Source organism: Marmota flaviventris, chromosome 4, assembly GCF_047511675.1.
Source record: "Marmota flaviventris isolate mMarFla1 chromosome 4, mMarFla1.hap1, whole genome shotgun sequence".
NCBI lineage: Eukaryota > Metazoa > Chordata > Mammalia > Rodentia > Sciuridae > Marmota > Marmota flaviventris.
Genome location: NC_092501.1, coordinates 26,991,731 through 27,135,146, shown reverse-complemented (window position 1 = coordinate 27,135,146; position 143,416 = coordinate 26,991,731). Strand labels below are relative to the sequence as shown.

The 143,416-nt window shown below is 47.6% G+C and overlaps 1 protein-coding gene across 5 annotated transcripts; it reads left to right on the top strand.

Moving 5' to 3' along the window:
* The first annotated feature begins 35,499 nt into the window (after positions 1–35,499).
* On the top strand, positions 35,500–113,077 carry Pax2 (paired box 2). Of its 5 annotated transcripts, none has more exons than XM_027930265.3 (11): positions 35,563–35,605; positions 39,100–39,268; positions 40,013–40,210; positions 66,504–66,589; positions 68,178–68,297; positions 73,913–73,981; positions 93,004–93,179; positions 95,377–95,503; positions 110,141–110,242; positions 112,396–112,482; positions 112,956–113,077. In XM_027930265.3, the coding sequence occupies exons 1-11, from the start codon at positions 35,563–35,565 to the stop codon at positions 113,075–113,077; spliced, it is 1,299 nt and encodes a 432-aa protein (XP_027786066.1). The 5 variants fall into 5 exon arrangements, with proteins under 5 accessions (XP_027786071.1, XP_027786066.1, XP_027786067.1 ...); XM_027930266.2 differs by having other exon boundaries at positions 112,937–113,013; XM_027930270.3 differs by lacking the exon at positions 73,913–73,981 and having other exon boundaries at positions 35,500–35,605; positions 112,937–113,013.
* Positions 113,078–143,416: the final 30,339 nt, after the last annotated feature.

Genomic DNA, 143,416 nt, shown 5'->3' with positions numbered 1-143,416 from the left:
CGGTGTGCAGGGGAAAGGCCATTTGTCCCGAGACAATGGCAGAAAAGGGGTCTCCAAGCCGCTGTTGAGAGCCAATTTGTAGTGGTGACGGCGGAGCTTGCTCCAAAGGCTGGGAACAGCTGGAGCTCCGGGTGACTGATGGGTGGGCCCAGGAGAGGGGCCATTGGTCTGGCAGACACAAAGACCCCGATGGTGCGCGGGTGGGGCCCGTCAAAATCATTAAGTGCTGAAGATAGGAACAGGCAGACTTCAGATGGGACCAGTGGGTTGGGGGAAGAGGTCAGGAACTTGCCCCTCCCTCCCTGCCGCCCCTCCTCCATCCTCCATTCCTGCTCCGGAAACTCGGCCACCCACACCCCTATTATCATCTGATTTGCATAGACACCCCCTCTCCAACCGCGGGTCCCTCGCCTCACTCCGTAGAGTTCAGCCTCCAGTGACTCAGGGGTAACGTGGGCCTGGTGAAGCCACCCGGTCCCTCACTGGGGGACTTGCCCACCCTCAAGCATTCAAACTCCAGCGGTGACCTTATCCACTTTTCAGGGAACAAGGCATTCTCAAGTCAGGAACATGAAAGGCCTCCCGCGCCCAATTTCCAAAGGGAAGAAACTGAGGCTCAGGGTGCTGATTTCTGCTGCCCCTGGGCGTCTCTTCCCTCTCGGTGGGAAATGCTTCTCCCACTTGACCTTCCCCAAGGGATGGGAGCGGGTACACGGGGAGGTGCCCGCGCCCTCCCCCGCTCCGCGGCAGTCCCGGCAGGAGCCGGAAGCAGTGACCCGGCCAGGTGGTGATGATGCGGCCGGCCGCGCTGGTCACTCTTGGCCGCTCCCCGCGCGCAGCCCGACCCCCCTCGCATGGGTCACGGCGCCGGCAAAACTCCCTGACACAGAAACGCCGCGGGGCCTGCGCGTGTCGGGAACAATCCTCCGCCTGATGGGAAGCGACAGCTCCACCCCGCCTCCCTCTGCGACTTCCCTCCCGCGGCTCCTCCCGGCGCCGCGCCCCGCGCCCCGCTGCCGGCCCAGCCGGCTGGGGGCGCCCCAGCAGCGTGGCCCAGCCACCAGGTCGCCCCCACCCAGCCCTCCTGCGTGGCTTGGGAAGGGAGAGGAGACCTGGAGGAGCAGCTTCCCGGACGCGTGGCCTGGCAGCTGGGATGAGGAGCAGTGGGGAAGGAGGGGGACCCGGCAGGGGCAACTTGGGAGGCCCCAAGGTTCACATAGAAAAAAGACTGGAATGAAATAGAGCAACATGTAGAGGGGGCTTTTTCTGGGTGTGCGTTGACAAGTGGGTTTTTCATTTCTTATTTTTGCTTGTCTAGCTCCTGGGCTTTCTTTGTCTTTTGTGTTTGATTGTAATAAATATACCTTGTGTGCTCTCCCTCCACCAACGCCCCGCCGCCCCTATTTGTAAAAGCCAGGGCCCAAGAGCTGTTGGAAAGAGACCACAGGACAGTAGGAATTATTCCTCCCGCCTCACTAGCCCTGGCCAGCAAGGAGGCTAGAACACTCTAGAAGGGCCTTGGGAGTCAGACCAGACCAGGGAGTGACCCTCACTGTCAGGTGACCTTGGTCCTCCTCCCACTTCATTTGTAGAGACCAAAGGGGTGTGGGGAGGGGCACTGGCTGTAGAGGAAAGGCCTAGATGTACTAAAGTAGCCTCTCTGCACACACATGGGACACTGGCATGATAGCACATGTACATACACACAAGCATGCATTCACACATCTATAAATGCATCATGGCCACCCACCCAAGAACACAAGAGCATTAGCAGCCCTCCTGTCCCTCACAATCCCTGCAAGTATATGATCACATGATCACTGCCTCCTATTCTCATCCTTACTCCAGGCTAGACCTTTCAGCAAGGAAGTACCTTCTTCACCATGAAGTCCTGCTTAATCCTTCTTAAGCTTTTGTTCTGCTCACCTAGACCCAGTGTCATCCTCCATGTGGGCTTCATAGGAGGGGATTTGGTATGGAAAGAGCAGGGCCCAAGGAAGAAAATGAGGGATTCTCTCTTCTGCCCTACCAAACCCAAATGAGGCACCTATGTGGAATCCCTGTATATTATGGGCACCTTGAGCAAGGAGGAGCCCTTCCACCAGAGCAATACTGACTGCCCAGCTCCTCCACAGAGCTGCTTCTGCCACCACTCCTGCTAACTGCCATCCATCCTTTGAGGCCCAGATGCTTCAGGAAGCCTCCTTCCTAGTGCTGCCAGCTCACTCATATCTGGATTGTACCCCTCACTCTCCTGACATTCTTTCTGCACCTTCACCATGGACTCTCCATGTTTGAATCCTGTGAGCTCCTACTGAGCAGAGGCAGAGCTCTTCTTGCCTCCCTCCATCTCCACACATCAGCTGACTCCTTGATGAATGAATGAAAAAGTTAAGGGATACTTGTGAATGTGGCTATATCTCTGCAGCTATGGGTGACTGTGTGTGAGTGAAGAGGAGGGGGAGCAGAGGCAGCCACTGTGAAAGTGTAAGCAATTTGCTCATTCCTCCCAGCTGCCCTGTGAGGGAGGTGTCCATTTGATAAAGACATAGCTCTCAGAGAAGCTATGCTATTTCCTTAAAGTCACAAAGCTTGCCAGATTGTTAGACCCTAATGCTGAGGAAGTTTGATGCTCTGCCTCCCTCATGGCCCAGGACAGTGCAATGGTGAGGGAACTACTACTTTCTGGTAAACTTGTTGCTCCACCCCATCTCTTCAGACTGAAAGGTCCTCTGTTCCCCTCGCCTAAGGGACCTAGGTCTATCTTCCTCTTCCCAAGTCCTTTCTTCAACCCTAATGCTCCTTGCTCCTTTCTTTTCTCTCTCTCTCTCTCTCTCTCTCTCTATCATCATCATCATCATCATCATCATCATCATCTCTGCCCAAGATCACTCTCCTCAGTGTTCTTTGACCTCAAACACTTTCCAGGAAGCTAGGATCAGAATCTTGGTTCTACCACTGACTAGCTGATGGCATTGGCCAAATCACTAATCACAAATCCTCTGTGGCCTGGATTTCCCCAAATGTATGGTGGGATTAGAGTAGGTGATGTCTGAGTTCCCTGCCTTCTCCCAGTCTCAGCAATCTGGGCTCTAATCCTGGTGAGAGGAGGGCAGGAGCAAGCCAGCACCTCACTCAGTCCAGTCTGCCCCCCAGGGGTTCAAGCTCAAAGAGGGCTGGAAAATGCTGTGAATTAATTACCATCAGACCTCCAGCCGCTGTTCATCTCTGTAAACAAACATTTTAATATGCAGTAATTAATTACATCTGCCACACTGATCCTCCTCTTCAGCTTTTCTTCTGCTCACCCTAGACCAACCTCCTCTTCCCGGATGGGGCCTGGAAGGGAGACAGGGCCCCTTCTACCATCTCCCTGGCCTTCTCCCCTACATCAGATGCAGGTGCTCACATCTGCCTTGCAACTGTGCAGCTTTTTGTTGCTTTTTTTGACTTGCTATTGTCCTGTCTTTCTGACAGTCCTTTGTCTCTACTTCTTTCTGCCTAGATTTCCCTCCCAACAAAGTTTGATGTCAGGGACACATCCTGAAGGGAGGGGGAATTGAAGAAGCTAGTGAATCCACCCCAAGTGCCTGAGCACACTCCTCAGAGTCTAGGACCCAGCTAATTTGTAGGGATTATCCAAAAGCTAGGAGTCCAGTTCCGGGAACAATTCCCTCCATTCCCATTCTAAAAGCTCCTGGGTGTCCTTCTGAACCCATCCTTCTTCCTGTCCCAATCCCTTCCTCCACAGAAGCTTACTGTGGGGAGGGGGAAAAAAAACAGAAGGAAAACAGGTGAGCCCACCTGCCTATGCCACAATTCCTTTTCTCCAAACCCAAGAGCACCACCTTCTGTGCCTCAGCTTTCATACTCTCTAGATGCAGCTGGTTTAGACGGTGGGCATGTAGATGGTGCCCCCAGTTTCTGGAATGGACCGTACCCCTTTTCTGGGGAGATTCACAGTGTCCTGTGTGTAGTCTGGATGGGAGTGAGGAAATGACCACATCCCATCAAAGAAGGGAATCCTAGATGAGACCGGGACGAGGGGAACCAAGAGCTCAGGGTTCAGGCGCACCAGAAGGGTCAGAAGATGACTGGTGGCCTAAGGGGTCTGGGCCAGCCTGGCCGCGCAGGGGGAGCCGGGAGCTGGGTGGGCGGGGTAGGGCGGGCTCCACCAGGCGTGGCGCAGGGAACAGAGCAGAATGAAATGCAGATGCAAAACGTGCTCGTAAGAGTTTCCTCTCTCTCCCCATCTGCCAAAGCCGAGATTTTAATCTTTAATCCATGAGCAATCAGCGAGCAGCGGCGAATGGCACATTACAGATGTTTTACTGTCGCGGGCGCTCGCAGCTTCCGCGCTTCGCACAGGCGCGCCGGGCGTCCCCGCCCCTCCCCCATCCCTCTTTTCCTCCCCTCTCCAGATCCCGTTTAACAGTATCCTCTTCACCTGCACGTTCCGGGCCCGCAGTGGAGGTGGGAATGGGAAGCAAGTTCTTTAACCCTTTTCTACAGTAACTGGGATTCGGCTGGTAGGGGCACACGCAGTGGCACTGGTGCGGGTCGGGGTGGTAGGGGGATGTTACTCAGTATTGCTTTAAGGTGACTACCTGGCCAAGTTCAGGTTTAGAGGTGCAAAGACAGGGGCATTGTTCTCCTAATAGGAGAACTCTCCCGCATCCCATACCCTTCCTGAACCCTGAGTCCGGGGCTGCTAGTGGCTTCTGCTATTAGCGCTCCAGATGTTTGGCTGAGCTGGGGCTCTGTTTTCCAGATGTTAGCACCTCTGTTCTCACGTGTGGGACCGCCATCCCCTCTGCACTATAAAGGAGTAGGATGCTGTAGTGGTCAGATCTGGTCGTGGCTAGGAAAATCTGATGGGGTAGAGTCTTAAAGAGCAGCTGATAAAATTTCATTTCAGCTGGGGAATCCCACACTCTTTAAAAAAAGGGAGAGGGGGTAAGCCTAGGAAGGAAGATGAGAAGCCCAGGAATGTAACCCCAGAGCCTTGTCAGGCCCTGAGACCAATTTAATCCATTAGCCACTATAAGATCCTGGAAAACCCCAGGGATGTATTCTCCAGCTCAGGAATTCTTAGCAGTGATCCCAGTGTGTGAAGATATATTAAGATGATTGTTTCATTAATTTCTGTCACTTCCACCAGTCCATAAGTTCCATGAGGTTAAGAACTGTGTTTTCACTCATCATTGTGTTCCCTGGTTCTAGTACAGGATTTGGCACATAGTAATGCTCAATAAATACTTGACTGCATGAACTCCTGAGGTCTGCTATAGTCTTGGTTCATGTTTTCCTGTGCCACTATCAATGAAGGCAGGCCGTTCACCCCAGCACAAAAGCTGCACACCAGTCTCCTTCCATCAAGACTCATGCCTTCATCTACTCAGGTTAACAGCTGGTTTTCTCCATACCTTCTTCTAGGTGGGTTTTTACCAATATATAGGCCAAGAATGTGTCTGGCACTAATCCAGGGCCCATTGGCCAGTTGCTTTCTCTTCCCACACCCCAGAAATTGGGCCTCCCTGACTTAGCCCTCACTTGTACAACCCTTGTACACAGCCCCACTCCAGCTGATCTCTTCCCTTGGTATGGCCACAGACACTATAACCCTCTCTTTAAGTGGTTTCAAGTGTACTCCAAGGTCAGCCCAGCCCCAAACTGGTTCAAGGCTACATACATTTCACTAACCAGGGTCAGTCTCTTCTCAGGGACTCACCACTCCTCATCCCAAAAGGCTTCTGCTTTTCTGAGATTAAAAAAAAAAAACAAAAAAAAAAAAAAACGGTGTGGGTCGGGGAGAATGGAGATTATAAATGCAGAAGATAGACGTAAAAAAGAGAGAAGATTGGTATGAAAGCCAGGCAGAAGAAAGAAGAGATCCACAATAGAAGCGGGAATGAAGGGAGCCCGAGAGGCAGACATGGAGACAGAAGTGGGAAAGAGGGAGAAACAGTGATTGGCCGAGGCAGCAGCAGAGAGGGCTAGACAGTGGACACAGGCAGAAACAGGAGTCAGGGAGAGCGTCCGCTGGAGGCTGAAGACTGGGCAAGAGAGGTCTTGGGGAGGGAGGCCGCCAAGGGGCGAGAGTCCGAGACGCAGCGAAGAGCTCGCAGGGAAACCAGTGCTGCCCCAGCCGCAGCCGGCCACCGTCTGTTGGAAGCCGCCCCGGGCCTAGGCCGCAGGGCCCACGGGCGGCCCTGAGAGGCGGCAGCGGCGGTGAGGGAAGTTGGAGCGAGAGGCAGCAGAGCCGCGTGTGTGTTTTTATTATTATTATTTCTGATTAAAGAGGAATTCATCTCGTATCTGCCTCCTGCCAGGGGCCGAGGCGCCGCCATTGGGGTTAACGGTGCGGAAGAATACAAAAAAATTTCATTGAGGAGGATTATAAAAGTTACTAGCTGGAACATTAACAGAAGAGTAACTTGTAAAAAATGCAATATTACAATATTCACAAGGACGGCAGAGCGTGGTAAAGCCATAAAATTCAACATTAAAATCTTCCACAGCCTAGATAACCTAGTTAACAAACATGGTATTGGAACTACTTTTCTGTTGGGGCTGAGGGATACGAGCCGGGGGCTGATCACACCTCAGCGGCGGGAGGGGCGGGGCGGGGCGGCCCTGGGTTAGCCCCGCCCTTCCCCTGCCTCAGCCTCCTCCCCAGGAAAATGGGCATAATTCAGACAGAGTGTTGGGGAATGCTTGAGGAAGTGCTTCAAAACCTCCGAAAGGGCTAGACCCTAGTGGGGTTATTTTCTTAGGTGAAGTACTGATTAAAGCAGAGAATTCAGCATGGATTTAGACCGGCTGAATAAGATGCATTTCTATATTTGCAGGATGTGTTATAAAATGTATGAAGAAAGGATTTTGTGTGTATATTCAGAGTGGGACATGTGTGCAAGCAGGATGTGCATACTCAGGGTCTTCATACTTGAAAACGTGTGCAAATATGAATTAAGTAGGGTATGCAGGGTATCATGTTTTCAGGTGAAGGGTACATCTTCACAGATGGACATGTGACAGGTAAGTCTATGGGATATGTGTATTTTCACAGAATTTATGTGTAAAGCAGCATAGGTATTGCTGAATGTACATGTATGTGGTATATTCACGTATAGCATATGTATGTAGTTGCAGTGTGTGCCAATAGTATAAAAAGTGCATTATGTTTGCTTTGTGTGCACAGTATCTACATATACATATCCTTTCAGAGATAATATGCATCAATATGTGTGTGTGTGTGTGTGTGCAGGGCATGTGTACTTGTATATAGTATGAGCATACATGAGCAGAAGAGATATTTGTGGATGCATATATCCAGATATTTTATGTATATTCCTATTTTTGTAGTGCATTTTTGAGCAGAATACATACATAGGATAAACATGTGTATATGTATGAAACACACATAGACATGGTATGAGATACCATAGTTTGCAAGTGCAGACACAGTATTTGTTTCTCCAAGTATGTGGCAGTTAAAAACTCAGACTCAGGAGACATATTTTGTGGGATTTAACTGTGGTTTTGTCATGTACTAAGTGCATGACCTTGGGCGAATGGCTTAATCTCTGGCTATTTTAGTTTCTCTATTTGCAAAATGGTGACAGTAATAGTCTTACTTTATAGAATTGTCATTAGGGTTAGATAGGTTAATACTGTAGTAAGTAGAATAATTGTTGGCCCCCTAAAAATGTCCAGAATCTCAGTCTCCAAAATTTATGAATATATTGCCTTCATGGCCAAAGGGGGTTTGCTGATGTAATTAAGGGTCTTGAGATGATTTTCTTGGATTATGTGAATGAACCTAGATACTTATAGAAGGAAATAGGAGTATCAGAGTCAAAGGAGATGCAAGAACAGAAGCATAGATTGGAGCCAGGAGCCAATGTGGGTAGCTTCTAGAACCTTGGAAAGGTAAGGAAACAAATTCTTCCCTAGAACCTCCAAAAGGAATAAAGCCCTGCTTGACTCCTTTTAAACTTCTGAGCCCAAGAAATGTAAGATAACAAATGTGTTGTTATTTCTATTTTGGTAATTTGTAATGGCAATAATAGGAAACTAACACACTTGTACTTGGGACAGTGTTAAGTACATTGCTATTATAAGTATTTGTAAAATAAATTCCTTGGAGGTGGTACTTGAGGCCCTAGGGGAGGCCTAGTTAGTCAGACAGGCACCAGATTTGTCATCTCCATCTAAGACTGCCTCTGGCCACCCTGGGCCCTCCAAGAATTTGGATCCTACCAGAGTCTGTGTTTTCCAACATAAACATAGATATATATACTGGGAGGAGAGGGGGTGGAATGTGCCTTCAATATTTGCCTACTTATTCGCCCTTAGTGATGTACTAGGATAGGGGCTAGTACCAGAGATCTAGGACTCTGGTTAAGGGGATCTGGGGCCAGGTTGAGAATTTTTGGACCTTCTGGTTCATTTTCTCTTTGGCTAAGAATGGCAGGAGGATGAGGTTGTTATGAGTGAAGGGAAATCTGTGTGAACTTGTGTGGCACCTTGAGAGCCAGTGAATATATACACATCCTTGTGCACAGAAAGCTACATTAAACTTTAACTCATATGCAGTCATGATTTTAGTTGCAGAACTCCAGCCATTAATGAGATTTCTTTTTTTCTGCAGATTGAGCCCAGGGACTGGGTATGCCAGGCAAGAGCTCTACTACTGAGCTATACCCCTAGCCCTTTTTGATATTTTTATTTTGAGACAGGGTCTCACTAAGTGTCTCAGGCTGGCCTCAAACTCGTAATCCTCCTGCCTCAGACTCCTAGTAGCTAGAATTATAGGTATCGGCCATCATGCCTGGCTACCAATGTGATGAATTCTTGTTCAAAGACCATGGTTCTCCTATTACTTTTTTATTTGTACTGGGGATTGAACCCAAGGGCATTATACTACAGAGCCACATAACTGGTCCATTTTATTTTTATTTTTATTTTGAGGCAGGCCTTCTCTAAGTTACTGAGGGCCTTTCTAAGTTTCTGAGGCTGGCCTCAAACCTGTGATCCCCTACCTCAGCCTCCCTAGTCACTGGGATTACAGATGTGCACCACTGTACCTAGCTTACTTCTCTTCTTCTTTAAAGGGTGCCTTCTTCTATCTCCAGCTTGAGGTATTGTATTGTGTTTCCCCTAATGGTTCCTAGATAGGAACAGGGACTTGGAGGTATTTCCATGAAATAATGGAATGACTGGGTTGATTTGTACCACAATAAACTTTCAATTCTTATGATATGTGTACACATGTGTATATGCATGTGTGTGCAATGTGATGTGTAAGCCTCAGTTTCCTTATCCACAAAAGAGGAGTACTAATTCTTTTTTGCCTTCCTTACAGGATGTTAAGGGAATCCAAAGAGACTTTGATTCACATTCACTTGGCATTATTAAAGCCCCAGAATCCTGGAGCCAATATTCACATATATTTGGAGAAAAGAAGTCATTCTTATTTCTCTCAGACATGGGACATGCCTGAGTGCAAGGGTGTAAGGAAGGGAAGGTCACAAGGAATCTGAAGGATCATTGATGGCAGTTAGATATCCATTTCTCCTCATCACAGAAGATGACCCAGGAAACCTGTCTCCAAAGGGCATCTATTCTTGGTTCACACAAATGAATTAGGACAAATATGTGTGTATGTATGTGTACATACACCCACACTAGAGAGATCAGTGTACCTCTTGGCAGACCCTAGAGAGATATGATAGGGCATTTTAGAAATGAGTTCATAATTGGATACAAAAATAGATTATAGGGCTAGAAGTATAGCTTAGTAGTAGAGCTCTTGCCTAGCATGGGTGAGAGCCCTGGGTTTGATCTCCAGCATTGAAAAAAAAATTACAGAACTTTCTTAATGCATTGAAAGACCACTTTGGGGTTACAATACCCAAGTAAGGCTCTACCACTTCCCTGAGCAGTATAACACTGGGCAGCTTAATTAACCTCTCTGCCCCAGATTCCCCATGGGTAAAATGGGGTAATAATGGTCTCTAGTTCATAAGGCTGTTGTGAGAATTAAATGTTACCTGAAATATTTATCACATTGTGTGCCATTTAACAAGTTCTCAACAATGCTGTCATTGATCACCATGTTATGCTCATCATCATTCTTCCCCTCTCTGGGAAGAAGGAGTGAGGAGGGCCAGCCTCTAGGCCAAGACACCTGGTTAGCATGAAGGCTCCACCATTAACCAGTGATATAAGCTTGAACAACAGGGCAACTTTAATACAAATGAGATTCAGATTTCTCATCTCTGTGTTGTAGACAATAACAACCAAAGGACATCCCATGAGGATCAGAATTTGTAAACAGGTAGCCCCAAAGTCAAATCTGATCTTTAGCCAGGTTTGCTCAGCCTGCACTGTAAATAGGTAAAGCATGTAGTTAATGTGAAAGTTAAAACATACTCAGTGTATACTGGGGAATAATAGTCATCCTTCCATTCCTGTCCCCTTCCTTGAGGCAACCATTATTTCCTGTTTTGTGTATATCATTCTGGAACCAGTCTATGCAGCATAAATGCTTATGTGCACTCTTTTCTTCCCACATGAATAGTGCCTTACACATTATTCCATGCCTTTTTTTTTCCACTTAATTTACCTTGGAGCTCTTTCCATGTCTATATGTGAAGAGTTACTTCCCTCAAACTTAAAACTACCTAGAATTCCATTGAATGGTTGTATTTAAGTCATTTAATCAGGCTCCTGATAGTGGACATGTAGATTACCTCTAACCTGCAAATGACTATCCTGGCATGTCCATTATTTGCTCACCTGCCCAGTCCTATTTTATTTGTTTGTTTGTTTTGTGGTGCTGGGGATCCAACCCATGGCCTTGTGCATGCAAGGCAAGCACTCTATTAACTGAGCTATATCCTCAGCCCCAGTTTTAATTTTTTTAATTAAAAAAAAGTTTCCAAAGAATTTCAAATAAAAATATCTCTGGCTTTCTTTTAAAAAATTAGACAACTTGGCATTACTGGCTCCCACTTCTTCATGGCAGAAGAGGAGAGGAGGAACCATATCCTTTAAAAAGTCCTTCCTGGATTTCAGGTGGAGCTCAGTGATGGTAAAGAATGAGGCCTTGGGTTCCATTCTCCAGCACTGGAAAAAAAAAAAAAAAAGAAGAAGAAGAAGAAGAAGAAGCTCTCCTCTCTCCAGTTGTCTGAGAACCCCTTCCCTGTTGTCTGCATAACTCTTCCTGCCTTTACAGTCATCTGTGTGTGTGAGCCCCTGCTATGACAACGGAGCATATGCAAATAGCGTCTGGTACAAATAAATACTCAAAAAATGCTATTATTACTCTTTCATAGGCAATCATTCAACTACAGTTTTAGAATGACCCTGTTTTAGGGACTTAGGTTATTGTCTTCACACCTGGATGGGTGGTTGCAATTAGGTTTTTTAGCATAAAAGGGTGAGATTTATTTAAGTGAGAAGAAAAGAAACAAAGTTCCTGTAGAATAAGAGGGGAGTGGATAGAGGTTCCCTGGGTTGCATTCTGGTAGCAGACAGGAACTGGTGGGCCAAACAGGAAGAGGAGCCAGTGCTCAGAAGCTCCTCTCTCATGCACATTTCATACATACACATTTCATGGTTCTAAAAGGAGAAATTCCTTCACATATGTCCTGCCCAATTTAACAAAATGAAGACTCACCTGCCTGCTATACTACTTTGCTAGCCAATATACTAGCCATTAGCCACAACTATATTAAATAAATCAATTTAATTAAATAAAGTTTAAAAATCAGTTCCCTGGTCACACTTCAAGTATTCAATAGACACATGGCTAGCGGTCACCATATTGAACAGTACAGATTTAGAAAATTAACACATCCCAGGGAGTTTGTTGGATGTGTTGCTCTGTACCATAACCTTCCTGGAGGCAGGGACTGGCTTTCTCTCTTGTCTACCACTATAATTTGCATGCCAAGCCCAGAACTGGCACAGAGAAGGCACTCAGTAATGTTTTTTGAACTAACAACTGAGAAATAAATGACTGACTGAATGAATGAATCAATCAACCAGTGGCCCACAGGAGACATAACTACAGGCTCCTCTGCAGCAGCCCACTGAGGCTGTCTTTTGAAGGAAAACTGAGAATGGACTGGGTCAGAGGGGCCCTCAATGTAATGCTGGAGATTGGCTGCTCCCCAGGTAGCCAGAGGATCACCCTCCAGGACTGAGACCTAGAAAGGAAGCAGTCATTCACAATGGCTGTTTGAGTCAGAAACCTGTGTTCTGAATATTCCTGCTGTCCCTCTCTGTGAGGCCTTCCCTCCTTAAAGTCTGAATAAAAGCCATTTTCAAAAGTCCAGTGTTTGTAGGTCTGACCTGGGGAAGCCTCATTAACCCCTGGGGATCAGAACAGAGCAAGTGGACCTCTTCCAGGAGCTGAATAGGAAGCTGAGATCTTGCTAGTTACAGGGAAACTTCAACTCTGAAGTTGTTCCAGGGACTGTAGTGCCTGACCTATTCCCATCTGAAGGGTGTGCATATGGAGGGGGTGAGGGAAAGGGACAGGGAGAGAGATGAAGAGGTGCACATGGAGAGGAAGAGAGGGAAGGGAAAGAAATGGAGGGGGAGAAAGGATGAGAAACTGGATAAGTGGACAGGAGAGGTGATGTGTAGATGTGCATGCTTGTGTGTTGGAATTCGTGTGTCTCTGCATCTGTGTACTGGGGGACTATATGTGTGGTAGGTAGCTGTGCATGTACTGGGGGCTGTGTGAAGTGTGTTGGGAGCTCTGTATATTTGAAGAGGGCTAAGTGAGTACGGTTAGGGAGCTGGGGTGTGTGCATTGGGGACTGTGTGTGTACTGGGGTTGTGTGTGGTGTTAATGTAGCATAGGGAGGAAATGTGAATGTATTAGGGGTTGTGTACAGTGGTAGGAGGAGACTGTAATATGGGAGGGCTGAGTATAATGGGGTAGTGTGTGTGATGGGTGTGTGTGTGTGTGTGTGTGTGTGTGATATGTACTGAGCTGTAGTGGGTGATGGCCCTGCTTCATTACCTCAGACTCCTGGATGTGGGCCCTGAGGTCACCTCTCCAATCAGCTGATGAGCCCCATTTTGGAAAACCTCCACAGTCCATGAGGGGATACTCAAGCTGTTCTGTCCCAAATGGCCTTTCTTGTTTCTGGCAAAAGAGGAGATGAGATTTGGGGAGAGAGCAAAAGAACCAGAGAAACAAGCAGAGATGGAGTCAGAGACAGGGAGAACCCAAGCAGGCCTTGGAGAGCAGGTGGAGAGAGGGCTGGCTGGGGGTGGGGGAGAGAGAGACGGAGACACACAGAGAGTGGTGTACTGGGGGAAGAGGGGCAGTGGCGAAGCAGAGCTTGAGGATCAAAGGCCAGCGAGGGGCCCCGCGACGTGGGGGAGGGGAGCGCGGCGAGGGCGGGGCTCGGCGGGGGACTTGCCGGGCGGGCGCTCGGGCGCTCCGAGCCTCGCGGCTCCCCGGGGAGACGGCAGACACTTTGCGGAGATGTTACTCCGGAGTTGGAGACGATGATAAATATGATAATTTGTATAAAATCTGAATGGGTCTTGTTTTCAGGGAGAATGCCTCGGATGATGAATGGGCCCGGCTCTCAGATAGATGGCTGATAAAAAGTGTATTGGATTGTTGAGAGCGATTTTAATTCTCATTCTGTACCTGCAGATGCCGCGGCCGCCGCGCCCGGCCTCCTCCCTCCTGCCCACGGTGCCGGGCGGACGGCGGCCCGGCCGGCCTCGGCGGCTCAGGAGGCTTCTGAAATGACTCTAATTACAGAGTTATTAATTTTAAGAGGAGGGTGAGCGGGGGGTTTATGATTATTAATCGAGCGCCAGCGCTCGGCGGGCGGGGCAGCCCGGGCCGCTGGTGAGCTGCGCTAAGAGCGCAGAGGACGGGCCCGGCCCGAGGGCAACTTCAAGCCCGGCGGGCTCCCTGGCGGCGGTGGCCAGGCCCGCTTTCCACGCGTGCCAGGGTCGACTGCATCCTGCGCACACCCGGCAGCCCTCACCCCCGCCCGCCGCTGACCCCGACGTCCCACCTTCAGTTCTAGTCCGCTGGGCTTCGGGCTTACAGCCTGGCCTTGAATTTGTGAAGCCTGGAGGCCAGTGGATCCGTGGCCTCGGGCCTATCGCAAGGCTCTGCCTGAGGAACCTCCCGGCTCACTTAGGTGTTTAGTAGTGCCCAGGTATCTGAGCCTGTAACTGATGCAGGGCAGTCTCCTCAAAAGACATATGATCATGACAATATTTATGGGGGTTCTATTGCGTGCCAGGCACTGGGCTAGGCACTTGAAGGCTTTAATTTCCCCCACGCAGAAGAGATGAAGCTTCACACTTTTCAGATGAGGAAACTAAGATTTAGAGAAGCAACTTGCCAGTGGGAGGGGATATACTTACTTCTGGAATGTTAGGCCCACACACCTTCATCCCAAATACACACTTTTCCTTGGCAGAAAGAGCTGGGTAGAGGGCAGCAAGAGAGAAATCTCCTACAGCTAATTTACATCTATCCTGTCATCTTCATCCCCAAAATCTTCTCTGAATGATTTGACCTATTGCCTAACACCTTGTGCAGCTTAGAGGAAGACTGTCAAAAGACTGGGCTGCAAGCTTGGAAGGCACACCCCTAAGAGAAGTGCACAAGTGGTTTTGCCCCATGATACTGGCATGTTAAGAATAATATCTGCTCAGCTACAGCTAAGATGACTATTTGAAAGAGCTCAAAGGTCATTTGGAAGAGGCTGTTTTGTATATTTGACTGAGAAATGGCTAAAGTAATAAATTCCTCCCAAAACATTGGGCTAGCCTCGCCCCGCCCAACACATATTCATTGCTGCTCATTCTGCAGGAAGTCAGGGGTGGTCTCCACAGACCTGGTCATTCCAGAGCTTCTCCAACTTTTGTCTTTTGGCAAAGACCACTTCTGCCTAGGGCAAAAAAGACTTCTTTGGTCCTTGAGAAAGGAGGCCCCTGTGGGCAGAGTATGTAGCTCAGTTGGTAGAGTGCTTGCCTTGCATGCACAAAGCCATGGGTTCAATCCCTAGCAACACACACACACACACACACACACACAAAGTTCTAAGACATGGTAGCAAATGGGGAGAGCAGCCCTCTGGCCTCAGAGAGGTCAGTTCTTAGGACAGCCACAGCACCTGTTGTGTGGACACATGGAGCCCATAGAAAGGACAGGCTCCTGACAGGCCTTTCTGTCCTCCTCTGCAGTGCCCAGGGGAATCTGGCAGTCTCACGAGGGATCAGCATGGGGCAACCCAAGTCAGGTCTGCATGTGGGGTGTCAGAATCAATCCAGGGATTCTTCTCTGTGGCTGGTGTTGTGGATCAAAACCCATGAAAGCCCAATCAGAGGCTGAGCCCAGCTGAAATGGGATGAGAAGGGAATTCTCCTGCATATTGAGGCTGCAAGCCTGGAATCTGGCAGAGCCTGAGGGTACCTCAGAGATGGACAAAGACTGGCTGGGGAAATTTCTCTCCCATCACAAAGAACAGCTCTTGGGGCATGGGCTACAAGCTTCCTGAACAACTAGGTGAGGGATGGGTGATGCAGCAGCCTGGCCATCCTGTCTGGCCTGACCACAGGAGCCACCTCTGAATTCCCAGATTTAGGGACAGTGGGCAGAGAATTGTTAGAGTCTGTAAACAAGTCAAAATAACACCTGGCATTTTGCCAGGGGAATGTTAGAGTTCCTAAACAAGTCTGGATGGTGCCTGGCAAAATGCCAGAGGGAGTGGTTTGAGAAGTAACAAAAGCAAGCCATTAAGTGTGGAGATTCCTGATTGGTTGACTGATGTATCTAGTTTATGTTAATTAGATAAGCTGTGTGGAATGTATAAATACTGCTCCTGTCCTGCAATAAACGGCTCTCACTCCTGCTGTATCAACGTACAGAAGTTGTTCATCACCCCCCTGGTTAGTTTGCTGCAGCCGGACTGTGGCAGAGAATAAAAAGAGCAGAGAGGTGGTGAAAGGGGATTAATATGAGGATCTGGAAGGGAGAGGGGAGGAGAACTCCTGGGTTTCACCAAATGAAAACTCTTAAAGAGGCCTCTGAGCCACAATCAGAATGGTTTCTTTCCTCCTGACTTCCTTTTGAGGACCAGAAATTTCTAGCATAGCATATACTTAAGTGTGTAGATTATGAAGGCAGTATCCAACCACACCAAGTGTGGAGCCTACTTTTACCACCAGCTCACTGTGTGATTGAGGAAGAGTTATTAAAACTCTTTGTGCCTAGATTTCCTCATCTGTAAATGGGATTCATACTAGTAGATGAAGTACTAAAAAGGAAGTACTAAATATAAAGCAGTCATAAAAACACCTGGCATGCCATGAACCCTTAGGCCTGCAGGTTGTTTGCTATTATCATCACTATCCTTGCCCCAGCAAGTCACAAGGCTTTCTCTCTAGATTGATAACTTCTCCAGAGCATTTCCATATTCCTGCTGTTTATGCCCCTGACACCTTGTGCTTGCACAGGGGACAGTGCCCACCCCTTTCATGAAGTCCATGGCTAGGCCAGGTGCAGTGGCACAGGCATGTAATCCCAGCTATTTTGGAGGCTGGGGCAGGAACTTCACAAATTCAAGGCCAGACTCTGCAATTTAGCAAGACAGTGTCTCAAAACAGAGAGGAAGGAACTGATGTAAGGACATAGCTCAGTGGTAGAGTGGCCCTGAGTTCTATCCCCAGTACTTTAAAAACAAAATTTTTTTTAAGTCTATGGGTAGAGGTGGATAGGAAATAAACTAACCTGGCCAAACATCCTTGTGCCAGGGATATACTAACTTATTTAACCCACCCAATAATCCTTTAAGACAGAAGTTCTTGTTTCTATTTAACAGATGTGAATACTTAGGCACAGTGTGTCCAAGGGATTCACCCAATCCCTTGATATCAATATATCAATAACTGATGTTTCTGACCTGAGTAGTTCTGAGTCCACCTCAGAACTAAACTGGCTCCATTTTCCTCTGTCGGTGCTGCTTTCTCTGATGTCTTGGGATTAGTGAAAAGTTGTCCTTTTCTATAATGTGTCTTGTTCTATGAGACTGCCTTATAAAGGGTCCATGAGTTGGCAGAGAGCTGTTGCCCCAGATATGATACATGGGTTTTCATTTCCTAGCCACTGCAGAGAAGGGTTTGCAAAGGGATGGGTGGAGAGTGCAAGGGAGAGATCAGAGGTGAGAGTAAGTGGAAACCTAAGTGGACCTTAACTCAGCATCTTTTCCCATACATATTAAATCAAATCATCCTGCCTCCATCTCTCACATTTAACCTCTCCTCTCTGACTGTCTTGCTTTAAGACCACGTCTTTGCTTGCAGAAACCTCTTACCCAATCTCCCTTGCTCTCTCTACCTCCAGAATGTCTGTTGCCACTGTCCATACCTCCAAAATGGCCCTTCCTTTCCTAATTGGATCCTTTTACTCTCCTGATTAAAATCCTGCAATGGCACCTCATGGTACAAAGGGGAAAATTGAAACTCCTTAGCAAAAGTTCTCTATCTAAGGCCTTGCCTACCTCCCCATCTTTGCTCTTGCCTCATCCCTAATTCCCATGTTAGCTTCATAGAATCCTTTAAATTAACTTCCCCAACTAGGTGGACTGCTGCCCCCTCTCCATACCCCTCCTTCCTCTCTCTATTTCTTCTTGGTGTGTGTGTGGAGGGGGGCAGCCAGGACTGCCTGGAGATTCAACCACTGAGCTGTATGCCCCTCCTGGCTGGCCTGGAACTTGTAATGCTCCTGCATCAGCCTCCTGAGTAGCTGGGATTACAGGCCTATACCACTACTCCTGGCTCCCATACCTTTTCTCTTTTGGGTGGGGCTCGGGGGGTACCGGGGATTGAACCCAAGGGCACTCAACCACTGAGCCATATGCCCAGCCCTATTTTTTAGAGACAGGGTCTCACTGAGTTGCTTAGTGCCTCACTTTTACTGAGGCTGGCTTTGAACTCAGGATCCTCCTGCCTCAGCCTCCAGAGCTGCTGGGATTACAGGCATGCGCCATGGCGCCCAGCTCCATAACTTTTCTCTTGATGCTCCTTTTGTCTGCAAAAAAATGTCACTTACTTGTCCCCTGCATTTATGGTACATTTAGTAATTTGCAAGTCCCCCCTGTTTCAAGTGCTCCCTGACATCCCCCAATTGTCTTTCACTGTATCTCAGTCACCCTTAGGATTCACATCTTGACACTTCCTAGAATTTCTCTTTGCCACCAGGTAATGTCATTGCAAACAGGGTCAGTGTGGAATTTACCTCTAAAACCACAGTGCTCAGTACAACATAGATCCAGGTTTACCAACTAACTGGTGCCCTGCCTGTCTGAATTGGTCCAGCTCAGACTCTGCCTCCCTATTCTCCCCAGCCTAAAAAAATTCTGCTTTAGGCATCAGTTGCAGCTCTGCCTCTGGGCATAAGTAGGTATTGACTAAGCCGCCCATCTCTTTCAAGGAAAACTAATTTTCCCACTCCAACTCTGTGCTGACTCCGACTAGGGAGGGGCAGGAAAAGGGAGGAGGAACAGAATGGGTTGGACCATATCCACCAAGAAGTAGCAAAGGCTGAAAAATTTGGGGGCATTTGTCATCCCAAGGACTGCCTGGCCGGTAGGGAATTCCTTCTCTCTTTACTCTTGGTCCCACGCGCTGGTGGAGGCCTCCAGCAACCCCGCTGAGGTCTCAGTCTTCAGTGTGGCGCCCTATGGGAGCCAAAGCAGAGGGGCTCTCAATCTTGAGGCCAGGGGAACGGGCACTCCCACTCTGTCCACGAGGAGAGCCGAGGGGAGATGCTGCCTATCGCCCCACGCCTGCCTTCCTTCCCCTCCAGCCCGCATTTCCACTCTTCATTCCTCTCCTCCTCCGCACCACACCGCCCCGTCCCTGCTTCTTTCTCTTTTCCTTTCCTCCTCCCTCCCTTTGGCCTGGACAGTGCTGGACCAGGCCCGAGAGCAGGTGGAATCTGCGCCGCGTCTCTCCGCTGTCGCGCCGAAGCGGCTCAGGAAATGCGCCCTCCGCTGGCGCCGGGTCGCGGTTCTCGCCGCGTTAGTTTTTTCTCACAGTTGTGGCCCGGTACGCCGCCCCGGGCGCTGGAGATGCTCAGGTTAGAACTTCTCCCAGGGCCTGCTGCAGGGGTGGGAGTTCTGCTGCTGGGACGTAGGGGGTCTACAGTGCGCTGCCGCCGCCCGCCTAACCCCGGACCCCGCCCGCTTCACAGCGGGGCCGAAAGTCCCCGGAGCCTTTTATTTACCCGTCCCCTCCGCCCGCCGTGGGCCCCGGAATGGCATCCCCCACACAGACACCACCGCTTCCCCCACAGATGCCCCTTTGCGCCCAGCGCCCCGGAACTTCAACTCGGGAGGGGAGTTCAGTTCTGGGTGGGACCCCGCCTCCGAGCCCGAGCGCGCTGCCGGAGCTCCCGCCGGGCCTCGGGGCCTCAGGCCACAGTGCGGACCCTGGCCGCCGCGGGGCGCGCTCTCACTGCAGAGCCTGAGCTGGAGTTTTTGTAGTTAAACAAAAGCATTGGCTCTTTGGGTTTTCTTTATTTTTCTTTATTCTCTTGCCTCCTCCTCCCTAAACCCCCTCCTCACTCTTCTCTAACTTCTCTTTCCTCGTTTTTCTTTTCGCTTTTCTTTCTCGGTCTTTTCCTGCCTCTTCTCTCTTCCGGTATCTCCCTGTTCTATTTTGGCTTCTTCTCCGCCTCTGAGTCCCTCTCTGTCTTTGGGTCACCCTTCGCGGCCCCTCACTTTCCCTGGGCTAGGTTACACCGTCTTCCTAGCTCCTCCGCCTCTTTCTCACTTGTTCCTCTCTGGCGACCGCAGTCTGCGGGCTTGAGTCCGGCTCCCCCGCCGCGGTGGTGATTTATTCCCCTCACCCGGCGGAATCAGGTGCTGAGCCGAGCCCGGGAATGAGGGAACAGATTTCTCCCAGGAAAGGTTTTGTGAACTAAACGATGCTAATTACGGGTGAGGGACCCGCCGCCAGAGGAGGGGAGGCGCACGGTGCGGAGCGCGACCCGCTGGAGAAGAGGCCCGGACGGCCGCGGCCCTCTTTGGGCGCCTCCTTGGGCGCCTCCCCTGCGCCTCTCACCCTGGCTTTCGCCCATCCCTGGGAACTTTCCTGTCCGAGTTAACTATTAACCGCTGGCAAGAGGCAATTTTCTTCGGAATTTCAGCGATTTCCTTTTCGTGGTGGAGGCAGATTAACATGCAAACGGTGAGACGTTCGGCTTGAGTCTGCGCGCAGGCAAGGATGCCTCTGCCCCGCCAAACAGTGTCCTGCGCGACAGCGGAAAACTACAGCCGGCCCCCCCACCCCTGCTTGCCCAGGAAGCCGTGACCAAGCCTTTGCCCGGCCAGTGCCCGGAGGAAGGTGGAAAAAGCCGAACGCTCCTGGTCAGGGGCGGAGTGAATGGGGAGGGGGTGCTTAGCCCATGCAAGCCGGAGACTTCAGGCTTGGGGCCAGTACGGCCACACCGGGAGCACACAGCCAACAGCCTGCGCCAAGCCTCGCACGGAGGGACGCTCGTGAAGCCATAGACAAACTCAAGGAAAAGCCCTCTCTGACCTGTAGAACCCCCAAACTCTCCATTTCCTCTTGCCCACTGCCAGCACCCTGGAGCCCACGCACGCACAGACACCCTGTTCTGAGTGTATTGAATCAGTCTGACCGCTGATTCAAACTTTGTCCAACTTGAGCGGCTGGACACAAACTCCTTTCCGTTCCTCTCTTGCCAGGCCTGCTCTTTCTGAAGCAGAGAGGGAGGAGGTTCTCAGCTTCAAGACCCGGGAGAGGGCTGGAGCCTCCTTTTGCCAGTACATTAGCCCCTGGCCACCCGCCAGGCCGCCGCACACTGGACGCCTTCTTCGCTCAAAGGCTCGGGTAGTTGGAGCGGCCTCGATGGGGCCCTGGCCTCACCTCTCCGCTGCCCCTCCCGGGCCTTCCCAGGGACCAGCTGACGTCCCCCGAATGTTACGTCGAGGACCCTGCTGGATTTGGAGCGGGGATACAGGGCTGCCAGTCCCTTGCCAAGCCATCATCTCGGGGCTCTCAGTCTTTCTTAGCTGATTTTCCCCCAGCCTTCTCCCTGGGTTACGTCTCTCCCCACCATTCTGTCTCTATCTCTGGCGGGGCTGCCTCAGTCTCTCTGTGTCTCTCAGTCTCTGTCTCTCTTGTTTGTTTCAATGCGCGGACACTGATTGCGCCTTATGAAGTTCTAACTGGTTTTGTGTCAGGAAGATCTTTCTCGCTGCTACCCAGCCTGGCGTGACGGATTAAACATCAACTAGTTAAATAAAAATTAATATCAACTGCCTCCTAACTTCTAATGTCATGTTGTTTATAACTAATGAACTGATTAGGGGATAAACACATCATGGAGACATTCGGCTCTCCTGCCTCAGCTCCGTCGCCACCAATGCCCACTCTCCGGCAGGGCCTGCCTGCTGCCAAGCCAGAGGGAGGAGGGGACTGGGGGCAGGGCAGGCTGCAGAGGCTAGGAGCTCCCTGGGGTTTGTTCCTCTGCCTCCTCTTTCCCTTTCTTATTCTCCTTTCTCTTTCCCTTCCTCTGTGCATTTCCTTTCCTTGGTCTCTCCTTTCCCCCTTTTTTTCTTCTGATGTCATCTTCCTTCCTTTTCCCTTTGCCCCTCCTTCCCTTCCTTTCTTTCCTGTCCTCTTCTGTCCTTTGCTTCTCTGCCTCTGTCCATCAGACTGTCCCTGATTCTCTCTCCCTCTTTCGTATCTCCCCACCCCTCAGTCTGGGGCTAGAATCCATGCATTTCTGGGTCTCTCTTTTCCTTACTCTACCCATCTCTGCCTCTCTCTTCCCTCTTCTTCCTCCTTATTTGGATTCTCTCCTCCCTGGCCAGTGCAGAGTATAATGTTTACCAGTATCCTAGTAACTGGGCTTCTGCCCTGCTAAAAGCAGGAGATGTGGCCACTCCCTTGCACCTGGTAGAAAACACACACACACACACACACACACACACAAAATACACACACCAGCTACTTAAGGGAGCAGGAAGAGAGCTAGAATAAGTGGGGCTGTGTTTTCTATTCTCTATTCTTTCTGGAAGGGGAATAAGGAAATAAAAATGATTTCTTAAACTTTTGCCTTTCCTCTTGTCCCAGAAGCAATTGAAACAAGTTCAAGTGCTAAGTTTAATTTCAGTAAAAGAAAAATTGCTCTGGTGTCTTTCCTCCAGGGGCTTCAGATTCCTCACTAGCCAGCTCCAGCCTGACCTAAGTAGTCTCCTACAGGGCCCTTTTCTTAAAGATACTTAAACCAAATCACAATTGTCATCATGACAACAATAAGGCAGAAAAGTAGGTAATCACAGACCCAGCCCTGGTGATTTTTTTCCCCCTAAGAAGCCACAACGTTTAAACTTGGTTTGCCCTGGACCGCAGGGTCTGACAAGACAATAACAACAGAAAAAGCTTTTAAAACCAATTTAGCACACGTGAAAATGTAATTCTAATGAAGAATCAATAGGCTGGCGGATCATTTTTCCTGGGATTCCTTGGAGAACCTGAGAGAGACTTTCAATCAATGGGGTGGGCAATGAGCAAAAGGGCTCCAGAGACAGTGTGGGACAGGAGTAAGGGCTAGGAGACAAAGAGAAGCACAGCCAGAGGGAGGAGGCTGGAGGGGCTTGAGATACAGGGCTCAACATTGTAGCATCACTTTGTTGGCTTTGGAGAAAGAATATCAGATCCAAGAGCAAAGAAGTTTCCTTCCTCCTCATAGCCCCTCCAGTATGCCACAGGCTGCTTAGCACAATGGCCTCAGCTGCCTTCCCCTGGGCCCAGGCCCTGGTCCTGGCACTGCCCCAACCCTGGGCCCTGTGTTCAGGTAACTGTGACCAGACAGCTCAGCAGCAAGCAGGAGGCACTAAGCTGAGTGTGTGTGTCCCCAGTTAAAAACACCTGGTTCCCAAGTAGGTACCTCCCTATGTGTCAAGTCAAGGACATTGGGTCTCAGTTTCTGTCTCTGTCAAGAGCACCTGATGTTAAGTATGGTCATACCTTACATTTTATGAATCAGGTGCATGCACATTCTCTCCCAAGAAACTTTTGAAAAGGGAAAGGGAAATTATTATCATTATTTTAGAGAAGAAGAAACAAAGGCAAAAAGAGCTGTGCAGAGGTGTGCGCAGGTCACATCCCTTGTGTGGGACTGGGTGTGGTTCTGAATAGGTGACAATGAGACACTAATTATGTGTGATCCTCTCATGTGTATATAATGGATAATTATATATGTGTGTGCTTAAAGTTTCATTTATTAATGCTGTTCTCTTGCCCTTGGAAATGTTCAGTTATAACAAAAAGAAATGTTGTTCAGTTATAACAAAAAGAAAAAATAGTTTTGTTTTTATGCACTTGGGTTGGGAAATCACCAATAAAAAAAGAGAAAATAAACACCGAGGTCTAACATTTAAAATTTTAAAACACTGGTAAGATGGGACTGAGAGTGTAGCTCAGTGGCGGAGCACTTGCCTAGCATTCTTGAGGCCCTGGCTTCAATCCCCAGCACTGTTAAAAAACAAAATTGGTCAGATGACAATTGGCCATGATTGGATTTGTCTGAAATGGCAGAAAGTCATGTTCCTGTAGGAAGGTTTTTTTAAAACTTAAGTCAAGGAACCATGATACAAGTTTTGCCTTGGAGCTTCCTGACAGTAGATGCATAATCTTTCTAGAAGAAGATCAGTTGAAGTTCCAGGAGACAACTTCCAGTTCCTGAGGGAAATGGGCCTGTGAGCCCTGTGAACCTGAGCTCCACCCCTTGCCTTAGAACCTGTCTTCTGGGCCAGTGTGTGTGTGTGTGTGTGTGTGTGTGTGTGTAGAAAGAAAGGAAGAGAGAGAGAGAGAGAGAGAGAGAGAGAGAGAGAGAGAGAGAGAGCTAAAGCCAGCCACAAGCCTCTATCTGCACATGGGCTTACCCCACATTTTCCTTGACAACCTCTCAGAGTTGACAACCTCTCAGAGAGGGTGGCAGAATAAAGTGGAGCAAATGAATAGGGAGACCATGGAGAGGATAGGTATGGAAACACTAGTGCTCATGAGGGGGGTATGTGTGTGTAAAAAGTAGGAAGGACTACAAGCTGGTACCCATCAAAAAAAGTGGAGTATGGAAGGTCTGAAGGAGAATTAGACCAAGGTGTAAGAGTTATAAATTTCAGATTGGGAGGGTTTGGTGTAGGGAATAGGGTTGGACCTTTGATAAGGGATTAAAACATCAGTGTGCTCAAAGTGGGTGTGAGTCCAAGGGCCCCAGAGTCTTAGGGTAAGGGATTCCAGAATATTGTAGAAGGGCATGTTCAAGTGGCAGTCTAAATGAGTGTGAGAGGGATGGGACTTTCCTCCCCTTTCCCTGGTCCTCCTCATCTCTTCAGACGCAAGGAAGCCAGTACTTTTTCTTTTCGTTTGATTGTTTTAAAAAATAAGAAGAAAAGTGATCCAGAGTGGGAGAGCTTATGAAGGATTTCGTGAGCAGCTCACAATGAATATATTGGAGACAGGGACCTCTGGGAACGACTGCATGGCCTGTGAAAGTTGGAGCACTACTGTATCTTGGAGACTGAGCTTGAGACCTGAAGGCGCGTGACAGGCAGTGGAGCCTGATGGTCCAGAGAGTAGGATGGGGAGAGTGCTGGGGAAGGGTTACCACACAAAGTTGGGGAGCGAGGACGCCCCTGCGCTGGAGGCTGTACACTGAAGGGGAGCGTGTGACAGTGAAGAAGAGGGGGTGGGGTGAGAGGGTGTGCAGGCGTCTAGACCCGGGATTCGGTCTTTAGGCGCCGCAGGCAGCAAGGGTGCCTGCGGCTGGCTGGGGGCCTCCGCGCGTGTACGCGCGTGTGCGCGAGGCGGAGAGCCCGGGGCTCCTCTGCTGGCTGCTGTGCCTCTGCGCCGCGGGTTGTGTGAGCGCGGGCGCAAGCGAAGCGCACCGCCGAGGCGGCTGGCAGCCTGGGTTATCTGAGCCGCTCGGTCTTGGGTGGCTGATCCCAGATCTCCGGGCGGCGGCGGCCAAGGCGAGACGCACTGTCCCGCCGCAGAGAAGCTGGGAAGCCAGGCCCAGGCGGCCGGGAGCAGAGTATGGAACAGCACGCGGGTCGGGCAGGTAAGCGCGAGGAAAGACTGGTCAGCGTCTTGGGCAATGGTGTGGGGAGCATCAGAGGGCTTCTGGCGGCCAAACCAAGAACGCATCCCACTCTTTTTTCTTTCCTGTGTTTGGTACCCAGCTGTACCATAAGGGCTGGGGACAGAATCCCTGCGGACTCTTCTCACCCCTGGGACTTCCAGGCCCTTCCCTCCTGGTGTCCTCTAAATCTTCTAATGAAAACTTTCCACCCAGAAAACGTTAGTCTTACAACTTCTCATACGTCTTTGGAGTACTTGGTTTTTCCTTCCTCTTGGGTGTTTAGGACTTGATCTTTCAACTTTTCTCAGAGCATATATATTTTGCCCAACTTCCTCCAAGTTGAGAGTGTTGGGAAGGCCTTAGTTTCTAGTGGGAGGGGAGATGTGAGTGTGGGCCTCTGTGCCTATGCTAGTGGGTAGGAAACACTGAGTACACATACCTGTGTGCACCTGTAAGAGTCTTGTATATTTGATTATGAGCACTAGTGTTGATGCTCCTATGGGGTGGGGGGAGGGGAGGCTCTGCCCCCCAAATCAGGAGAGGTTCAAGGGAGGCCTAGGGAAAAGATGGCACCCCAGGGGACCCAGATAGGGAGGAGAATCTGAAACTGTCAACTCAAGTGCTGACTGAAGGCTGATTTTCCCCCCTCCTCCACCCCCAGGCCTGCCAACTCAGCTTTGACTGTCCATTACATGTCCTGGTGTAGTGTAGGGGTGGCAAGCCAAGAACCCAAGTTTAGTTGGGGATTAGTGGGAAGGAAGAGGGCTGGGTTGGGTTTCCAGAGTTTTCCAAATACTTCCATAGAGGTCAAAGCCTCACTCCTCACCTTTCCCAAATCTCATTTCTCCCCTCCCCACTCACCCAGCTCAAGTTCTCCTTGTTTTTTTTTTTCAGCTGATAACTCATGCCCCCCCACCCCAGTACTACCCTTGCTCTAGCTTCTTGATTGGGCTGTCCCCATTCTCCTCCCAGTTCTTGCCCTGACTGGAAGAACCTGGGCCTTTAGAAGTGTAAACTGTGGCCTCCTGGGTTTTTAGGGCTGTGGGCAGACCCTCTGCACCAGAGGTTTAAGTAGGGAGATCAATAGCAAACAGTTGTAATGATCTAATTAATTATGGCAAAATTAAAAGCGAGTACAAAATCAATCTCTGATGGTGTTGAAGATGGAATTCAATTGAGAGCCCATCTGTGCACCCCCTCGACCGTATAAATATGCAGCCCAAGGACAGACCTAATGGCTGGGTCTTCCTGGGAACCTCTCTCCCCCTTCCTTCCTTTCCTGTCCAGGGCTTCTCTCTTCTTCTGTCAGAATATTTTTTGCCTTCTGATGCCCTTTCCTCTGTCCGGTTTGCTTAGACTCCTGGAACTACCACGTTTCTATTTTCCCTCTAGGCAGGCCTGAGGTGCATGGAGTGGGTTCCCAGTCTCAGCAAGTCTTCCAGCAGTTGTATGGAGTCCCCCTCCCCACTCTCAGGAAGAAGGAGGCAGAGCACGGGGGACATCCTGTGCACGTGTCAGGGTCCTCATCCCCAATTACCTGGGATACTTTAGAAGAGCCCAGGGCGTTTTCCGCATACCCGGGGAACCTGTGCCTATCGGTTCCTGACCGTAGGACAAGCCTGCATACCAGACTCCGGTTCCCTTCCCTCCTTTCCCCAAGCAGGGCTCCCACTTCTGGCAGGCGCAGCTAGGCAAGGGCGGGGAGGAGCCGCGGAGCCAGGCCGGAGGCAGGGCGGTGTTGGAGAGGAGGAACTCTCCCCTCGGGTCAAGGCGCACCCCACCAGCCGAGCCGCAGAGTCTTCAGCCCTCGCCCCTTCGCCGCCTTCTTTCTCTCTTCACTGCTCCCGCTCCCTTTCCCTGTTCTTTACCAAAGCCGCGTCTGGCCGGGGTACCACTCCCTGGGGGCCCTGTCCCCTGGACTGGCCCTGTGCCGTTTTTGGTCCCTCCCCATGAGTTCAAAATGACAGTGACAGACACGCACTAACCAACCTGCCTGCCGGACTCCCAGGCGCAACCGCCGCAACCGGGTTTGCGAAGGATGCGGGTTTTATTTGGTCTCGCTGAGCCTGTTTCTAAGTAGCGAAAACCATCAGGAAAGGGTGAAGGAAGGGGAAAGGGGAGAGATTCAGTAACTAGGTCAATTGTGGTCTTCAGATAGTGTAGCCTGTACCCCCAGAACTATAAAAATAAGACGTTTATTTATGTCCTCCCTTTTTCTCCGCTGATCTGTCCTAGTGGCTCTCTGGTTCCCTGGCTCCCCGGGGCTGTTCCTCTGTCTCTCCCTCCTGGGGTTCTGAACCCACTCCATGACTCAAGCTGACTTCCCAGGCTTCTTTCTACCCTCGGAGACCCCTCCCTCTCCCTGGTCCCGCTGCCGGGTCCTCAGAGCCTGGGGGAGACACAGCCTGACGCCTCCCGCCCTCTTTTGCCAGGCCTCCTCACCCCGTTATTAATTGCTGTGTTGACCTGCAGGATTGATTGGCGGCCCCGCTGGAAGAGGCTGAGGAGGCCTTGGCCTCCGAGCAGCCTCGGCTGAGGGCAGAGAGAGGAGGGGGAGGTGCTGGATGCGGGGCCTGGCTCCCAGCTCAGCCCCGCCTGGAACACAGCTGTTTGCCTAAACACCCTTGGCCACCCCCCTCACATACTTTTTATGCACCCTCAACACTTAAACACACACTCACACCATCCCCTCACCCAAAGATGCGCTGCCTCCAAGCACTTAAGAAATTCTCTTTAATTGATTTAGAAATTGCAAGGGTATTCCTCCACTAGTCAGTTTCTTCAACATATTCGTTAGCCGCGGGTCTAGACCCTACCGCAGGTCTAGACGTGGCAGGACAAACTACGGGGCCTGGACCTACTATCCCAGATTTATTTCGCACCTTTTCTTTTCTAGGAACAGTTACAGAAAGTTAAGAGATAATTCTGGATGCAGGTAACCCTTAAAATCTCAAATCAAGGCACTTTTTTTTTTTCTTTTTTTCCAGAAAGAGATCTTGCCCTGTCTCCTGAATGATTCGGTTCAGGCCTTTTGTTTCAAGTGCGGGGAATCTCTGGCCCGCCGGAGGGTGGAGGGCAGAGAGTTGCAGTCGCCTGGGGCAGGGGTCTAACCCTACAGCGAAGGCCCTCCCCTCCTTATCCCTTCCCTCGCCTGCCCAAAGCGTCGCGTGCGAACACACACACTCGCGCTCACACACGCATGCACACTTACACGGCCCCCACAGCTGCAGCAACACCCCCAGCCCAACCCCAGGCCACAAACGGTGAGCCAAGAACCCCCAGGGCGTCCTGGCTCTAGGCTGGACGTGAGAGAAGGCAGGAATATACAAACCTTGGCGGGTCCCCTGAGAGACCCCCTTTCCTTGGGCCTCTCCCTGTTTCAGCCAGCCCCTCTTGACTCGGTGTCCCCTCTCCCCTTCGCTCCGGTCCTTTGTTTCCAGCCACCTTGCAGCCTGTCCTCGCCTGGGCGGCCCTGCTCTTCGGCCGGCCTCCCTGTCTCGCAGGCGGGTCTCCCCCTGCCTTGCCCGCTCCCGGCTCTGGCACGCGCACCGCCTGCTCCTCGCATCCACACAGCAGCTGGGAGAGGAGGAAGGGGGGGAGCGCGCGCTGCGGATGGATCCGAGACGGTAGATTTGGTGTCTGCTCCCAACTCCGGGGAAACTCGGCCCGGGTGCTCCCGCCCCTCTCCAACTATTCCTCAGCGCTGCCCAGCCGCGCGCCCAGGCCCGCATTTGGCCTTTACTTTCCCTGCGTACCGTCTGTGGCTATTTCGCTTTCCCTGGTTTCCTGACACCCGCAGTTGCGATCCCTTTGCCTTGCACTCCGATCCCTTTTGGCTGCCTCTTGATGCTGTCTGTCCCCTCCCTCCGCAGTCCCCACCGCTGCAGTGGCAGTGGCTGATAGCGCTAGGGTCGCCTCGGATCCGCCCTCACTACATCCCTCGACCGCGGCCGAGTCAGGCCGCTGGCTCAGCCCGGTTGAGAGGAAGGTTAATCATTACTTCTCCACCAACACTCAGCCTGGGTCGGACTTTCTCACCCTAGCTCCGGGAGGGGAGGGGAGCTGGCTCGGTGGGGACTTTGGCTTTGCCCAAAGCAGCCTCTTCAGGCCTTCCGGATACAGGTGCCTTCTCAGTTCCCTTAGCGTCCCTGTCCCTTTCACATCCTCTTTCTCCTCCTCCTCTCTCCAGCCGTTATGTCTCCCCCATCAGACAGGCCTCTCCGCATCATCTCATCTCCGCTGTGGGTTTGGCAAGTTGACTTCAAGTCCTGGGAGGACCAACTCTCTTTGTTTGCAACCAGACCCAACGGGATTTCCGTCAATGGCCCAGCTCCTCCCAGAGATTTTGGAGGACTGGCCGAAGGAGACCGCGCCTTAGGCCGCAATTAACTTGGCTTTTGGGTGTGTGTGTGTGTGTGTGAGGAATTTAACTGATCCTCCAGCTGCTGGTAGAGGGGGGTAGGAAGTGGGAACCAAGGAGTGGCAAGAAGGATAGAGCAGAGTGATAAACCTGGATGGGGTATAGTCAAAAGGAAAAGAGGGAAGATCCAAAAGAGAAGAACACAGAAAAGGTCTGCAGCAAGAATCCCCAGAAAGCTTTACAGAATTGGAATTCAATGGAAAACACCCCTCTCAGGTCCTTCCTTTTCCTTTTTGTGGAAGGCCAAGGATTCAAAAAGCTGTTCCTTAATCTACTATAGAAATGTTTGTTTTTCAAAATGCCTTTTGGTTAACTCCATAGAGTAGACAAGTATCCCCATTTTACAGGTGAAACAACTGAGGCATAAAGAAGAAAAGGGACTATGCCTGTAGTGGCAGCTGGTCCTTCCTGTAGGCTGTGGAATGAGTGATCCCTTTAGCTGTACGGAGGTCCATGTGTGTCTGGGGAGGGGGGACAGGCGGTGTCAGGTCTGAGCCAGGAGGACTAGGATTTCTCTGACACATCACACACACATACACACACACACACACACACACACACACACACACACGTCTATCTAGTTCTTTGATGTGGGCCCTCCTCTCCTACCCTCCCTGCTGGCCAGATTTCTCTTGGATTCACTATTTTTCAGCCTCCTTGTCCAGTGACCCTCAGGCGGCAGCCACCTGGCTGACCCGTGCCGCTAAGAGGCGGCTTTGGTGGCCAAGTGGCTTGCATTGTCGTTGCCCCTCAAAGGGACTGCGAAGGGTCGGGCGGATCGCTGGGACCTCTAGTGAGGGGGAAGCGGGGTTAGAGGGGGAGGGGCTAGGGAGGATAAAAGCCCAGCACGTGCGCTCGGCCTCAACAGGACCAACAGTCCCGACGGGCGGGGCCAGGCGGGAGTCAGGCCCCCCGGGCTTCACGTGGGGTGCCCAAATACTGGGAACAAAAGCGGGAAAAGAAGAGTAAGAGCAGGAGGGAGGGAGCAAGGGAGAGAGCGAGGAAACAGAAATTAGGGGGTCTTAGATGAAAAAAAAAAAAAGAAGAAAGTAGCTTTAGGGGGAATGTGCTGTGGAGTGTGAAATTGCAGCCCATGGTGCTCCATATTGTACCAGAAGCTCTTCCAAAAAAAAAAAAAAAAAAAAAAAAAACCATCCTCCAACGTGACCAGAGGGCTAGGCAGGGGGAGGGGCGGGGAGAGAATGGGGAGGAGGAGGGAAAGGGCCGGGCGGGAGCTGGTCAGGCCGAGCTGGAGAGGGGGCCGGGGTGCTTGCAGCGGCTGCCTGGGATCTGGCCGCTAAGGGTATGCGCTCGGACTGCGGCGGGACGCTAAGGGCAAGTGGGCCGAAGGTGCCAGTACCGGAGTTTGTCAGAAGAACTTTTTCTTTTCTTTCTTTCATTTTTTTTTTTTTTTTTTTTGTAGTTGTGGCAGTGACTTACCAAACTGGGAATAATCCAGGAAAGGAGCTCGGCTGCGGAGCAGCTGCTCTGCTCTACCCTGGTCTCTTCCCTCCTCGGGTTCTGCTTCTCTTCCCTTCGGACTAGTTTTTTCCCCTTTGATTCTAAACAGCTTTTCCCCCCCTGAACTTTAATGCGTTTAATTTGGTCCGCGCTGTGGGGAGCATATCCTGGGGAGATACATTTAATTTCGGAATTTCTAATCCCCTCCCTCAGAGCCCGGGCCTTAGCTCCCGGTGCTGCTCCCCGGGAGGTGGGAGGAGGAAGGCAGGCCAAGCCACGGGGGAGGGGCGCGGCTGGGTTGCTCCCATTGCAGCCCAAGGCCCCCGCCAAGCCCCCCGCGGCTCAGCAGCCTTCCTGAACTGCTTGAGGCCGGGCTCCTGGGCCCCGGGTCAGCGCCCTGCCGGCAGAGGAAGGCAGCCAATGCCTCTGCCTTTTCTCGCCCAGGCAGTAAGCTTTGGGCCTGGGAATGGGAAATCAGTAAAAGAGAAGTGTCCACGAAAGGAGCCGGTGCGAGCGGGAACAGCCAAGGGGTCTACACCGGCACTTCACTATTCTGCACAATCTACTCAGAAACATGTTTAAGAGCTTGGGGCGGGTAAGTCACGCTTGGCTTAGGTACACTAGAGGTGGGATGCATATCCCGGACCAGCGCCTCTGGGACACCTGCACCCAAGCAGAGCAGGCAAGGCCCTGCCACAGAACCAGGCTGACCCTAGCTTAGCTGAGAGGGAGGAGGCAAGAGTGGGGGCCGCCAGGCATCAGGCAAGCCTGGCAGGAAAGGGAGCGGAGAAGGCGAAGGAGCCGAGATCCACAAGGAAGATTTATTGGTCAGATCAGATGCATAGAGGCGGCTAATGAAGCAAATCCCGAGATGGGTATCAGAGCAACTCCCCAAAAGTTTATTTGCCTTTAAATTTCCGCAGGGAGGCGGGCGCCTTGTTTGAAGTGTAAATGCCCCTAGGTTGGGGGGTGGAAGGGCCGCTTTGAAAACACCAGAGAGAAAAGGTTCATTTAGAGGCAGACGGGAAAAGCAACCAACCCTGACAGGTCGGAGCCCAAGTTGTGTTTGGGGTTGGGTTGTTTTCTTTCTTTCCCCCTTTCCTCTTCTTCCTTTTTTCTTTTCTTACTTTTTTCCCCTCTACTAGCCTCTATAGAAGAAGAAAAAGAAGAACAGGAAAGGGGGAGTTAGAGTGAGAGGCCAGTGACTGGAGAGGAATCTGCAGGCCATCCCTTCATCCTGGAGGCCTAGGAGAAAGCAGAGCCTTGGCTAACAGGGCTTCTAAATCACCAGGGATCATTGCTCTTTGACTTTCTAGCCCAGAAATGGGCTGGAGCTAAGGATGAAGCTGCCAGGGACTGGTCCTGCAATAGGGTGAATGTCTGGCTAGTGCAGTGCTGGGAAGAGTGTCCAGGAAGCAGGGGAGATACCAAGGCTCTCAGGGGCTATTTGGGACTTGGACTATCATGGAAGGGGCTTCCTTCCTGAGAGGACAGACGTATGAGTACAACTTCCAGTGCACTTTGTGGATTTTCACAAAATATGAAAATCCCTCTCTCCCAATATATGAAAATGCCTGTTATCTACACCCACACTTTATAGTATGTGTAACATTGAGGTACCTATTGGGTTCTAGAAAAATCTGAATCTGTGTGGAAAGAGGGAGTCTACCCATAGTCTTGTTCTTCCAATAGTTCAGACTTCTCAAAACTTAACTCCTGTGATAACCAATATATGGAGACCTGGGGCAAGAGCTCCTTTAGTTCTGAGCCCTTCTCAATAAGGACCCTTCTTCAATCCTCCCCACCTCCAATTCTGGGTTAATTACCCCCCTGAAAGAAGCTCAAGTCTGTACCAGCTAATACCACCTGAGAGTCTCTTGCTCCTGGTCTGGGAGCTGTTTGGTTTAGCTGTTTTTCTTTTTCGCTATCCACACGGAGTTAGTGCGTGTTCGTGGGGTTCTGAGGCCAAAGGAAACCCGGGAGCGCCATCTGCAGGCCTTGAGAAGAAGAGACTGACCTTCGGGGCTGGACCCTGCGCCTTCAACCTCCTGCCCAAGGGAACCTGCTTCGCCGCCCAGGGAAGTGGGGGCAGGGGCTGGGGGGGAGCAGATGGAGAGGAAATTTTTTTTTTTTTATCTTCTAGAAGTTACTCCGCAGATGGATTAAGCGAATTGGTCTCAGAACAATCCAGGAGGGAGGGCAAACACCAGGATCCCAGCAGACCCAGGCCTCTAAGGAGTGAGAGTCTCAGAACCTCATGCGGCAGAGCTTGGCCTGAGACCCACCAGAGGAGTAAGGGCGTCCTGAAAACCAGAGTTCCAGACGTCCAGCTGGAGTCAGGCTAAGTTGGGCTGAGTCAGGCAGGTGCGGACCCGGATACTATCTGCCGCCCAGGCTTCAGCCAAAGAGACAGGGGCACGAGTCTTTGGCCTTTCCCCCAAGCGCCCGAGGCTGCAGACCGGCCGGAGGAACCTTAAGTCCAGGCGGCGAGAGCGCAGCACGGCGCGGGCTTCGTGGAGCCGCCCTTTCGCAGACCCAGGGAAGCGGGGGGAGGGAGTGAAGGAGGGAGAGAGAGTTAAAACATCAGCTGAAGTGCCAAGATGATTTATGAGACGAGGGAAAATATTTCATAAAGATCTCCCGGATATTCTGTACTTAACCAGTTAGGAGACAAAGGGCTTCTCCTGCCTAGTGCGTGAGAGCGGACCCCAGCGAGCAAGGGAGCGAGTGCTGGCGAAGGCTGCGGAGTCCGGGCCAGCGGCTCCGGTAGAAGTGGGGCCAGGGCCGGCGTGCTGCGCCTCCTGCGCTCGCTCGGATCCGCAGAGCTGGCAGCGGGCGGCGCTCCGCCGCGTTAGCAGTCGCCTCTTCTCCCCAGCCGGGGAGAGCGAGCTTTGGTCTCCCGCATCCTCTGCCGCCCGCGAACAGACACTCCGCAGTGTTTCTACCCAATCTCCTCCCGGTTACCGAGGGTCCAGGAGCCAGGTCCCCGGGCTTTCCTATCATCCGTTGGGTCCCACCAAGGCAGGTGGGTTCGGGCCGGAGATCTCCAGCTCGATTCTAAAGCAAGTGTTCTGTACTGCCCAGACCCGGGTGGGCGAGGGGATGCGGGAGGCAGTGTCCGCAACTGTGTGTGGGATAGGAGAGGACAAACTGCTGGGCACTTTGCCCCAGAATGAGAATGGTGATGGTGCGTGAATGGCAAGGTACCTCTGGAGGGAAAAGGAAAGGGGAGGACCAGAGAAAGAGGAAGGAAGAGTCAGGACGGAACGGAAGGGAACTCAGAGCTGAGGGTAGTGGGGTTAGTGCTAGGGACAAGGACCGACCTGGGCCGCGTGGCTTATGCGGGCACTGGCCGGTGGTGGATGGCAAGGCTGGGCGAATTGGGACTGAAAGCCCGGCTTCTGAGTGCGGCGCACTCCGCCGTCCTCTGTGGTTGCCTGAATATTCATTAGACTGGCCGCTCTTTATCCTTATCTAACGTTTACCTTATCGGCGAGTTTCGTTTCTCAGTGTAGTTTTAATCCTGGGCTCCCATTCCTCCTCCCCCTGGCCCGCTCCCCTCCCTCCCTCTTCCTTCGCCCGCGGTTCCCTCCCCCCCTTTCCCCCTCCCCTACCCTCCCCTCGCCGGCACCGGAGTGACAGGCGCGGGGCCCTCCTCGCCGAAGCTCGGGGCTCTGGCGCTGGCGAATCACAGAGTGGTGGAATCTATTGCCTTTGTCTGACAAGTCATCCATCTCCCGGCACGGGGAGGGGGAGGGGGTCTGGAGGGGGCTTTGCAGCTTTTAGAGAGACACACACCGAGAGCCGAGGCTCCAGTCTCCGGCCGAGTCTTCTCGAAGCCGCAACCCACCTGGGGCCAGCCCAGCGCTGCCGGCGCCGCTTACCTCCCTCCCTCCCTCCCGGCCCTTCGGCCGCGGCGGCGTGCGCCTGCCTATTCCGGGGGCGGGGGCCCGCTCGCGCGCTCCCCTCCCGCGGGCGCCCGCTAGGACATCCCGGGGATTGCTAGATTGCTACTTCTCTGCCAACTTCGCCAACTCGCCGGCACTTGGAGCAGCCCAGCTCCCATCCCGGCGCCCTCGGGCCGCCCCCCGCCCCACGCCCTCTCCGACCAACGCCTCGCGGATGACCGGGTTCCAGGGGAGCTGAGCTAACCGCCTCCCCGGCCCGGCCTCAGACCTGGCAGCAGCTGCTGCGCGAGCAATGCGCCCCCGGTGCCCCCTGGCCCGGCCCATTTCCCCGGGGCCGCTCTGCTGATCGTCCAGTCCCGCGCCCCGACGGTGGGAAGTTGCGGCCACTGCGGTTGCAAGCCCCCGCTGGCCCTGAGGAGTCCCGGCGGGGAGCTCAGCGCAGCGGCCCCCGCCCCCGCGCGCCCCACAGCTGCCGGGCGCCCGCTCACCCTCCCTCCTTCACCGTCCCTCCCTTTTCTCCTCAAGTCCTGAAGTTGAGTTTGCGAGGCGACACGGCGGCGGCGGCCGCGCTGCTCCCGCTCCTCTGCCTCCCCATGGATATGCACTGCAAAGCAGACCCCTTCTCCGCGATGCACCGTGAGTACCGGCGCCCGGCTTCTGCTCGGGTTCCAACCCTGTCTAATCCCAACGCAGCCCGGCCCCTGCACTCAGGTCCCATCTCGGAGGCCACGCTGGCTTTTCCCGTTCTCTTTTTTCGTTCTACCTCTTTTCCTTTGCCTGGTGTTTCTAACGCCTTTAGCTTCTCTCCCTTCTTCCTTCTGTAACCCACACTTATTCCTCTGCCTGCCTTCCTACCTTCCCTGGTACTCATCACCTGCCTTTGCTCCTTCCACCTGCTCCTTCTTAGGTCGTGGGACCCACAGCCCTGGGCGGGGGTTCCAGCTCCCTAGTCAGCCTCTTGCCCTAGACTGGAGGACTAATTGACAGGCAGTTTTTAGGGTGTTGTGGTTTTTCTCCCTCTCTGTTTTCTCTCACTCTCTCACCCTCTCTCAGTTTGTCTTCTTCTCCTCCCTCCCTCATCTCTACCTTTCTCATACTTGGAGTTGTGGGTGTCAGGGAGGAGACTTCTAGCTTGGACAACCTGAGTGTTAGGACAGTTGGTCAGAAGAGAGTGGGGGTGGGGTGCCCCCTTCTGACCCTCCACTTTCAGCATCTTTTTGGCCCTTCCAGCCTAGTAAAGCTTCTCCTGGGCTGGTTTGAAATATTTCCTTCCTCTCTCTTTCCCATTTCCCTTCCATCTCCTTTCCATTCCTTTCCCTTTGAGTTGAGAATCCAAGGTTGGCAGGACATGGTCATTGTCTTTTCCTACCTCTGCCCTGGGAGATGTTCTAAAACAAAAAGGGGTTAGAGGAGAAATTGAAGTCAAGAAGAGAGCAAGCAGGGCAGCCTTCCAAGCTGGCCCCTGGGCAGAGTGCAGCTCTGCTCAGTTCTGAAGCCTTCTTGCCTGCCTCCCACTCCCTGTTAAGGATCTTGCAGTCAGTGTCCTGGGTAGGGGGTCAGCAAAGAAGGAAAAATGAGGGGGAAAGAACAAAAGGAAGGCAAATCCCCAAAACTGGGGGAAAATGAAAGAGAAGTCAAAACAAGGGAAAGGAAATCAAAGACAGAAAATTGAAAGGATGATACAGAAAAAAAAGAGAAAAGGAGAAAAGAAACAGGAAAAAGAATTGTTTTAATGAAATTTAAATTTATCTAATTCGTATTATGTTTTTAGCTTGGAAAACCATGAGATATTTAAGCAGACATTTAAAATAAAAAGATAAATAAGATTCTAAGTAGAAAACCCCTCCCCATCTGTAAATTAATAAAGATAATTTGCAACTTTTCACAAGGAAACTTTTTAGACCTGGCTTACCTCTGTGCTTAAGACAAGAAAGCCAAGAAGAAAGAGCTGTGTTTCTCTAGGCATATATTTAGCTTTTGGGGGGGGATCTTTAAAAACGACTCCTGGGATAAAATATATTTCCCTAAATAATTTCCGAGTACAGGAAACCCAAGCCGAGGGTTTCAGGCAGTTGCTTTTCGCTGCAAGCCCGGCCGGAAAGCCTTGCTCCTTTTCGGGAGTGAAATCAGGTCCTCACGCTGTCTTCACCCAGCCCGCCTGTCTCGCAGCCGGCTGCCACTGCTTTGGCTCTCTTCTCTGGAAGATTGCGCCTGGGCCGCGCACTGAGAGCCACTTTGAAACCCAAAAGGGAGCAAGGACAGCGGAAGGTGGTCGGAAGAAAGGAGAGAGTCGCCGCGCAGCCGGCGGGCTGGCTGACTCGCGGGCCAGCAGCTACAGTCCGGGTCGGCACCGCCGGCAGTGGCGCATTCCAGGCCTGACTCAGCGCCAGCCCAGCAGACCTCCGGCCTCCGGTCGACCACCGGCCCGGACTTCTGCCGTGCCCCCTTCCCATCTCCACCCTTTAAATTGGGGCTGAGGGGCCAGGCCCGGAGCCCGGGGAGGCTGAATTATTCATCTTTAATCTGCCCGCAGCTGCCGCCTTTTCATGCTGGTAACGCGAGTTCTCCCGGGGCCTAAATTATTGATGGTTGGGGTTTGGAAGGAGGGGAGGGGTGAGGAGTGGGACTAGAGATAGGGAGATACAGGGATGGGGGCAAAATAAGAGGTTCTGGCCTCCCAAGAGCCACCTAATCAGAGGCCTCTTCCCAGGTATTTCACCCGATTTCTTTTGGTTTCCCCAGAAGGGGACGGGAGAAAAAGCAAAGGGGGCACAAGATGTCCCCCGCTTTTTCCGAACTCGCTTGAGGCCAGCATGGCAGGGGTTGCAGGTTGCTGGCCCAGTCTGGCCTAAGCTGCTACAAGTCTCTGAGCTTGGATTGCTTGCTAAATGCCGCTGCAGGTTGATCGCTCTGGGTGCAGGATTTCTAGTCTGCGGTAGGCCAGGGAGAATGGGGCACGGGGGCAGAACCCTCAAGTCTGGCACCCGGTGACCACCTTGCCTCTTGTATTGGAAACCCAACTAGTAGGACTGGAAACCCAGAATCCTCCTTTTGACCAGAAGAGCAAATGCTCTTGTTGCTGGGTTCCCTGGGCTCTCTGGGCAGCTGGGCTCTAAGAGGTCAGAGGGACTGGTACTGGCTTGGGCTGGCTATAAAGGGTGCCGGGTGAGTCCTAAGCCGATAGGGCAGCCTGTGTTGTGAGACCTGGGTGAAATGGTTTGCACCAAGCCCGAAGCAGTTAGGGACTGACAGGCGAACCCAAACAGCCTGTGTTCTCGGCTGCAGCGCGGAACCGCGCAGCTCTCAGGCAGCTCTCAGGCCATCGTCTTGTCTTTGACAGGATCAGATCCCGGACCCCTGTCTCTTCCACTCTCCCCTCTTCAGCTGGTTTTCGTTCCACTTTAGACACCAGGGAGATGAGAAGGTAGATTTTCTCCCAAATATCTAAAGATAGAAAACATAAAGGGAAGAAAAACTCCCTGTCAAAAACAAACCAAACAAAAAGCACAGGGAAAGAGGTAGTGCAATCCCGATTGAAAATAAATACAAAGGAAGAGGTAGAGAGCAAAGGTGTGTGTGTGTGTGTGTGTGTGTGTGTGTGTGTGTGTGTGTCCCTCTCTATGCTTGGGGTTCGGCTGAGGGGACCCGGATCTCCCATCCGCTTCCAAGCCCTCGCACGCACTGAATCTGCCCCTTGCATGCGGCGCAGGCGGGATCCCTCTCCAGCTAGTTCTGTCTTCCCAGGCACTTCATCTCCTCACTGTCCTGTATTTGTTCCCAACTGGCATTAATCCCTTTTTACCGTATTTCTCCTTCTTCCCCTCTTTTCTCTTTCCTGACTTCTCCATTCCTTCCCTCACTTTCTCCCTCGCGTCGACCTGGTCTGAGAGTCGCGTTCTGCCCAGCCCTCTGTCCAACGTCTGCGCTTTCGTCTCTAGGGCCCCTGGAGTTCCAACCCCTAATCCTCCGCTTTGTGGTCAGTCCCCCCGCCCCGCCCCTTCCTTCTCGAGTTCAGGAATATGCCCCACAGACCTACCTGCTCCTTTCGCAAGTCTGGGGCCGCGGACCCTGACTAATGGCTGGTCCCTGCTGTGTGGGGGGTGTTGTGTTTTTTTCTTGTCTCTCCCCAGCAGGGCACGGGGGTGTGAACCAGCTCGGGGGGGTGTTTGTGAACGGCCGGCCCCTACCCGACGTGGTGAGGCAGCGCATCGTGGAGCTGGCCCACCAGGGTGTGCGGCCTTGTGACATCTCCCGGCAGCTGCGGGTCAGCCACGGCTGTGTCAGCAAAATCCTGGGCAGGTGAGGGCCGGAGCTATCCCTGGAGACCATCTCCTCCTTCCCTGGCCCTAGGACTTGGTTAAAAGTGGAGGACGCCAAGCAGGAGAGGGAGACCCCCAGCTAGAAGGGATCTAAAGAGCTGCTTCATTTGGAAAGGGAAATCAAGTGGTGGCACAGCCCCAGGAGGAAGAGTGGAGCAGAGTCAACCCAGTGCCTGCCCTGCTTCAGGACCCTCCAAGGGGAGGCAGCTCCATTTGTGGCTTCAGAAAGGGAGGGACACTTTTCCCAGCCAGTTAATGTGAAAGACATTGGAGGAATGGGGTGGGGAGCAAAATGGGTCCCCAAGAGGAGAAAAGACAGCATTCGGGAGGCAGGAGGGTCCTGGTTCCCACAGGGCATTGTGCTCAGTAGGAAAGGGCTGGAGGTGGTGCCTCAGCCCTGGCTTTACCTGAGGCCTCTCCTGGCTTGCTCTTCCCAAGTGAAAAGCTGGGCTTTCACTCCCCCGGGTGCTTATTCTGACCAATATGCACCCCGTTCCTGGTGTGGCTGTCTCCTAGGAGAGAGCATTCCTTAGTCCTCTGCCTCTGCAGCATTTCTCACACTAGCCAAGTTTCCTCTGGAAGTCTCCACTCAGCCACAGTGGTCCATTTCCCTCCAAGCTGCTGCCTCAGGCGGGAGAGTGGCTCAGCGGCTTCAGAGCCTGCAGCCCCCCTGCCCCTGCTACCACCCTGCTTCTTGCTGACCCCGCCGGCCTTCCCGGCGCAGGTACTACGAGACTGGCAGCATCAAGCCTGGTGTGATAGGTGGTTCCAAGCCCAAGGTGGCAACGCCCAAAGTGGTGGACAAGATTGCTGAATACAAGCGACAGAACCCGACTATGTTCGCCTGGGAGATCCGAGACCGGCTCCTGGCTGAGGGCATCTGCGACAACGACACAGTGCCCAGCGTCTCTTCCATCAACAGGTGAGCAAGCTCCCTGGTCTGCAGATGGGACTCCAGTTCCCAGTTCTTGCCTTCTGGGGTGTCTCCCTGAACGAGATCTCTGCTGTCTGTCCAGCCTCCACCCTGTCTTCCAGCTCCCAGCTTGAAGTCCTTTGAGTAGGGAGAGGATTCTTGGGAGACAGAGAGATAGACAAACAGACAGGCTTGTCTCCAGTTCAGAGCTGGGTATTCCCTGCCAGGCTTCTCCTGCCGGCGTCCTGGAAATGAATCCAAGTGTTTGTGGTAATTAAGACTCCAAGATTATGCGCCTCGGGATCTAGAGACAATCACAGCCCATAGCAAAGCCTTTAAAATGACCAGTGTCTATTCATTGCCTTCAAACAGAATTCCCTTTCTAAAGGCATGCGCTCTTCCCCAGGGGCAGCCACCAGTCCTGGCTCCCCTGCCCTCTTAGCCAACTCCCACAAAGCTTGCCTCCCAAGAGCCCAGGTTTTGCTAGCAAGCTCTGCACAAATTTCCGGCCTAGAAGTACTGGCATCCAGGTCTGCAGAGCAAATGCCAACCACCAGACAGTTATTGGCAGGATTGAGGATCTGGACAAGGAGTAGGATGCCACGCAGGGAGGGAGAAATCAGACCATGAGTCTGAAGCTTGGGAGATGCCCCAACCACCTAGGGTACATATCTCCAGGATGAAGTCTTTGCACTGATGACAGCTTCAAGAGTAGGGATGACACAAGCCAGAGTAAGCTTAACATGTAAGATAGTTAGAATTCTAATCCCCAAACTCCTTCAGTGTGTTCTCTGGGAGAACACATGAGCATGCTGCATGCATATATATCACAGCCAGTATGTCAGCATGCCTTTCTTGGGTGGCTGCAGAACACACAAGCAGCAGTTGGGCTTAGGAACCCCAGGACGGCTTCACCGTTGTGCAACTGTACAACCTGACAGTTATACACAGAGATCCTGCACAAGTCATTCACCAGTCAGAAGTAAGTTTCAGATAGCCTTGGACCTCCATTTTAAGGTTCTCCCCAAAAGAGAAGAGGGCTAAGAATTCCACACCCCATTATTCTTTGCATTCTTTTAAAGGCTCACTATCAAGACGACTAATAATTCAGATGGCGCCTTTTTCTGAAACTGGCATCACCAATCACAGGGTTTTTATTAAAATATTTTGCAAATGATATGGAATTATCCCAAATCATCCTGAAAACAGCAGGTAGAATTAGCTGGTAGAATGTACCTTGGCTAAAGAAGATTCCCTCTGCCACACTCGTGCTGTAACGTACTGCAAGGCGACCCCAGAAATTATCCCAGTGTGTGCCATCTGTATTAAAATGGTTATTCAGTTATGAACAGGGTAACATAATACTGATAAGCTAATTATACACCCTCTGAAACCCTCCAGCTCTCTGGGTCTGGCTCAGCCAGGTATTGAAAATATGATGGTTTGACATTCAGATACCTTCCAAAGAAGCTGGAGAAAAAGGCTGGGTGGTTTGGGAGAGGAATAAGTCCTTTGCATTTGAAAGTCAGGAGGAGGCTAAGGAAGCTGAGGGCTGAGGCAAGAGTGCTGGTTAGGGAAAGAAAGGGGACAAAGCATTGTTTTCTGAGCCATTGGAGACTGTCTCAGCTGGCTACTGGCCCTGACAGTGAGTTGGAACTGAGGTCTTAGGAGGAGAGCAGCTGGAGCCAAGAGTGACCCAGTAGAGGACCTGCGTTGCTGGACTAGGTGGTGACATCTGGGTAATATTTCAGAGAAATGCTTGTTGTCAGTGATGGGATTTTCAAGCATTTGGAAGAACCCAAGATGTGTATAATTAAGGTGATTCGTTTCCTTGTGTGGCATGGAGGAGTGGAACAACAAAGCAGTTGTGGTGGCAGCCCTATCTAACACAAAAGATGTTTTTGGAAGCTGGCTTAGGCACAAGTGTGGGATGTTTCATCCTCAAAAGCCATAGATTGTAGGCAACAGGTGACCTGAGAATCAAGCTCCGGAGACCTTGAGGTACACTCACCAGAACTAGGGGGAAAAGTAGACAAGCGAGCCATCTGTGAGATGCATGGCCTCACATGACATCTCTGACAGCCTCAGAAACTACCCAGCAAAGGGCCCTATCACCAGAGGGGCATAGAGGCTTCCTTGGGTGCAGAGAAATAGCTAGGTTTTGCTGGAGATCGAGAGGGAATATGAGGAAGGAATGGGGAAGCCACTGGTAGCACGGTGGCAAGCCCTGGGTATAAAATTAGGCTTCCTGGCTTCTTTTGTCAACAAGAAGCAGTCAGGTTGTTCTTGATTTTGCTTTGGGCAGAATTCTCCTACAGTTCATATTTTGGAAAGAATTCTGAGAGCTGCTGGGATACATCTGGGTACCCCATCCTTAGCATCCTTCTGGTATGTGCTCTGCTCTTAAGGAGACTGTTTATTTGAGATGTGCTTCACCCTAACATTTGATAATGACAGGGTGTTTCTGTTGGTGCTGTTTTTTTTTTTTTGTTGTTGTTGTTTTTTAAAACTTATCTCTTTCTCAATTCTGAGAATTCTGTCTCTGTAGGAAGAACATAGAGATTTTCCTCTGTGCAGAGACTAGTGCATTGGAAAATGGGGAGTTTTAAGTTCAGAGATTTATTGTTGGAGAGTTGTCCACTTGTGTTAGGTCCTTTAAAACAGTTTTGAGTAAGGGTGACAGGAGCCAGCATTGGCAAGAAAAGAAGTTCACACATGCTCACCCACCTGAGCCAAAGGTTTTTCACCTTCTCCTCCCCAAAACAGATGCTGTCGCCGCACTTGAAATATGCTGTTATGGCTATAAATTAAATTGCTTTTTGTGTTTAAAAATGGTTTTGGCATTCTCTGATCCTGTCGCGATAAAGGCTTAGTGTCCAATCTCCATTCTCCATCAGCAAATCCTCTTGGAATTGCCTGTTTGGGCCAAAGGAGTGTGCCAGGGAGGCCTCTGTACTCCCAGAGACCACTGTCCAAAACCTCAAGTTGACTGGGTCACTTAACACATGGAATTTATCCAAATCATTCTTAATATTGGGTTACTGATCGCTGACACAGAATTGCCAGCTCTTCAGCTTGTACGCCACTGCTGTGGAGGGCTGGTGTTTATAACCAGGTGACTTTGGATTGAAACCTGGCATGGGAAATTGCCTGGAGCAGGGAGAAATGGAGGGAGATCCTTGCTACTAAAGGGGGGGAAAGTCACTAAGTTACATGGCTGAGCAATTGACTAGGTGGAGAGGATTTCCCTGATTATGTGCCAGAGTCTTCTGGTTTGGCTATTGCTCTGGGCAGGGAATACAGCTCCTTTGAAAGAATAGCATGAACTCTAGATGAAGTCTAGGGTTACTGGAGATCCCCTGAGGGTGCATTCTTGGAGTGAAATGACAATAAGGGCACCACTTTCTAACTTTTTGAGGCTGTCCTACACTCTTTGGAACCAGTGACTCCTCACCCCTACATTTTTTGGAGTGGACCTTTCCAGAGTCTGCTCTTTACTGCCCACCAACCACTGGTGCTCTCCCTTAGCTTATTTGGTTCAAAATAAGCACATTCCTTCTAGCTGTGGCAACGCTGGCTGCAACAAGGTGATAGCCCCAGCACACGTGTTAAAAAATTCTAGTCTGTCATTCAGGTGTTTTCTGATCCCTCCTAACACCACTGTGTCATTCTCAGGTCTTTATAAAAGGTCTGGCAGTAGGGGTGACAGTGGTCTACCAGTTGTCCTTTCAAGTAAGCTGGGACCTGAAATGTTGAAAATGACTTCAGGACTAGGGTCTGTTTTTCTTTCTCTGAAACTCACATTCCAAAACATTGCATGTTTGATTCTGGCTTAGCATGGTGGCATTGCCTGCCATATCTCCATATCCTCATAGCTGTTGGTGGTCAGTGCTGTTGGACTCAGGGCAAAAAGCTAGAGTGGATCAATGAGTTAAAAAACAAAAACAAAACAAAAAAAAAAACTTCTGTCCACAGAGGAGTGAGAGAAATAAGGACAGAGAACCTGCTTTTGAGGCACTAGGCTTAGCACACTGGGGCCGCAAGTAACAGTTTATTCTCAGCAGTTTCTAAGAAGCCATGCCCACCCCAGAGGGTGTCTTCAGCTGTTAAGGTCTCCCATCCTTAGAACATGTGAAGCAGGCATGACTATCCATCCTATTCTTTAACTTGAGCTGGAGTTGACTCTTGAAAAGCCCATTTTGTTTCCTCAGTTATTTTGGCCTGGACTTCTTGGCCAGCAGTTGTATTGGTTTGTCTCCCTATTGACTGGCTTGTGGATGTTCAGGCTACAATATCGCTTCTGGTTGAGGGCAATGACTGGTCGCCTTGAGTTCTATGTCAGCTGGCAACTTTTAAGAAGAGGCACACAGGAAGGGTTATTCCTAACAAAAGCCCCAGATGGGTTTTGGAGGATGATGCAAAAAAGAAAAGAGAGAGGGAGACCCTAAATAAGTAAATAAATAGTGTCCCAACTGTTCCGAGAACTCAATAAAACAATCACATCAAATATGAAGAGGCATAAATCTTGTGTCTGCACAGGTAACCTACTCAATTGCTTTTATTATCGCTCAGGCTGCCTCCATTTATTACCGTCCATGGCCCCGGCAAAGGAGACTGCGTGGAGGGTGGTCTCCAGTGCAATCCTACACCCGGAGAGGCAACAATCAGCCCATACAGCCAGGGATTTCGATGGGAACCCGGGAAGGGCCCATCTGTCTGCATGAAAACCAATCAATAACTCTGTAACCAGAGCCCTTGTCACAGGGAAATGGACAACACAACAGTTCAATAGAAGGGCCACAAGGGGAATTAGCCAAGTGGAGATGGGGCAGGACAGGAATGGCCCCTACAGAAGGGAAACAGGGGTGCCCAGAGAAGAGAAGATTGGGGAGGCAGTGAGGATGAGGCAAGGGAGAGCAGTAGCCTCATATGCCTATTGACATAAGGTGGGGGCTTGTTGTGCAGAGTAGAGTCAGGGATGGAGAAGCAGCATTGGAAGTTGGGGTGGTGGGAACCTGTTTTGGAGGGCAGTTGGGAAATGGGTATTTTTGGGGGGCACACAGAATGGTGTAATTGTAAATGTGACAGGATATGCTCACGGGCTACATGATAGCTTCTAGACAAAGAGTAACAATCATAGTAACTGGTGCAGAAGATTAATTACACTTCCCCCAAAGCCTGTATTCTGAAAAAGGGGCTTCTTATAAACCCATGTGGAATGGGGGTCCTGCTCCCTAGTCCTCTTAGCAGGACTAATGAAGGAACACCTTAATCCAGGTGCCCGTTGTCCATTCCCAGCTTCCTAGACCTGCATCTCTAGTTGCATCTCTAGCAGCTTTGCCTCTTGGCACTCAGGTCTGGCATTACTGCTAACTAGGGCTACAGTTCTTATATTAAGAGGAAAATGAATATACTAGAAAGAAGTCCTTCTTCACTTCCTGTTCCTTAAAAGAATGCAGTAAATATACTCACCTGACCTGCCAATTCTCTGGCTCCCTACTTGCTTTCTCATACCTTCTGACCAGCCAAGCCAGTGTCCAGAGCTCAGATTCCTGCAGGGGTGACAGCTGCAGGCACAGCTCACTCACTCTGGGTGTATCTGGGGAAGGCAGAGTGAGAACTGAGATCTGAGGAATGGGAAACAGTGTCTCCCAACCCATCTCCATAGCACAGGAGACATACCAGGTGGGGAAAAGTGACATCACCTAGGATTATCTATCTACCACTGAACCTCTGGATTGAGGTGTTTTCTCCTGTTGGTCATGTTTTCTGTTGTGGTGCTACCACTGCACAGCTTGAATATATTCATGATGGCTTATAGACATAAAGGTCGATGTCTTCTATGTGTGTGTCTTCTGTGTGCTCACCAGTGTCTGCTGTTAGGTGCAGACCTCTGAGGCCAAGAGGAGGAAAGGGAGGAAGGCCCACAAGACATGACCTATAGTCACAGGCAAAGGCCTGGTATCTTGTACTTGGGCCCAATAAGTCATTGGGCTGTGGGCAAAGTGGTAGCAGTAATAAGGCTGAGCTGAGGATGCCTCATTTCAGCAAACTGGGACCAGATTTTTTTTTTAATTATTTGCATAGTAATACTCTATAGTTCAATTAGCTCCCAATCAGAGGGAATTTGTTGAACCAATGCCATCTCACTTTCTGACATAGAATTGTGTGACCAGCTGTCCATCATTACTTCAACACTCCAGCCCCAGATCCATTGGCAATGCTAGTTAGGGACCAACCACATCAGCAACCAAGAAGACACTCTTCCAGTACAACTCTTCCTCCCAAGCTATGGTCCAGTGACTCACAAGCCAGGTCTTCCAACAGGAGGCATGGCACTGGGACATAGTCATGGACAGAGCTCTCCCTAGGGCAGGCCCAGGCCTAGTCTTCAAAGCCTCCCCCAATAATCTGGGTGCCAAGAAATGAGGAAGAGGCTCTGGGTCAGAAATGCATGATTGGACCTGGCTAAGAGGCCAGGCAGGGCATGGTGGCAGAGGCAGCTGCTTTGGGGCCTCCTGAGGAGGGCTGGGCACAGAGAGCTGATGAGCATATGGGAAATAAGAGGAAAATGGCCTTGCCTGGAGGAAAAGGAGCAGGCCCCATGTACCAGGGAATTCTCTGGTAAGAGAGGAAGGTGTGTAGGAGGCAGACGAGAGTGCTCATAGAGCTAGGATCATCTTATAACTTGTCTTCCAATCACAAAAATAGCAGGACCCCTCCCTACGTTTCTTGAGAAATGACATGATGAGAAATTTTGTGTTTAAAGAGAGGAGCAGCGCTGAGTCACTGGGCAGCATTCTATTCATTTTATTATCAGGATGTGGGGGAAGGAGGTTAGTGCCCACAAGTCCAGACTGTCAAGACTTTTATTTGCCAAAAGTGGTGAAGGGGCAGCTACTTACAACACAAATGTCTTCCAGATTCTGGCAAGGAGGGTACATGGCTCTGGGAGGATCCATGGCATATGGGAGCCTGACCTGTAGGCATTGATATAGGAAAGCTTGAGGCGGGTGCTGGGGATGGAACCCAGGGCCTTGCATACATTAAGCAAGCTCTCTCCTGCTGAGCTACATCCCCAACCCAGGAAGACCCTTTTGATAACTCTGTGCTAGACATAGGGCTTGATTCATCCTGGCCCTTGATAGGCAGCCTCTGGTCTATGTAACTCAATGCACTGACTGGTCTTTCTGCTTTAGGCCAGAGCAGTAACCTCAGTGCAAGTGCAAGAGGATAGGACATTTTCTGAGCCCCTTAGTCTAGAAGGTCATGGGGAAGGGAGTATGGGAAGGAGAGGAGAAGAGACGTGAATGGGAAGGGGACAGGAGGTGAGGATGTGGACTGCAAGAGTGAGGAGGGAGGTGGGAAGCTGAGAGGTGAAAAAGAGCTGTCTGGGAGCTGCTTTGATCTGGCTGGGGTTCCTTAGGACAGGAGCATGTGGCAGGGTCAGAGAATGCATCCACAGAGCTTGAAAAGAAGGATTGGATCCTCCTCATCTGAGCCAGAGCCCTTGATACCCTACAAGGTCTCTAAGGTGATTGGAGGGAGCAACAGCTCCAGGCAGCTGGTAGTCCAGGCTGATGGGACCTTGAGGAGCAGCTCAGAGGTGATAAAAGAGTAGAGGCCAGGGAAGAGAAAGTAGGAAAGTTTCTGAAAAGAGAGTGGAACAAAAGAAGTGACATTGGGGGGATAAACTTGCAGAGCTGTGAGTGGTGTAGTGCCTTCTGTGAGGGACTCACCAGAGCTCTGGAGGTGGATATTGCCCCCTGCCCCCTCGGCACACTGCACAACACCAACAGTATCCACGGGGCTGCTGCAGTGCAGGCGCTCCAGCCTGGTCCCCAGCAAGCTGACAAGGGAGAGTGAGAGAAAGGCCCGGAAGAAGAGGGGGCAGCCTAGCTTCCTGGGGCTTCCACATTAGAAGCCCCTCAACTCAGAGCCTCTGGTAACTTCTCTCTGGACTTTTGCTCCGCCTGCTTTCAGTCCTGCCCCACTCCTAGCCATCTCCCTTTGCAGCGGTCAGGAACAGAGGAAGCCAGCTGATATGCTGGGCAGCTCCTGGCAGGAGGCAAGACAGGGCAGCAGGCTGAGAAGGGAAAAGTGGAGTTAAGAAATCAGAGAGGAAGGAGAGGAGAGGACTGGGAGAGAGCAAAGGGATAAAAAGGAAGAACAAAGAAGCCCCAGAGCTCAAGCAAATAGAAGCAAGTGCTGGGGACAGCGCTCCATAATACTGGTGCTCCCTCTTGACCCTGGAGTCTTGGCTGGGCTCTGGTGCCCTGCCGGTGTCTGGTAGGTAAATGAAGGAAGCTGAAGAGGCCAGGAGCTTTATGGACAGTACTGGCCTGATGGACCATGGAGATGGTCAGGGAGGAGCCTTTCATTTGGCCCCTTATTCTGCCAGCTCTCATTATAATTCTAGAGAGTGAGCTCTGGTGTGTGCCTTAGTGTGTTACCCTGAGAGAAGCTGGTAAACATGTGGTGGGGGCCTCTGTGTAGCTCTGATTTAGAAAATGTATGTGGGCTGGTGGCATCTAGCCAAGCTTGGCTTTTGTGCCCATGTCTAAATGGCCTAGCATTCCAGGGAGCTCCTGGAAGGAGTCAGTCTTGTCAACCCAAGTGGTTTACTATTCAGGTTTCCAGTTGATAGGATTATTTGGTCCCCAAACAAGAGTCCCTGCCATCACTTGGAGGGCCTGCTTGTTTGGGGTGTTAGCAAATGCAATACAGAGAGCACAGGGTCAAAAGGACAGTAGACATTCTGATGGGTCAATAGGTAAGGGTCAGGGCAGGTCCACATAGGGTCCTGACACTGTTAGTCTGTGGACACGCACATGCCTGGGCGTGTGAACACTGGTGAGCAGCATGTGTTTGCTTCATTGGAGGTGAGAGTGTCAAGTTGTGTATGATGGCTAGAGTGGTGAGTGTGTGTAATATCCTGCTAGGCAAACTGGTAGCAGTTGTATTATTTTATCTGCTGTGTCACCTCAAAGGGAGACAGTGCTTTGGACAAGGGCTGGGATAGTTATCTCCTTCTAACATCAGCAGAGTGAACACCCCCTTTCCACAGTTCCTTCCCTCTCCTTCCTCTCTCTCCTTCTCTACACTCAGGAGCCAATCTCGGTAGATTCTAATTGAAGAGTGACGAGAACTTGATAAGATAAGGAAGGCCATCCTTCCTCTAGGGACCAACAGAGGTTTCATGTTCCCTCTCCCCCTCTGCTTCTCTAAGGGCAGACAGCCTTCCGACTGACTGTGACTGTCTGGCCTCGGGGAGAACCAGAGGGACAGAGGTATACTGAGGTTGGGACTTGGCTTTCTGACCCCAATCACTGTGGTTCTTGGAAGGAAAGCCTAACAGGATTCTGAATAAGGGTTTGGGGAGGTAGAAGAGAAACAGCAGAAGACAGGGAGAGAGAAGTGAGAGCCTGCTTGGAGTGACACTGACCAGCCACACTTTCAGTTTGGGCCACAAAAATAGACTGGGAAGGGGGCAGCGTACACACTCTGAAAGCTTTCACCTAGATTTCAGAACTAAGCACTCAGCTCCCTATAGAGGGCATAACCCCAGTTCAGGGCCAGCTGCTCCTAGAACAGTGTTGGCCCTCACTCTCAGCCTCCTGCCTCCCACTCAGCAGATGACATCTGCCTCTTCCTCCACTCTCATCGCCCGTTAACTTGACTGTTAAGAGACAGCTCGGAAGGTCATGCGGACTCCTTAGGAAATGACCTCCCAGGGCAGGTACAAAAAAAGTTGAGAGAAATTCATTTCATGGCTAGTGGCTGCTTAGAAAAGGCGATTCCAGCAGACGAATGTGATAAATGTTAACTGAGCATTAATCGCATTAAAGAGGGCCCTATAAACTTTTCATTTCTAATTAAATTCGTCCAGTGATGCTGCCCAAGCGAGTACTCTGGGCCTTTGTTTATGTGGAAAATTAAAATGCAAATACAATGGGATTTATTTCCAGGAGTGAAGTGATGGGCTGGCCTCTCTGGCTACTGGTCTCCAGGCCTGTCAGGCCAGGTAACTGCTTCTCTGAAGGTATTGTGCCCCTTGTGACAGATTTTTGTGTGAAGGGAGAGACCAGAATCCAAGGTCAAATAGAGTTAGGAAAGGGGAAAAGGTGTAAAAGGAATTAAAGAGAAGGAAAAAGGGCAATAAGTGGCCCAGGATAAAGGGAATCATGGTCCTGTTTTCCCTCCAACTCACACCTGTAGAATAAAATCCCAACACCTTGCTTGTGAATAATGTCATTGCAAGCCTTCTCTGAGATGAAGGAGTGCATGGGGGAATTTGGAGGAAGTGGCCCTATAAGCTATATGTGGATCCCCTCCTAAGAGGACTCAGTGGTCATCAACAGGATGGGCCCACCACCTGGATTTGTCTCTGGCATTTTGGGGCTGCTGTCTATATCATGGTTTTGCTGGGCTCTTCCTGCCAGTGCCAAGTGGCATTGACAGGGAGCAGTGGAGCATAGAGGCACAAACTGAAGAGGACATTGTGCATGCACACTTGCACGCACGCAGCCTTCTTACATGTAGGGAGAGCCAGTTGCTCATGAGAATAAACAAATGTCCCTTGAAAGGAGTCTTTTAGTGCCAAAACCCCTTTGATAAAAGCAGTAACCCTTAATGTTATTGAATAGAACAATCTAAAATTCCTATTTGCAAAAACATAAATTAAGTCCCGGGGAGAGACAACCTGAGTAAGAAAAATCATTTGGCTGTATCAGAGATACTGAAAGATAGCTCTGCTGCTCTATGATTAGGGAAGTTGTAAATAGCATTAAAACACAGAGGAGAAGGAAATGGAGGTAGGAGAAGTGAGAAAAGGCAGAACACTAAATCACAAATAGAGGTACATATACAAAGTCACAAACCAGATTTACGCCAAGCTTTGCAAAATCTACAGCCTAGACTGACAATACGTAGAGACACCGAGTACACAGACACACAGGCATTTGGAGAAGAGGCAGTGTGGAGAGGGTGGATTGGTTGCACCGTGGGCAGGCTGCTTGCTGTGCTGGATGCTGGGATTGATCCATCAGCTTTGCTATGCAGGGATCTGATTGGTGTGGTTCTGTAGACAGCCAAGGATACAGCTGTATGAGGTTTTTAAAGGTCTTTAAGCACATGAGTCTCTTGTGAGCTAGATCCATGTTCTAATGGATCTCCAAGGTAGCAACCCATTCCCACAATGCCATTTGCCTGACTGATTTTTCGAATAGCTGCTACCCCTGTCCTCTTTAGTCTGTTTTATTCTGGGTTATTCTTTTCCTCTTTAGTGTTCACTTACGTGTCTTGGAAATGCATGAGCACTTGCTGACAAACAGGTTAATGACTGTGGCAACTCCCAAACATCTGGATGAAAACCAAAAACTTTAGTCAATCATCTATAAAGGTTGTCCACAGGATGCCAAAGATCTGGTATATTAGAAACATTCACCTAATTGATTGGATTTCCCAGTTTTTATGCAGGCACAGAAACAACACATTGGGAAACACCTGTTTTCAGAGAAAAATGTTCTAGGAAACTAAGTGTTGTGGTTAGTTTTTTTTCCCCCAGTTCTGGGCATAGAATCCTAGGACTCAAGCATGCTACACAAGAGCTCTACCACTGAGTTACACCCCAGCCTGATTTTATTTTGTTTTGAGATTCAGTCTAAGTTTCTGAGGCTGGCCTCAAACTTGCTATCCTTCTGCCTGAGCCTCCTGAATAGCTGGGATTAACGATATGCCCCACTGTGCCCAGCTAGAAAGTATCTTTGCTGCATTTGGGTCTGATTTCTGGTTTGAAAGAAGGCTGGCATTTACTGGGTAGTGGAAGAAGTTAGTAGGGGCAGCTGAGAGGAACTTTGCTTCCCCAAATATTTTGGTCAGGAAGATCACTTTGTACAAATAAGCTGAAGCTTATTTGTCACTCATCAGGGGGTCCACTTTGCCATCTTAAGGAGACAATCAGGTTCTTAATAGATTTGATTTTTTTATTGATCTATTCTTTCATTTATACATTCAGAAAACCTTTGCTAAGCACCTACTATGTGCTAGGCAATTCACATACAGTTGTGTGGCATAAAGTAAGAAAGGAAGCTCTGGGGAGAACTTTGAATCTAACTTCATTACTCCCTGGCTACATGGTTTTGAGCAATCTCATTTCCTCTCTGGACCTCAGTTTTCTCACTCATATATCATGGGTATAATCATGTAGGTCTCTCAGGTTGTCATGAGGGTTAAATAAACTAATCTACATAAACCTGCCTAGACTTGCACTTGGCCGATATTAAGGGCTCAACAAATGTTATTCTTACTGCAGTAGTAATTGTTAAGTGTGTATTTCTTTCCTTTTATTAGTTTTTTCTTTTCTTTTCTTTTCTTGGTACCAGGGATTGAACCCATGAGCACTTAACCACTGAGTCACATCCCCAGCCCATTTTATGTTTGTATTTTGAGACAGGGTCTTCTTGCTAAGTTTCTTAGGAACTTGCTAAGTTGCTGAGGCTAACCTTGAACTTATGATCCTCCCAAGTCAGCCTCCCAAGTTGCTAGGATTACAGGCATGTGCTGCCGCACCCAGCTAGTGTGTATTTCTTGTTATGTGTCTATATCAGCTTGTGTGCATTCTGGTTTGTGTTTGCATAAACACTGAAATCTTTTTAAAAAGAAAACTTGAAGAACCACAAGGATATTCTATGAATAGTGTTGTGTATCATAAAGGCCAGTGAGAATTATGGTATCCTGTGAGCCCAGTAGATTTAAGAAGCAGATCTATTCTGTGTGCTTTTTAATGGCAGGAAGTGGGGGGGTCTCTGCAGTTCAGTTCTCTGACCATTGAACAGAATTGGGTAGGTAATTGTCCCCTTTGTTCACTTTGTGAGCTCAACCTGTGTGTGTGTGTGTGTGTGTGTGTGTGTGTGTGTACTGTGTACAAGTGCACACTCCTCCTCTGGATGAGCCTGCTGTGGCTTGAGGAGTTGAAGGTTGGCATTTTCCCAGCTGCATGGCATTTTCATGGGTTGTGGTGTTTTGCATTTTGTAGGTTTTTTTTTTCTTTTAAAGATAAAATGAAATGGTAGTAGGAAAAAAATCCTCTTGTGATGGGTTTGAATGGTTTCTATGATTCTTAAATGTCACAGACAGGAGAGGAGAGGGAGGTAAACAGGAAGAGTAGGGGATTAGAGGGCGGAAATGGAGATAAGAGAAAGGATGAAAAGGGAGAGGAAGCAGCAAACAAATATTTGATGAATTCAAGCTAAATCTGTCAAGGAGGGTCTTGCATATCTGGATATTCCCAGGGAGCGTGGGAATTTGATAATCATTGTAGTTATTTTCATTGCTAAGGAGTAAATAATTTTAAGAAAAAAAGTCAAGAGCCAGGTGCACCTGTAATCACCTCAACTCAGGAAGCTGAGGCAAGAGGATTGCAAGTTCAAGGCCTGCCTCAGCAACTTAGTGAGAACCTCAGCAACTTAGCAAGACCGTCTCAAAATAAAAAAACAAGAAGAGCTTCGATGTAGCTCAATGGTAAAGTGGGCCTGGGTTCAATCCTCAGTACCACCAAAAAAAAAAAAAATAGTTCAAGAAACAAAATTTAATTTGGACTTAATCTATTTGCTACGCCTATTTACTCTGTGTCTGGCAAGAATAAAGATCAAAACAAAGGTTTCCCAAATACACAATGATGTTTCTTCCAGCTCCATGGGAAATTCTATAGAATGAGTCTGAGTTCTAGTTTCATTCTTGCCTGAAATTCTCCTTGCCCCTTTGGCTTAGTTAACCAAGTTCAACTTGGGGAACTTCCAAGGATCCTAACAGCTCTAATGGTCATTTGTCTGATGTCTTAATGGTCACTTTATTACCCTTTTATTTGTTGTCAAATTTAATACCTACATTCTACTATTTCTCATTTATACCCATTAACTGGTGAAAGTTCAGATTTTTTTTAATTAGAAAAAATTTTAAATGAGCTGAATTGGAATTGTGAGAGCTGAATTATCCTCAAAGTATATTTTTTATACGTGTAAAATCTGCATGAGGGCTGCCATCTTCCTTTCAGCCTATTCATCACCAAAGGGCTGGCTGCCACCTCAAGATGGAGATGGGCAATGGTGGCCTCCACCGACCCCTAGTCCCTGCATTGCCCAAATAGACTAGAAACCAGAAAGGAGCTGCTTCCTCTTCCCATGCTACCTGACTGCTTTTTTTATTGAACTTCTCTGCTTAAAACACACACACACACACACACACACACACACATTCTCTCTCTTCTTGATTTGCCTTAGGATCTTATGTATATCAACACACTTGTAAACCTCTTTGTATATGTACATTGGCTAATCTTAGGGCTGATTTACTCAATAAGCCCTAATATTGACCCTCCTCCTCCTCCTCACAGTCATAGCTAACCAGTGATTACTGCAGTAGGAACTGTTCTAACCATGTTGCTTGTATTAATTGATTTAACCCTCATGAACAACCCCACAGGGCTTTGTGGGATTGTTTACAGATGATGTAACTGGAGAACAGAGAAGTTAATAACTTGCTGGAGGTCACTGGCTACATAGCAGAACTAGGACTTGAACCCATGCAGTACTCATTTGTCTGCCATGTCACACTTCATATGCACTCAGAATAAATGGAAGTGCAGGCATGGGTAATTTCTTGGAAAGCTCTGTATATTTTGTATAATTTTGCAGTCTTTTTTTTATTTTTTAGAAGTAGTTGGACACAATACCTTTATTTCATTTATTTATTTTTATGTGGGGCTGAGGTTCAAACCCAGGGCCTTGCACGTGCTAGACGAGTGCTCTACCGCTGAGCCACAACCCCAGTTCATATTTTTGTAGTCTTAAGTCCCATTCGTACTTTTACTTACAAGCTCAGAACAAGGACCCTGTGCCCTATTAGAAGGTCACACCTAGTATGTGTTCCTGTAACCTCCCTTTGTGTGCAAGCTGCTGCTAAGCCACATCATCTGGGGATACTAGGAAGGAAGAAGATGCTGCTGGCCATGGCCACAGAATGGAGAGGAATGGGGTTCTTGGAACTAGAATTCATGTTATCCTCATTAGGTCTGAAGAGTTGACTCCCATCCATTCTCCTCTAGCCCCTGCTGGGATTTAGACTTTGAACAGGCATAGGGGTTCACCTAAGGGCTTCGCTCTCCAATTTAGGCAGACATAGGGAGGGTGGCATCAGGACCTCAGCCTGTGGTAAAGTCAGACCTGTTCAGTGGAGCAGAAGCGGTTTGTTTCAAGAAGAACAGAACTTTTTATTTGATCATCAAGAAGAGATTTGTGGCTGGATGTGGTGGTGCTCACCTGTAATCCCAGAGGCTCAGGAGGCTGAGGCAGGAGGATCGTGAGTTCAAAGCCTCAGCAAAAGTAAGGTGATAAGCAACTCAGTGAGACCCTCTCGCTAAATAAAATACAAAATAGGGCTGGGGATGTGGCTCAGTAGTTGAGTGCCTCTGAGTTCAATCCCCAGTACCCTCCCCCAAAAAGAGATTTTTTTTAAAATCTCTAGAATCTTCCCTTTGGAAAGGAGCAGCACAAATGACTAGGCCTGAGTAAGCTAAAAAAGCCAAAGGATGGGCCCTTTCACCCACAACCACACCAAGAAGGCAATTAGAGCAATTACCTAATCATATACCACCACCCAGCTCCAACATCATTACTCAACCCACATCACCAAGGAGACACCCATTAACCTAATCTCTGAGACATACTTTATGAATAAAAAGATGCAGATATGATCAATGAACACAATAATTCAAAACAGAAACACAGACACTGCCACCAAACAATACTCGAATTCCTTCGACTCAGTGTTACACAAAGTACAGTCACCTTGATACAACACCACGTAACGAACCTTCCACCACCTGCCAGAATGCGTCAACACAATTCAATACACAGTAACACACAGCATAATTCAAACTCTCAGTCCCACCCCACAGGCACTCTGTACACAAAAGCTAGAGTCAGGTGGCCAGCAGAGCAATGGTAAACATTGGTCAGACATACACAGAGGGAGAGCCAGCATTGCAACACCCAGCCCCTCTGCACACCCTGCAGAAAATGGTCACAGCTGCAGTCTTCTGAAGCTCAGGAGCAGCCTGCCAGAGAGCAGCAGCACCATCCTGTCTCTCCAGCAGGTGGATGTGTCTAGACCATCACCTCCAATAAGGCCTCCGGGCTCTCATTGCTAGTAAGAGAGTAAACTGTCCCCTGAGCCTCCTTCCTGAGACAGGACAAATCAGCTCTCTCCTGGTTGGGGTTTAATAAGACTTGGCTGTTACCGAAAATGACAGAGCTCCAGGGATGGAGGGAAAGGTGGGGGTGGGGGTGGCTCGCCAAGCTGGGTGCAGGAATTCCCCTCTGACTCCTGCCTTCTGTGGCCATTCCAGAGCCGAAGCCCTCTTGCTGGGTGTTCACTGAGTATCGATTCAGTCTGCAAGCAATTTTAATATTTCTTCAGGGACTTTCCAGCAACAGCACAAGTCATTAATTCACCCTCCCAAATTGCTTATTCAATAGCAGGAACATGGCTCCTGAATAAAGTCCCAGAATTTATGTGACTTGCACGAGTCAGGAGGTCAAACAACTGTTATGGAGCGAAGTTAAAAATCCAAATAAAATATTGACACTTTTTTGGGGAGGGGGAGGGTTGAAGCCAAGGTATTTAAAATAGGTTTTTGTTGCAGTGCCCCCAGGATAAAGAATGGAAGGAGACTGAAGACAAGTTGGAGTTTATAAAATCAATGGAATTTATTGCACATCTACTTGGCATTTAATAATTCTCTCATTTCCACATCCCCCACCCCACCCCATCCTGGCCATAGACAGGGAGATACACAGGTATACAAATGCACATTTATGCACGTCAATACCGATGCACAGACCAGTATAAAAACACAGTTGTGATGTGAGAATCTCAGATGCCCTGAGAAGAGAGCAGTGATGGGTGTGGAGTCTCACTGTGGCTAACATATTTAACAGAAATAGACACAACTTGGCAGATATTCATGAAGTAGATTTTGATAAATATATCTACTGTTATAAATCTTGGATCAATGCATTAGAGCCAACAGGAATATAAAGATACACTAATCATAGAAATAGTTTCTAAAAGCATAGAAACCAAGAAACACATCTATATGCAGTATTATGCAATCATATTAATGATTCATAAATTATGATTCATTTGTGACAAATGTGATTCTTATTGAATGAACTATGGCACACATAAAGGGCAAGCATGTTTAGAATCACAGCCACATGCATCCGCTGCTAATTGTCTACAGATACATTTGCTTAGTTGTGCAGATCATGCATGTGAAAAGACTAAAAAAAATGTGTTTGTGCTCAAATAATTAATAAACACAAAAATTATTAACATAGAAATTTCCCAGAGGTCCTATCATTCAGCCTTCAGATACTAGAGTCACAGACCTGAATCTAAAGTCTGGCTACCGTGCCATTAAGCATGTGACCTTGGGCAAGTTGCTTAGCCTCTCTGTTGTTGTAAAATAGAGAGCAGGCCTATTTAAGAGAGTTGTGGTTAAACTGGGCATGGTGGTGCACACCTATAATCCCAGTAATTTCAGAGGCTGAGGCAGGAGGATTGCAAGTTCAAAGCTAGCCTTAGTGAGGCCCTAAGCAACTTAGAAAGACTCTCTCTCAAAATTAAAAATAATAATAATAATAATAAAAAGAGCTGGGGATATGGATCAGTGGTTAAGTGCCCCTGGTTTCAATCCCTGATACCAAAAAAGAGAGGAAGAAAGTTGTACTACTTAAGATTTGAATGAGAAAATACACTGATAGCAATACCTATCTGATAGTGAATATGAATAAAGAATAGTTATTATTTTACTGTTATTATATGCACCTCTTCAGTGAGGCCTACTTTCTCATGAATTCTAGCATCTGTTCTTGATATGGCTGATTTATTCTACCTAGTGGTTAGTAGCACGAGTGCGGGAGAGACACACCTAGGTTTAAATTCTAGTTCTGGGCTGGGGATGTAAATCCGTAGTTGAGCACTTGCCTAGCATGCACAAAACCCTGAGTTTGATCCCCAACACAAATCTGGTTCTGTTATTTAACAGCTGTGTAGTGTTATGCAAATTACCTAACCTCTCTGAGCCTTAGTTTCCATGTCTATAGAACAGAGATAATAATCTCCATAGGTAGTTGTGAAAATTAGTATCATTGTGTTTTGTACAGTGTTTAGCACAGTGCCTGGTACATGGTGAGATTATGTTAACTCACTATATCCCTTAAGATTCTATTATTGTTGTTATTGATATTAATAGCATCCATTTGTTATTCAACAAATAATTATTAAGTATTATGTTCAGCTGGGGTCTTGGTGCTAGGTGGGGACATCTGCCCTTGTAGAGCTCAGAGTCCAAGGGAGGACTTAATGTGAGCTGAGTAAGCAGGGCATCAGGACTCAGTTCTGTGTGGAGCCCAAGGGGAAGAGGGAAATAGGGAGAAATAGATGGGAAAGCTCAGGGGAAGCCAGATTGGGGAATGTTTTGAAGACTAGATTGAGGAATTCTGAATTTATCCTGTAGGTAATAAGAAGCAATTGTGGGATTTAGCCACATCACTTTCTTTCAGAGGGAGTCAGAGAGGGGCTGATGGATTGCTTTTGAGTACCTGAGTAACTAGAGGAGAGGTGAAAAGGGTTAGAGGCAGGGAGACCAGGCAGTCACTAGTGGGTCTACACCTACTGCTGCCAAGGTAAACACCCCTCCAGGTTTCCTTCTGCTTGCACATGGAGGTGGACTGGCTTGTGGAGAAGGATGGAGAGGACAGATAGGAGCAGAATGGGTGCCTGTGCCCAGCAGCAGCCCCCACTCTCCATTATATTGAGGAGTCCTCAAGCCTCCTGAATCTTCCAAGCGGGACCATGGAGTGGACAGCCGGTAGACCCCAGCTCCAGCTAGAAGCCTTGACAGATGAGGGCAGGGCCTGTGGCGAGAGGAGCTAGTCTGGTCACGCTCTGGGCTTGGCATGCACCGCAGACTGGTTTCCAAATGGTTAGTTAAACACATTGCCCCTTAATTTTTAAACCTATGCATATCTTGAAGTTAAATCAATCCATATGCTTACCATTCATCATATAAACCATCACTATTGCCCCCTTGGGCCAGGCCCATGGCCCATCTAGCCCAGTAAATTGTCTCTGGCCTGGGCTCCCAGGGACACGTGGTAGAAGGATTATCGCCCTTAGTGCCAGTCTGAGAAGGCTAAGTTGATGCATAGAATATGCCTGGTATCAAGGAAACCACTGGGAATATATCATCCTGAAATGTACAAAAACTATTTTGAAATGATTTTTACTTTTGACCAATAGCTTAGTTTCCACAGAGGGCCTGGTAGTTTCTTGAATTTGGATGACAGCATCAGTCAGAGTCAGGTTTAACAAATGGTAAGAAATGTATATAGATAGAATAGGAGTATGGAACTTTCTTCACTCACTAAGATTTCCTCCTAACTCTCTCAAGGACCCCAAGTAGAACCAGTAGGGTGGTTCCCTCACCCCCTGGATTAAGCTTGTCTCAAATGTTAGAGTACATAAATTTGAATTCAGGCTGGGTGGGGTGGCCTGTAATCCCAGTGGCTCCAGAGACTGAGGCATGAGGATTGCGAGTTCAAAGCCAGCCTCAGCAATTTAACAAGGCCCTAAGCAACTTAATGACATCCTGTCTCAAAATAAGATTAAAAAAAAAAAATGGCCGGGTGCAATGGCACACGCCTGTAATCCCAGCAGCTCCAGAGGCTGAGACAGGAGGATGGTGAGTTCAAAGCTAGCCTCAGCAATGGTGAGGTGCTAAGCAACTCAGTGAGATTCTGTCTCTAATTGAAATATATAGGGCTGGGGATGTGGCTCAGTGGTCAGGTGCCCCTGGGTTCAATCCCTGGTTTAAAAAATAAAAATGATTGAAAAAAAAATAAAGAAATTTGAATTCAGGATGTCAGAGGAGGGATCAGAGGTTTGTGTTTTGGCAAGTGTCCTAGGTGATTCTGATGCAGGTAGTTCAAGTTAATACTTTGAGGACACCCTTCTGCAAGCTTTTTGGTAGAGTTCTCATTTCTTGGAGTTTAATTTTGACTTCTGAGAGCTGATGAAAGTGGCAGAAGGTCTTGACACATTTGGGAGAAATCTTAGCAACCTGTGTATCCCAGCTGAGTCCTGCTACAGCCAGAAAATAAGGAGCCCAAAAGAAACTAAATTTCAGTTTTCAGTTTCTGGGATATAAAAAAGGAATATTCTTGTTCCTTAGAGTTCTCTGAGTAGGAACCATTTTCAGGAGAGGTGAAAACTTCCTGGGTGATCTATGATATCTCCCTTGAGATTCTGCTATGAGAAGTCTCCAGCTGTTTGTGTTGTTGACTTGCCTCAGGGCCAGGCCTGAGATCCACGCCTGATACAAGCAGCTCTCAAAGACTCCAGTCCTAGCTATTATCAGCATTAGTCAGGCAAAATATCCTTTACTGAAGTAAATGTAGTTTTTGTTCTCTAGAACAATCCCGCTTATAATGCATACTCAGGCAACTTGAAGTCACTGATGGAAGCCTCACCAACAGCTTGTCTGGCTCAGTGGACAGTGGGGCCATCTAGTCTAAAACATTCTCTACCTTGGAGTTCCTCTGATTTATCAAATCAGGGAAGATTTTTCCCATACCAGGGTTTAAGTATTTTTTGCAGACTCTAAACCCCAGGACAATTTATGCTGATTCATACATGTATATAACACATGTATGTAGATAGCTGACATTTTGCTCCTAAGGCTCTTTGAACAAAAACCAATGATAAGACCAGGCTTGAGACCAACCTGCTGTTTCTCTAGAAAATAATTCCAAAGTTGAGACAGCAGACTGTTCTAAGTACCTGGACAAGATTTCATGGAGACATGGTGGCAGATCCCATGTACACATATTTTCAGCACTGGTTCCATTTTCTACTGAGGAATACTGAGGTTCAGAGGTGCCCCTTGCCTTCATTTCTTAGAACATGGGATTAGAAATAGAATCCAGGAGTTTGGATTCTGGGTTTTGGGATTCTTTTTCTGGAAGCAGTATAATTTAGTGGTGAAGGTGTTAGGGTACCTAAATTCAAATCCAAGATTTGCCACTTATAAAATGAATGACCTCAGGCAAGTTATAATATGCTGCATCTGAAAAATGGGTTGTTGTGAGGATTCAGAGACCCACTTGTTGGAAGCACTGAGAGCATTGCCTAGCACACAGTAAACATGCAGTAGACTGGTTTTATTACTGGAGTCCTGCTGAGGAAGCATCACTCCTAGAAATCTTGACCAACGTAGTCCTGGAAATGCTGCCACCTCACTCCTGCCAAGGTGAGCTGTCTGAGGTCGCCTCAATGCTAATAGGACCTCTTCCTGTCTCCACCTCAGGGGAAGTTTTTGCACACCATTTATTACCATATAATATAATGCAATATAATATCATACATAACATAACATAATATGATGGGTAGGTTAACTTGAAAACCCTGAGGCAGACTGTGGATGGATGGATAGATGAATAGATACATTTGTACTAAGTATACATACATTATATCATTCTATTGATTTGTAAAAAGTTCCCGGTCTGCCTGGCTGTAATGAGATTTTTGAACTTTGCGTGGCGATCAATGAGAGGAATATTATTGGCCTGGAGAATTGATATACCTGCTCTCAGTGGCTTGTTCTGCTCCCAGGCTGCCCTGGCCCCCCAGGTGTACGATTCCAGCAGACACTTAACCTTTTTTACAGTGTCATCAGGCTAAAAGGAATCTAATAGTGACACAGGACTTGTGCTCAGCACTCTGCCACTATTGCTTTCCTGTCACAAATAATTTATAGCCTTCTATTTCCATCCCTGAGCCTGCACCCCAGCCCTGCCTCCTGCTTTCCCCCAGCTCCCAGGAATCAATAAACTCACACAGCCATAGTGGGACTTCAGGGTGCAAGGACTGGACAGATGGACAAAGAGAGGGAAAGTGAGAAAGTGGCAGAGAAAGAGGGAAAGAGAGAGAGAAATAGGAAGCAATGAGAGGAACAGGAAGAGGGGGTAGAAGTAAAAGAGCATTGGGGGGGTCTCCACATGCTTTCCTGGAGGTGGAGGAGAATGTCTCTCCTCATTCATGAGTGTAACAGACTGTTGCTGAAGACTCACTCACGGCTTCCATTCTGACTCACATAGCCCATGCAATTTGTTTTGATCTCCAAGTAGTTGGAGGTGGAGGCCCCTGGGAACCAAAGAGAAAGTGACCTCACCACCTGTACCTGCCTCACCATTCTTTCCTCTAAAGCTCTGCCTCAAACCCCTATCATCTCTTTGGTCCTCTGTGGATCCCTCCTCGTATCCCCAAATGGGGCTTTATCTGGTCCCTACTCTGTCTGAAAGTCTTTCTGTGCAACATCTTTTGGGGTCAGCCTGTGGCCTCAGCTGCTGCTGTTTCCTGTCTTCACAGTACTCTTCCCCAGGTCTTGTAGCTTGCAGCATTGACCAAACTGGAATATATTGCATGGGAAGGTCTCCTGCCTGCAGCTGGCTCAGCCCCTAAATTGAAAGCAGCCAGGCCTAGGGGTCACCTATAGAAATAATAATACTATTGGGCACTATTGTCATGGCTATCATATACGGGGTCAGCCATCATATTAAACACTTTTCGTAGATTATTCTTATTGTAGTCCCAGAAAGTGCCTAGTAGTATTATCTTATTTTACTGATAAGTGAATAAGAAACAACTGAGTTTTCCAGGCAATAAGTAATACAGCTGGTATTCCACTTTAGGTAAACTGAGCTCATTGTGCAAATTCCCTTGCTGTACTCCCATCCTTGTGAGTGTGGGAGACTCTGAGTGCCCAGAAGCCCTGCACTAGGCACAAGTCAAAACCCTGGGAAAAGCAAGCCCTCATCTGAAATGGAAAGGAAAGAGCTTCCTATGAAGGAAAGCCTACTAGAAAAGGAAGTGGGGGACTATACCCTGTCTCTCCATGAAAATGGGAAATGACACCTCCTAGCTGGGCCTTCCAGGATCCTGTCCACATCCTCCAAGGATCCATATCCTGGGACTTGACCTTTCTGGATAAACCTTCCTGGGGCCATTGAGGACATTGGCATGTCTTGATGACTTGTGGAGCCAAGGATGGAAAAGAATTGGAGGAAGAGGAGGAGGCATGGGGAGGAGAAATGTCAGGCAGCCACCCTGCTTTACCTCTTGCTTTCAGCCCTAGTGCCATTCCTATGAGTTACTGGGTTGTATACAGGATACAGGAGTGCACTGGATGACCTTCAGATTTCCACTATTCTAATTCTTAAATTCCCTGTGATTAGCTCTGGGGACTGGCAAGGGCCTACTGCTTGGGGTCATAGATAGACACCAAGAACATTAGTAACTCGCAGCAGGCACCCTGCCTAAGTCCTCTCCCCTGCACCAAGCCGCTGTCAGGGAGTAGTGATTTTCCATCACTTGCTGCCTCAGCTAAATCTGCACCAGTGCCCCAGGGGTCAGAGGCTCTGGGTAACAAAGACAGAAACTCCACAAGCCCGTCCAGTTATCTGTCTCACCCCGCCCCAACCCTGGGACTCCCTTAGTCCAGAGCCTATCAGTTCTCAAGTAGAGCCACCCGCAGGATCTGGGAGGCTCTAGACATTTGTGCTGCAATGAATCTGCGGCAGCTTCTCTGAGCTGCTCAGCATCCTTCTAGACTTTTCTTATTAGATCAGCCTATGCTGCCCTCACCTACTTTCTGATCTTTCCTATTGTGTTTAGGCTCCAAACCTTCTCCTAACTCTCAGCTTTGCTGAGAAATAAAACCACGGAAGTTCATTTTTGAAGCTTTTGAGCCCACCTGGAAGAATGCTGTTTCTTGCTTACTCCTCCCTGTGCCCTTCACTCCATCTCTTCCTTGTTCTGCCTTGCCCTCTGTCATGCACAGTCTCTCTGGCAACTTCCGACTCTCCCTCTTCACTTGTTCTTCTTCCTCAGCCCACAAACTTATTCAGGTTTTTCCTACCCTGAAACCCTCTCCTTCTACTTGGTAGCCAGTTCCATTCTCTGATTTCCACACAGGTATCTCCTTTCACTGCCTCCCTCTCCTCCTGACCACTCCTCCATTCATTCTACCTGACTCTACTCCAGTCACTATGCCGAAACTACTGATCTCCCCAGGATCACTAATGGTCACCCAAACAACCAAATCCCCATTTTATTCTATTTTTGGTGCTGGGCATAGAACCCAGCACCAAAAATAAAATAAAACCCAGCTGCGCAAGTAATTTTCCAGGGAGCCACACCCCCAACTCAAATTATATTCTTAAAACATTCTTCTCCATGGAGGCTGCCTGCAAGGCCCAGGTTCTACCTGTATCCATCCTGAGGCCTCTCCTTCCCCTCAGCACTCCTTTCCCCAACAGACTCCCCAATCCCTTTCTGCCACATCAGCAATGTGTGGATGTGTGCACCTCACATGCTGCATGTCTAGGGTAAACATCACCACTTTCCTCCAAAACCAGTTACCTCCCTGCAGCCTGTTTTAACAATGACATGGACCACAGAGCTCCCAGTGGCATAGCACTGAGGTTTTAGAGCCATGGTTACCTCCAGTTAGTTGCTAAATTCTGTCCATCCTGTCTTCACAGTGTCTTGCAAATCCTTGCCTCTCTTTCCTAAGACCAGCTCCTTATCATGTCATGCCCAGATGTCACCTTCCTGGGATTGTTTTTACATGTCATTTCTAGTTTGAGAAATTACTCATGGCTGGAGACCCTCTAAACCTGGCTCCCACATGTTGGAAGGATGACAGAATAGCAAAAGACACAGGTTTGGGAGACTGAATTCGGACTCTGCTCTAGCTGACAATGGTGTGATCTTAAGTAAGCTATGTAACCCTGGTCAGCGGTTTTCAATCTGCAAAATGAGGATCCCAATATTGACTTCAGAGGTTGCTGTGAGACTTAACAGGTACATATAAGTAATATAAATTGTGTAATATTAGCACATAATAGATGTTCAGTAAGTAGGAAATAACTATTTTAATCATTGCATCCAAGTTTTCAGCCTTATTTCCTCTTGTCTCTTTTATGTATCCATAAATGGTGTAGGTATTAACCCCTGAAGCCTCATGTTCCCCTAGCTCCCCTGCTATACTTCTGCCCTCCTCCAGCTCCTCATATAACACCCTTCCTTCTGCTTGTTGATTCATCTTAGAATTGTGTTATCTTTCTGGGAAAGAGATTGTAACAATCCTGTAGACCAGACCAGGCCATGGGGATAAGGCCCCTCCTCCTAATGCTAGAAAGTTGGAGAGAGAAGATTTATAGTCAAAGAAAGCTGAGTAGCCCAAGAGGATCAGGCAGTCAGTGCCAGAGGATGCAGAGCAAGAACAACCCCCTTATAGGTGAGGGAACTAGGGAAAAAGTGATGAGGTGATGGATTTCATGCATCCACAGGCCTTTCATTGGACCCACAGATGGAGTCCTCAGTCCTGGCCCCTGAGTTGGTCTTTTGCATCATTGAGCCCCAAGTTTTGTAGATCACCAAAAGATAGGCTCATTCCAGCCCCTGATTGTTTGATTTGACCCTCTGCCCCCTGGGGTATGTGAGGAGGGCAACAGTCTTCTCAGCCAGGCTGATAAAGAGGTGATGGAGCCAGTCAGCCAGGTGGAGGCAAGGCTCTGGCTGGTTTGAGAGCAGTGAGTGGGCTCAGGAAGAGGTTGTGCAGGCCTGACATCTGGCAAAGGGACCATGTGGTATCCTTGGAATTCTGGGAACAAAAGGGTTACCTGTTACCCAGCCATTTCCTGCCTGTTGTCCTTACTTCAGGATATCGATAAAACATGCCACCTCACCTGGGCTCTGGAGGACTATGATATGCTCCCAGAAGGAAAACCAGCTCCAAAATGCTCTCCAGATTCAGGGAGTTCTGGTACTAGAGAGTGCACTGATATGGTTAAGGAGGGAAAGGTAGAAAACCAGTCACCTGGCTCTGCCAACCTCCAGGAGGAGAGAATACTCTGTGCTCTAATCCTTGCTACCAGAAATCAAGATACAATTCAGATGACGCTTGTGGCAGAGCCTCCGTCCAGAGCTATAGTAGTGTGATCCACAGAGATGACAGAAGAGAAAACTCATGCAGTTGGTGAGAGCCGGAGTACAAGGAGCAGACAGGCAAGGATGGAGCTGAGGAGCTTGGGAGGGCCCCTCTGCCAGGCTGGACTGGCGCTGGTCAGAGCAAGATGGGCATAGGATTCATAATGCTGTTGTGATGCTGTTGCAGGATCATCCGGACCAAAGTTCAGCAACCTTTCCACCCAACGCCGGATGGGGCAGGGACAGGAGTGACCACCCCTGGCCATACCATTGGTAAGAGGGCTCAGGGAATGGGGGAAGCCTGACCCCCATCAAGGGAAAGCCAGGAAACAAAGACCAGCCCTGGGAACTGCCCCCTCCAGTGAGGTTCAGGACCTGCCATGTTTCCCAAACCTTCCTCTTCTTCATCTCCTAGAGGCTCCGGGTCTCCTAAATAAGATTAGTTCACTACACTTGGTCTCTGTTCCCACCTGATACCCTGCCTCAGTCTGTCTATGTTCTCCTTTTCCTCCTTTCTCACTCTTACGTCAGCATTTTTCTTCTAGCATTTCTTCTTCTTTTTCTTCTTCCTCTCTTCTTCTCTGTCATCTTTTATTTATGTGACTCTATCTCCCTACCTGTCCCTCTTTCTTTCTTGTCTACGTTCTTATTCCATCTTTGTTTTTGCTTTTAATTTTCAAAATTATCCTTCTCTCTTCTCCTCTTTTTTCCTCTCTCTGAGTTTTCCTTTCTCTCCTCTCCTTTCTTCTTCTGTGTTTAGCTCTGGATCTTTCCCTCTTCCTCACCTTCCCTCCTAATGGCCTCTTCTCTCTTTGCCTGTGTCCCTGATCTCTGTCTCTATCTTATCTACTTTGTAGCTCTCTGCCTCTCTCCAGCCTCCTCAGTTCTCTGCCTGCACTTAGGGTCTTTCATAGACATGGCCCAGGCCTGCCAGAACTCCTCCTGACACTCTCCTGTCCCCCGACACACATAGACTGACTCCTTTCTGGCCCGTGGACAATTTGTGTTCTTGTGGCCATAGATGAGGTCTGGGGTTCGAGGACTAGGATATGGTTAAATTTTTCCTGCTGCCTCTTTGGCAGCTGTCCTTTTCTTGACCAGCAGGAAGTAGAAAAGGCTGATCCCAGCCCTCCTAGAGTTGGCAGGAACCCTTGTTTTCCAGACCTGGGTTACAGCCTGTGCTAGGAGGGAGGGTGGGGCTGGGCTGGGCCTGAGCTGGTTACTGTGGAGTGAATGTGCTCACTAGTCTGTGCCTGAGGGGGAACTGAGGAACTTCTCAAGTGATTTTAACACCAGAGTAACTGGGAAAGAGAACTGAGTACTCCTGGGAACCTCAGGACCATACTGTATCTCCACAGAATCAGAGAGCTCTTAGAAAGCCCCAGGCTGTAAATCACAGTTAGTAAAGACTCTGCCCTGGAGACTAAGGAAAATGAAATGGGGGAAGGAAATTGTCTGGAAGGATTTTCCCAACTCTGGAGATTGGACGAACTGTGCCAGAAGGCACCCCAAGAGCTGTGCTTTCTAGAGGGCCACAAGGTACCTTGTAGAGAGTCAGCCTTGGTGATTCCTGGGCCTGTACACCATCCATCCATGGTGGAAAGAGTTGGAGGCTCCCACTGAACCCCACAGGTCTGCAGAGAAGGCCTGGGTTGACTACTCACCACTAAAGTTGGACAGAAGTAATAACAACCTGAACTGTATGTGTAACGCATTTTCCCCTTAAACCTCAGAGGAAGAGGGGAATATGGGCTCCTCATCCCTCCTTCTGTCCTCTGCTTCTCTCTGCCCCCAGCCTTGGGGCTTTGGCCTACGATCACGACTGCTATCCTGATGGCATTTCCTCCTTACTCTCGCCCAGTTCCCAGCACGGCCTCCCCTCCTGTTTCCAGCGCCTCCAATGACCCAGTGGGATCCTACTCCATCAATGGGATCCTGGGGATTCCTCGCTCCAATGGTGAGAAGAGGAAACGTGATGAAGGTAGGGAGGAGGGAAGAGGTTTGGCTTCCCCTTCTCATGCTTTGTCCTTGGACTCAGATCTCCGGTTTCTGCCTGGCCTCGCAGCTGCTCTGCTGTGAGATCAGTTTTAGTAGCAAAACCCAGGTCCCCTCACTGCCCTGCTGGCTCCTGGAGAGAGAGAGGGAGGTTACTGGTGGGGCCACCAGCTTAACCATCTGCTCAGCCCCGACTGCCTCACCTTCCGCTGAGACTCACCCCAGCTGTCCCTGTGGGGTTTCAGGAAAGGCATGAACCATTTACCTAGGGAAGGTTTTGGAGGTGTGGGGAACAGTTGGTCTCTGACCCAAGGATGAAAGGCCAGCCTACTTTATCCTCACTTGATCCCAACCCATAAGAAGGTATGGGATGATGGCAGGTGCAGCTGACCCTGGTGTCCTTTCTCTGTAACACAAGGACATTGCCTCATTAAAACCACTTCTGTTGCTGGACGTGGGACCTTTCTTCTTCTCCATGGGAGAAAACACCACTCAACTTTCTTGCTGGCCCTTCCCCTCATGCCCTTGGAGCACTCCAGAAATAGCCAGGCTGTCAGGTTGGGAGTTCAAGGGAAGGGGAATAAAGAGAAACAGCGGGGGAAGGAAGGAAAGAAAGAAGGAAGGAAGGGAGGGAGGGAGGGAGGGACAGAGTAGGGGTGAGCTTGAAATGAAGTGGTAATAGGGTTCCTTTGGTGACCATCTGGTTTTGTTCTGAAGCACAAGGCCAGGGCACAGGACTGACAGGTCCAGACAAACAGAGAGCCCAGTGTCTCAGGCCTGCTTCCTGCCCCAATTCTCTCATGGTCCTAGCTGGGGAAGTGGTAACCTCTTGGCTTTGGTAGAAGGCAGTAGTTAAAGGAATCTCCCATGAAATTCTGAGACAGAATCCTCCAAAGATGAGCATAAAGGGTGACCATATATATTCCATTAGCCCATGAAGTCCGAATTTATGTCTTTGTCTCTTCATCTTGACCCAGCAACACCTCCCTTTCTCTCAAGAATGCACTGTTTGGACAGTTTGTCCTGTGGTTACCCCAAGCATAGACAAGCCCTTGAGCGAGTGAAGAATGGGGAAGAGGAACAAAGCTGATACTCCAGGGGCCACAGCCTGGATTTCCTGGGCCCAGGCAGAGGGAAGAAAGCGTGTGAGGCCGGGCCTCCAGCAGACGGGATAGAGTGTAGGAGAGGCCTGGGGCCTGGCAAGACAGTGATGACCTGGTGCTGGCCTCTTTCCAGAAGCCCTAATGGCCTCGTTTCACAGGGAAACAGCTTGTCTGGCTCTATTTCTCCTTCTTCCAAAATATCCAAACCCATTTGGCTGCCACGGCCTTTGCCACTCACTAAATTTCATTGTGGTTGTTTTGGCGGCAGCCCCTGATGGGCAGTGGGAGGCAGCGTGAAAGGCCCTAAGTCCCAGCTCTCCCTGGGACTTCCCATACTCAGGCCTTAGCCAAGCTCCCTGGCACCCTGAGTACTTTGGTAGAATCTGCCTCTCAAACCCTAAGCGTTTCTCTTTAGCTACCAGCCCCTGTGTTGTTCAGAGTATGAGATGTCCAGGGGCCAGGGAGGCACCACTTCTGTCCACCCTACCCCGTTACCCCCTTGGCCTGAGGTTGGGGGCATGCATGCCCTCTGCGGACATCCCATGAAGGGAGGCTGGGGTAGGAAGGCACTGGCCTGAGGCTTTAGCCACCCAGGGCTAGGCCTGGCAGGCCCAGGACAGAGTGCTGTCCTCTCAGAGCAGTTGCTCACATTCATTGTTCTGAGTTAATTTAATTCAGTGAAACTTCCTGCACATCAGCGGAAAGAAAAGCTTGGTGCAGAGGATCCCCAAGTAAAAGAAGATATGATTCTTGTCCTTAAGGAGCTTATTTTCCAGTGGGGCATATAAACACTGAGTCCAAAGAACAGAAAGGTCCATCAGATATGGTGCATGTTGGAGGTCTGGCCACCTGGGAGCTGGGAGTGGGAAGGAGGTGGGGAGGGAGGTCACTGCCAGGTAGGGCTGCTCTTTGAGGAGAGGCCTTGACCATGGCTGAGGAAGATGTTACATACAATGGCAGCCTGAAATTCTAACTAATAGAGCAAACCTTGTCACCAGCAAATGCAGGACAGCTTTGGCAGGAATGAACAGGCATGAAGGGAAATGGTGCAAGGTAAGGCTCGGTAGGTGGGTTCAGGTAGCAGGAGAGCAGGCCAACCCTGAGCTGTGTAAGGAGGGAGGACCTTTCTCCTGAAAGCAGGAGTAGCCACTGAAGGGGTCTGAGCAGGAAGGACAGAAGCACAGCTGGATTTGAGAAACTTCTCTTCCCAGCAATGTGACAGTGATGGTGGCAGGAAGACAGTGTAGGAAGCAGTTGAAATCTTCAGGTGAGAGATAATGGGGACCTTGAAGTTTCCTCTTAAACACTTACCTAGCCAGGTGGCAAGAAGGAGCAGAGGCCCTATCCTTTTTTAGCAGGGGTTCTTTTGTCCTGAATCCCTCTTCTCTTGACCAACCCCAGGCCAGATACAGCTGTCCTTTCCCTGGAGGCCAGGACTGTGAGGGAGGCCAGCTTCTCCTGACCACTGCCCTGCTCTTGATCCATGGGACCCAGGTGGGAAGGGAGAGGAGGGAGAGAAGAGCAAAGGTAGATCTGTGGCAGCCCTCCTCCCCCTCCCCCACTCCTGATGCCTCCAAGCAGCCAGGCCCAGTTTGCATTAGGGAGCAGCTCAGATGATTAAGAATAGGGGAGATAATTATGTGTCAAGATGATGTAGCCCAACTCTGCAGTCAGGCCAAGGTAGCAAAGCAGCTGGCAGGCCGGTCGCAGGAGGCAGCCTTGGGCACAGGCTGCACAGACACCCAGTATGTCCTTTAGCTCTTGGGCCAATACTGCAGAGAAACTGATGTGGGGGGCCTGAGGAATGTTGGGATGGGACTGAGGATGCATGTCCAGGGACTAGACTCTAGAGGGAATGGAAGGCCAGGCACATCTCCCTCCAGGAGGACCTTGGATGCCCCTTGCCAAACTGGTTCTCCTTTGGCCTCAGGCACTGTGGCATCTCCCTGAAAGTGGCATATCCTGAGGGCAAGCTGGGGACTTCTCTGCCCTCCAGGAAGCTGCTCCGGTTCCTGCCTCTGGGTACAGTGCGGCCTATTCTTCAGCTCTAACAATGTCACGGTGGTGGGCATTAGCGAGGACAATGACTGCAGCATGTGCTGGCATTAGTGGAGACAATCTCAGCAGTAGTTACTGGTGTTCACAGTGATAATACCCAGAGTGTTATTGGCACTGGCACTCAGAATATGGACAGCATTATTAGTATCTGCAGCAATCATATCCATGGGGATATTAGTAAAGGGCCGATCAGCTGTGACTCTGGGGAAAAGCTGATGGTGACTGTGGGCTGCTTGAGACTCCTTGCCATGTCCTGGCCTGTGGGAGTGTGGAAAACCCCAGATTTTCCCTGGAGAAATGTGCCACTTTAGAAGCTGTGACTCTCCTTCAGGAGTCCAGAAACTCCCAGGAGATAGACAGACCAGCGATAGATGAGGAAGTCATGTCATGAAGTCCCCAGAAGACAGGCTATGCTTCAGTCTAAGAAGGAAGAATCATCATTCAGTACCCTGCTAAAATCCTCACTTCTTAACTAAAATTATGGGTGGGTGCATTAGGTCTGGATTCCCTGGAACTTTGAAGGGACATTGATCTTCTGAAGGTTGTAGCTGGAATACAGAGATTTGAACTTTCCTATCCATAATCAGCCTAAAAACCGATGTATGGGCTAGGACTGTAGCTCAGCGGTAGAGTGTTTACCTAGCAAGCATGAGGCCCTGAGTTCCAACAAAAACCTGATGCCTTTTGCTTTCTGCTGTGGCCCAGAGCATTGCTGTCCGTCGGCAGCCATGTTGAAACATAGAGCAGTTACATAACTTGTCCAAAAATCCAAATAAAGTCATGGCGAGTCTGTTGATCGGTGTGAGGGAGGTGTGTTGGTGTCATCCTTTGATGTGTGGGATTGCAGGGAGGCTGTGGGTTTTCATTCCATTAATTAGATGCACAATGATTTGTGCAGCTAAGTGGTGCCAAGCTGGTACAGTTGTGCATTTTCAGACAGGGCAGGTTGTGTGACTACAAATGGCCTAGTCCTGTCACTGCCTTTAATAACTCCCTTCTGATTTGGATGAAGCTGTAACTGAAAGAAGCAGTTTATTTCCTTAGTTAGTTTCCCCCCAAAAGTCCCAAAGAGTGTTGCTCAGGTTAGTCTTGGGACAAAGAAGGGGAATAAGTTGTGGAAATGAGCAGCACCTACCCTTGTCTAGGAGCCCTGGATGGAGGCAAGAGAAAGCTGCAAAGATCCACTAGGAAAGAGGGTGCAGGGCGGAGGCCAGCATGCAGCCCAGGAGCTTAGCCTAGATGGGCAGAGTGCTCAGGGGGGAAGATGTGAGTTCTGGGGTGAGCATAGCTTGGCATGAATTTTAGCATCCCTTACTATCAGTGTGACCTTGGGCAAGTCATTTAACATGCATCACCTCAGTTTTCTCCTCTATAAAATGGACATGGTAGCAATTCTTTCTTCACAAGGACTATGGAGAAGATTCCATGAGATCATGAATATAGAGTGTTGCACCAACTCCATATTGGAAGATGGATTGATTTGCATCTGGGAAAGAAAGCCTTGTTATGGGTTTTGATTTCATGGGGAAATGAAGTTGTGTCAGAAAGAAACTGATTTGGACACAGGCTCCATAACCTTGGTGTAGCTTCTTGTAACTACGGCAGCCTCTAGCTGATGCTGGATAAGCTAACCTGGATGTGACCAGTGCAGCTGGCCTCACCTGTGTAACTGGGACAACCTTTGTCCATCTCTACCTATTCATTTGCTCTATGGTTACCCGTTGGTGCATATATCATCTTTTAGCCACCACAGGTGTTTTCTATGTATGTAAATAAAGACCCTTTTTCCCCTTAATATGGGGGCATCACTCCCTCTATCCATTTAATATATTTCTGCTCCTACATGCAAATTGATTTATTTACCTTGGAAAAATGTATGCTTGTTTTAGAGACCATATGTAATTTTCCCCACAGTTCATGCAAGTATGAGTCTGTGTGTGTGTGTGTGTGTGTGTGTGTGTGTGTGTGTGTTCTACCTCCTCTGAGATCTTTGGGTGTAAGGAGATATAATATATGTCACATGTTGGGAAGGTATTCAGTTTTCTAGGTAGTGTGCATGCTTAGAGAGAGTACCAGTATAACCATGTGTGTGTCTACCAGCACCAATGACTGAGGAGAGCTCTAAGCTAGGCCTGAACTAGTTGAGTGTCCATGGTCCTGGGCACAGACATGCAAATAGAGTTTGGCCCATAGAACCCACTCAAAATCTGTTGGCAAATGGATGGGGTGTCTTGAGCCTGCCTCCAGGGATGGCTGGGGCCAACCCTAGGGAGACTGAGGCTGGGAACCTTTACCCGCTCAGGCTGTGTGGGAGTCGCAGCTCAGAACCCTTGCAGCCCTTTGAAGAGGAGTCTGGTCTTCCAGTCTCAGGGAATGGCCCCCAATCTTCTACCTGCCTGTCTTTCAAGATCTCTCAGTGTTTGTCTCTTATTTGCTCTAGTCGAGGTATACACTGATCCTGCCCACATTAGAGGAGGTGGAGGTTTGCATCTGGTCTGGACTTTAAGAGGTATGAGGGCCAGAGGGAACATGGTGTGGGGGTCAAGGGAAATAGCTGGGGGCGGTGGTTAAAGAACATTGAGAAAGTGGGTTCCTAAGGGCAGAGAACAGAAAAGAGGCAGCTGCTCAGGCTTCCACTGGGCACCTAAGAGGCTAACAGAGTTTCAGGGCCTGGATCGGCTTCCGCCGTGGGCCACTGAGGGGGTGTAGGACTGAGGCCCTGGTGGCCTGGAGGGTCAGGCGCTCAGTGCATGGGGGGCAGTTTTTCCAGCCCTTGGAAAAACAAAGAGCAGATCGGGTAGTAAAACAAAAGCAAAGGAGACCTGGAAGCACCTGACAGCCCTAATTCATCACGGCCCAAGTTTTTTCCTGTGTTCCCATTATATTTGTTTGTAAAAGTGGAAATCAATTTTGAAGGTAATTTTCTGGAAAGAATGGAAGGGAGGTGGGAGGGCCGGATAAGGCAGAGATGGTAAAAGGAAAAATTTAGGCCAGGCACAGCCCAGGGGCAGCTCTTGGCAAGGTGAAAGAAAATTGCATATTCAATCTCCATCCATGAATCTCCCTCACTGCTGCCCGCCTCCTGCTTGAAAACAATGAAGGCTTTTTCCCAACGCTGGGCAGGGCCTCAGTATCAGCCTCACTTTAACTTCAGGGTCATTAATTCCCTGATTATTGAAGGAGAAGAGAGGGTTGCAGCATTGTCAATTCCAAAGGCACCCCCCATGTGATCAGACACTGGCTGGGTGGGGTGGGGGGCAGCCAGGGTGAGGTGAGGTGTTGTCTCAAAAGGGGTTGGGGAGAGAGGAAATGGGGGAGCCACCTGGACTGGGGGGCAGGAAGCCAGGAGGAGGGTGGAAGCAGGCAGTCATTACTGCATACCTCTGTTGTGTTGTTATTGCAAATTAAAAGTAGCATGTTCCACTCCACAGCTATCTTTGGGGAGGGAGGGGCACCAAGGGAGGTGGGGGATCTTATCATTGCTTCTTCAGCAGACCAGCCGTGGTGTCACCGTGTGAGGTGACATTTGAATTTACAATTCCGCTGAGAAAAGCCATTAATTCACAAATTAACATTTCTCCCTCTCCCTCTCTCTTTAACACTCTCTCCCTCTCTCACATGGATGTGCAAGCAATTGAAAAGACAAAGGAAATAGCCTTAAGGAAGAGACTTTACTGCTAGTCTGTCTGTGCTGAGATTGCTCCCCCTGCTTCCAGATAGATAAACCAATTACCTGAGCAGCTCGGCTCCTGGCCGCCCGATCGCCTCCTTTTGTAGGCTGCCTCCATGGCTGGCTTGCGCTCGGTGTATCTCATTAATGGAAACCAGGCATGCCCTGGTCACCAAGCTGTCTTCCCAGCTCTCCCTTGGAGGAGCAGTGGGAGGAGAGTTGGTATCAGAAAAGGCAGGTGAGGAGACCCCAGGGAAGAGGAAAATCTGCCACTGCCCTGCCACCTGGGGGGCCCTGGGTCTTTGGGCACAGCTTGCTGTGTTGGCCAAGGCTGGTGGGGGAAGTGTGCAGGTGAGCCCTGCTTGGTAGGTGAGCCTGCTCTGAACTGAGAGGGCAAGGCATGGAGTGGGCATTTAGAAACAGAGGCTACAACACTAACCTAAACTCCTGGTGGCCTTTGGTCCCAGTGCAGGGAGCTGGTGGAACCAGAGAAAGACCTGAGCTCACCCTGAATGAGAAGAGCTTGGGGAAGTTTTGCTGAGTCTGCACTATTTTAGTGGGATGGGATTCAGCTTGAAGGAGCTGAGAGGTTGCTGAGGAGGGCCCAGGAGACATGATGAGGTTGCACTGTATTGGGTAAACAAAATGAGGTTGCACTGATTTCTTAACCTAAACCCAGCACTTGGACACGAATATGTCTGTTTACTGCCTAATACACACACACACACACACACACACACACAGCTGATTTCCTTCTTAGAGAACACAGCAGCCCCCCTTTATCCACTAGATATGTTTCAGGATCCACAGTGAGTACTTGAAACCAAGGTTAGTACCCAGTCCTACACATACTTTGTTTTTTCTCTATATATACACAGGACAAAGTTTAATTTATAGATAAGGCTCAGTAAGAGATTAACAACAACTAATAATAAAATAGAATAATTGTAGCCATACATTGATACCATGACAGTTAATCTGATAACTGAGATGGCTACTAAGTGACTAACAGGTACAGCATAGATATGCCAAACAAAAGGATGATTCATATACCAGGTGGGACAGAGGGGGCTGCCCAGTATTTCATCATGCTACTCAGAAAGGCATGCAATTTAAAACTTATGAATTGTGTATTTCTGGAATTTTCCATTTAATAGACTATACTTGACTGCAGGTAACTGAAACTTTGAAAAGTAAAATTTTGGATAAGTGGGGACTAAGATGCCTTATGAATTACTGTTAGGATTATATGTCTTCACATGTTCTGTACTGCCTAGCACATGTCACAGACCCTGCCCCTATGTGACAGGTCCTATGAAAGTCCAGAAAGGAAAGCTACACAAAGGGAACCATCTATCTAAACAAGCTCCTGAATTTAACTGCATTAACAAAGCTCAGCCTATTTTCATTTTCCAACTAATATTATAAACCTGGCTAACATCTACTCCAGTTCAAGAAAAAGTTAAGGTTCAAAGGTCAACATTCACTAAGACACCAGAAAAAGAAACCCACTTATGAACACATTTGTGGTCATGAGTATATCTTTATAGTAACCAGGGAAATTCGACTGGTCATACCTGAGAGGGGAATTTTCCTATCTTAGTTGAATCACATATTTTAGCCAAACTCTCTGGGTAATATTGGCCATGAGCCTGTTGAACACACTATGTCACTCTACAGAGGTAGATGTAGAATGCTTTTGGAGGTTATGTTGATGTTCTATTAAGACTTTTACTGAGGGCCCTGTATGCAGGTGACTGTATTTTTCTGTGGGTAAGTACCCAGGTTTAGCCATGGCTGTGTGAGACTGACAGGTTCATGAATTTATACCAGAGATCAATCAAATTATTAACTACCTTTGTTTCCCAACTAGTTCATACTACTATGGATAAAGAGTAGGTTGTTTGAGGAAGTATTTTGAGGTTTAGTACAAATGAGCATATATTTTTTCATATAGTGCCAGAAGTCAGAATAGATAGGTGGACCATCCCTAGGAAAAAATGCACAGATTTGTTGTAGAGGGGGCTACATGTGTCCCTCCACCCCCAGACATTTGGGCAGGTTCAACACGGGTATTACAAATTCCTCAGCAAAGGCCAGGAGGTTCTCCACCCCCTGCCCTGTTTGCACCCTCTCATGAGCACCCATCATGTTAGAATCTGTCTTCAACTCTTGGTCATCCCTTGGCAACTGCCTTCCAGCCCTGCAGGTAGGCATCATTCTCCTTTCCCCTCCTGGCAAGGGCACCAAGCGAGAAATCCGCTGCCTCAGCTCTGCCCTTCTCCCCCAGAGCAGGCTGTGCACGCAGGAGGGAGGAGCCAGGCGCAGGGCTGTCCCCCAGGCCCTGCTGCTTGCGGGCTTGCCTCCCAGAGCACCTCCTCCTCTGCGGACCAGTGGGCAGTGAGAAGGGCAGGCAGCTGGCATGATGACCCCTCGGAAAATGGGTTTGAAGATAATAAAGGGGAAGGGAGACCCCAGGATCACGCCCACCAAAGGAATGGGTCCTGGCAGGCTCCTGAACCACTGAGCCCAGAGAAGGACCCCTTCCCACCCTGCCTTCCTCAGGCCTTCGGGCTCTTTGGGACCCTCTCACTCTGCCCTGTGGGGGTAGAAAGGCCAGGAGGGTTGGGGGAGGGTGGGGCCTGGTGCAGGGGCTGGAAGATAGTCACGAGCCTCAGAGCCCGAGTTGCAGCAGAGCCAGTAATTCAAACCATCCTGACCCTTCGGTGAACCCGAACCTGCTGACCTTGACAGCAGCAGACAAGAGAGGCCTCACAAACCTCAACCTGGCAGAGGCCCTGCCTTCTCTCCCTTCCTTTCTTGAAAGCCTGTGGCCCAGCCTCCAGGTGGCTCCTCATTTGGCCATCCCCAAGAAATGTCAGCATCCCCTCCCTCCCTGAGGCTGCCTGCTTGCTTCAAAGCACCCTTTGTGCTCATCTCCACTGGAGACAGGGTGTAGGCATCCCCTGGGGCCTGTCCAGGAGTGCCGTGAGAGTTCTCCTATGAGTGGAGCTCATACCCCTTCTCTGCCCCAGGTTTCGTCTTTTCAAGAGGTCTGGCTATAGCACGTAATCTGGGTGCACACAGGGTCGGGGATAGAATGTGATGGAGATGTAGTAGACAGGGGAGGGAAGACAAGCTGGAGGAAAGCAGCCTCAGGAACCTGCATTAAAGTAAATGCAGTTTATGAAGTTTATGCCTTCTTCCTCGGGAGAACTGGATTCCTTCCAGTAGCCTCTCCGAGGCTGCCAAACAGCTCCTGAAGCAGAAAGTGTGGGCAGGAGAGCAAGCAAGCCAGTGACAGAGGGAGAGATGCGTGGACACCAGCAAGCACACACACACATACATCACCCTAGGCCACAGCAGCCTGAGAAGCCTGGGATGGGAGAATGCAGATGGTGTGTTTAGGAGGAGTGGCTCCAGGAGCTACTTTCCCCCTTCTTCCCTGCCCACCTGCCATCTCTCCCCACTCAGGCAGTGTGGCCATCAGTATGAGTGCTGGGAAGACTGATGGTGTAGTAAAGCTAAGCTGGGGGCAGTGTGGACTGCCTGGGGTAGCCGGGTCATGGAAGCTGCTCTGGGTGAGAGATGGTCTGGGTGGTCTTGGGGCAATGGGTACAAGCCCTATGTAGGAAAAGGAATCAGAATATTGTACCATTGAAATCAACTGTGGTGGCACACACCTGTAATCCCAGCTACTAAGGAGCCTGAGGTAGAAGGATTACAAGTTCAAGGATAGGCTGGCAGCTTCATAAGACCCTGTCTTGACATAAAATAAAAAGGTCTGGGCATATAACCCAGTGGTAGAGTCCTTCCCTAGCATGATCCAGGCCCTGGGTTCCAACCCCCAGTACCACAAAAAACAAAACCAGAATGTGGTACTCTTGGATCTTCCAGGAACCTCTCTTTTCTCTTAATACTGACCAAGTGGGTATTGTGGCTGCTGACCGAGTGGGTATTGTGGCTGCTGAGGACAGCCATTGGAGTTTCTTTTAAAGAGAAATAACTTGAGACCTTTTTCCTTTTTCTGAGAATTCAAGGGAAATAAATGACCAACAGGGCTATAGCATGGGAACTCTCAGAGGGACTTGTAAGCAAGTTGGAGGATCTGCCTTTCCAGACTCTTCTTCCTGTGCATGAGAATATGGGTGTGTGCATGTGTGCATCGGTAATGTGTAAGTGGGCCAGGATCCTTGGCTTTTGAGGAATAGGAATGTGGAAGAGAAAATGACCCAAAGTGAAGTGTACAGCAAGAGCTTTCTCTCAGGTATGGCAGCATCTGTCTCTTGTCCCTGTGGCTTCTGTGAAATGCCTCAACTGGGAACAGACAGTAAGGAGAAGTCTGTCTCCTGCTTCTTCCTGGGGACTTCATGTCTTTCTCTGTTCAGGAGCTGGGACACAGGACTACAGACAGAGAATGAAGGGAAGTGGGAGAGTGAAGGGTGGGCAGAAATTGCTGATCGTGGAGAATGCCCTGGGCAGCCAGGAGATACTAGGCACAGAGGGAGGCAGAAACTGGTGGAGGATAGCCTTGGCCCTTTCTGTCCCCTGCTCTCTCCTCTGCCCTCCCTCCCTCTGCCCTCCCCTCTTCCCTCCACACATCTTTATTGGTTCTGGTAATAGCGTTGATTTGCATGTCAGGCAAAGCCTTGCTACACACACAAAAAGAAAACCCTAGCCGTGGCGGTGTGGCAGTGTCAGCTCTCGCTGTTGTTCGACAGTGTAAAATTAAATTAATAAAGCCCCCAACACAGGAAAACATAACAGGAAATTAATGGCCTTTACTGTCGCTCTGATGCAGTCATTTGCAACCCTGCTTTCCGCACCAAAGACTTCATAAATGCAAGCAGTTTCTCTAAACAAGCATACTTAGGGCGGCCTGGTATGTAATTTTTCGCCTTGCTTGTGTCCTTTGAGCTAACAAAGCCCCCTTCCCTCCTGACTCCAGAGAGGTTTCTAACTGTTTCTGGCCTGGGCTGGAGCCCAGCTTTGAGGGGGGCAGTGCAGGACCAGGTAGGAAGCCCCACCCCCTACTTGCCAGCCCAAGGAGGGCAAAAGGTTATTTGGGGACTCTGCAGACTTTCAGTGAGCCCTCCTTACCCTCCAGCTTTGTGGGCATGCCTTCAGGACTGCACACAGGGTGCTCCCAAGCAGGGAAGTTGATCACCCAGGGACTCCCCTCCCTTTCCTCCCATGAGTCTCTTTTCTCTCTCCCACCACCCCTGGGTTCCCTTCCCATTGCCTCTGGCCTTTGTCTCCTCCTCCCCCATCTCTGCTCTCAGCATCTTCCACTATTCCACACATAGGTCACACATTAGGACGGGCTGTGCCTCAGCAGTGAGTAACCTGGGGGCTTTTGGGGAGAGAGAGAGTTAAATTATTCAAAATGGGGAAAGTAACTCTGCAGGTAAATTTCCTGGACTCTCCCTTTTCCCTACATGAGGGCACTAATAGTCATTCAGGCCATTCTTCTGTCCTCAAGTGCATTTCAGACTGAGAACCTTGACTTTGGAGTGTAAGCTGGTGGAATGCTAAGAACATGTAGCTTTTCTCTTGGGATCTTTGTGTCAGTGTGGGCCTGAGCACCCACTGTGTTTGACTGTGTGCAGGGATCTCAGGAGCTTCCAGTCTACTGGGGACGGGAACTGGCTAGAATAAACAGCAAGAAATGGACTTCAGCCTGGGGGGCGGGGCGGCTAAAATGGGGAGGGACCATCTCCAGGGATATCTCCTGCATGGAAAGAGACCAGGGGCTGGGCTGAGAGTGGAAACGAGGCACAGTCTCAGATTCTTGAGGGTCATCAGATATTACCAGCTCCTTACCATGGAACTCTCCTTTCTGGTAGTTCTGCCTAACAGGCACAGCTCCTGCCTGGATATAAAGCGTAAATGGACAGTTGCTATTGTTTGTAGCTTTGCTGTTATACTGAGCCACTATGGGATTGAGGGAAGAACACAGGGGTTGGAGTCCAAATGGACTCCACTTCCACTTCCTGTTTGCTTTGGGAACTTCAGCTAATTATATAATCTCAAAATCTCAATTTCCTCAAGTACTATAGACCATGAAGTTTGCCACTGAAGTGATGGATGGTGGTCAAGATCTCCATTTGACTTCCTCCCTCCATCCTTCCTTTCCTTCCATTCATTCCACTCTATTTACTGACCACTTTGCCAAGTCCTGTATGGATTTTAGCTTCTCACATGACGCGTTCCTGCCCTTGTGGGAGTTCCTTCACCATCCTAGTTACCCATCTTGGAATTTATTCTTGAAGGTTAAAGTCACTCTTGAAGGAACACTGAACCCTAGAGACAGTTCAGCCAATGCCAAGTACAGTGGAACCATTGCCCCTCTCCGTCTGGAGACTCTACATCCATAATGTAGCCTAAGATTACATTCGATTTTTTAGCAGCCGTGTCAGACTCGAGCTCATATTGAGTTCGTGGTCAACTAAAACCTCGAGATCTTTTTCACATCAATTGCTATCAAGCCAGGCCTACCCCATTCTGCCTTGTGTAATTGATTTTTTTTAACCTAAACATAGGGCATTCCATTTATCCCTGTTGAATTTCATCTTGTTGGTTTGGGTTCTTAATTCTACCCGATTAAGGTCATAAGGATGTCTTCTATATCATCACCCAAGTAGCTCCTTTTCTTTTCCTTTAGCTATTTTTCCTTGAAAATAAAGGAAAGTGCATGGCCAACCAGTAGATACCTCCCTCCTGGTTGCAATAAATGAATGCTTTAGGTATTATTGCGCCTACCCAATAGCCATTAACCATTTCACTTCTCTTCACCTCGCCCATAAAACTAAGAAGGAGATTCTTTGCCAGATGTTAACATTTACTACACCCTCAGAATTTCCTTAATCAATCAATAAGAATCAATTTAAGTTGATGAGCAAATGGCCTGCTTTGTAAATCAGTTTACAAAGGTAAATAGAACAGTCTTTGACCTCAAGAAGCTTGTAATCTAGGGAAGCAGATGTGTACTTCATTATACCAGCAGAATGTGGTCAATGCTCTGATTAAGGCTTGAGAGACTGTGATAAATGTTGAGAGAAGGGTGAGGGGAGAAAGAGAGAAAGAAAAAAAAAAAAAACAGTTGCTTCCAATTTGGGGAAAGTCTCAAGTTAGCATTTGATCTTAGCATTGATAGCGAGTTAATGTGCCACAACTTACTGAGTGTGTGCAGGATCTGGAGTACCAAGTTTTCTTTTTTAGTGTCCACAAATTAGCTGTATAATAATTTCTTCTAAAAGATATTCAGAGCCTGATACTGAATTTATTGTAGTGTAGTTTGCCTACCCTTACCTTTCCCCATTTCCTGCAAGGCAGGATGGCATTGGGTTTGTCACTGCCTCACTCTTTCCTTATCATTTCTTGGCTCAAGTATTATCAACGGCAATTTTAGGACCCTATCAGTTCCTCCCAGGGTCCTGACATACAAATGATCTGGGGAAGTTAACTCAATTGGCATGGCTCAGGGTTACCTGCCAGGCCCTCCCACCAGGGCACCAGGACCTTCCTGCTGATCGCCTTTTGAAGATTCAGCCTTTGGTGCAGAAGACAAAGGCAAGCTAGAGATCTAGAAATTCTGCCTCCTCCCTGTCCTCTCTCAGTATTGCCTCTTCCCAAGGACTGAACTTAAACTCATCTTCTTTTTTTGTTCTTTGTCCCATACATAGCAACAAAGGCCCTTTTTTTGTTGTCTCATCTTATTCCAAGTTTTTGTCTTCCTGACAGGTGCATGCTACTTTCATGCCATCTTTGGTTTGGTCTCTCCTTTCATCTGTTCTTTTTCGTCTTTTCTTTTTTTTTGGTACCAGGGATTGAATCCAGGGGTGCTTAACTACTGAGCCACATCCACAGCCCCTTTTTAAAATATCTTATTTAGCGACAGGGTCTCGCTGAGTTGCCTAGGGCCTCACTAAGTTGCTGAAGCTGGCTTTGAACTTGCAATCCTGCTGCCTCAGCCTCCAAAGCTGCTGGGATTACAGGCATGTGCCATCACACCCAACTGTTCTGTCTTTTATAAGAGAAAAAAAAATACATAGCTTTTGTTTGATCATAAGTGCAATACATATTCATTGTAAAATGTTTGGAAAAAAACAATAAAGCTCTAAAAAAAAAAATCAACCATGATCTCATCACTAAGTGATAACTACTGTTAGAATTTGATACATTTTTCCAGGCTTTTTTTTCCTGTGCATATTTACATATTTTATACATATATATCATTATTAATCAAAATTAAAATGGTACTGTATACACAGCCTTATGTCTTGCTATTTTCACTTAACTTTATATAGGAGCATTTTCACATATCATTGCATATTCTTTGAAAACATGATTTTTTAATGGCTGCATAATCTTCCACTGTTCAATGTACATGTCCTTTTAAAATCTAAGCTCATCATATTTTAAAGCTTAGTCGTGTGCAACAATGGTGATTTTCCTTAAATGTCCTTCTCTTTCCACCCCTCCCCCATTCTTACTCTCTTTACTTTGTCAGGTTGATTGTTTGAGCTTATGAAAGCAGACTTTCATTTTTAGAGCATCTTGTCCTTATGGAGATATTCTCTTTTAGACTCTCTTGCTGTGGGGTCCCTTGCCTATTCTTTTCCTCTACAAAGAGCAGTTTGCTTTCCTCAGATTGGATTCTGCCAGTACCCCTTTCCTTTGCTACTGTCAACTCTAGACATGGTTGCTTTACCCCCAGATCCCCACCACTTCCCTTTTATCCATTTTTTCTTCCTTGGTCAGAATTAAGTGACCTGAAATAGTGAAGAGGACCTTGGGTTAGGAGTTCTAATTCTAGCAATGCCTAGTTCTGTGACATGGGAACATTATGTACCCTCTCTGAGCCTGCTTTTGTTGTTTCATTTTGTTTTGTTTTGTTTTCTGTTTGGTTTAAATTTTAAATCTCTAAGAGAAAATCAGATTAAATTATCTCCATGAAACTTTCCAACTGTAAAATGTGAATAACACGGAATCCAGAGCAGTAGTTTCTCTTCTTTCTTTTTCCTTCTGAAAGGTAAAACGTTGAGAAAGTCAAGTTAAGAATTCATCAGGCTTTTGTTTTCAGAAATCTATTCAACGAATTGGCCAATGTTTGTGATCACCTATCATGTATCAGGCTCCATGCTGTTCATAAAGATGAAAAATATGGTGTCCTTGCCTTCAAAATTCACAGTTTAATGAAGAAACAAGCATTTTTAAAAAAATATGGCACACATAGAATTTACTTTTGGCTGTGCCACTTATTTGCTGTAGTAAGTTATTTCTCCTCATGAGCCTTCACTTTCTCAGGAGTGCACTCAGCTGCCGGAAGCTGATTGCCTGACCTTCCTCTGTCACTCCTTAATTGTGCCTGTGTGACCTTGGGAACGTTCCATAACCTCTGCACTTTCATTTCCGAGATAAGAAGCTTCCTGCTTAAGTTTTTCTTGTGAAAATTAGATGAGTTGATATGTAAAAAATTCTTAGACAAGTGCCTCGTGTGTGGTAAACAATAAATGTTAGTTGCTGTTATTCTAAGAATTAAATCAGTGCTATAATAAGGATCTGGTACCGTAATAGGAACTGGATTTGCTTTAGTCATTATTGTTATTATTTCTGCAGTAGAGGTTTGGAGAGATGGCTATTGGACACGGAGAAAGGAAAAATTAATATTGCTGAGGGAGGCTCTAGCATCTCTTGTGTATATCTAAGGACACTCAGTCCAGAGAAGCCCACAGGACTTATCCAAGGTCACACAGCAAGTGAGCAACAAACTAGGATTCAACCCAAGAGATGTTACTCTTAGTCCAGCCTTATGTTAGGTCCCTAATGCAGTTACTGCCCCCAGAGGCAAGTAGTTATGAATGGGCACAGCAAGCTTGAGATCAGACAGGCTGCAGCCACCCCCAGCCTCTCATCCTAGCAGTGAACATTTAGAAGCTGGGCTTGGTGAAGGATAGCAGGTGGTTTGCCAAGGTTAGTGGAATGGGCAGACCTGGTCTTGCCCCGAGCCAAAGATCTGAGCCAGATTTCTGAGGGCTTCTTCATGCCTGCCAAGGTTGGCTTGGGGTTCATGGTCAGGCCAGACTCATAGGTTGTCCACTTTATCTGGGAGGCAATGGGGTTGTGTCATCTATCTCCTAGGACAAGCGGCATTCCACACTCTTTCCTCAGCCTGGCCCTCTGGGCCCCCTTTCAGAATGCTGTGGCATCTTAGCACCCCTTCCCTCCTCTCTCTCCCCTCTCTCCCCCCTCATCCTTCCCCTACCCTGCCCCATCTTCCCTTCATCTTTTTTCCAGTCTCCCTCCCTCTCTCCTCATTCCCTCATGCTCCTTCCCTTCATTTTTCTTCCCTCCTCCATCCTCTCTTCTGCCCCCTCCTCTTCCCATTCCATCAATCCCTGTCTGGAAGGCACCCCAGCTCTGGGGAGTAGCCCCATTCCTCAGCGTCCTAAACCTCACTCCCTGTTCCCAATCAGATGGGAGGCCCTGGGTGGCAGCTCAGACCTCTGGGTCCTGCCTGCCTGCTGCTGCTGTGGGGGTGGGGCTGGGGCTGCACAGGCGGGCTGCCCTGAATGACAAGCGGGGATATTGATCGCATTCTGAACTCAGCCCAGCCGATAGAAGGTAATTAATGACTCCATTTGCCTCAGTACCGGGGAGAACAATTGAGTTTGAAACTGCAACAACTGGCAGCTGGGGAGACTGGGGGTCAGCCCTGGGGTGACCCCCTCCGAGGGGGAAGGTAGTGTGGAGAGGTGCCTAGGTGGAGAGGCCACGGCCCACCCACTGCCTCCACTTCCTCCGTGATTTTTTTTTTCTTCCCAAGCCACTTTTTGAGGTCATTTTCTGCCTGTGGATGAAGATTTACTTTCCCCGAGATTGTGTCTTGTCAGCTGCGTGATCTTGCGCATATTTTGGACCCTTCCTGAGTGTGTTTCCTCATTTGTAAAATTGAGCGAATGGCATCTTTTTTGTAAGTGCTCTGTGAGTTCTAAGGGTAATGTGTGTGAAGTACCTCAAGCCTGCCTGGACACAGGAAGTGTGCAATAAACGGTGGCCACATGGTGAAGACATGGGAGGAAGGCAAATTTGACCAAATAGAGAGCGCTTTGGAGTCAGACATCCTGTATTAGTTATAGGATGTTGGGCAAATCGTTTTGTTTCTCTGAGACTGTTACTTCAACTGAAAAAAATTTTGTTAAATAATAAGTGCCTTTAAAGTTGAACAGGTTTAATGAATATAGGTGAAAGTCCAGATAGTGTCAGTTGCCCCATAGACTAGTAGATATTTGTATTTGGGCTTAGAAAACTGAAGTTAGTACATTTTTTTGTTTTGTTTTGTTTTGAGGTACCAGGGATTGAACTCAGGGGCACTCGACCACTGAGCTACATACCAGCCCTATTTTGTATTTTATTTAGAGATAGGTTCTCACTAGGGCCTCCGCTAAGTTGCTGAGGCTGGCTTTTAACTCATTGATCCTTCTGCCTCAGCCTCCCAAGCAGCTGGGATTATAGGTATATGCCACCACACCTGACAGTATGGTTTTTTGGTATACTTTTTAAAAGTTCTTCTCAAATGCCTAATCATACTTCCTGGGATTCAGTGGGCAGGCCCTGCTCATCTCATCCTGATTTGTTAAACATTGAGGGGTCCTCATGCTTTCTGACTAAGGAAATAGCATCATTTCATTCTGTGTATTCCCACCACTCTACCTACCTTTTGGCCAGTGCTTGATCCCTATCTATACCTCTCTCTCTTTCTCTCTCTCTCTCTTTCTCTGTACTAGGAATTGAACCTGGGGGCTCTCTACCACTGAGCTGCATCCCTGGCTCCTTTTTATTTTTATTTTGAGATAGGGTCTCACTAAATTGCTGATGCTGGCTGACCTTGAACTTGTGATCCTTCTACCCCAGCTCCCAAATCACTGGGATTATAGGTGTGCACCACCATGCCCAACCCCATCTATCCCTTCACCTTTGCAGTGATCACTTTGGAAATCCACAGAAGATGTAAATGCACAAGAAATAATACTTATGTCCCTTGTCCTTAGCCTTAGACCAAGACATGGTGTTCAGTGACTACCCTCTTCCCTGAGCTGCTGAGACCTCTCTAGACAACCCCATTTATGATTGGCCAGTGCAAGGGTTCTGGCCTAGAGTGAAAGGTGTGAAGAGGGTTCTGCTCCAGGGCAACCCAGGAACAGATGGGGAGTAACTGAGAAGATCAGATCTTTTTATCAACGTTAAAAGACATTTTCTTTTCTTGGTGCTGGAAATTGAACCCAAGGCTTTTATTATGCTAAGCACATACTTGTGACTGAACTATACCCCCAGCCCCAAGACATTTTTAATAATGATTCTAGAAGTAGTACATGCTTATTGAACAAAGTCTGGACAACATGAAAAACTTAGACAAGAAGAGAATAAAAATTGCTTATGGAATCAGAGTACTTACGTCATAGGGTTGTTGGAAGGATTAAATGAGCTCTGAAGTCTGGCCATAGCATGTAAGAGGCTCTTGATACTTGTGTGCTGCTAGTGTAGATGGGCAGGGGGCAGAAGGAAGTAACCACAGTCACCATGTTGGTGGTAGTTCTTTCAGTCAAGATGATCTTTGGTCTTATGTTCTGCCACAATGTTCTTTTTGTTTGCATGAAGTCTGGGGCCCCACTGCTGGGAGCCCCAGCTCTGGATGTTGGCTGTGTGGGCAGTGCTGTTGTCCACCGGTTCAGCCCACAGCTGTTTACCAAGCACCTTTCCTGTGCCAGGCTCCCTAGCAGATATGCCCTTGAGTCAGACATTTACCCTCACCTAATCTGCACCTCAGGTATTTTGAGCCTTAGTTTCCTCACCATAAAAAAGGAATTTTAATTCCTACTTACTTTGAAGAGTGATTGGGACCAAATAAGATAAGGTCTACAAAGACTGCATTAAGTACTGAGTGAATATGAAGTGATCAGAGAAGAAAATGTGAGCTTTAACTCAGCAGGTTGTTTAATTTAATTAATTTAATGTAATTATATCCTGTCAGTGTTCCAAAAAGGACTTGTGGTAGCTCACCCTCCTTGAGTGGGCTCACACTGGTTTGGACACAGCACCTAGACTGGGCTCCAGTCCCGAGAGTCTTGCTACCAGTTGTGTGACCTTGGATAAGTAGCCCACCCACCTCACATTCACCTACCTAGTTTTCCTTACTATAACATGAAGAATTTGAGCCAGATGTCCCCTAATCATCTGGGCAGTCTGTACTCAGCCAGCACACATGCCACAGGTTTCAGCCTCAGTATAGAGAAGTGGCCAGGCAGAGAACTGGGGATGCCATGAGGAAGGCTGTGCCCAGATAAGGCCAGTGGCCCTCAGCTGTGGCCCTGAGTTTGACAGCAGCAGCAGCAGAGCACAGTAATTTAGAAGGCAGGCTCTGGAATCGAACAGATCAGGATTCAAATCCTAGCTATCATTTACTAGCTCCGTGGCCTTAGACAAGCTACTTAACCTCTCTGTGCCTAAGTTTCCTTATCTTTAAAATGGGTATCAGAGTACTTATCTCATAGGGTTGTTAGAAGGATTAAATGAGCTCTGATATCTGGCCATGGCATGTAAGAGGCTCTTGATACTTGGGTGCTGCTAGTGTAGATGGGCAGGGGGCAGAAGGAGAGCAGATCCGAGTCCTCCACGGCTGGAGACAGTTATTCCAGCACATGGTCTCTTCCTAGCTCTATGGGGTCTTTCTAAACCTATAGCAGCCACATTTTCCAACCTCAACTTGAAAATATGGCCTGAGAGTAGGAAACAGTATCAGAATTAGGAATTGTTCCAGACAGAAACATATGGCCACCTTACTCTAGCCCTCTTGGTGTAGGGAGTACAAATATAGAGGGCTTCTCAGGGCCCTTTCCTTAAGCAGCCTCTGCCACCCACTTTGGTTGGCAGCTCTGATGCTCCAAGGCTAAGTTCTGCTCCTGAGAGCATAATGTTCTTTGTCCATTGGCTTGAGGCACCATAGGTGGGCCAGATGGTGTTGTTCAGAGTGAGAAGGGCCTCCAGGGGACCCGAGTTGACGCTGTTTGAGGCTAACAGGCAGTGGGATGAGTGCAAAAGAGGAACAAGTCTACCAGGGACCTGATGCAGGAACTTCTGCATCCCCTGAAAGCCAGGGATGCATGGGACTTGCCTGACAAATGACCGAGTATCCTAGATGCCACAAGTCGGAAAGCCAGTTCTGAAACCTTCTTCCAGGGTCTGGTTATGAATGCCACCCAGGAAAGTCTCATTCATTCAATCAGTCATTTATTGAAGACCAACCATGTGCCATGTCTGGCACTGGAGCTATAGAAATGCATTAGTGATGATCCCTGCTCGCCAGCAGCTCACAGCCTGGCTCCTCAGCACTGGGGCTGTCAGGTGGGGAATCTTTCGGAGTGGATGTTATCTACTCCCACACATTCCCTCCCTGCCCACTCTGAAACCCAGATCCAGACCTCCATCTGCCTGCGCCTTTATTTTATCCCAACTTTGCCAGAGAGCCCTTCAACATCTGGGACTAGCACCGTCTCTTCCTCTCCCTTACTGTCCCTCTGAAAGTGCCACTCTGAGCTCTTTCTCCATCATCCTGGGAAGACCTGCCAGGTGGTCAGCACTGTCAACTGCTTCATTTTATTTTCCTTTTCTTTTCTTTCCGTCCTTGTTTTCTTTCTTTCCTTATCCTCCCCTGCTCCTGTCTTCTCCTTCTCCTCCTCCAACCTGTACCTCCCAACCCACCCTGTCCAGGCCCCAGGCTGCCCTCTGTAGCTGAACACCAGGCGTCAGCACAAGCAGGGCCAGCTGGTGTCATTCCTGCGCCAAGTGTCCTCACCCAACCAGTGCCTCCTCAGCTTCTGGTGTGGAAGCCTTCTTTCTTCTCCTCTCCCTTCTCCTGCTCTTCCTCTGCTTTGGACCTTCTCCTCCCAGAGCTTCAGCTCCTCGCACCTCTGACCCAGGGCCTCTCCCTCCCTTCCCCCTGCCCTTCCTACCCTCTCCCCTCACCTTACTTCCTTCTTCCCCTCCCTAGCTGAGGGCAGGGCATCACCCCCTCCTCTGGAGAGAGCCCCTGACAGCCTGTGGGACCTGTGGCTGAGTGGGGGGCTGAGTCCCTGTCCCCCACCAGTAGTGCCACTGCCCTCTCCTCACCCTGGGGCTCACCTCCTTGTCCCCCCATAACTTTCTTTGTGCTCCTTCCCCATTCATCATGACTGCTGCTTTCCCCCTTGGGAGTTTCTAGGCCTCCTCCAGCCTCTGCGTGGATTCTCTGCAGGCTTTCATCAGCCACTTTGTTGTTGTGCTCTCTAGCACCTTCTCGCTACCCACCGCCCCCCACCTTCCTTCTCCTCTTCTTCCTGCCTCCGCCTCCCAGGGCCACCTCTTCCTTCTGCTTCCCCTCCTGCCCTCCCCTTCCCTGCACTGCCGCCTCTGTAACCTGTCTTACCACCAGGGCCTGAGTGCACAAAAAAATAAATAAATAAAAAGGTCAGTGAGTGGAGGGAGCAGCAATAACCCCTAAAACAGTACTATCAGTGGAACATGATTGATCAATTGAATTCCATAGCGGCTGAAAAATGTGGGATTAAGTAGTGTATTATACGCACAATGAGTTGAGGCATGATGTTCATTTCAAGTTCATTTCGCCGGCCTCTGCCACCAGATCAGGCAATCAATAGGGGCAGCAGATATCATATATCACCTCTCTGCGGGCTGGGGAGAGAGCACCATAATCTCTCGCAAATTTAGAGTGACAGATTTGTCAAGATCTGAAGGGCCCCTGAATAAATGAAGGCAAAGAGACTCCTCCAGCCAGTGACCTGAGGACAAAGCTTCAGTTCAGCCCTTTACACACACACACACACACACACACACACACACAGGCATGGGGTGAGACAAGCTACACTCAGGCATGTACGCAAACCTCAGAGAGGCAGGAATTGAATCCTGCCACACATGTACATAGAAACACCCCCACACATAATGCATTATCAGGCTCACAGACAAATGCTCATTCTACTCCCTGGACGCAGTTGGTGACACTGCACTCACCAATACACAAAGACCCTCAAAGCCTCCCTTGGCCTTGGCAGCAGGGCTTCCCCAAAAGGTAGGAGGGCTCCAGGAAGAGAGAATTAGACACAATGGAACACGCAAATAGCTACAGTGAGTCAAATTAGGGTGATGCACATCCTGGTGGAAGAAGCAGTCACAGGAGAAATGGGCAACATGAGCTCCCGCTCTCATTCGGTCACATACATCCTTTCAAAAGGGTTCTTATTCTGTCACTTAAACGCACAGAGACCCTTATTTATCCAGATGTTTATTATATACAAGTGCACACACGGCGAATACTCACAAGAGGGAAAAATAAATATTTTGCACACCCCAACTCACACACAGAAATGCCTACACCCTCGAAGACTGAAAACTATTCCACACAGAAAAAGCACAACTACCAGATTTTGTGTCCACAGGGAATATAGGCAGACTATCAAAGCTGCCTCTGCCTGCCTCCGACTTGATCTTGGTCTTGCTTTCTCATATTTCTCTCCCTCTCTCTTACCTGCCCCGCCCCTCACACACACACTTTCTTCGCTTTCCCATCTTCTCCAGAGTAGAGTATGGAGGGAAGATAGGAGATCCCTTTAGGAAAGCAGAGCCCCATGCTCCATCTGGAAGGCCAGCCAGGGAGGATGGCTGCAGGTTGAGGTTAATCAATATATAATATTTTCTATGGTCTCCCAAATGATACTGTACGGTGTTACTGTATATAATGCAATATTGATTATATCATATCATATAATCACCTATAAACTGATATATATAACAGTCCCAGAGGAATACCCTGGGGACTACAGCATGGGCTGGCTCCAGGCTCAAGGCTTCTCAGCTTGTCTTGGGCTAAGGAAGCCAAGGAGTGACTGGGGAGTTTCTGGGTCAGGGTTCGGGAGAGGCATTTGGTCCACATACACTTTAAAAGCTCCAAGAGACCTGGAAGGAAGGGACAGAGGAGGCAGGGATAACAGCGTGGTGATAACACCAGGTTTGACACAGAGACAGGACTGACCTGTGGCCCCTAGGGAGCAGACACCAGTGGGACACCACCAGCCCTTCTTTCATGGAACAGATCTCAGCTCCCTGTGGAAACCCACAGCAAGTACCAGGTGACCCAGGAGCTGGCTCCTGATGGAGGCCAGAACCAGAATTCTCTAGGGGAAAGTGGCCAGGACACAGCAGCAAGCACAGGTCTCTGTGGTCTACCCACGTGATTGCTCTGAAGCCCACGTGACTCCTCTTTCCTCCTGCTTGGTCTCCAGCCCTGCCCAACCCAACCTGAGCCAAATACCTTAGCTTTGCTCTCAGAGCCCCTCCTCCCTCAGGGGGCAGTTAATTACTTCACCCAGTCTCTGCGTTACACTCGGCCTGAGAGATTTGATGATTTTCAACCCTTGGAATCAGTGGAACTGAAATTCATCTTGGAGCCGAGTTCAATTCTCCACAGGCTCAGTAACACGGATCTGAGAGCCAGCTCCTCCCCTACGCTCTCCCAGGCTGGGGAACAGAGGGGGGGCCCAGGAAAACATACCCTGGGAGACAGCCCTCTCTTGCTCCACCTCTACCCAGTCCTTCCTGCCTCCCTTTCTCTTCCCAGCTTCTTTAGGTTCTGGCTTCCTTAGCCAGACCTCTGAGGCAGCCCCTTTCAATCTATGAGCTGGAAGTAAGGGGTTCTGGCAGGGATGCAGAGCCCTGAGGGCCAGAGCCAGGACCCACCCATTTTGTCCCCTCTTCCTGGGCTTCTGCTGGCCTGATGCTAATGCCCTGAGTATCCCTGTGTTTCTCAGATGTGTCTGAGGGCTCGGTCCCCAATGGAGACTCCCAGAGTGGTGTGGACAGTTTGCGGAAGCACTTGCGAGCTGACACCTTCACCCAGCAGCAGCTGGAGGCTTTGGATCGAGTCTTTGAGCGTCCTTCCTACCCTGACGTCTTCCAGGCATCAGAGCACATCAAATCAGAACAGGTGAGGAAGGAGCTTCCTACTTGCAGAAGTGGAAGGGAACTGAGCAGAACAGGGCCTCCCAAGAACTCACACCGAACACCCAGCACCGCATGTGCTCACAGGAGGCACCGTGTGTGTGCTGCATAAACATGCTCACACAAGGACACTGGGATATAGTTAAGAAAAATCATTGTGGTATGCAGTAAATAGAAATGATAAGTTCTGGGTGCAAGGTTACCCAGAAAATCTTCTCCCTTTTTTGCGCCTCAGTTTCCCCATCTATGTAGGGGGAAGGGCTTCAATGTATGGTCTATCAGGTCCCTTCCAGCTCTACCATTCTGTGGCCCTGGCCCGGGCACCCAGGAATGCCCTCTTGCCATGTCCTTTGCCTGTCTCCTTCAAGGGTCCTACAGAAAGTCTGTGCAAATCTGTGGAGCTCCTCTTTCCCAGGGTCAGGAAGAGAGCCCACCTGTGCCTGGCTCCTGTTTCCAGCCATTCAGTGTGATCCCTGCCCTGACACCTGACACCTCCTACAGAGAGCAGACCAAAACCCAGCATGGGATGCAACATAAACACATTAGCCAAACACACCACACCGAAACATATTTCTAACTCTTCACATTTTACAGTTGCTTACCCACCACCACTGTCCACTTGCTCCCTTTCCCCCAGAGCCCACAGTCCTTATCCATAACCCCAGCAGCCCCATGAAGCCATGTTTAGCACACACCTCCGCCCACATACCAGTGTAATCCCTAGTGCAATCACCCACACACGAGGCACACAACCATCCCTCCCATACATGGCCTAGGCCAGATTCACGCCTGCAACACAGTATAGCCTGCCATGCTTGCACACGTGCATGCACACACACGTGCATGTACACCCACACAAGTGTACATCCACGAAGACTCACAGTCTCCACACAGCACAGTTCTACTCTAAGACTCCAACAGCTCCTAGCCACTCGCCTTTCTCCCCGCCCGTCCTTTCATCCCATAAGCTGTTTGTCTTCATAAAACAAAAATCAAAAGTCTTTTTAAGGTGCCCTGAGCCATAAACCAACAAAGGAGGAGCCGGTCGAGGCGGGCGGCTCGGTGCACCCTCCCTGAGTCCCCGGCTGTATTACAATGAATAACCTTTATTTACTTTCATTAGACTATTAAACACCAGCACAGTCATTTTTCCCCCTGAAACTCGGAGCAGGGCCCATAAAGCAAATCCGAAGCCTAATTGAGTTCATTTTAATTTCTCTCCGATCACAGCGAATTACTCTGGTGATAAATCAGGGGGCAGCTTCACCCCCAGTAGAAGGCCTAATTTGCAGCTAATTACAAAACTGATTTCTACAGGAAGATCAATACGAGAAGGAATTGGAAATGACGAGGCAATCCCGTCCAGCCAGGGAGGGGAGGGGGTCCTCTGGGGGGGCCAGGAAGCGGAAGGGAAAAAAACGGACCCGAAAGAGCAGAAAATCAGTTTTAATTTAACGTAATATTAATCAGAGCAACTTTTCCTGCTTTGTGCAGGCTCCTGGTCTGCCCAGCTCCAGGGTCTGGCTTGGCGGTGGCTGCAATAAAAAGGCAATTACCCGAGTGTTTCGGGCAGGACACCCTTTCAGAGTCAATGACTGGCCCCCTCCCACCCTTCTGTTAGCCATGTGGACTCTCCCCCTCCCCAATTTCATACCCCAGTGCACAGGCAGAGAGCGAGGGGCCTGTGGGGCTGCCTTTGTTTGTTTTTAAAAAAGGGGCGCCCATACCCTATCAGCCAGCCCACCAGTGCCAGGCTGGAGGTCCCACTAGGCCCTTCCCCAACTGCTGCCTCTGCCGTCATGTCAAGGTTCGCCCCTCCTCCCATAGGGTCCCCACCCCAGGAGGATCTGAACACCCTATGCCTCTCAGCAAGGAGATTCCCCATTGCTGTACTTCCCCTGGGGTTTCTTAGGCAGGAGGTGCTAGAGAAGACTAAAGGGCACAGGGAAAACTACCCACAATGGGTAGGTGGCACCTCTGGCTCACCATGTCAGGTCTACCCCACCCTCACAGAACTCCCCATCACTGCAGTGTCTGCCCCTCCCAATCCCCCCCTCCCACCCGGCTATCTCCTTCCACCCCATCTGGGAGGGCTCCCCGTTCCTCCTTCCCATCTGCACACCGAGCCCTTTCTCTGTGTGTGCTCATCAATAGAGAGCTGTCGCTTTTCTCTCTCCTCCCAGGGGAACGAGTACTCCCTCCCAGCCCTGACCCCTGGGCTTGATGAAGTCAAGTCGAGTCTATCTGCATCCACCAACCCCGAGCTGGGCAGCAACGTGTCAGGCACACAGACATATCCTGTGGTGACTGGTAAGGGGGCTTCTGGGAGGGTGGGGGTTACTCAGCCCATGCCATCTGGGGCCCAGTGTGATAAGTGGGCCTCCTGCCATGGCATCTGGAGAGAAAGCCTTCAAAAATCAGGGTGCTTCCTAAACAGATGTGTGCAGATGTGGAGAGAAAACACGGTGGTCAAAGGGTCTGGACTTCAGCCTGGAAAGGTGGAAACTAGGGGCTTGCTTCCCATTCTCTCTGCCTGTTTTCCTGTCCTCCCTCTGTCTTTTCTCTTGTCTCCCCCAAGGTGTCCAGACTAAGCCTCTTGTAAGGATTGTGCAGAAAAATGCAGAGGGTAATAGGCCAGGCTGTTGAGAATGGATATCATGGGTGCCCAGTATCCAGTCTCTACACTTCTCTGTCCCCAAGGCTCCTAGGGGATCCATTTTCCTCACCCTCCAGGCAGAACAGGTGGCTGTGGCTTTGGGCTTGAGCTACAGAGGAGCACAATTATCACAACCTTTCTCTTGCTTCCTGGAGAAGTCACTGAGACCAAGGCCAAGTAGGGTCACATGCAGGGGGAAGGGCACTCTGACCAGGAGCCCCCATGAATCAGGAGCCACAGAGGCAGCTGGAGTGGTCATGAAGGGAGGGCCAGCATATGAAGTTCCAGGTTGCAGAGTTGTAGGCTACAGAAGACTCTTGGCACTGCAAAGGGTTTCCAGGCCAGGAGACTGCCCAAGTGGGAGAGACACACATTGAGGTGTTATTAAAATTCACCTAATTATTCTGGAGACACTAAAGCCAATGTGCCGTTTGTTCCTTGGGAGACAGAATGATTGAGAAGGGTCTCAGTGGGGATTGGGAGACACTGAGGCGTTACCTGCCGAGTGAGTGGAGGAGGCCTAGGGACCTGGCAGCAGGGATACAGGCAGCCAGCATCACAGCCAATAGCAAAGACAGGGAGCAGGGGTGGCCCTGCTATAGGACAGGGCCTGGTTGTGACTTAGAGCTGATCTGAGCTTGGCTCAGGTTGACATGGGTTTGGAGTAGCCACCCAGCCTCCTGTTATTAGCTTTCCCAGGCCTTATTGAAGGGGTGTCCTGGTACACCTTCGTCCAACCTATAAGAAGTTGCAGTCTTTGGCTATGGGCTCAGTGGCTGAGTTCTGGAAGTGCTGCAGAGGTGACTTTTGGGAGTGAGGACCTTAGCTGTGCCAGCTGAGTCAGGACATAGCCTATATTAACTGGCCTTCAGCATGAGCCCTCTGTAGCCCAACTTGGGAGCTCTCTGACCCACTGAATCTTCTGACCCAGGCCAGACCACCTTTTTGGTCAGTGGTCACTTCCCAAAGGTGGCCCACTCCAGGTAATTGGTGAAAGAGTGTGCAAGAAACTTTTCTCTAATCCCAGCACACTTCCCTATGCTCAAGGCAACAGTCTAAAAGGCAGGGACTTCCTAGAAGGGTGAAGATGTGGATCTTCAGGGCAAGGGCTCCTGCCGCAGGGGACACTGGGACTGGTACAGAAAAGTGCCTCCACCTTGAGCAGCCCCCACCCGCCTCCCCCCCATGGCCCTGGAACAGTCCCAGCTCAGCCTGGGAACATCTCCGGCTGATCCATCTGGATCCAAGTGTGAGAAAAGTTCATTTCAGACCCAGCTTGACATTCCCAGGTGGCAAGTTAGCACTAACATCTCAATCTGTATGCGACATTTCAATCAAGCGAGGAGTAACAAAAGCAGAACCATTAACATTCGGAGCTGTTCACCAGTGGTAATGACGGGGAAACTCGCTCAGAAACTGGAAATTACCAAAAAGAGAAAAGTGTGTGGAAGGATGGGGGAGGGGAGGTGGAGTTGGGGGCAGGGAATGATTTTTTTCACACCAAGATCCAATGTTTGGATTAATAGTGCTATTACCCGAGAAAGGGCTGCAGATTATGCTCATTCTTAAAATGTTTTTGCTGGCAATTAAATGACTGCAGCTATTGATCTTTGTTGATTTTATGTCCTCCTAATTTGCATAATCTATTAAAGATGAATGATTCATGATGTGTTTATTATGGGGACAAATAGAATTTGCTGGAAGTACTGTCAAGGTGAGAAACTGGGCATTGCCCAGGGATTTGGTAGGCCATCTCAGAGTGGCTTTCGGGCAGGACTCTGTGGGGAGCAATGAGCAATAATACAAGGACACCCAGGAGAGATGGACTTTAGGTGAGTTCTTCTAGAAAGATGTCGTTGGCATCTGTGAGAAATAGGCTCCAAACAGGGCTGGGGTGTGGGAGAGGTTCTTGGTGTATTTGTAGAATTTCCCCTCAAAGGTTCTTCAAAAACTTACTTCATAGGAGAATACTAAGGACTTCAGTGGTGGAAGGGAAAGGGAGGCCCTTTGTGGTAGGCAGGTGATTGTGGGCAGGTGGGTGCTGAGGTAAGGAAGCAGCAAGATCATCCTGTGCCCACAGCCTGGCTTGGATGTGCCAAGGTGTTCACGGAGCCCTCTTTATCCCCGACATCACAGCTCTCAGCTCATCTTTCTCCCCCAGTACAGCCAGCAGAGGCCGCAAACCTCTGGGGATGGGTCCTGAGGGAAATGGCCCAGTAAGGCCTTGGCCCAACCTGAAAAGCAGACCTTATTGATATTCCTGCTGCCTCCTGGCACTGGAGGCTGATTTCAAACTTCACCAGCCACTTGATGCAGCTGTTCCACAAGGTCAGGACTGAGAGGAGAGAGGAACCTGCACTATTGTGTGGAGGGGAGAGTGGGCCCAGTGGGCCAGGACAGAGCTAATCACATTGCAAGCAAGGGTGGCCACCAGAGGCTAGGGCTCAGTCCGATAGCCTCCCCCACCCGCTCTTCCATCATGGAACCAAGGCGAGAGACTGATTTTTCAGAGTAGTGTTTGCAAGTTCTGCGGAGATTTTAATTTCACTGCATCACAACTCAGCAAGCTGCCAAGTCAAGCTGGTTATTTAAATTTATCACCCACTCTCCTTTCCGCCGCTGGGCTGCTCTAGCTCGGCGGCATCTCTTCTCTCCAGCCCACTGCTCTAGGCTGCTGGTCTGGAACGGAGCCGAGTCTCTCCTAAGTGATAAGGAAGAAGAGACCTGCTAGATGAGAGAATGGGCCGGGGGCACTCTGGCCCAGGCTTCCTCAAGTTGGCAGCCTGCTGCTGCCTTCCACCACCTTCCTACTCTTGCAAGAGACCCTGCAGGGGACTGCCACTAACCCCTCAGCAGTTCCAGGACCATTTGGGTCAGGGCCTCTACAGTGAGAACTGTGGCTGCATCTTAAAGTCTCCCATCACTAGTAAAAATGAGAGCCTGTCTTCCGCATGACTTTCTCACCTTACCCTCACCCTACCTGGGCCTGGCCAGGGCTGTAGTGATGGAGAGCCTACAGAGAGACCCTGGCAGCAATGTTGATCTGAGAAAAGATGAAAACTAGTTTTAGAATTCCCAAAGTTACTGGAGATGTTTTGGAGCATTTAGACTCCTTTGGCTTGGGGAAGTACAGCTGGGAGGAGAGAGCAGGCTTCCTACTTTGGACCCGTATGAGTCAAGAGGATGCTAAGGGAAGTCAGTGATTATACAGTTCCATGCACATTCTTTTTTTTTTTAATAGTTTTTTTTTAGTTGTTGATAGACCTTTATTTTATTTATTTATATGTGGTGCTGAGAATCAAACCCAGGGCCTCACACACACCAGGAAAGTGAGTTACTGCTGAGCCCCAGCCCCAGCCCTCTATGCTCATTCTTGAAGCTGAGGAACACACCTGTCCCGAGCTGCTGCACAGAGTGGGCTTCACTGGCCTCTAGTGGGCATTGCTGCCAAGCATTGGGAGAGCCTTGTATAGTGTAGGTTTCACCTCCCTCATTTTAGTGGCATAGAGGTAATGGAAGAATGAGGTAGATGTCCAGAAGCCATCCACCAAGGCAAGCTAACCTTGGCCAAACATGGCTGGGTAAAACATAACACAAAATATGTTAATACACAGCCAAACCTCACTTTCTGGTGCCAGAAAAGTCAATGCCAGAGCAGTATGTGGGAGACTGCTGGTATCATGCTGGAGGGAGACCCTAATTAGGGGAAGTTGGGTTTGTAACACATTTGATGGGAAACATGACCTTGGGCTCAAGAGAAGCAGGAAGATAGAAACTGAATATTACCCTGTATAAAGTCAGAGACAGAAGATAAACAACTCTGTCCAGGAAAGTATAGACCAATGGCCCAGGAAAGCAAGGGATGGAGGGGGTTGGGGGGAGATGTCACCATAAGAAATAAAGACCCCAAGCCTGAGCCTGGATCAGAATCCACATTTATGCAAATGAGTGTGTTGCAGGAACCCCAAGCCAAGAACTTATATTAAAAATTTTCCAGGATAGTAACCCACTCGGAAATCCCAGCAGGAATGCTGCTGGCAAACCTTCTTTATCAGGCTGGGGATGTGGCTCAAGCGGTAGCTCACTCGCCTGGCATGCGTGCGGCCGGGGTTCGATCCTCAGCACCACATACAAACAAAAGATGTTGTGCCCACCGAGAACTAAAAAAAAAAAAAAAAAAAACCTTCTTTATCAGGACCTTTTACAATCCAGGGCCCAAGGAACTCCCACAAAGAAAAAAAAATAATCACAATTAAAGATGAGCTCACCATAAAAATTACACATCCCATGTGAATGCCAACTATCATAAGTGAAAGTTAGCCAAAGCAATACATAGGAGAAATAATACCCCCAAGAACTGGAGATCATAGAATTATCCAAAAGCAACTATAAATTAAGCATGTTTAATATCCTAGAAAGGATCAAAAAGAGGTATAAGTTTTGCCTTTATCACAGAACCAGGGTCCCTTCCTCACCACTGCCCAACAAGTTGTGTGATAATGGAGATCAAAAAGGACCAAGAATGAAGGCCACACCTATAGCTCATTGTTTTGGGGACTTGGAGGAACTCAGAGAGTTGAGCCTCAGGCAACTCTGAGAGTAGAGCCTGTGTTCTTTCTTATCCAAGCTCCCAGACTGCTAGTCCTCAGCAGAGAATCTTAATTTTTCTTTGGGAAAATGTCTGAACATTGAAGAGTTAGGGACAAGGACAGTGTTTTCTTCCCAGTGTGTGGTGATTTTTTTTTGGGGGGGGGACAGTTTACACCCCCACCATGGCAGGAGGAAGGTGCTTTTGTTCCAGAGCTAGGGAGAAACTTCTCTTAATGCCTAGAGACTGCAACTCTGATGGAAGCTCTAAGGTCCAGGGGGATCTGTGGATTCTGTGCAGGAGGGAAATGCCCAAGGCAGGGAGAACAGCAGAGGTGCTGATCTCCTGGAACCAGCAAGTTTAAGCAGAGGTGGGGAGGCGGGTGAGCCAAAGTTCAAAGTTGAGCAGCACCATTGGCCCCCTGTATCCTGGAGGCCAGGGAAAGGGATATGGGCTCAGCTTCAGAGAGAGAGTGTCAACTCTCAGCAGCCCCAGCTGCGACTCCTTGCCCCCATCTGCAATGAGCAGCAAAGTGGCCTTTTAGTAGATAGAGGTGTGGACCCTGGGAAACCTCCTCCTCCTTCTCAGGGAGTCCTGAGGACCTCCAGGAACCGCCTCTTTCCTGTAGTTAACAACCCCCTTCCAATGCAACTGCATTTCCCTCCATAAAACACTTAGCCCTTGGCCAGCCCCTCAGGGGAGGAGAGGGCAATAAAGGCCAAGAAGTGTTTCTGAAGGAGGCTGGGAGTCTCCTAGTCTTGTCTGTCGGCTCAAAGCCCCTGATTAGCTGGAGGAATTTAGGGCACACACATCAGAGTTCCTCTCCAACCTTGAAAGGAGAGGGTGAGGGCAACTTGGGACATGTGGCAAGGCAGAGGCCAAACCAAGATAGAGGGCATCTCCTCTGCACCCATGGGCCCCAGGTCCTTCATTTAGGCTAAGAATACCCAAAGAGAAGAGGCTGTCTTCCTCCAGACATCCCTGAGGCCTCCAGACACATCCCCAAGGACCTACAGCCCCCAGATCTCACTCTGATTTAATTATAGGGGCATTTCCATAGCAATGAGACATTGACAGATATTGCGGGTACCCTGGGCCTGCAGCCTAGGGAGTTATTGGATCAGGCCCTTTTCTCTCCTCCTTTATCCAATCCACCTCTAGAGAGAAAGGATGTTGAAAAGAAGAGGCACCAACCCATTCTAGAACTATGGACAGCAGTCAACTTTGAGCAGAATGAAAACTGTACCACCCCTACCTCCAGCCCCCATCCCACCCCACCCCACATCCCTGTCTGTGTCTACCAGCCAGCCCAGCAATGACCAACTGCCCTTCCCAGGGTAGAGCAGCATGCAGGCTGATAATGGGGTTACCCAGAGGAGGAAAGTCACAGGGAGGATGAGGAAGGGATGAAAGGTTTGGGGGCCTTTTAGTAAAGATGCAGTTCTGTGGTCTTCTAAGCCCAAATTTGGACCATACCCTGGTCCTTTCTTCCACTTCGTCCTTTCATCTCTCCTCCCGCCACCTCATCCATGAGACCCTAGAGGCAGAGCCCTCCAAATGGACTGCTTTTTCCTTCACAGTAGTCTTAATTCATTTAGAGGTCAGGGAGAGAGGCCAGTCTGAATTTGATCAAAATATTTTCGTTCAACAATGCCCAGCACCACAAAATTTTTTAAAAATTAATAATCTTTAAGTGTCTATAATAGCCAACTCAGGCTAAAAAAGGGTTGTGTCTGAGCACACTGGACACTGCTTTTGTGATTTGCTAGGTGAGAAGGAACTTCTCAGCTGCTATAGATGCTGTTTAGAGATGCTTGGGGTGTCCCAAAGAGTCCTGCAAAACGGGGATCCTCCAGCACCAAGACCATTTACTCCATTATTTGGCATGTTCTAAGAAGAAAAGGAAAGTAAAATCCACCACCAACCCAATCTTTTCTGAATTACCAGAAATTCTCAATAGTGGTGTCAGAATGAATGTTACAGGTATAAACTGGGAACAAGGACTCAGAAATGTCTTGGTAGCCTCAAAGCCATCTAGGCAAGACCCCCAGAGAGCCAGTCACCCCCAGGTGACAGGAAGACCCCTCCTCCTCCTTCCTCAGGGTTCTCAGAATCCCTTCTTCCCCCACTCTTAGCTGTAGCCTCAGGACAAACGAGCCAGTGCTTTTTTAACCCTGAGCTTTGGAAGGCAGCTCTGCCACTATTGTCACTTCTGAGAGGGCTTTGCGTGCCTTCAGCCTGGAATCCTCCCCTCTTCTCCCCGGTGGCGGCTGGGCTGGCAGGCAGGGAGGGAGGAAATCCTGCAGTGGCTCCGAGAGCAGACTAATGCTCCAGCAGCTTAAGTGGCCGTTTTCCTTGGGATTAGGGTTTCACTTACACAGAGCGCCTGAAAAACGCTGCGCTTTCAGAAGGATTAGAGCTGACAATTCAGTGCTCTCAGAGAACAAAATAAAGCCAGAGAGGAACTGGGAGACCTGGAGTATCAGGAGACTGTGCAAACAGGCTTAACCTCTGCCCACCCAGCATGAGGGTCTCTTATGTGCTGAGCCCATCCGTGAGCCTGGGCCCAGTCGCCTAGGTACCAGCACCTGTCCAGCTCTACTCTCCATTTGTGACTTGCTGATGGAGCCAGAGAAGGCAGCATCAGGAAGTGAATGGAGGACAGCACTGGAGATTTCTTCTCCCTCCCTGAGCCTAGTTTCCTCTTCTGTAAATCAGGGAGTTGGCCTAGGGGATGGATAGTCAAGTTCCCTTTGAGCCCTTTGAAATCGTCCTTCTTTCCATTGCTCCCTAGTCTTATCCCAGGATCTTGAGGTCACAGCTCCATCCTTGGTCCAGCTGAGTTAGAAGGAAAAATCTCCCATGAGGCCCTGGACCAGTCACCTCGACAGCTGTGTGCTAAGGGAAACAGGGCTGGGAACAGGATGACTGGTTGTGTCCAGCTGTTTGGTGGTCAAGGATCAGACCTCACTTAGCCCATGCAGATCCAGGCAGCATCCCCATCTAGGACACCCCAGGGACTAAAGGTCCAACTGTCAGTGGGCTTCAAGATCAGCCAGAGCAACCATCCTGAGCTGTGGGCACAGCCCCCTCTGCTGGAACTTCGAGCCTCCTGTTTAATGTGGGACCAAAACAGAGCCAGGGCCAGGGATCTTCACTCTGGCAGCTGTGTCCCAGGGGACAATCCTTGGGAGGATTTGGAAATGAGAAATAAAAATAAAAAACATGAAATATGTAAAAACCCTTTCCCTTTCCTCTTAAAGCACCTTTTACAGATTCAAATCGTTACTTTAGTGTATTATATATAACTTGGATTGGTCATAAAGGGCCATAATGATATAGCAAATATAAAGGTAGGGGATATTTAGGCAGTAATTACAAATTTAATAACTGTATTATTGTAAGTATTATAAATGTTTGTGTCAGATGCAGGCACAGATTGCCAACCTCGAAGAAATCTAATGTCTTCATTTTTGCCACCTTATGAGAAGGAGACAAAACTTGAGGATAGGATAGTAAAACAAGAGTTATGTTTTCTGGCCTTAGGGTCCTCCACAGTGTCAAGCGGATAGCAAAAGTGCTCATTTTCAGAGAAAGATGCTGAGGAAACGCATCTCTAAACGCATGGGATATAACTTTTGCTGTATAAATCTGTGTCTAATAAGTCTTGTTGCCAAAGCCATCACGAGCAGCAGTTTCTGCTTCTTGGGCAGCTTTCTCTTTATTATTTCCTCTGTCTTCTGAGTGCTGACATTTGCTAGGACTTGAGATAAGCCTCCCTGCTACTCCACATTTTGCTGTTTTCTTGTTGTTGCTGTTTGTTATTTGCTGGGGATTGAACCCATGTCCTTGTATATGATAGGCAAGTGCTCTACCACTAAGATACATTGCCAGCCCACACTGTGCTGTTTTCTGTATGATCTTGTTTATTGCTGTCATTCAAGCAATTGCAAGCAAATCAGCTTCACCAGAGGTTCTCTTGATTTTTTTTATAAATGCTGATTATTAATCTTTGAGTCATGAATACATCTGAACTATCTACCTAGAAAGATATGCATGTATAATGTCTATAACATTTTATAAATAGCTTTCTATAGACCCCTGAAATGCATCTATGGGTCATTTCAGGCTATGAGCCCCAGTTGAAAGCCCCCACTGTAAAAAATGAAAGAAGCTTAGACATGCAAGAAACAAGCAATGGCAGGATGTTCTCATATAGGAAGGATTAGTTTGGCATGATCCTAGGTTACTTTCCTGGACTAAATACCTAGGTCTACAGTATTTGAGAATATCATTCCAAAATCACTTCCCAAGTGTACATACAGTTTGCTTTGTAGTCTAGGTTCTATTGTCTACTAACTGTGAATCTTGGACATATCTCCTCTGGGTTTCAATTTCTCATCTATTAAGTAGGGATTAAAAACAGGTCATCATAGGTTTTATATAAGGATCAAATGAGATAATATAAAATATCAAGGACAGAACTTAGCATATTGTAGGTACTCAGTGAATGCTGTGGAACCTAGGTACAAGGAAAAATATAACTCTGGCCTTGGATCTTATACTTGACAAAGTAGCAAATTATCTGATAACTAAAAATTTCCAATTTCTTAATAAAGTCTCTCACTTTGCTGTTCTCTGTATTTGTAAGAGAGGCTGCTCTTAGATTCTCCAAAACAGTTGATTTGCTCTGGCCCATTTGCTAAGGAATGTCTGACAAAAGTGCACTGTCTGATTCAGATGTGGTGATTGCTGTAGAAATTGGCTTTAGAATCTTCAGGGACTCTGCAGTTGAACTGAGAAGGCATCCTCATCCAGTACAGTGCATCTAACAGTTTTGAGTACTTTAAAATTCTCAACTACTACTGTTTCTTGAAGAGCCTCTTTGTTTTTTTTGTTTTTTTTTTTTTCAGAAAACTCTCAAAGGAGATTAATACTGCACCCCATGGAGTTTTATTACAGACCTTTCATGTCAGTTATTTATTCTTTGTGTCCCTTTTTTTTCCTGTCTCATCTTAATGACAGCATGATGGTATGAGACTTGCCTGTCAGGTGACTTCTTTTCCTTTTCTTTGGCTCTTTGGGGGATTATCTGGCTGCATGTTGTCATTAAAGGCAGTGTGGCATAGATATGGCTTCAAACTTTGGCTCCACCACTTACTAGCTATGTAGCTAGAGGAAAGTCATTGTGCCTCTCTGTGCCTCCATTTTCTCACCTTTAAAACAAGGCTGTTAAACTAATCATCTGGAAGGTTCTTGTCTTTAAAAGCTTAGAAAGCAAGTAGCAACATGAAAGCCCCATTCTCTCTTAGTAACATGTGAGTTTTTATCCATTTGTGATTCCTGGTGATGTTTTCATATTACTGGCATTGTCAGTGAGCAAAGCAAATACTTTACTGCTTCCTGTCTCCTGTTGGATAGCACATATTTTATAACTGTTGCATTCTGCAGTGTAGCCATTTTCTCCTGTTTCTCAGTTTTTGTTTGTTTGTGTAAAGGAGGTGGCTGTGCTGTCTTATAGAGGGTTTTGGTTTTGTTTGTTTGTTTGTGGTACTGGAGATTGAACCCAGGGGCACTCTACCACCAAGCTATATCCCCAGCCCTTTTTATTTTTTATTTGGAGACATGGTCTCTCTAAGTTACCCAGGCTGGCCTCAATCTCATGATCCTCCTACCTTGAGGCAATCTCAAGTTTCTGGGATTACCCGTGTGCACCACTGCACCCAGCCCATCTACAGTTTTAGAGTCTGTCTTCGCTCCTGTCTGTCCATCATTCTAGTACTGCATCATTGTAGTACTGCAATACCAGGTGCTCCGTGGATCCTCCTTGCACAGGTTCCATTACTCACTTATATTCCCACACTAAAGGAGACTTGCTCAGAGATTGCTGCTGGGCAAATGGTATGATGATCTTAGTAATTTGAAAACTTCCTGCAATATGTGTTTTTCATTATTGACAATGGTGTTCCAGAGGAATATATGGCTCTGGGAAGAGTTTGGTCAATTTTTTCCTGCTCTTCAGGTGTCACCTGTGTACTAATGAAGCCATTGAAAGTGCTTTGTATGCAGCGGCTTGCACTTTTGTTGGCTCAGGGGTCCTGAACAGACACCTCTTTGTAGTGACAATGATGTGACAGAATGGAGCACAGCTGTATGCCAAACGCTAGGAAGCTGGAATGCTTTTTCCATTGTGGGCCTCTTCTCTCACATTTTAAAAACTGCTGCCTAGTGCTTCCCAAATTCAGTTTTTTAAAATAGAATTTGGAAATGTGCCTTATAATTAATAGTTTAGTATGTGACTTTCAGCAAGCTAGCTGTACCACTTTTTCTTTTTTTGGGAGGGGGTCAGTGCTGAAGATTGAACCCAGGGCCTTGTACATGCAAGGCAAGTACTCTACCAACTGAGCTATATCCCAAGCCCAATTTTTTCACTTTTTTTTTTTTTAAAGAATTTAACCTTTATTTTATGTATTTGTTGTTGTTTATTTGTTTGTATGTGGTGCTGAGGATTGAACCAAGAGCCTCACCCATCCTAGGCAAGTGTTCTACCACTGAGCTATACCCCCAGCCCCTGGCTGTACCACTTTGCAAAAGAGAAAAAGGAATAAACTTTGCAATAGAAATGCCTCTGGGTTAGTTGGGGACAGCTTTCAAGTCACCCAGCTTTTCTTCTCTCTCCTGAAGCTTGGGAGGAGATTTTCTGACAAAACCTTAGATTTTGAGCAATTCATTTGCAACAGGTTGTGAGAACCATGCAGTTGAAAACCAGAATTCAGATACATTTAAATTTCTGTTTGTTAAGATGAAGCCTTACTCCTTTTTCTGGCTGCTTTGTAGACATGCACATCATAGGGACAGGAGGAATTTGTTTCCTATGACTACCTAGCTTCAAAACCTCCACATCTTTCCTAGTTCTCTTCTATTTCAGGCTTTTTGTGACCAGTAAGTTCCATATTATTAATCTCTTTACAAAATGAATGTTGCTGTCATTGTCCGCTTCAGGTCTACTCACTGAAAGATGGTCAAGAGATATATACTTTTAATTGACAATCAAAGTGAATAAAAGAAAATCCAAAACAAAAGCAAACACAGATTCTTCTACCTCCCTGGGAGTCATAAGTGATGTCTTGTTTGGCAGTTCTGCTCTATTTGTTCTTGAATTTTAAGAAATGTGAGATATCAGTTATATTAGGTAGGGATATAGGAAAAACATTCTATGGCATGATAAAGCTGAATCACAACAGATGAGTCTCTCCCTATAAATCTTTCACCATCCTATAAGGATTCATAAACAATTGTTTAAATTGTCTTTAAAGAAAAAAAGATAAAAACATTACATTTTTCCCAGCTTTACCCCTTTGTGGTAGATTAATATATATGAAACAGTTTTAAAACAATCATAACCTTATTAGGAATTGGCTATAAGTGCAATGGAAAGACAGAGAACTAAAAAAACAATTATTCATTGAATATTTACCATGTTCCCAACTATGTAGGAGAGAGCAGAAGACAGGTCCTGCCCTTGGGTTGCATATGATCTATTTGAAGAAACAAACCAGGATATGCAATAACAGGGATGACACATTTATACAATGTAATGATGTGGTAAACCACGGAGAGAAATGGTTCTTTGATGAGTAGAATGGTAGGAATTTTGAGGCTTGAGCAGGAAGAAGAGGGAAAACATGAATGAGGAAGAAGAAAAGGGGATGGCAAAAGCACAGAGGTTTCACAGCACACAGTGAAAACAGTCCAACTAAAACGGTAGTTTTAGAGTCAGAGCTGAGAGAGTTGAGTGGAGAGAGTTCCTGGGAGGCTCTGACAGTCTGCAGAGGTTCCAATCAACGATGGCTTTTACAGGGGAAGTGGTGTGATGAAAGCAACATTTCATGAGGGCTGGCCAAGAAGCCACATGTGGGGTGGCTAGGAGGGATAAGAATGTAGAGACAAGGGATACAAGCAAAGGAAAACCACTGGGCAAGCGCAAACCAAAATCAAGTGCTTAGCTGAGTTTTAAGAGTGGTAGAGGAAATGGAAATGGGCAAATGTAACAAACTTGGCTAATGAAAATCAACCATACCTGGTATCTGACTTCATGTAGAGAGGGCAAGAAGAAGGCTATGTCAATAACCCCAGAGTTGCTGGTCTTCAAAAGGATTTGAATAAGTTCAAGGCCAGCCTGGGAAAATTGCAAGACAATTCTCAAAATAAAAAGGGCTGGGGATGTAGAGCACCCTTGGGTTTAATTCCTAGTATTACAAAAAAATAAAAGGGTTGGTAGAACTGATTGGGGATAATATGAATCAGCCTTGATGCCTGTTAGATTTGAGGTAACAGTGGGACAGCTAATGAAAATGTTCAGTAGGAAGCTGGAAATTAAAAATCCTGAGCTATAACTCTGTTCTTAGAGAAGAATGAATCACTCAGTTGTGTCAAGGTAGGGGCAGGAAAACACACACCTCAGCAACACAGGAGGTGAGGTCATCTTCAAAGGGACAGTAGCAAAGAAAGATGCCTTGACTCTGCTTTAATATTTCTTCCCCCTGTGATGCCTCACACATGCCAGGCAGATGTTCTACACTGAACTACATTCCCAGCCCCAGAAAGATGCTTTAGAATAGCCATGGGAAGGATGACAACTAAGGCCCAACTGAGGGAAAGAAAGTGAACTGGGAGAAGTACATGCCTTGCCTTCCAAGGTCTGGACAGAGGCATGAGGCACTGGATGGTGAGGATAAGGAGAATCTACAGGGGACAAATGAACCCCAGGAGAGGATAGAGCAGTCTGGCATGTGGGAGTATGGGGGAGAGAAGAAGCAAATATTGTCATTAATGATTGGAACACATTAAGTTGCCACGAGTGCAGTGCTACCTTCACAGCAATGGAGGAGGGAAACCAGTCCATGCAGCCGTGTTCCAGGGGAACCGTCTATGGACCAGAGATGTTTCCCTAACATTGACTCACTTTACCTCCACACCAGGACACTGGAAAGGAAAGTCCTGCTTCCCATTCTCCAGGCCCTAGCTTATAGAGGACTCTAGGGAAGAAGTCCAAGAAGCCCAGCAGTTGGTAGGGAAGCAGATTTTGCTCATTGGAACTTGATCTGATCCACTTGCACTATTGACTCAAAGCCCTTAATCCAAATTGGTATAATTTTCTCTCATTTAACTGCCTTAAACAATAACAGCAAAATAGCTCACTTGCTGGTCCTGGGCCCTCCATACCTGTCAGATCCAGCACCTGCAGCCCCATTTGTAGAAGACAAGGAATGTCCATCAGCCCCTGTAAGGTTGGTGGTGGGATGTCCTCAAAACCTGAAGGAAAGATGGTGTGTTAGGGAAGGGAGATAGAAGACATTTGGCTACTGGAGAGACCACAACTTAATATCTTGCAGAGAAGGAGGAGTAAAACCAGGTCATCTCCTCCCATCTCCATCTGGGTTTGGAACACAGAGACACAGCCAAAGGCAGACACACAAATGCTTAGAGAAAGACACAAAGAGCTACACAGACAGAGGTGTACACATGGCCACTTGTACATACACACACCCATTCAAAGGCACTCCGGTACCTGCACATTCAGGTGCATGTCTGCACAGAGGTCCTTCCTCTCCAGAAGTTCTTCTTCCTGGAGTGCCTGGGTGCAAGCAGAGGCAGGCCCCTCTCTTCCAGGCCTCACCCCTTCCCCTTTGTGTTTTTCCAGGTCGTGACATGGCGAGCACCACTCTGCCTGGTTATCCCCCTCACGTGCCCCCCACTGGCCAGGGAAGCTACCCCACCTCCACCCTGGCAGGAATGGTGCCTGGTAGGTGACAATACTGCAGCTGCCTAATCTAGGTGGGGGTAATTAAATTGTGGGTGAGCTGCTGAGTGGTCTATAGTCTGAGACTGGGGGTGAGGTAAGACCCAAGATCCCCTCCCTGAAAATCACTGTTATTCTGTCCCCCTCTCTCCCTAGAGGGTGCAGTTGCGCCTCATCCTCCCTCATGAGCAACCCAGGGAGGAAGCTTACAAAAATTCCCCCTTTTGTGCACCCCACTTTATGTCATGGCCCCTCCTCAGCACCCACCCATCTGAGCCTGTGCCCCAGGAGCATTCAGTCTCAGCTTTACCCTCAGTGCCCCAGCCAGCTGACACTGCTTGGAAGAGCCTGTCCTGGTTTCCATGGAAACTTGGAGCCAAGAACCATTTCCAGGGGCATGCCAGTCATTCAGACAAAGCCACCCTGGTCTACACCAAGCCACAGGGGAAGACCAGTGAGGAGAACCAACCCAAACCAGAGGAAGGAGGGATATAGTCCCTAAGAGGGACAGAGGACAGGAACAAATGACTTTGGCTTTGGAGAGGCAAGCTAGACACCACCACATCTCTTCTAGAACCCAGGCCCTCATTGTTCCAGGGCTGATCCACCCCTTGCCTGAGAGGCATCAGGTTCAGCTATGTGGATCAGGGAGGCAAAGGCTGTATTTAGGGCCTAAGACTACAGCTGGAGGTCGTGCTGTTCAGACCCCTCACCCCAGATTGGGAGCAGGGCTTGTAGCCAAAGAGAGTAGACGTTCCCATCTGCAGAAACACCAAAAAAAACTCTTAAAAGAGAGAAATCCTTACCCAGGCCTGTAATCGACTGCCTCTAGCAACTCTCTTGTGTGCCCTATCCCTGAAGTTCAACTCTTGCTGGTAGGGGGAGAGGGAGAGGATAGAAGAGGGTGATTGACCTCAGCAGTTCAGGGGTAGCCCTGGGTAAGCAGAGCTTAGGGTGGGGATAAGGCAAAGGGAGATTGTTGCTGCAGAGTGCTACAGAATAGACAGGAGTAGGAGTGTGGGTGAAGGTATTCCTGCCCAGATTTTGGAAAGTAGAAATATTGCTGGGGAAAAGAAAATTTGGGGGGGGGCAAGGTGCTAGCAAAGAGCAGGTGGAGGATGGAGGAGGTCTTAGAGAGGTGGGGTGAAGAAAGAGTGGGGAGATGGGGGTGGGGAATCTGCAGGGAGGTGGGGATGAGGGGAGCCGCAGAGAGCTCATGGTGGCAAGGGGGGAGTCGTTAAACAGAATCTAGTGCTGATGAGGAAATTACACTTGTTTCATTAGCGATGGGGAAGGAGATAGCTCAGTTCCTCTTGGTCACAGTTGAGCTCAGAAGCTCATTATCCTGCTGCACGCATGCTTTCCCTCCTCGTCAATAAACAGGCTTTCCAGTGGCTGCATCCCCCACCCCCACCCCAGCTCCCTCTCAGAGAGGGGCCCCTTCTCCTCTACTTAACCCGCGGTTAGGGATCACTGTAAACAGTCTGGGGTCATCACACAGGAGAAAGGGCGAGGGGGAAACCCGGAGGCCTGGCCTTTCTTCCCTGGAGGGAGGGAGGAAGCTTCCGATGGCTCCCAGCCCACGGGGACCTACGCTCACTGCTCTTGGACCAGTGGGCAGCCCACCTGCTACTACAGTGTCCTTCCCCTGCCGCTTGGCCCATGTATAGAACCTCTATAGGCAAAGGAAGCAAGCGCACGCGCGAACACACGCACACTCACACACACCACCTTGCATTGGCACATGCTAAGATGCCTTTCTTAGGACTTGCTGGGACAAAATGTCCCAGTGGCCTTTCTTCACCACTCTCCAGTACTCTTCTAACCTCTGGGACTATGGCTTCTAGAACCGGAGTGTCCACTTGAAAAGCGCTTGACCCCCAAGTTAGTCGCATGGGCTCTCCCGAGGCCAGAACAAGCCTTTCCTGGATGTCCCGAAGCGCCTGGGCTGGGGAGCATGGGTACTTCCCGCCTCCCCTAGCCCCACGCGGACCCAGTGGACTGTCCCGCCTCCGACCGGCCTGCACCAGCCATTGCCTTGCCTGCCACGCCTGCGGCCCAGAAATGGGGGGAAGGGCAAAAACACCTGCAGGGGCTCGTCGGGGATCCACCCCGGCGTGCGCGAGTCTGACCCCCACTCCCCCGACCTCCCGCAGGGAGCGAGTTCTCCGGCAACCCGTACAGCCACCCCCAATACACCGCCTACAACGAGGCTTGGAGATTCAGCAACCCTGCCTTACTAAGTGAGTACGTCACCTGGCTGGCCGGCGGCTCTGAGCGTCCGCCTGCCCGCCCGCCAGCTCGGCAGTGCCGCTTCGGGACTCGGGTCCCACTCCCGGCAACCCAACCTCCGGGTGCTGGGTTGCCAAGGGGACAGGCTCGTTAGTGCAACACTAAGTCCCTGGGATCCCTCAAGGACGCCAGCGCCTCCTGCATCTTCCCTTCCTCCCCCTCCCTCCCGGGTCACTAGAAGGCTATGCGCCAACGTCACTCTCCCTGGAGGGTCCGCAGCCTGGCGTCACCTCTCCCGACCGGTGAACGCAGCTTTCCTCATGGCCTTGCAGGCCAGCCATGGTCTCCCAGCCCTGATCCCGCTGGACCCCAGCTCGGGGAAATCTTTGCTTTGCTTTTCTTTCCTTTTTTGTTCTCCTGTTTGTCCTCTCACCCAGCCCATTCTTCTCCTGTGTTAACTTCCAGGTTCCCCTTATTATTATAGTGCCGCCCCCCGGGGCTCCGCCCCTGCCGCTGCTGCCGCTGCCTATGACCGCCACTAGTTACCGCGGAGACCACATCAAGCTTCAGGCCGACAGCTTCGGCCTCCACATCGTCCCGGTCTGACCACCCACCCTGGAGGGAGGGAGGACCGTCGCGACGCGATGCCTCTCGGCTACCATTCCAACCCCACCCCAAGATCCCTGCAGCCCTTCACGTCGAAGACCGGACAGGACGAGTGGAGCCGCGGGCGGGACCCTCAGGCCCGGGTCCGCCGCCCCCAACCCCGCCCGCCGCCCCTCCCCGCCTGCCTGGACTGTGCGGCGCCTTGAGGAGGGTCGGGCCCAGCTCGCTTGGGTTTCGCCCAGCGGTCTCAGAGCCGGCCTGCCATCCCGCAGGTTCTGGCCCGGCCTGCCGCCGCACACGCCGGATAAATTTCTGTGACACACAATCAGCGCGGACTGCAGCGCGGCCCAGCCCCGGAGCAGCCTGTCTCAGACGCTTGGTCGCCGGGAGGCTTGGCTGGAGGGGCTGGGCAAAAGAAATAATGAACAAAACGGATTTTCTGCAAAAGAAGGAAAAACCGCCTGCCGAACCCTGGGAGAAAATTCCTTACCCCCTGAGCCAGCCGGACTGCCCCCTGCTTTCTGGGTGTGCTTTGCCCTAGAAGGTGGAAAAGGGGGCGTGAGGGGGCTCTAGGAATGGCGCTTGGGGGCGTCAAGTCTTCCAAGACTGGGATCCAAGGCATGCAGCCCCAGCGGCCTGCGCCAATCAAGCCCGACTCTAGGATGCGTTTCCTCTACCTGGACTGCCTAGTTCCCTAGGGCCCAGGCACCTCCTGCTACGTGACTCGACTCGGCCCCGCCTTGCCCCTACCTCAGCGTCACTTCCATCTCACATCCTCCCAATTTCCCCTCCTGAGGTTCCTTTGCCCATCCCTCAACGCCCTGAGGTCCCTGGTCCCTAACTTGCCGCCCCGTGGGACGCTCTCCCCGACCCGCCGCGGGACCAGTTTCCATCGGCAGCGGGCACTGGTCTTCCCGAGCAGTCTCTTGGTGCCCCCCCGACCCCGACACAGACTCCCAATCTGCCGGCGGCAGGAGCCGGTTCTGAGCTGAAGTCCGAGCTGCCGCGGAGTGGAAGTGGGGGCTGCCTACTCCCCACCCCGCCCCTAGCCTCCTTTCCCACAAGAACTGAACAGAACCGCAAGAGTCTACAATTATTTAATATGATCTTTGCAAAAAGGAACAAAACAAAAATACCAACAGGCTGCTGCTTTGTAGAAAGATGGTGTGTGTCGCGTGAAGGCGAACCCCGGTGTATATAACCCCTCCCCCTCCGTCCCGCCCCGTAGAGTTCCTGTCGCCCGCCCTGCCTGTAGATACGCCCCGCTGTCTGTGCTGTGAGAGTCGCCGCTCGCTGGGGGGAGGGGGGACACAGCTACACGCCCACTAAAGCACAGCACGTCCGGGAAGGGGGGCATTTTTATGTTACAAAAAAATTACGAAAGAAAAGAAATCTCTATGCAAAATGACGAACATGGTCCCGTGGACTCCTCTCGCCTGTTTTGTTGGCTATTTCTCTGTAATTCCGTGTTTTCGCTTTCAACCCCAGTGCATCTCTCCCGTCTCTTCACCACCTTCCTCTCTCTGCTTTTCTCCCCTTGTCTCTGTCTCTGTCCGTCCTTGCCTCGCTTGTCTCCGTCTCTGCCCCTCCCTGGACTCTCTCCCCAGCCCAGCCCAGGCCGTCCTGCCCTCGCAGGCTAGATCAGAGGTGGCAGCCCCAGTCCCCCCGCTGGCCCCTTGCGGCTGGGCCGGGCCGGACTGGGCCGCCCCGCCCCGCCCTGTAGTGCTCTCTCAGTAGCGGCGTTGCGCCCTGCATGTCTCCTCACCCGTGGATCGTGACAACTCGAAATAACAGAAACAAAAGTCAATAAAAGTGAAAATAAATAAATAAATAAAAATCCTTGAACAAATCCGAAAAGGCTTGGAGTCCTCGCCCAGATCTCTCTCCCCTTCGAGCCTTTCTATTTGAAAGGGAAAGCGAGAAAAGAAAATAATTTAAGGGAATTGCCGGCGCCCAGCCAGGCTCCTGTGGCCCGAGAAGGACGGTGAGGGCGCCCGAGGTCCAGCCCATCCCAGTCCTTGTGAGGCTGGCCGGGCAGAAGCTCCCGGGACTTAGGACCAGGCTTAATCTTTGAAAGGTCCCCCGAAGTTCTGGTCTCCTTGGCCACTTTCAATGCGTCGGTTCGTTTTGATTCTTTTTTTTTTCTTTTTTTCCCCTTTACTTTCTTTTTTCTTTTTCTTTCTTTCTTTTCTCTCTTTTTTTTTTTTGTGCACATGAGAAATAAATTAATAATAATAATAATAATAATAATAATAATAATAATAATAATAAAATTTTGTATGTCATTCCCCATGGCTCCAGGTTTGTCTCTCCCTGTCTCTGGGACCAGCCTCCCCTCGCACAGGTTGATCCCCAATAATCCTCTCAATGATCCCCGTAACTCCTCTCTAACTGTGACTCCAACCAAACTATTGGCTCCTCTAGGCGACAGCTGAGAGCAGGCCGGCCAAGACAAGCCTGCCCCTCAGCATCTGCGCTCCTCCACCCACCCAGGCCCTCAGGTCAAGGAGTGTTTCCGAAACTTCAGAGACAACTTGGAAGTTGTGCATCTGTCCCCGCATCCAGAACTAGGGTGCAGGATCTCCGCAAGCTACATCTGAGGCCCTCAAAACGTGGGCGGGGGTAGTCTTGGGTGCTGTGTGTCTCCTCCCTCCGCTCCTCAGCCGGCGCAATTGCTGCCGCGCAGCCGCAATTCTATCCTGGTAGTCTGCGTGGAGACCGTGGAGACCGCGGAGACCCGGTTCTCCTGCTTCTCTCTGCATTCACTTCTACACCAGGAGAGCGCCAGCCGGGCGGAGAACCCAGGAGCCTGCTAACGGACCTCGCGCGACCCCAGTGTCTTGCCGAGTCTCAGGCCCTGGCAAGCAACCGCTGGGAGTGGTGGCCCTGTGTTGAGGTCTGGGAGCAAGTACAGACGCCTGTGTCGGGTGGGAGGGTGGTGGTAGGTGATGGGTGGATGTCTTCCTGCATGTGAATAGATTTTTGTTTGTCTCTGTGGACCTATTCGTCCCTGGGGTGGATCTGGGGTTGTGGTAGGAGGAGACTGTCTTTTTAGACACCTTGTTCTTGTGCCAGATGACAGTGAAGGATCTGTATGTCTGTCCTTGTGTCTATTCCTGTTTGGGAAAAGGATGTCACGATTGTCCAAGATTGTCCTGCTGCAACAAAGATTTCTTAGAGGCCCTTCAGCAACCTCTCAGATCTATCCTCCCCCATTCTTGCCCACACAGAGGCCCCAGCTTTCACCTGCTCTCCACACAGGGAGACTTTCCTTCTCCACCCCAAGAAATCTCCCCAGCAGTTTCCCTCTCAGTCTCCTTCCACTTGAAACATTCTTGAAACTCTGAGCTGCCAGGTTAAAGGGCTGTAAGCTGGGCCTCTGCTGGACAGGTTCAGGAGTGACCTTCCTTCTTGCCTGGGGCAGTGATCCCCAGATGCCTCCTCCCACCAAGATGCAGAAGCCTTGTTTTGCCCAAACTTACCCATGTCACCTCAGGGTTATGCAGAACAAATTAGCAGAAACTCAACCTCTTCCTTCTCCCTCCTCATTTGTGACTCCTCTTTATTCTCCCTCAGCAAATGGCAGCCCCACCTTCCACCCTCTTTACCAAAGAGGGGTCTTATATCTGCAATAGAATTCTGTTCATCTCTTTCCAATATATATTTACTCATTCACACATTCCATAAATGTACTAGACTAACACATTAGGAATTTTGTAAAACATAAAAATAGAAAAAGAATAAAATAGAAATAGAGGTTCTAGGGGCTGGGGTGGTGGCTCAGTGGTAGAATGCTCACCTAGCATGCATGAAGCACTGGGTTCGATCCTTGGCACCACATAAATCTAATGTATCCACCTAAAACTAAAGATATATAAATAAATATTTTTAAAAAGAAATAGAGGTTCTAATACATTTTTCTCACACCCAGTTGGATTATCTTGCATCCCTGAAAGGTATGCACTCCACTTTGGAGAACCTCCTCAGAACTCAGCTCACAAAATCCCAGCATGACTCCCATTGCTTGGTATGCATCAAGAGAATTCCTAGAAGTTCCAGGGCACTGGGTTAGGCCAGAGTAGCCCATTGAACACCACCTTCATGATATGTAGCAGGCATCTGGTCTCCAGCACCTGGCTTTGCCTCCAGGTCTCCCCAGACAGGTAGCTCTGCCCTGCCCAATCCAGCAAACTGGGACCCAAATGTACTTTTGTGGGTCCCCTGGGAACCTCTTCTTCTTTGTCACTTCTGGTCTCCCTCCTACCAAAATAGACAGTGAGGGTCACACTATTTACAGTAGTTGGTCTGCAAAGAAGTCTTTGTGCTGTGTCTCTCCTGGGGTGATGATTTTATCTTGAAATTAGTCCTAGGGCCCCAAAACATACTCTGGAGTCCTTGACAGTTGCCTATTCTACCTGCAGCCTCTTTACTCATCTTGAACACCATCAAGGCCTGTTCACCAACTTTGATTTGCTTTTCCCGTAATTCATTTTGATTCTGCTAACCCTGTCCCCACTTTACCCCTGCAGAGTTCCTGGTGTAAGTACACTAAGTATGACAGAAGAAAATATGTGTCCCATCTTGAGGGAACAGCAGGATCAAAGACACGAAGGCCTAGAGATGTACCAGATAAAATGTAGCTGGAATCTCAGGTGCCTGGGGAAATATGGGGGGGGGGGGGTGAGTGGCAGGTGAAGGTTAAAAGTAGTTGGTAGCCAGGACATTGTGGTGAGAATGTCAGGATGGCACCTATCACTCATCTGGCTCTTTTAAGGAAGCTTCTCTACCATAGTCATCTCATATTTGTATGAGTGATTCTGTTACTGGTACAGAATTGGACTTGTGCACAAATTCATACTGACCCAATCCATTTTCTCAGAAAGCAGAACTAGGAAGTATGGAGAGAGTGAGGCCATTCACCAGGAGAGGCAAAGCCCCAGGGAGGCCCTGGGTAGCCTCCTAGTTTTCTTCATGTCTGTAAAGGATAGCTCCATTCTACCAGATGCTCAAACCCCAAACCCACATTTTCCTAGACTTCTTGTTTTTTGCATCCCACTTCTGATTCATCAGTTCTACAAACAGTTCTTTAAACTAGATCCAGAATAGGACCATTTCCAACTCCCTGCAACTGTACTATCCCTGTCCAAGCCTCACCGCCCCCAAAAATGTTGATTGTTCTTGCTTCAAACCTAACTCAATCTTCTCTTCCTTTCAGCAGCCAGAGTGACCCTCCAAAAAATACAGCAGATCATGCCCCTCTTCTGCTCAGAACTCTCAGGTGGTTTCCCATCTCCTTCAAATTCAAGGTCAAATCCTGAGATAGATCTACCAGGTTCTACATGTTCTGCTGTTCTCCCATACTCCTACCCTGTGGTACTCCTGCCCATCTCTCATTACCTCTCTCAGCTCACTGTTCTCTGAGCCTTCTGGCCTCTGGGCTGTTCTGTAGTCACACCAAGCTTGTACTTTTTGAAGATATTTACACTCAATGTGACTTTTTGCCTAACAAACTCTTCCACTGGGCATCACCATGACTTGCTCCTTCACTTCCTTAAGGTCTCCATTCTAATATTACCTATCAGAGAGGTCTTCCCTGACCACCACAATCCCCTACCATGCTCCACTGCCTTCCCCTGCTTCTCCATACTGTCTACCAGCACCTTGCAGATTGCTTGTTTCATTTGTTTATCTCCCATCCCCACCCATTAGAGTGTGACTTCCATGAGGGGAGATTTTTATTTGTTCTGTAACTGCTATATGTTCCAGTGCCTGTCACATGCTTGGCACACAGTTAACAGTTCAGCAGATGTACAACAGGCAAATAACCAAATGGGACGGTGAGGGAGAAGAAACCAGGAGCCCTCAATCATTGGGACAGGGTGATCCACAGAGGGAGTAACTGAGTCGCTATAAGGAACTTTCAGAGGGCAGATGCTCTTCCCGCTCCTCCTGCAGCCCAGTGGTTTGAGATTTGTGAGCACCAAACTCCTTGAATAACTCCAATCATTATCTGAATGACTCTCTATTCCTTATAACCCAAAGCAGCAGTCGTAGTTCCCATGTGGGGACATCAGGGGTGCACCCTTCCTTACATTGGGAAAGTGCCCCTCCACCATCCTACATAGTTCTTGGGGGATTGTCAATCCTCATCAGCTCCTGACCATACTTGTGGGTCCCTGACCCTTATCTGACCAACTAGGACCCCAACCCCCTGGCTATAGCCTATAGATGTCAAGTTAAAAACAATGGGAGTTCTCTCAGAAGGGTAGTTATTGGGTACTAGATTCATTTGGTCTGAGAGCTGCAATGATGGTCTAAGAGCTCCCCTCCACTAGGTGAAGAGCACCTGCCAGCCATGGAGTCACACTCAGAGTCAAGCAGAGACAAGCCGAGCTGAGAGAAGAGAAAGAGCTCTGGTGGTATCATTAGAGCCTCTGGAGCCAGATAGGTCTGAAGCAAGACCTACTTTTGAATTTTCTGGGGTTAGAAACCAAGATTTCCTCTCTTTTTTGGCTTAAGCAAATGTGTTGGATATCTGCAATCAAAAAAGTTCTGACCTAAAGAGTTCTGAGAGCATGAATGCCCTGTTAAATAAAGGCTTTGGGGAGACACACACACACACACACACACACACACACTTCCCCCTACAGGTATGAGAGTTATGGAGATTTTTTGAGCAAGAGAAAATGGTTTAATAAGTCTGCATTTTTAGAAGAGTGCTCTGTCCCTAATGTGAGAAGTGGGATACAAGGAGAGACTGTGGGCATAGGGAAGCCCATGGAGACCACCTCTGTGGTACATCCAGGAGATGATGGAAACCTACAAGAATGATTAAATTAGCTCTGGAAGGAAGCAGACATGAAAATATTACAAGATTATATTTTTAAGTAAAAAAAAGTGCAGAATAGAGGACACATTGTATAAGAAAGAGAGAAAGTAATAAATTTTTTCCCACATTTAAGTTTAAAAAAAAGTAAAGAGATAACCAGGCCTTTGACACACAGAAGGATAACTGTTTCATGAATAAATAAAATTGAACTTTTTGTTTTTGTTGTTGATGATGATGATGTTGTTCTATGACTGAGGGAAAGGCCACTGGATGTGCTGCATAGGAGGCACCTAATGACCTCTAAGAACTGTGCTTTCTAAGGTGCAGGGAGAGCTGTGGGAGATGGGGTGGGAGATGGGGCGTGAGGTTAAAACCTGAGGAAATAGAAGGAGAGTGTAAACAATTCTTTTGAAAGGGAGAGGACATAAGACAGTGTGTCAGTGAGCTGGTGAGCTCCAGGGCAAGTTCTTTTAGGCTAAGGACTATGTGGGCTAGCCAATGGCAGAGGGGCGGAGGGAGAGGAGGACTAGGGTTGCTGTTGAGAGTGAGTGTGAGGGACATGTGGAATGAGGCCTGAAAGAAGGGTAAAAACATAAGGTTGAGGAGTGGGGAGGAACCAGAGAATCCTGCTAAGAAGATGAGGGTCATGAGGTCGTGGGATCCACTAGGGATTGCAGGAGACAAGGGTCTTATCTGCTGAGAGGAGGGGAGCAGGGCTGGATGCATATCTTGGGGAGGATAGCAAACTTTGGAGGATCTCTTCTGGGGATTTTTAAGAAGTCTGTGGAGACAGGTGTGTTGCTGGCCAGCAGCAGGGGACACACCTGCTGGTGGTAGAATCTTGGCTCCCCTTGTCCTGGATCTACCCTTCACAACACAGCACCCAAGCCTCTCAAGATTATGCTACCCTGCCCTGCACCTGACTCACATCCCCTTCCTCCATGAAACCTCCCCAGTTGACTGTACTCCACAGCACCTTGGGCCCATCCTCACAACCTGATCATTGTGACTGTCCATCTGCAAGTACCCAAGCTCAGCCTCAGCTACCTGTGTGGAGGAGCCACACATCCCCATGGAAAAATTTTAGTCCCTACATGCAATATAGAGGCAGAACAAAGAGCATGTATACATGGAGGCAGCTCCAAGCCTAGGGCTGAAGGTACTCACAAGGTCACATGATACTGTCAACAAGCTCCTCCCTCTAAGCCTTAGTTTCTTCATATGTAAAAGCAAATGGCCTCTAGGGCTCCTTCCTGCTTGGACATTCTAGACCTCCATAGTTGTACACTGTAAGTGCTCAGGCAAGCTCCATGGCCAGGAGAAATTCAGGAAAGTTATAGCTATGGAAGGTGGAGTGAGTCCATGGAGAGGGGGAAGGGGATGGGGGGCTTTTTAATGCTAGAGAAGGAGGACTCATGGGTTTGTTTCTTTATTGTCATTCTCCATCTTGAAGTTAGTACTGTGTTCTCCTATCTTTCCTCCCGGTGTCTGTCTAAAGATCTCTGGGGTGGGGAATGTAAGCATTGAGGCAAATGAATGGTGATCTGAGTGGGCCTTTGAGGGTGCAGGATAGGGCACCAAGGGAGGCAAACAAAGGAAGCAGCTATTTGGGGACAACTACATTTCTAGCTTTCTCCCCATGCCCCCGCCTGCCCAAACCATTCCAATACCCTAATTAGCCAGTCCCTTAGGCCCCTGTTAGCTAGGCCGGCTGAGCGCCCAACTCCCTGGGGAACAGCCCCCTTACCCCCCAGACTAATCAGTCCTTTGCTCCTTGAGTGCATGAGTGGGTTCAGAACACACACACATTTCTCTCTCTCTCTCTCTCTCTCTCTCTCTCTCTCTCTCTCTCTCTCTCTCCCAGAGCCCTGGGCCCATTATAGCCTTCAGAGGGTTAATGTAGGGTTGGTGCTGAGTTTCCTCAATGAAGATGCCCCCATTTGTGATGACTGAAGAGTTGAGGAGAGACCAAAGTTTAGAGGGTCCTCTCCAAACTAAGGTTTTCTCTCCAACTTGTGGGAATCAGAATGTGTAGCAAAGGATAAAGTCATGACTAGGGTACTCTATGGTACCCCAAGCCCTTGGGCTTGTGCTTCTCAGCCCTCTATGTATGGTCAATATTCACCCCACCCACACCCCCTCCCCTGTATCCCATCCCCTCCCAGGTCTATCTCCCCACCCCCTCTACCCCCCGACACCCGCACTGTCAGCCCAAACACATGATAAATTGCCCTGTCAACAGAATTCATTCAGGGACCAATTAATTCCACAGAAATGAACCAGGAGCCATCAGTTGCTGAAAAACTCAGAGTGCAGGGAGCAGAGGGAGGGGGTGCAAGCGGAGGGTGGGCGGTAGGGGAGGGGACGGGGAGGCTGGGGAAGTTAGTCTGACAGAAATTGGTCATTTAATGCTTAAGTGCACGCTAGACAGCCCTGTCATCGCCCGCGGCCCCCGCGCGGGATTAATTATCAGAGGAGGAGAGGGCAGCCCAGCCTAGCCCAGCCGTCTGTCACCAATGAAGGCTGGAGTCACCCCGGCCTTGGGCCACCCTGGGTCCACTTCCAAGCCTGCAGGCCTCCTGCTTCCCCAACTTCCAGGTCTTCCCATTTCCCTGTTCAAGGCCAATCGCACTTAGACGTGGCCTTGCCACCAGCTAGCCTACCAGGAAAGCTTCCTCAACCCCTTGACCACATCAGGTACCATAACTCCTTGTATGCCCCTATGATTATCCACAACCTTATAGAACCCAAGGCACAATTGTTCCTTCCATTGATCCTGTCTGAGGGAATTGTACCATTATGTGTTCAACTGCTCAAGCCAGAATTCTTCCAGTCACTCTGACTCCTCCCACTCACTCATCCCTCTCAATCCAAATCTTGACAGTTTAGGCTCCCAGAAATATATCAAGTCTGGTCAAGTGTGTGTGTTGGGGGATGGCAGACAAGATGGTATTTGCATTTTCAAGGATAATACTTGGGACAATCAATAGCCTAAAGTCAAGAGAGTAGGCAGAACTGATCATGGCTCAGCCTTGAATGGGGGCAGAAAGCTAGAAGCAAGTGGATGAGATCTGATATATTTCTGGGAGGTTGTACTCTCAAGATTTGAATCCTGATTGGATGAGAGGGATGAGTGAGAGGGAGGAGTCAGAATGACTGGCAGAATTCTGGTTTAACATTCTGGTGGTCTACCATGAACTATCAAAGCCCAAACACTTCATTGACTTTCAATCCATAAGCTCTAGTCTCAGCCACCAGCCAGCCTCTCCCCAAGTATACTTCCTCTGTACTCTCTGCTCCAGCCCCACTGACCTTGCCTTCTGGCCTTTTACACCCTCTTCTCCACATGAAATACTTCTTCCACCCTGCAACATCCACCATTCACTTAATTAACTCCTATTCATCCTTCCAATCTCAGATTAAATGCCACTCCTTCCAGGAAGCCTTTCTGTTTTAACCCTCAATATGCTTTTATAGCTCCCTAAATCTTCCCACTCATCAACATGTCACCTGGGTGTTTGTATTGTCTCTCCAACAAAATATTAAATTCCATGAGAATAGAACCCATGTCTTTATTCTCAGAACCTGTCACTTAACGGACACAAGAAAATATTTGTTGAATGAATAAATGGATGAGTAAATGCCTAGTTCTGCCTTGGCTCTCCCCTAAGCCTGACTTGGGGGCTGTGGTCCCCAGAATCAGAACCCTCCTAGCAGCCCAAGACAGACTGGAGAGGCTGGAGAGATAAGAAACACTCAGAGAATATTCAGTCAATTTATGAGCCCATCAAACTGATCCAAACCAGCTGGGCTGGGTGGGTTCAGATGACAGAGAGATTGTTGAGAGCTGGAGATTACATTGTCAAAGAGGCTACATTGTCCTCCATTGGGATGACTTCCTAGAAGAGTAAAACCCAGGGTCTAGAAAAAGCAACCTCTACTCGGAGCCATGTGCTGGTTGAAGTTCAGGGGTTTGGGAGTGGGAGATACATGGTTGAAAGGGAACTTTCCAAAACTGGTTAAGGCATATTTACTGGAGGTTGAGCTCACAAGACTCGGATACTGACTGCATGAGAGGAATGAGGGAGAGGGAGACCAACTTGTACAGGGCATTGAAGACCAGGTCGAGTTTGGCCTTTTTTCCTGTCACTATGGAGTTCTTGGGCTGCTTCTAAGGATGACAAGATCAAAGTGTTATACATTTTTTTAATTTGCAAACACCTGTATTTTTATCTTTATATTGAATCTTCTATAATATTTATTTGCTCATTTTAGATACACATGACAATAGAGTATATTTTGACATATTATACATACAGGGAGTGTAACTTATTCTAATAAGGATTCCATTCTTGCAATTGTACATGATGAGGAGTTTCACTGGTCATGTATTCACATATGGACATAGGAAATAATGTCCCAATCATTCTACTATCTTTCCTATTCCCATGCCCCCCTTCCCTTCTTTCCCTTTGTCTACTCCAATGAACTTCTATTCTTCCACGATCCCCTTATTGTGTGTCAGCATCCACATATCAGAAAGAACATTCAGACTTTGTTTTTTGGGGATTGAGTTATTTCACTTAGCATGATAGTCTTGAGTTCCATCCATTTACTGGAAAATGCCATAATTTTATTCTTCTTTATGGTTGGTAATATTTCGTTGTGTATATATACCATACTTTCTTAATCCATTCATCTGTAGAAGGGTACCTAGCTTGGTTTCATAGCTTAACTATTGTGATTGAGCTGTTATAAACATTGATGTGGCCATGTCACTATAGCATGCTGATTTTAAGTCCTCTGAGTGTATACTGAGGAGCAGGATCTGGGTCAAATGGTAGTTTCATTACAAGTTTCCTGGAATTTCCACACTACTTTCCATAGTGGTTGCACCAATTTGCATTCCCACCAGCAACGTATGAGTGAACCTTTTCCCCACATCCTCATCAACATTTATTGTTACTTGTATTCTTGACAATTGCCATTCTGACTGGAGTGAGATGGAATCTCAGTATAGTTTTAATTTGCATTTCTCTAATTACTAGAGATGTTGAACATTTTTTCATATATTTGTTGGCCATTCAACGTGTTATTTGAAAAGTTAATTCTGGCTGATAGACAGGATGGTTAAGGGAAAGTTGAGACAGGAGATTACTAGGAGGCTGCTACAATTGTGAGAAAGGAGGATGGAGAGATGAGGATGAAAGCAAGAGAGGACAAGAGAAAGACATTGAATTTGACCTATGGAAGGAAGGTCTGTGATGAAGAAGTATCACTTTAGGGACAGAGGGGGGTTTCAGTAAACTAGATGAGCTCCATCTCCAAGTATCTGGGCCAAGGAGGCCTAGGTATAGCCTCTCTGAGATAGCACATCTTCTTGGCTACCAATTGGATATGAAGGTGCAAAAGAGAGGGCCAAGATGACTGCCTCCAAGATTTGTATTCCAAGGGGCTATGTGGCTGGTGGAGCCATCAGCAGAGGTGAGAGAGGCTGACTTGGAACTAGAAACAATGAGCATGACTTTGTATATTGAGTAGACATTCTGGGCATGATGTCCCATAGATAGAATTATAAGAAAGTGTCTCAAAGCAGTGAATGATCTTGAGAATTTCCCAGAATTGGTAGGTTTACCCTTCTGCCCCATCTCCTAGCCTCTAAATTTTCATTTCAGTTAGATGAGGCCTTGTAATTCCATGACAAAGTATCAGTATAATAGTAAAGTAAAAGAATCCTATAATAATATAATACAGTAAATGTATTACCATAATGTGTATTACCTTAAAGATAAAAGTGATGGTATAGTGTTGTAATGATGTAATCCAGAAACGAGAAAATCATATGATAATCTACTAATATCAATTAGGAAGTAACAAGTCAGTGCACCGTGGGTTAATGGTACAGGGCAGTATATAATCACGACACTGTAGGGCTGAAATGAGTCTGAGAAGGCAAAGAACCCAGCAACAAAATGACAAACTGACAGTGTAATCATGTTCACTCAGTAATGATGTACCTATATAATGATGCAATGACAAACGTAGTGATGATGTCACATAACAATAAAGCCTCAAGAAAGTGGAAAGGAAGATGATGGAGCCCTTAACATAAGCCCCAGGACCCTAAGAATGGAGCAAGAGAGCTCTTTGAAAGTTTAAAGCTTCCTCAGGATGCAAACAGAGGTCTGGAAACAGTTTCTGGAGGGATGCTATAGCCTAGGGCAGGAAATAGCTGATTCAAGGATAGTGGTGATGGCTTTGTAGGACAGAAGACAGTTCTGTGGGATTGGCCAGGATGAAGAGGCCTAGGCTTGAATCAAAAGTAGCCTGACATGCTGGGGTTGTGGCTCAGTGGTAGAGCACTTGCCTAACGTGTGAAACACTAGGTTCAATCCTCAGCACCACATAAAAATAAAATAAAGGTATTGTGTCCATCTACAACTAAAAATAAAATAAAATATTTTTTTTAAAAAGTAGACTGCTGAATAGTGTCTGAGCATTCTTAACTAAATTTGGTGCTCTGTCTGCCTGACCACTTGGTCCTGCTCCTTCAGGAACTGAAAGGTAAGGCAAAACTCACATTTAGCACTTGTAAAATCCGTGAAATCACTAAAAATTGAGAATATAAAAGAAAATTTAGACCTAATCACAACATTATTAAGGACAACTCATATTTATCCAACCTTTACCATGTGCTGGTCGCTCTGCTGTTCCTGAATTATCCACAATAAAAAACCTTCTGAAGAAGGTTTTATTATGTCCATCATACAGATGAAGATAAGGAGACCCAGAGAGATATTTATCCAAAGTCACATACCAAGAAAGGGGCAAATTCAAACTTAGATTCATATACCTTTAAAGTACATCTTTGCCCTTGCCAATGGATAGTTGCTTTAAAAAATAAGAAAATCATATGATAATCTACTAATATCAACTAGTAAGAGACAACCAGTAAGAGACAAATCAGAGAGCAAGTTGAGCTCCCTCTTATGTAAAAGGCCAATAAATATTAAGGTGAATAAAATATATATAGTAGGCAATTATTTAAGAAGGAAAGGAGAACTGGGTGTGATGGTGCACACCTGTAATCCCGATGGCTCACAAGTCTGAGGCCAGAGGATCGAAAGTTCAAAGCCAGCCTCACCACAACTTAGTGAAGCCCTAAGTAACTCAGTGAGACTCTGTCTCTAAATAAAATATTAAAATGGCTATGGATGTGGCTTAGTGGTTAAGTGCCCCTGGGTTCAATTCCTGGTACCAAAAAAAGGAAAAATATTAATTTGGATGTATGCATATGTATATATATGTATATGCTTATTTGATTACATTTCATAAAATGGAAAGATAAACAAAATTGTTTTTTAGAATGATCATCTCCTAGAGAAGGAAGGAAACAAAGTGAAGATGGCAGGGTAGAAGATAGATATTACTGAGTGTAACTTACTTTATAGATTCAAATTTGAAACTATGTGAATACTTTACGTGATGACACAATAACATCAAATAAGTAATCACTAAAAACATAAAATGAAATAAATGAACATAACTCTCTATTGAGTTGATATCATAGTCACATAGAGAGAAACTATTTCAAGTAATTTAAAATCCAATAATTGACTCTACATACATCCCTAGTGGCATATACACTGATAAAGCAAATAAGAAATGACATTGATGTTCTCAGAGGCTTTTGGTATGACAGAAACAAATAAAAACAGATGGTAGATCAATGAAGAGTAGCAAAATCTCCATAGTCCTGTATTTTATTTGGAAGTATCAGTAACACCTCTCGATGCACTTTATTTTTAAAAACACCTATTTCATAGTTCTGTCCTCTAAAAAGGATAATAAACTAATCAACTCAGAAACAGTAAGCACCTCTAGGTCTCAGACTGTGGTCTTTATGAACTATTTTGCATTAAAAGGAACCAGGGCTCCTTGGGAGAAATGAAAGATTCTAGGTCTAAAATATGATACTTACTATAACTTCAGGAGTCTTGTCATATCAGAAAGAAAAGAAGCTATCAAAAACTATAAGAGTCATGTAAAAGGACTTATATAGCAATTAGAGCCTCCCATTGGCCAAAGATGAGACAACTGAGCATTAATGAGAATATTAACTGTCATTGATTGAAACATCAAACATGGTTAAATCCCTGAGCATATAATTAAAAGAAAAATCTTATTGCTCTTTGAAAGATGCTAGGGAATCAACACATTATTGGAAAACTGACAAGAGAAAGAATAAAGCTTTTCTACTGACTTTCTTTTATTTTTAGACATTATTTTCCATAACTTTGTTTGTTATTATTTTATCTGGTGTTGAGGATTAAACCCAGTATCTCACATGTGCTAGGCAAACATTCTACCACTGAGCCACAACCTCAACCCTCTATGACCTTTCTTATATGAACTGTACCTTGGGAAAACCAAATAGTATGAGACAAGTTTCTCTTCATAAAAATTTTCCAACTAATAAATGAAAAAAATTGATAGAATTAAAATATCACTTTGCAACTTCTAACGAAGCAATGGAGCTAGGTAATGATCATCATGGCTATTAATTTTGTAAAAAGAGAGAGAATAGGACATTAGGTGTCTTGTAATGAAAATACAAAATAAAACAAAATTGAACTCTACAGGAAAGATTTTTCTAAAGCCTGAATCCAATCAATCTTCTATATGTAACTGCCACTTTACAGGAAATACTATGGACAGAGAAACCACAAGTATGCAATTTAAAAACTCCAGACCATGGAAAACAATAAGGCAAATGACTTGCTCCTTTAATAAACAGAAAGGCAGGGATGGAATAGACTGAAACAGACTTAAGAGTTAGATTACATTATATTTGAATCTTGCAAGTAGTTAAAAAGTAAAGGAAGGGGAGGAGGAAGAAAAGGAGAAAGAGGAGGAGGAAAAGTTATGAGTCGATCAGGACTACATAAGCATTGCATTTATTGGCTGCTATGATGTGCTAGTGATATTGATTATTTTAATATCTTTTTTCTTCAGTAATTATTTTATTTTTAAATTTTTTACTTGTTTTTATAGATATACATGACGGTAGAGTGTATTTTGACATATTATACATATATGTTAATGACTTTTTAATTTAGGCAAAAACTAAAATACTTATAGATTAAATGATAGAATATCTGGAATTTGCTATAAAATAATCTGGTATATGAAATTGGCTGAATGAATATACAGAATAAAAGTGATCACAGATTGATAATTGTTGGATCTGGGTTCATTAAACTATTCTATTTTTATATGTTTGAAGTTTTCAACAACAAAAATACTTAAATCATTGTTATTTTGAAATAAGCTGGTTAAATTTGGTAGTAGCTGTCTCCCTCATCTTGACTTTCAGATAGTTAGCAGCTTTCTGAATTTGCCCAACCTGCCAAGCTGAAGACTCCAAAGAAGCTGGTCAATCCAGAAGAAAAGGCCTCTAAGAAACTGACAATGAAGGTCTCCCATCTGATCACTCTTCAGTGACGTCACTAATTATGTCCCAAACATGAACATATAGCTTCCGAGCCATCTTTTTGTGTCTTACTTTGTGTATTAATGGACAGGAAAGAATACTAAGAATTTAAAACAAGTTTCTAACATGAAATATAATAATTAGAATTATATACTATAAAAAAGAATTTGAAAGAATTTAAGACAATTCATGGAAGAGAAGAAAACTTAAAACTCCTATAATTAATAGCTTCAGAGAAATAAAGAAACTCACATCCATGAAACAAACACAGGATGTATTTTAAAGTACATGCAGAAAATAATAATTTTCAAACTTCTAGAAATTAATGTAGATGATCTATAATATTAGAAGTAAAACTATTCAATTGAAGGTTTTCAAGATTAAGAAAAAAAGAAATTTTTCAAGATAAAGTTGATAAAATCATGAAAAAGGAAAACAAAAAGCCAAAGAGATGAAAACTAGGAAATATAAAAATTTTAAACTAGAATATAAGTTTAAACATCTGACTAGAAGAAATCTCAGAAAAATAATATAAAGAAAATAAAAATGAAAAAAAATTTTTAAAAAATGCTTCCAGAAATTCCTCAGAAATGAACAGTATGGACTTCTAGATTAAAAGGTCTTCTAAATACCTAGAACAATTGATTTACAAATTCCCACACCAAAGTATACAATGATTAAATTGTAGAACATTGAGGAAGAAATCAAATAATAGAAAGAAGGAAAATAAAAAGAAGGAAAATTATGACAGTTTGGAAATAAGAATGGCAGCAGACTTCTCAATGCCAATAATAGAAATTATAAGGTAATGGAATGACACTATTAAAGCTCTAAGAAACAATGGTCTCAAGACTAAAATTCTATACCCAAACAAAATATGAATCAATTATGAGATGAAAATAATGTCATTATCACACATCCAAAGTCCCCCCCCCCCAGTTTAGTTCTCATGCATTCTTTCTTGAAAAGTTACTGGAGAATGTTCTTTATAAAAAAAAATGAATGGCTGGCATGGTATGCATGCCTGTAATCCCAGTAGCTGAGGAGGCTAAGACAGGAGGATCAAGAGTTCAAAGCCAGCCTCAGCAAAAGCAAGGCACTAAGCAACTCAGTGAGACCCTGTCTCTAAATAAAAAACTAAATAGGACTGAGGATGTGCTCAGTGGTTGAGCGCCCCTGAGTTCAATCCCTGGTACCAAAAAAAAAAAAAAAAAAAAAAAGCGGGGGTGGGGGGGGCGATGAATAAACCAAGAAAAAGAAATACTAGAGACCCGGCAAGCAAAACATTTAAACATAGGAGACATATAAGGGAAGTTCCCAAAATGATAAAGAAGGAAAATTCCATGATGATGGCTTTACAACATCATCACAGAGTTACTAGTACCAGATAGAAACAAGATCAGGTATATCACATACAGTTATGTAGGTTGTTTGCTGGCTAAATGTGTCTGGCTTGGGGTCATAAATGACAATTGAAATCCCTTTTATTTTTTTGTTTATTTATTTATTTTGCACTCTACTTACAAAGCCACAATCTTGATGAGAAACTGCATCAAACCTAGAGGAAAAAGAATTGCTAAATAATTGGTCTTGGGCTGAGGTTGTGGCTCAGCGGTAGAGCACTCGCCTAGCACATGTGAGGTTCTGGGCTTGATCCTCAGCACCACATAAGAATAAATAAATAAAATAAAGGTATTGGGTCCAACTACAATTGAAAAATAAATAAATAATAATAATAATAATTGGTCTTCCCAAAGGGAGCATTGTTTTATGTGTCATTCGAAGAAGCTTCTTTTAAAAATTCATCTGTTCAAACTCCAAAGAGCCATCTGTTAGTGGTGGCCTTTAATTGAAATATTTTAGGTGCAAAAAGTATACCACCAATAAAAAAAAATGTTAACAATAGATTTACAATATATTTTTTTTCAAAAATAGTTTTGTACTTCTGTTATAGATGAATTATTAATAAGTAACTAGAAAATTTAGCAAAAACAGGTGATTATTAACTCTAGGATAAACAAAAGTTAGATGAGAAATTAAATGTGGTGAAAATGATAACATGGCTCAGCTATAATAAAAAGAAATATATATACATATATACACATACAGACATGTGTGTGTGTATATATATATATATATATATATATATATATATATATATATACACACACACACATGAAATATTAATTTTACTCCAATTGTGATATGAATATATTTGGATAATGGCCAAACATAAATTGAATATAGATGATGGTGATATAAGAAATCCCAATCCTAGCTAAGCCTGGTGGCACACACCTGTCATCCCAGTGGCTCTGGAGGCTGAGGCAGGGTGATAGTGAATTCAAAGTCAGCCTCAGCAAAAGCGAGGTGCTGGGGGCTGGGGATGTGGCTCAAGTGGTAGCACACTCGCCTGGCATGCGTGAGGCACTGGGTTTGACCCTCAGCACCACATAAAAATAAAATAAAGATATTATGTCCACCTAAAACTAAAAACTAAATATTAAAAAAAAAGTGAGGTGCTAAGCAACTTAGTGAGAGCCTATCTCTAAATAAAATACAAAATAGAGCTGGAGATATGGCTCAGTGGTCAAGTGCCCCTGAGTTCAATCCCTGGTACCCCCCCCCCCAAAAAAAAAGAAACCCCAATCCTAATCTTTCATAATAATTAGTCAATAAGGCTGGGTGCTAGTGAGACCCTGTCTCAAAATAGAAAATAAAAAGGGCTGGGGAACCTAGTGGTAGAGGGCCCCTGAGTTAAATTCCCAGAACTACACACACACACAAATATGTACATTAATTAGTCAATAAATAATATCTAAAATTAAAAGTTAAAAATAGCAATATAAGCATGTTATTTCTATAAAAATAAGAAAATATGTACCAGAAGATTTAGCTAAACTACTTAAAGGTGATAGAAGACAGGTACATCCTTAGCCAGGCATGGTGGCACATGCCTCTGATCCCAGCTACTCAGAAGCCTTAGATAGGAAGATCACAAATTTGAGGCCAACCTGGGCAAACCAGTCTCAAAATAAAAAATAAAAAAGTGTTGGGGATGTAGCTCAGTGATAGAGCTCCTGGGATTCAATCCCCAGTATTTGGGGATGGAAGGAGGTAGTCAGATATATCTGTTTCTTTCTTTCTTTCTTTCTTTTTTTTTAGCTATATAAACACACCTTTTTTGCGGGGGTGGGGTACTGGGGATTAAACTCAGAGGCACTCACTCCACCACTAAGCTACTTCCCCAGCCCTATTTTGTATTTTATTTTATTTAGAGGGTGTGGGGTGCCATCCTAGAACGTGATTTGAGTTACCTCCCTGGCTGGGTGAGGGTGCTTAGACACAGCTGTGTCTGAGCCATCCCCCACCCTTTCCCAGGTCTGAGGGCTTGTCCGTGCAGAGGCATGCCTGGCCACTGTCCTGACCTTGGGATGCTGCCCCCTTAACCTTCATTGGATGGGATTTTCCCTGGAATTTTTTGTTCCCCAATAAAAGCTCACTCCCTGGAGTGTTCTCCCTCTCTCGCTAGTCTTTTCTGTAAACCTCGCCACCACATTAGGTGGCTGGAGGCGGGAGCTAGGAGAAGCAGTCTGGGAGCAGGTATTAAAGGTAATGAGAGTCTGTCTCTTTAATTTAAAACTCCCTAGTAATTTCTTATGAACCCAACCTTCTTTCAGGAAGTCAGTGCTGGTCGTGTGGCAGAAGAGAGTCTTGCTGAGTTCCTTAGTGCCCCACTTTTGCTGAGGCTGGCTTTGAACTGGCAATCCTTCTGCCTCAGCCTCCCAAGCTGCTGGGATTACAGTCGTGCATCACTGTACCCGACTAAACATACCATTTTTAATGAAAAACTCAAATACACTCAAAAGTTGGAAAAATAATATAGTGAATCCTCATAGACTAATGCCTCAGATTTAGCTATTATCAAGATTTTGGCATACTTGCTTTATATAAACATTACTTCAAATTTAAAATTCAAGAAATATACATAAAAATTAATAATATGGTTGCTTTTGAAGCATATAGGGAATGAAAGAGGCTAGGAAAGGGAGTACACTTTTTCCTTTAAATGGTTTTATTTTATTTTTTTTCAGGGCTGAGGACTGAACTCAAGGCCTTCTGTACACTAAGCAAGTGCTCTGCTCCTGAACTAAATCCCCAACCCTTAAATGGCTTTATTTATTTATTTTTATTTTACAAACTTATGTCAGGCTCTGCTTTGAACATTTTGCACTCATTTAATCCTCATAGCAACTAAGTAAGGTATATACTAGTTTTATCCCCACTTGACAGAACAAAGTTAATTGTCTATCATTTGAATTTTTTTCAATGAGCAGGTGGTATTCCTTCTTAAATAATTTTTTTAATGGGCCTTAAAAATGTGTTTCCCATCTCATATGACAACTCTGGTTTTTTGAAGTCTTTTCTTCTCTGGTGTAAAAGTTCCAGCTCCTCCAATGATACCTTACAGATAGGATTATTACACATTCCTGTTATTAATAAAACTTTCTTTCCTTCTCAAATGTGCCCCATTTTAGGTAATAAATTATATAGTTACCCTACCTGTAATACTTGATGTTTAGATTCCTTACCATTAAGGGTTGCCCTCCTCTGGACATTGCTCTTAAGAAAGGTTCTTATCCCTGAATCTAGCAAAATATGGGGCTAGTGGGACCACTGACCTTTCTTATTCCAGATTTCTCCATCTACTGAAGCAGCTTGGGAGTCATCAGGCTCTTGACAGTGCCACACAATTGACTCACAGTGAATTTGCTGTCAAATAAACTCAAGTCTTTTTCACATGATTCATTCCTAAGCCAGAGCACCCAGGTCCACATTTGCACCTCTAAACTTCTTAACCTGCCTGCAGAACTCCACATCCACCCCTCCAAATGTCATTTGTTCATGTAGGATCATCAATCCAGCCTGTCAAGATCATTTCAAGTCTCAGTTCTGCCATCCAACCTATTAGCAATCCTGTTCCTCTTGGTATCATCTGAAAGTGTGATGAGCTGGACATCTACATCTTCATCTGAGTCACTGAACTATCACATGGCCAGGAATGAGTCACAGGCTCAAAGACCTCCTATTGGCAAGACATATAACCTGTCATCACATCTCTTTGGGTACAGTGAGTCACCAGATATGAATCCTCCAAGCAGGGCCATCATGTACACTACATTTCTCTATTATATCCACCAGGATAATGTGACAAACTGCTTCATACCCTGTTGAAAGAAAAAAATATATTTATTTACCACTCCCTAACCTCTTCATTCAATAGCCTTATCAATGAAAGAAGCATGACATTCTATCCTTCAGGAATTTGTTTATAGAGAACACCTTTCTGGCTTCCACCCAGTGTTGTTTTCCTGACAAGGTATTGCCAGACTCCATAACAAATCACTTCTTAAAAGACAACAATCATTTCTTAAAATTTTCCAAGAATCAACATCAAATTTGAAAATCTTTTGTTTCTAAATCCACTGTCTACTCCTTGGTGGAGAGAATGGTGGTATCTATCCAGCTCCATCCCATAGCACCACTCCCACCCTCCATGCGTCCCTAAAGTCCCTGTCAGCAAATTCCTGATCACATACATTGACATTTACTTGGACCTCTTACCATTTTTTCTTACTATTTCTGATTTCAAGTAATTCACCTTGACACTCTGGAAAAAAATGAAGAATAAATATAACAGGTCTTCTTGTTCCATCTTTGGTTAATACTACATCATGACTTCCATCTCAAAGGTTGTCCTGGGCATTAAACACATTTTATTTACTTATTATTTATTTATTTATGTTTCATCACACTAGCAATACAAAAATACACTTTCATCAAAATACAACTATTACTGATAAAATTAAAGCTCTCATTGGCCACTCTTTCTAATTCTAGTCCATTCCTTATTGTTGCAAGCTTTGTATATGTTCTTACAGATTTTTTTCAATATATTTATACACATGTATGTACATAAAAGCATATGTTTTGTTTTTTATGTTATAACTACATTGATACCTCTAGGTTTTTAATACTCAAACTTTATAAAATTGGTATAACTTTAAATAACATTTTTCAAATGTTTACATAGGGAAAATAGGTACAGTATTTGCATTTCCCAAACTCAATATACTACTCTAAACATAATGATGCACAGGAAGAATCCCAAGCTACATTTTGAATAGATTATGTAGGGTGTCAGGGCTGGGATTGTAGCTCAGCAGTAGAGCACTCGCCTAGCACATGCGAGGCCCTGTGTTCAATCATCAGCACCACATAAAAATAAAAAATAAAATAGAGGTATTGTGTCCAACTACAACTAAAAAAAATTTTTTTAAAAGAATATGTAAGGTGTCAGACTCATGTATAGACGAGGGGATGTAAGCCCAGAGGTGGGTCAGTACTAAGAAAGGTCTTATTACTACTAACCATTTGTTGCAATCATATTTGTTGTTTGGTATACAGGAAGAAATGTTTTAAGCACTTTACATCCCAACATAATAATTTGTTATTTATTTATAGGCATTTTTCTGGGCTTTGTTACATATTAGGAAATTGACTGAGAGATTTTGAGCTGACACATAATCTGTTTATCATTTTTCCCATTTGAAATAATGGAGAACAAGCTCCCAGTTAGTATTTTCACACAGAACATCTGATTTGAAGGAATGAATTTAAGAGTGAAAATGTCTACACATCAACAGATGAATGGATAAACAAAATGTTACAGGAACATACAATGGAATGTTATTCAGCCATAGAAAGAAATGAAGCTCTGAAGCATGCTACCTCATGGATGAACCTTGAAGGCATGATGCTATGTGAAAAAAGCCATACCCCAAAAGACAAATATTATATGATTCCACATCTGTGAAATATCTAGAATTGGCAAATTCATAGAGACAGAAAATAGATTAGAAGTTACCAGGAGCTGGCAGGAAGTAGGACTTATTACTTAATGGATAGCTTCTGTTTGGTATGATGAACATTATTTGAAATAGTGGTGATGTTGTGAATGTAATAATGGTGAATGTAATAAAACCACTTAATTGTATGATAAACATAGAAAATTCTTTTATATAATATATATATATATATATATATATATATATATATATATATATATATATATACATACATATATATTACCACAATTAACAAGAAAAATAGAGCTGGGCACAGTAGCACATGCCCAGGGACTTGGAAGGCTAAGGCAGGAAGATCACAAGTTCAAGGCCAGCCTCAGCTACTTAATGGGGCTCAAGCAATTTAGTGAGACCTTATCTCAAAATAAAAAATGAAAAAAAAAAAAGCCCGGAGATATGGCTCAGTAATAAACTTCCCCTGGGTTAAATCTTCAGTGCCAATAAAAGGGGGCAGGGTGTATTTTTTTAAAACCTCTTCAACACTGAGATTCTCACTGAGTCCTACAAAGAGTCCAAATACATATATGGAGAAATTCAGGGGAAATCATGTTTTCTTATTGATTTTTAAATTTTTTCCTTGAAAAGGGAAGGATGCCTGTATGTATAAAAATGGTGTTTTTTCCCCTGCAGTTGGCTTTTCTCATTCAACAGTATACTTTGTGAAGCTCTCTATGTTAGGACTTCCAGCAACTCATTTTGTAGTTTGAAGAGTCATCTCTAGAATAGATACATACTGGGTCTGCTTAGCCACACCCTGCCAGGCAATTTTACCAGCCTCTGCTAATTTCAAGCTCTCACCTTTCAGATGTTCCTCATAATTTGTTGTCAATCTGGTGTCTCTCTTCTTGGTCACTCTTTGCAGAAGCAAAGCCTCAGTCAATACGGCCTCATCAGAGAACTTCTCAGGCAGTCACACTGGATCATCCATGCCTCTATTGGAGTGAGAAATACAGGCTCAGGAATGTTCCTTGCATTGTTGTTCACAAAAGTAGAAAGCATGGGAAAGTGTCTATCAATAAGAAATTATTCGATAAAGTTGTTCTCACAGTAGACATCTATCGAATGTCAATGTAGATTATAGAACTATATTCATGGACATGAAAATTTGTTCACAATACATTAGTAAATAAAAAATAAAGTTTCTAAAACAATATGTATTATATAATTCTATTTTTGTAAAAAACAAAAAGGTTGATTATATACTATGCATAATTCACTCTGGAATGCTATCTACTAACATATCTACTAACAGTGGTAATATAGGTTTAGGATTGCAGGTGACTTTTATTTTGCATATCTGAATCTTCCAGTTTTTCTTCAATTAGCATCCAGAACTCATGTAAAGAGAGAAAAAAATTTTTTTAAAGTCCAGGTTGACCTCCCTGACTGTACAGAGCTATCTATATTAAAGCACAAATAAAGTGCCTTACACGCCTCTTTTTTTCTCCCTGAGAGTTTTGGTGTCCACCACAAGGAAGAGGGAGAGAGGGGAAAAAGGAATGGAGCTGCCATTCATAGGCATGGCACCAAGGGATATGCCTGGGGCTTTTTTCATTTTTTGTTGCACAAAACTAAGTGGATTAGATATTATTCATCCTATTTTACAAATGAAAGCACTATGGCTCTGAAATGATAAGAAATCACTTTCAATCATATGGCTAATGAATAAAAAGTGAAATTGAAACACAAGTCTGCCTGGCCCTAAAGCATTCCCCTGTCCCCCATACTTTTCTTCCCAAAATTTCTACCAAATGTCTCTTTTCTTCACCCCTTCCATCAAAGACAGTTATCAGAGGCCAGAAAGAGTAACATGCACTAATTTTCCTAATTGTACCACCCTAACAAAACTACCAGCCTCATTTCTGTAAAGGAGTTGTTCATTCTCTCAGTGATTCTATATTCAGCACCTTCTATGTCTCAGACAGAGGGCACCAGGCACAGCAGACTCAGTGGTCAACAGGATAAACATGGTTCTTGCCATCACAGAGTTTACAGTTGGCCTGAAAAATGCATTATTAACAGTGCATGGGTGCTAAATAGAGAGCACATGCATAGTAATAGCCACTGCAGGTGCACCAAGAACCAATAATTCAAATATAGAAAGGTATCAAAAAGGTAGCTGGGTATAAGTTCAAAAGGAAATATCAAGAGTTTTGTCCCATGATTTCACCCTCCGCTCTTCCCATTCCCTATTTTTGTTAATGACCTCCAGTTTCAACAGATCATCAGAAGATGTAAAACTTGTGAATGGTGAAAGACAAAATTAGGGCCTCATAGGATCCTCAGAATAATAGGCTAAAATTAACATAATGGAATTTAAGGGGGGAAATGTGAAATTCTAAATTTGTTTCACAAATCAATTGCCTCAGTGTACTGTGAAGGCGTCATGATTTGCCAGTAGTTCCTAGGAAAAAAGGCAGGGGATTTCTGTTGGTCCACAAAGCCAACTAGCTATTTAAAAACGAGGATATAGGAATGTGCATTCTGATGGAGTCCAGTGCAGGCTGGAAAGACACTGTCCTCCAGATTCCTCTGAGAGGGCGCGCCTCCCACACAGAGACCAGGAGACACTGCAAGTGTCAATAAAGATGTGCAACATCTTGCATCATTGCATATCAGAGCTGATCATCAGGTCTATCCCCTCATTTACAGAGTGGTCAACTGAGGCCCAGAGAGAGGAAGGGGTCTGCCTTATGGCACAGCAGGTGTGAACCAGAAAAAGACAGCTCTCATCTATCTTGAAGGAAGGAAGGAAAGATATAAGTGGATAAGGATAAAGTGCATAGAAAATAAGATCAGCAATATCCATTCATTTCATCTTCTTAGAGGCATCAAGAGGAATAAAGTGATAAATCTTCCTATTGACTTGGGTATGGGTTCATTGTGCTCAGTACATATATGCTACCCCCAAAGGCTCTACCTTGATTCTACACACTCATCTCTCTGCCCTGGGTTGGTGCTGGAGGCAATGAGGAAAGCACTAATCAGTTCTTGCCCATTCTCTGGGTTTTCTTTCCTCTTTCCAAGATCCCTTCTCCAAGAAACCCTCCTGAATTAGAGGCAGTAGTGTTGACCTCCTGGCCAGAGCACCCTGACAGCTACAACAGCCCTTACTCAAAGCTCAGTGCTGGGTAGATACCCTAAATTTGCCAAAGGGCAAGAGCCTAGAGCAAGCTTGCATCTTATACCTTTGCACCCTCTCTCCGCAAATGTGTCTATGCCCTGCCCCTCATGCCCTCACTCTCGCCATGGTCCCGTCTCAGATCCATGTCTTCTTCACACCCCCAGGTCTCTTCCCCTCCCCTGAGATTCTCTGTCATTATCTCTGGAAAGTGAGGCTTGTGCATCATCATTAATGGGCTAAACAGCAGGGTCAGCGAGGCAGGTAGCAGTAAACGCAGCAATTACAGCCGCGCCTCCATCCCAGCGCCTTCGCTCCCAATCCATCTCCCCTCATCACCAGGCGGTGCTGAGCCGGCCCTGCCTTCATTACATTAATCAGGTTAATTCCAAGTTAGAGTCCACATTCTAATCACAGACAGTCAACACAGGTGGGGTGCTGGGAGAAGAGGGAAGAGCTGTCTTCCCAAGGAATGGGGGTTGACAGGAGGATCCAGTCCTGGATGACTGACAGCCTAGCCCCCAGAACCCCATTTCTTCCAGGGGCTGCTCCCATTCTATTTCAAGGCCTTGCTTCTGAAATCTTTTGCATTCTGATTTAAGCCAGGGCTGAGGATTTAGATATAGTTAGAGGCAAAGGATGGTTCAATTTGTTGCCTCTCTAAAGAGACCAACCATACCACCATGTTCTTCCTTCCCTTTCTCAAGTACTGCTGGCAAGTTTGAATGTACACTGACAACTCACACTCATATTTAAGTCTATGTCAGTGCTGCCCTTAGAATTGTGCTATGTAAAACTGGCACAAAAGTACAGAGCTGTCCTACAGACCACCTCCTAAGAAACCAAGTGCAATACAGTATGGGAAAGAGAATAGAGGCCACTGAGCCAAAACTGGAACTCAAAGAGCTTGCTAAGAGGAAACAGATAACAGAGCCAGCCTGCACCAGTGGCGACTCCTCTATCATCCCCAGCACACTGGCATCCCTCCTCCTTAGGTCTGTCCTCATTCAATGATGAATGACCTCCTCTGCTCCCACAGCTTCAAATAACATCATGCTGATGAAGACTGCTGTATTATTGCACTTTCTGTTACTATAATGAAATACCTGAGACTGGGAACTTATCTAAGAAAAGAGATTTATTTAGCTCACAGTTTTGAAGGCTAGGCAGGTTCTGGCAAGGGCTTCCCTGGCTGCATGATATCATGGAAGGTGACATCACAATGGTGTTACCACATGCAGGAGTGAGAAAGAGTGGGAGATCACATGATGATCACATTAATAAGGATAAAGTGAATAGAAAATTATATCAGTAAAATCCATTCATTTCATCTTCTTAGAGGCATCAAAGAGGAATAAAGTGATAAATCTTTCTATTGACTTGGGTATGGGTTCATTGTGCTCAGTATATATGCTACCCCCAAAGGCTCTACCTTGATCCTACACACTCATCTCTCTGCCCTGGGTTGGTGCTGGAGGCAATAAGGAAAGCACTATTAAGTTATATTGCTTTCCTCATTATAGTAACAGAAAGTGAAATAATACAGCAGTCTTCATCAGCATGATGATATTTGAAGCTGTGGGAGCAGAGGAGGTCACTCATTGAATGAGGACAGACCTGGGGAGCCAGTATGTTAGGGATGAAGGAGAATGATAGTAGTCGTGCACACCTGTAATCCCAGCAGCTTGGAAGGCTGAGGCAGGAGGATCACAAGTTCAAATCCAGCCTCAGCAACTTAGTGAGGCCCCAAGCAATTAAGTATGACCTTATCTTATGGTGCAGGCTGGTTCTGTTATCTGTTTGCTCTTAACAAGCTCTTTGAGTTCCAGTATTGGCTCAGTGGCCTCTATTCTCTTTCCTGTACTGTATTGCCCTTGGTTTCTTAGGAGATGATGATATAGAAAGCCAAAGTGAGAGGAGGGATTGGTCTTGTTCTTTTTCTAACAACATTCTTGCAAGAATCAATACAGGATTCCTCCAGAACTATGTTAATATATTTTGAGAGCAGCACTCTCAACAACCTAAAGACCTCCCACTAGGCCCACCTAAAAGATCTCCCCACCTCTACACTGCCACACTAAGGACCCAGCCTACAACACATGAACCCTTGGATGTAAAGTACATCCAAGCCATCCAAACCCCCTCCCAAAAATCTTTCTCCCACCTTGGCTTCATATCCTATTTGATATAGTGTTCCACATAGAATCCCCTCCTGCCACATAAAGAACATGGTTGAAACAACTCAGAAAACTCTCTCCAAATTTACTCCTTTACCCTTTACTCCTTTTCTTGCCCAAGCTAGAAGTCTTGGAAATCATTTGAGAATCCTTCTTGGATTTTTTATAAGTTTATCACTGGTGTTATAACAGAGACCACAAGCTTAGTGGTTTAAAACAACACATATTTATTAACTTTCACTTGTGGAAGTCAGAAGTCTAGAATGGTTCTCACTGAGCTCAAATCAAGATGTCAGCAGGGCTAGTCTTTCCAAAGGTTGTAGAGGAAAATCTGTTCCTTTGCCTTTTCCGATTTTGAGGGATCACCGGTATTCCCTGGCTCATGGCCCCATTCTTTGTCTTCAAGGACAGCAACCTAGCATCTTCAAGTCACTCTTGACTCTGACCCTCCTGCCTTCTTTAACTTATAAGGACTCTTGTGAATACACTGGGCCCATTCAGATCCAAGATAAATGTGGACACAGCATCTTTGTTTGTATGTGGTGCTGAGGATCCAACCCGGGCTGCACGCATGCCAGGCGAGCGCGATACCGCTTGAGCCACATCCCCAGCCCCCCATCAGCCCACTTCTGATATCAATTCGTCTAGCTTAGGAAAAAGGATGGCATGGCCCTAACAACAACCTTCCACCCATGGAGACCTCATGGGATAAATACCCAGCTTCTTGTCCTTTAGAGGTGCACAATTTTGAAGTGCATTCTTTTTTTTTTTTCCTTTCTTTTTGGTACTACTAGGGATTGAACCCAGGGATTCTTAACCACTGAGCCACATCCCCAGCCCTTTTTATGTATTTTTGGGTTTTTTGTTTTGTTTTGTTTTGTTTTTTGAGATAAGGTCACACTAAATTGCTTAGGGCCTCACTAAGTTGCTGAGACTGGATTTGAACTGGTGATCCTCCTGCCTCAGCCTTCCAAGCTGCTGGGATTACAGGTGTGCACGACTACGCCCAGCCCAAAGTGCAGGAATAGAGGTTTCCCAAAAATTGAGCTTCCATTGCCCACAGTGGCAACCAGCTTTCCTCTCTTTCATTCTCCTTGTTCCCTCACTACTGCTCCCTGGGATCTCCTCTCAAATAAGCTGCCTTCTCCCAAGACCTTGTTTCAAGTTCTGATTCCAGAGAAAATCAAACTAAGATGTAGAGTAACAGCTGAAATCTAACCAAGTCATATCCTTATTAAAGATGGTCAATAACTTGAACCTGGCTGCAGGTTAAAGTACTAACTTGTAGGTTGGTCTTCAAAGCCCTCAGTAACCCACCTCACTTCTGTCTCATCATCTGCATCCAAGCCACTCTTCCTATACATCAGTTGTGCCAGATTCCAGCATGAACTTTCACATCCCTAGGCCTTCACTCATGCTGAGAGAGCTGCCTTCTAGATTCAGCCACTAGACACAAATATATGGATGTCTCATAGCAAGCCTCAAACTCAAGAACTCTAAAAACCGAACTCAACTCTCAGCCATGTTCTCTTTCCTAACTTTCTGTTTTCTTCTGTTTTGTCTGAATCTTCATCATCTTTCTGTTTCTTTTTCTTCCTCCAGATCTCAACAAATTCCCTGGGGAGTCACCTCTGCTCCTGTGGCATTGTTTACCACCTCCAGATGCTGATGATTCTCCTCTCTGTGTTCAGGTTGGTCATCTCTGCTGCACTCTAGCCCCATATCCAGCTGTCTGCTGGGTACCTCAACCTGACATCCTATTGCAACTTAAAGTCCACACATTCAAGACT

What these genes read in the sequence shown, in the direction of transcription:
- Pax2 (XM_027930265.3), top strand. Translation starts at nt 35,563, where the DNA reads ATGGATATGCACTGCAAAGCAGACCCCTTCTCCGCGATGCACC. An exon ending in CACCCCTGGCCATACCATTG is followed by an intron (nt 66,590 to 68,177) that starts GTAAGAGGGCTC and finishes ACTCTCGCCCAG; the next exon opens with TTCCCAGCACGGCCTCCCCT. An exon ending in GAAGAGGAAACGTGATGAAG is followed by an intron (nt 68,298 to 73,912) that starts GTAGGGAGGAGG and finishes TATTTGCTCTAG; the next exon opens with TCGAGGTATACACTGATCCT.